The following is a 144,179-nucleotide window of genomic DNA, read 5'->3' on the forward strand; positions in this document are numbered from 1 at the left end:
GAGATAATCACAAAACACACAATACTTAAGCACAGAAATAGAAGTAAATAACACAAATGCACAGTGGGCCATGGGGGGGACCAAACCATACACTAAAATAGTGGTATAAGAACAACGACTCGAGTCAAGACAGTGTTGAGAGGTTGTAGAATCGCTGGGACCCCAAGGAACCACCGAAGGAGAATAAGTAGGGAACCCTCGGAAGACGGGTGCAGTGTGGGAACATGACCGCGTGTGGTCCGTACAATTCTATGGGAAAGTCGTGGTTGAAGTTTTAGAGATAAAGGACTCTTCCCAGTGGACTTCAAATAAACTCCATGGAAGTTAGGAGGTTGGAGAGCCACCCCACCCATGGATACCGAGGTACCTGAGTTACCTATTCCAGGGAACCCGGATGCATAGGTCTGAAGTAGCATGGGAAACCACTGTCGAACCCAATGTATGACTTCGAAGAAGAGCCACTGCTGGAAGGACGAAAAAGTGTCTGTTGGAATCCAAAGGTGGATTCTTGTCGAAGAGTACCTGAAAGCAGAGGGGACAGAGTCTGGTTCACTCAGGAGTGACCAGGGGCTCGGGAGATGAATGCCCACCGATGTCTTGTGCTTCAAGTGCGTTGATGTAGTTCTTGACTCTGCAGCTACGGGGACCAGGAGATGTCAAGGATGACCAGGAGCCATATGCGAGCTGTCCCACAAAGGATGTCAAGTACTGAGGGATCGGTGTCCGGCTGGAGCACAAACAAGCCTTGACAATGGCAACCCATGCAGAAGGTCACGGATGTGTACGGTTCGGACCAGCAAAGTCCAGGAGACTCACCACAGCGAGGAGAGTCAGGGCAGGCCTGGATCATCCAAGAGAGCCCAAGAAAAGCAAAGTTGACCCTCAAGTGGACCCACAGGCCAGAGGCACAGGAGTTGCGAGAGGACTTCATGAGATTTCACCAAATAGCAGCCCACGGAGCAGTCGGTGTGAGGAGGCCAGAGTTCTTGGTAGGAAATGGTGCCAGTAGTTGGGGCAACTCGGAGCACAATGCACTTGTTTAGAAAACACCAACAAGCATATGCAGTTGCAAATGTACACGGTACATAGGGGTTTAGGTACTGTAGCCCCCACAAGGGATTCTGACCTCAAACTTGGTGAGAGGACAACTTGGGCCTGTAGGGACCTAAAAACCTAACTCCTGTATTGCTGAATCCTTTGGGGTCTGTAGGAGCTTAGGGTCAGCAGACAAGAGAGCAGTGTTGCGGTGCCTCTGAATGCAGTGGAGTGACTCCTTCACTCCAAGGGAGATATCTTCGGTTGTCCTTGATGCTCCACAGGTCCTGCACAGATCCTATATGGTGCATGGGTACAGACAATGCTTGAGACTGAGGGGGAAACAAAGTCGGGCCCAAACGAAGTCTAGTGAAGTCCAGAGTGGCCAGACGGTCAAAGTTCAGTGGTTTCTGGTTCAGAATCTTGTCCATGTCGAATCTAGGGTCTGGACAGTGGCGAGGTTACTCCCATGTCCTTTGTCCAGTTTTGTGCCAGAGGAGGAGCCAGCGGCTCCCTGGACTGGTTTGAGCTTGACTATGTTAATATAATGATTACAAATTCTATCCTATTACGTTATAGGGAAACAAGAAAGAAATTCATAAAGCTACTATGCAGTTTAAGAATTTTTTTTTTCATCATTGGTATTGTGAAAAAAAGGTATTTTATATAAGACATTACATTCAATTTTGTTTAAAAACAGACGAATCAACAATTATAAAAGCTGATATAGCATAAAATATAAAAAGTGGCAGCTTTTGAATAATCGACGGGCGTTTCGGCGTTCACAACGCCTTCATCAGTAGTAGCCACAAAAGAATCTACAATAATAAAAAGACATATAAACAATTACAATTGACATTATAATACTTATACCTCATCAATATATTCATAAAAAAATTCTTTTCATGTATTACACACAAATCCAATTAGATTTTATTCTTAGATTCCCTATATAAGAGCAGCTTAATTCATTTTATAATACAATGACTGCAATAATTGAGTGTTTATTTAAGCTAATATATTACAAAAATATGCTGTAACATATACAATATTATTGTTCCACATATGTATTGTGGAATTAGCTGTACAAAAAATAGTTATCACCAGCTATACACATAGAGATATATATAAGCTAATAGCGTTATTTTCGTACTTACAGCAATTGTTAAAAGCAGAAAGACAAATCTGAAGTGCAGTCTACTTGCAAGTGATCAATTAACATAACGTGAAGTGAGTCAATTTGGAATACTGCTTACCTCACTCTATACGTTTTCCATTTCTATCTTTTGCCTTTTCTTCTTCTTTCTCTCCAGTTTAACCTTCAAGAGATTGGTCTCTGGTTTTGAATATATTAGCTTAAATAAACACTCAATTATTGCAGTCATTGTATTATAAAATGAATTAAGCTGCTCTTTTATAGGGAATCTAAGAATAAAATCTAATTGGATTTGTGTGTAATACATGAACATAATTTTTTTACGAATATATTGATGAGGTATAAGTATTATAATGTCAATTGTAATTGTTTATATGTCTTTTTATTATTGTAGATTCTTTTGTGGCTACTCCTGATGAAGGCGTTGTGAACGCCGAAACGCGCGTCGATTATTCAAAAGCTGCCACTTTTTATATTGTATGCTATATCAGCTCTTATAATTGTTGATTCGTCTGTTTTTAAACAAAATTGAATGTAATGTGTTATATAAAATACCTTTTTTTCACAATACAAATGATGAAAAAAATACATTCTTAAACTGCATAGTATCTTTATGAATTTCTTTCTTGTTTCCCTATAACGTAATAGGATAGAATTTGTAATCATTATATTAAGATTGCCTAGGAATTTATTTCACCATACTATTATTACCCTGTCCTAGGAATTGAACTATTTGCTGTTCAGGGGGTCCTTGTTTTTTCCGTCTGTTTGAACTTGACTATGCACAGGGACACTAAATGTGCCCCTCATGCAGACTTTTGTTCACTGGCAAGCGCACCCACCCAGCCCTAATACCCAAAATCCTGTCTGGGAGGTGGCCACACCTCCCTATGACAGGATGCCTATTGTTCTGCCCTCCCCTGCTCGAGCTTGGCTCAGCAGCAGGAGGGCAGAACTGTGTCTCTGGTCAGCAGCAACCATTTTGTGCTGCCCTGGACTACAAGGCTGGGACCGGAAACACCAGGGACCCAACAAAGCTCGCTTCTGAGGGGTGAATTCATACCTCCCACACTGGTCACTGGTGTGGGGGTATGATTCCAACATGTTTGACGCTAAACACAATAGGGTTTGTTTAAACCGTTTTCGAGTTGGTCATCACACAGTCGCATAATGTCAGTCTATATGTTGTAAATGGCTGTTTCACTGACAACCCAGGAGAATGAACTCCTGAGTTTGAACAAGACCACTGACTCATTGTCAGTGAAATTGCTTCCCCTCCCTCGCAGCTCCACCATTAAGTGAAGCCTGCCCCTGCACTTGCACTCTCGTGTGCTGATGTTCGAGGCCCTCCTCCACCCGCAGGATCACCTGCGCCTCATCCCTGGTGGTCCAGCGGACCCCTGTTCTCCTCTGCCTCTCTCCGCTATCCTCTCCGTTTTCTTTTCACTCGTTTCTTTGCTTCTCCCTCTGTCTTTTCTGGTCTGCACTTTTTCTGCCTTTTCTAATTTTTCCACTTTTTCTTATTTCCCTTAGCCTCCCTGGGGGTCCAGTGGACCTCTATTTCTCCTTTGTCTTGCTCTGCTGGCCTCCCCATTTTTCACTTGTTTTTTACCCTTTTTCAGATTGTTTCTGCACTTTCTGCGCTTTTCGAGCTTTCTGCCCTATTTCACTCTTTTTCTACTTTTCTCCCCCCTTTCCCGCCCGTCTTTCTCCACCACTGCTGCCCTTGTGGTCACTCCCCCCAAGCGTGACCAATCCAGCTCCCCTCCCTGCTCCCGCCTCCCAGCTGTCCAGCCCTCCCTGACACCTACTTAATGGTGGCCGCTGCACGGCCGCTGGCGTGCCTGAGACGTGCCAAAGGCAAGCCCGTCTGCACCTGTCCACGACCCGACAGTGACCAGCGCCAGAAACCCTGGATCTCCGCACCGCCAAAGGTATGACCCAGCGGCACTCCACACCCTCAACCCAGGCAGCAACAACAACTGCAAGCAAGCGTCACCGGCTGACACACACGGACCCTTCAGCTGTCACTGCTGCGGGCACACCTGCAGCACCGCCAAGACCACAGACCCAGCGCAACCCACCCGCAAGAACACACCCGAACCGAAGACCCTGCAATGCATCCTTCTCAATGTCCGATCACTCCACAAACAGGCTACCGAAATCTGGGACCTCCTTGACAGCACCAGCCCGACGTAGCGTTCCTCACCGAAATATGAACTAAAACCTCCTCGGGACAGGCCATCGCCATCCCCCAAGAATACAAGATCTCCAGGAAGGCCGCCCGGGAGTAGGAATCACCATCGTCCACAAATCCACCCTCTGCCTGAGCACACTCCCCGACGAGCCCACAGACTTGATGGAACACCTTCACTTCAAGATACCGGCCAGCCCCACCACCACCCTCCGAGGAACCCTCCACTACCGACCCCCTGGACCCCGCGGACCCTTTGCCGAATCCATCACAGACATCATCTCCCCGCAGGCAATCGCATCCTCCAACTGCACCCTGGAGACCTCAAATTCCACCTCGACAACCAATTGGACCCCAGCACCACATCCCTCCTGACAACATCCACGACATTGGACTCCGCCAGATCGTGACTGAAACCACACACTCAGCAGGACACACCTTCGACCCCCTCTTCACAACAGGAAACTCCATCACCTTCAGCCACACCACCGAACTCCCATGGACCGACAATCGATACGTCCACTTCACCTTCAGAACACCCACCATCCACAGACACCAGCACCTGTTCCCATGTAGAAATTGGACCAGAATCACTGACGACCAGCTAACCTCATCACTCAGCAACTCCATCCCTACCGTTGCGGAAAACGATGACCCCAACGCCGCAGCCCGAACCCTGCACAGATGGATCACCGACAACGCAAACACCTTAGCCCTCCTCAAGAAGAACAACAACATCCACGCCAAGAAAGCTAGATGGTTCACCACCGAACTTTGAGAGTTCAGGCGCACCTGCAGCCGCCTTGAAAAAGACTGGAAGAACACCAAATCCACAGAAGCCCAAAACAACTTCGGGGCTGCCACCAGAGTCCACCCTCAACTCATCAGAAAAGCCAGAAAAAAAGTGATCAAAGACAGAATCTCCACCCACGCACACACAGCAAAGAACTCTTCAACATCATCAAGGAGGTTGCCCAACCTACCAGTGAGTCTGCTGACATCCCACCCTCACAAGACCTCTGCGACAAACTCAGCCCCTTTTTCCACCACAAAATCAAGAGCATCTACGACAAATTTGACGAAGACAACCAACACACTGAACCCTCACCAACCACACCCGACACCATGAAGCCAACGATCGACAACTGGATAGTCCTCACCACCAAAGACACACTGAAGATGATGAACTCAATCCACTCTGGGGCCCCCACGGACCCCTGCCCCCACTACATTTTCAACAGAGCCACCGAGACCATTGCACCCATACTCCACCACACCATCAACCGCTCCCTGTCAACTGCATCGTTCCCCGACGACTGGATACATGCTGAGATCAACCCCCTCCTCAAGAAACCCTCAGCGGACCCCACCGACCTCAAAAGCTACAGACCCATCTCCCTACTACCCTTCCCAGCGAAAGTCATCGAGAAAGCCATCAACAGCCAACTCGCCACATTCATCAAAGTGCACAACATCCTCAACTCCTCCCAATCCGGTTTCAGAAAAAAACACAGCACGTATACCGCCCTCCTCGCCTCAACAGATGACATCCGCACCCTACTGGACAAAGGAGAAACAGCAGCCCTCATCCTCTTCGACCTCTCAGAGGCGTTCGACACAGTCTTTCACCGCACCCTAATACGCTAAATCCATGACGCAGGGATTCAAGACAAGGCCCTCGACTGGATCCGCTCCTTCCTCTCTGGCAGAACACAGTGGGACAGACTCCCCCCTTTCCTCCCCGACCCTACACAAAACACCTGCGGCGTCCCCCAGGGGTTCATCCCTCAGCCTCACGCTCTTCAACGTCTACATGGCTTCGCTCGCCCCCATCGTCAGAACCTACAGATTCAACATTGTGTCATACGCAGACGACACCCAACTCATCCTCTCCCTATCCAACGTACCCAACACCGCCAAACACAATTTCCGAGAAGGCATGGAAGCCGTCGCCAAATAGATGAAAAACAGCTGCCTTCAACTAAACACCAATTAAACGGAAGTACTCATCATGGGCCCACACCCAGACGCCTGGAACGACACCTCGTGGCCCCCTCCCCTCGGAAGTCTGCCCAACCCCACAGACCACGCACGCAACCTGGGAATCATCCTGGACCCCGAACTCAAAATGGACCGCCAGATCAATGCTGTATTGTCCTCCTGCTTCCACACTCTCTGCCTCCTACGCAAGACCTTCAAATGTATCCCCCTTGAACACAGAAAGACTGTCACTAACGCCCTACTCACCAGCAGACTCGACTACGGCAATGCACTCTACGCCGGAATAAACAAAAACCTCACACGCAAGCTACAGAACATCCAGAAAGCTGCCGCAAGACTGGTCCTCAACCTGCCAAGACACTGCCACATCTTCCAGCATCTGCGCACACTCCACTGGCTTCCCATCGAAGCTGGAGTCACCTTCAAGATGCTCACCCACACTCACAAGGCCCTCCACGACACCGGACCAGCATACATGAACAGCCGACTCGTATTCCACGCACCCCAAAGGACCCTATGATTAGGCCTGGGCGAAAATTTCGTTCCGTTCGCGGAAATTGCGATAATTTGACATTTTCGCGTTCCACGGAAAGCGCGAAAATGTCAAAATTTCCGCATTCCGCAGCTTAGCGATAATTTGGTTCTTGCTCGCGCTGTAAAATAATACATTCTCGCGCGCGCGTGATCGCCTTACCTGAATCCCTGCATTCGCCGACAAGTTTTCTTGATCCGGTCGCGTTCTCCATGAGATGTTGTATGGTTTTTAGTCATTTGCACTGTCTCGCGACAGTTCGCGCCCGCAGTGACGTCATGCGTCGCGCGATCACGTCTTTCTTCTCGCGATCATGCACCGCGAGACAACTGAAAACAAGATGGCCGCCCCCGCGAGCAACCTCATGGGTAAGTTGGCGAGCCACAACCATGCAGAAAATCTCGCGAACATGCGGGAAAAAAACATCCGCATCTTCGCGATATTTCCTCGTGTTTGCGATAATTTTTAACATTTTTGCGATAATTTGCGAAAGTGGATTTCGCAAATTCCGCCCACCCCTACCTATGATCAGCCCAGCCCTCCTACGCCGTAGACCCCCGCACCTGAAAGACCAGATCAGGTGGCCGCTCCTTTTCCTTCCTCACGGCCAGAGCCTGGAAAGCCCTCCCTCTCCATCTTCACAAGAAACCTCAAAACCTGGCTCTTCAACAGACCCCCTACTTGATGGACTGGTACCTGCGAACCGCACTTCCCCCAGCACCTTGAGACCCTCACGGGTGAGTAGTAGCGCTTAACAAACATGTGATTGATTGATTGATTGACTCCGTAGGATGCAGGGGTGTTCTGCTCATGAAGTGGCACCCTCTCACTTAGAACCAAGCATCCTGCATTCAGGATTGTTAAGGCCTGCTATAGGGGTGACTTATTAGTTTTAAGTGCCGTGACCCTTAGATATACTGAACATATATATTAAGTAAGTGGTGCATTCACCAACTTGCACAGGCTGCAATGGCAGGCCTGTAGTTCCATTTTGCATGACCTCTCATAGGTGGCATAATACATGCTTCAGCCCATGGGAGGCCTCCGAGGAACCTATGCACTAGGTACAAAGGTACCATATACAAGGTACTGACAAGGGTACCCCCGTATCCAATCTGGAGTGTACCTAAGTACATAACATAACAGTTTAGGGAGAAAGCAGATAGACTGGGGTCCTGATTAGCAGGATCCCAGTCAGAGTAGTCAAAAACAGTATCACATTTAGCAAAAAGTGGGGTAACCATAAGAAGCAGATCCTGCTTTCCTACAATGGGCATCTCTGCAAGTGTTTTTGCTGTCACCTGGGCTCAGGTTAAAGAGCTTAGCACTGACAGGGCACTGGATCCTGGATAAATGGACCACGTACCTTCGAAGAGAAGGAGCAGGAAGAGTAAGGAATTGCCCTCCTCACAAACCTTTTTTATTTTTTGCAGAGTTTTATATAGCTCGAACTTGACCCGAATCCAATCAGGTATCAGAGCGCTTTACATAGCACCAGTTAAGTTACATGAGGACACCCATTCATTTTTTTGTTAGGCACGGGGAGATTAAGTGATTTGCCCAGAATCACAGGATGTTCAGCGTCATTACGGAGACTCGAACCCAGTTCCCCAGGTCCGAGGTCGAGCGCCCTAGCCGTTAGGCCAACTCCTCTCCCTCAAACTTCTGTGAAGATCAACCTCCTGAGGGAGATGATCTCAGGCCCTGTGAAGGAACTCTCCCAGAAGAACTTGGACCTGACCATACAGAGTTCTTGGGGGCAAAGGTCACTTCCAAGGCAGATTTGAGTTTGGAGCAGCAGACCTGCCACTCTCTTGAACCCCTCAGACAGCAAGCTGCTGCTGAGGAAGCAGGGAATATCAGTGTGTCTCACAGGATCTATTGGGATGATGGGTTTCTGTACTCTGAAGATAGAGACCCCAAGCCTGGTGCCACCAGGAGGTTGCTAATACCATAGAGGTTCAGAGGTTTCATCCTCTCCCTGGCACATGATATTCCTTTGGCAGGACACTCAGGGCAAAGCGAGGCTTGGTTACAGGCTTGTCCCTCACTTTCACTGGCCCCATATGTCTGAAGACACTAAGGAGTTTTGTCGCTCCTGTGCCACTTGCCAAGCCAATGCTAAGTCAGGTGGCACCACAAAGGCCCCTTTAATTCCACTTCCAGTGGTTGGGGTCCCCTTTGAAAGGGTAGGGATTTACATTGTTATTCCCTTGAACCCTCCAACTGCATCTGGGCACAGTTATATACAAGTGGTGGTTTACCATGCCACTGGGTACCCAGAAACTATTCCCCTTAGAAGCACTACAGCTCCTGTAGTGACCAGGGAACTCCTGGGAATCTTTTCCAGACCGGGCTTCCCTAAGGAGGTTTTCACAGACAGAGGTACAAACTTCATGTCTAGTTATGTCACTGCCATGTGGAAAGAGAGTGGAGTAAACTGCAAATTACCACATTCCACCATCCACAGTGCAATGGGCTTGTTGAAAGGTTCAACAAGACCCTCAAGGGTATGATCATGGGACTTCCAGAAAAGCTTAGGCAAAAATTAGATGTCTTACTGCCCTGCCTTCTCTTTGCCTACAGGGAGGTTCCTCAGAAGGTGATTCGCTCCAGCACATTTGAACTTCTGTTGGGACATCCAGTGAGGGGTCCATTGTGTCTATTTAAGGAGGGATGGGAACAATCTCTCAAACCACCTAAACAAGACATTATGGACTATGTCCTTGGCCTGCGTTCACACATGGCTGGGTATATGAAGAAGGCAAGTAAAAACCTTGAGGCCAGCCACGAGCTTCAGAAAGCTTACCATGACCAAAAGGCTGTCCTGACTGTTCACCACCCAGACTAGAATGTGTGGGTGTTGGAGCCTGTGGCCCCAGCAGCTCTCCAAGACAAATGGAGTGGCCCCCATACCATGCTTGAAGGAAAGGTAAGGTCACCTACCTGATGGAGCTAGGCACTCCAAGAAGTCAACATAGAGTACTTAAGGTGAAAAGCCTAAAGCCTGTTGTAGACAGGGCTGACATGAGATTGCTCGTGGCCACTGATGAGGGACAGGAGGAAGAGAGTGACCCTCTCCCTGATCTCTTCTCTCAGAACCCTGTTGATGGATCAATTGATGGAGCAGCCTTGGCAGACAGCCTCACTGACCAGCAGCAAGCTGATTGCAGGAAAGTCCTCAATCAGTACAAACATATGATCTCTCTGACACCCAGTCAAACCACCTGGTGTACCCATGAAGTGGACACAGGTGACAGTTTTCCAGTAAACTACAACATTTACAGACAGTCTGACTATGTCAGAGACTGGATCAGGACAGGCGTCCAAAAGATGCTGGAATCGGGGGCGATTGAACCTTCAGATAGCCCCTGGGCTAGTCCAATAGTCCTTGTGCCAAAACATCACACCAAGGGCGGAAAAACAGAGATGAGGTTTTGTGAGGACTACGGAGGCCTCAATGCAGTCACTAGGACTGATGCCCATCCTATTCCAAGGGCAGATGAACTTCTAGATAATTTGGCCTCAGCCAAGTATCTGAGTACATTTTGACCTAACTGCTGGCTACTGGAAAATCAGACAAGCTGAGAAAGCCACGCCAAAAACAGCATTTTCAGCCACTAGTGGGCATTATCAATTTATTGTGATGCCCTTTGGTCTGAAAAATGCACCTTCCACATTTCTGAAGTTAGTGAACAAAGTCCTAACAGGGTCGGAGCTGCATATCTAGATGATATTGCTGTGTTTAGCTCCACCTGGGAGGATCATCGGGTCTCCCTCAGAAATGTTCTGGAATTCCTGCAAAAGGCAAGCCTCACTATCAAGGCCACCAAGGGCCAGATAGAGCAGAGCAAGGTTGTGTATTTGGGCCACACGATAGGTGAAGGTCAGGTTCAACCATTGGAGAGGAAAATCCAGACCATTTTGGATTGGGTTGCTCCCACTATCCAGACTCAGGTCAGAGCTTTCTTGGACCTGACTGGGTACTGCAGAAGTTTTGTCAAGAGATATGAGTCCATTGTGACTTCCCCAAATGATCTTTCATCAAAGATAATGTCAAAGAAATGTCAGTGGACAGTAAGCTGTCAGAAGGCATTTGATGACCTGAAGCAGGCCATGAGCACAGCTCCCATCCTCTAAAGTAATGAATACTCTAAAAATGTAATTGTCTAGACAGATGCATCTGAGATAGGGGTAGGGGCTGTGTTATAACAACTCAATGCAGAGGGCCAGGATCAACCAGTAGCTTTTATCAGCAGAAGGTTGACCTCTAGGGAGAAACATTGGTCATCCATTGAGAAGGAAGCCTTTGCTGTGGTTTGGGCCTTGAAGAAGCTGACGCTAAACCTGTTTGGCACTCACTTCATTGTTCAGACAGACCACAACACCCTCTTATGGCTTAAACAGACAATGGGTAAAAATTCCAAAACTTTTGAGGTGGTCCATTTCCCTACAGGGGATGGATTATACAGTGGAACATAGACCTGGGAGTAACCATGCCAATGCAGATGGACTTGCCAGAAATGTTCCCTTAAAAAATGAAGACTCATCTGGGCAAGGTTAGTCTTGTCTCCTTACGTTTGGGGGGAGGAGGTTGTGTAGGAAAGTAGGATCTGCTTTTATGGTTACCCCTACTTTTTGCCTGGTGCTAAGCTGTTTCTTACTAATCTGACTGGAATCCAGCTAATCAGGACCCCAGTCTTTGTGCTTTCTCCCCTAAATCTGTTATGGTAAGTACGTAGGTACATTCCAGATTGGATACTGGTGTACCCTTATAAGTCCCTAGAATATGGTACTGAGGTACCCAGGGCATAGGTACACCAGGGGTCCCCATGGGCTGAAGCATGTATTATACCACCCATGAGAGACCACTCATACTGTAACTACAGGCCTGCCATTGCAGCCTGTGCAAGCCGGTGTGAGCACAACTTACAAAAGATGTAGGTTTCCGGATATCTAGGGTCACTGCACTCAAAACATATGTCACCCCTAAAGCAGGCCTTTCAATCCTGAAAGCAGGATGTTCAGTTCTAAGTGTGAGGGTGCCCCTGCATGAGCAGGATACCCCTACAGCAGTACATTCTCCTGGGTTATAAGTGCATCAGACATTACGATACATAGAGTGGACATGCTTCATTACGCAATGACCATCTCTAAATTAGCTGTAACAAACCTGGTCATGTTTGGTATCAAACATGTTGGAATCATGCCTCCCACACCATAAACAGTGTGGGAGGTATGATTCCATGCACTCTAAAGCTCCTCTGGGAGGCCATCAGTGCCCCCAATACCAGTCTTTTAGACCCGGACAGCACAACATGGCTTCTGCCGACCTGAGACACGATTCTACACTCCTACTGCTGAACCAAGCTCGAGTAGGGGAAGGCACAACAATCGGTATCTTATCAGAGGGAGGTGTGACCACCTCCCAGAGAGGGTTTAGTGTATTGGAGCCGGGTGGGAGTGCTTGCCAGGGCCACTCAGCCTGCTTGAAGGGCACATTTGGTGCCCTCCTAGCATAGTCCAGTTCGAAGCAGCTCAGGGAGCCGCTGGCTCCCGCTCTGGAGCGAAACTGGACAAAGGACATGGGAGTATCCTCCCCATCTGTCTGACCCCTTGGAGGGAACCCTGAATGGTCCCAACTCTTTCCTTAGGGTGCTTATGGGTTTACCTGTGGGTGGGTCTCTAGATTCATCGTCGGAACAGATTCATTTCAAGAAACCACTTCTTCTTCAACCGTCTGCGCACTCTGAACTTTGCTCTAGGCATCAAGACTGCAACTAGGAAGACTCCTGCTGCTCCTGGTCTCGTCGCCCTGCTCGTCTGCTGCAACGTTCGTGCCTGTGCTCCATTACAGGAACCTTCCAAGGCCTGTGGACATCCAAGACACCTGAAGGAATCTCCCATGAAGTGGAGGAGTCACTTCCCTGAAGGCACCACAACAAAGCTGGCCAGTCTGCTGATGCTGAGCTCCCAGGAACTCCAAAAGGCTCACCAACACAGGTGGTGGCTCTTCACATTCCTCAAGGTCTGACCTGTCCTCTCATCAAGTTTGAGGCCAGTATCCCTCTTCAGAACCGCAGGAACCAAACCCCTCTGTGCCACGTAGATTTGCTGTTTCAAAGACATCAATTTGGCTTTCTTCCTCTAAGATCTTGGAGCTCCAAGTAGCACCAACCTCAAGCATCTCCAATGACCAAGATCTTCGTCTTCACCGCAATACTTGCATCGTGGGCCTGCATCTTTGGTGAGCTGCTCTAGGTCCTCTCGCGAATCCAGGCCTCTGGCCTGTGGGTTCTCTTGAGGGTTATATTGAATTCAACTGGCTCCGCAGATTGCACAGTGCCTCCCTGACTCTTCACTTTCCATGTTGGTTGCAGTTGCAAAGCCTTGTTGGTACTTTCAATGGACACTGACCCCTAAATTCTAGACATCCGATGTGGGACTGCTTGTGCAGGGCTCCTGGGCTTCCACAACATCACCTGCTGTGGCTCCACAGCTTCCACAGCATCACCTGCTCCACACAGCTGCAGTTTCAAGGTCACTGTCAGCTCTCCTGCAACACTCAACATCGGTGGGATTCGTCTTCTGGGCAGCTTGGTCACTCCTGAGTAGCATAGACTCTGTCCCCTCTGTTTGCAGGTTCTTCTCAACTTGAATCCACCTTTGGTTTCCACGCGACACTTTAACCATCTCCAGCAGTAGCAGCATCTTCCTGAAGTTCTCTATTCAGTTGGACAGCAGTTTTCGACGCCATTTCACACCTATGCACCCGGCTTCCCTGGAGTCGATATCTGGTTCCTAGGATATCCACGGGTGGGGTGGCTCTCCAACCTTCTGTCTTCCACAGGGTTTCTTCATAGTCCACTGAAAAGGGTCCTTCTTCTTTCAAATTCAAACCTCGACTTACCCATTGATCTGTATTGAGCCCAAAGTCGTGTTCCCACTCTGCACACGGCCTCCATGGGGGTCCTGGTTACTTACCTTGGGTAGTTCCTTGGGTCCCCGGCACTGCTACGTCTTCTGGGTATAGTCTTGTCTTGAGTCATGGTTTGCATACCACTATTTTAGTATAAGGTTTGGTCGTCCCCTGGCAACCACTGTGTATTCGTGCTACTTGTCTGTTTTCAATTGAAAAGTATTGCGTGTATTGTGTATATCACCGGGTAGGAGATATCTAAATGTGTTAATGAGTATCTTATAATAAATACATATTTTAATAAATATACTGTGTGGTTCTTTTTCACGTAATCTATATCAATAAGAATATGCTCTGGTAAAACAAGCTGCTTTACACTCCTTCTGGATTAAGCCTGAAGGCTGCTCTCCACAGCTACCAATTAAAGAGCTTTCTAAGGTTGTCTAAGACCACTAAAATCCCCATAAGGGTTGTCTGCATTGGTGCGGGGTGCCTACTAACATAGGTGTGCACCATATACCAAGCCATCTTCTCACACTTGGCTCTAAGAGTACATTCACGCACGAGCCATTAATACGTATTTAAGCCCGGGCAGGTAACTAGGCTCCGCCAGCAGAGTTTATGCAGTTTTGCCTACTCTGTGTCATGTTGCGAATGAGAAGTTCAGGCAAAACTATGACTCTATGGCAGAGCGTAGTTAGCTGGCCCTTCCACGCTCCCAAAGTATTTAAAAGTAATTAAAAAGGCACTTCCCTGCCCCGTGGCTGTCTCCTCCTTGACATGGCCGATCTCTATTCTCCTTCTCGCTGTCCTTCTTTACTGATAACTCCTACGTTGTACGTCTTGCGAGTGCGCATGCACACGTGCAAGACGTACAACTTAGGGGTTATTAGTAAAAAAGGATGGCGAGGAGGAGACAGGAGAGCGGCTATGTCGAGGAGGAGGCAGCCACGGGGCAGGTAAGTACCTTTTTAATTACTTTTAATTACTTTGTGAGGGGGGAGGGCACGGAGCGGAGCAAAGTTCCACAGAGTTGCTTTCCAACTCCGTGGAACTTCGTGTAGAGGGACTATGTCTGCTCCGCCCAGGGTTATAGGTAATTCATGCAAAACCACCATGTAAAGATATAAAAGAGTCTCTTTAAATTTTTTTAAAGTGTATTTCTTGTACATGCGGGAAGAGTTTCAACTTACTTCACCAGAAAAACATTTCTTAGAAGTGATAGTTTTTTTTAACATGCATTTAGAAACATTAATGTCTTTCCACCCCTGCCCTGGTGACAGTGCTTCTATTGAAATAAGAGGCCAGCCAGTCATCATGTACAACACATATATTTAACATTGGTTTTTATTACATATGAAGCCACATTACCGTGCATCAAATCAAACCAGAGAGATTTTGTACAGCGCACATCCTGAGCCCACAAATGTCAAGGTGCTAGCATAAGATAATGAAGAAAACGGAGGCACATTGAAATAAAATATGTGCCTAGGATCACACACTTTGTTCAAGGGGGAAACCATGATTGTTTCAAGGTATGCTGGTTTTGGATTATGCAATAGAGGTGCCAGATGGGTATCTCTTTCTACTTTTTTACATGACAGTTTATTTCTTTGTTTTTATTCTTGCCGCACAAGGTTAGCCCATAGGTGGCACACATAAGAAATGAAAGCTTGGCTCGTTTTGGGCTTGAGTGTCCAAGAGGACCTCGAGCTTAGCCAGATTTGGGCTTCTCGCTTGAGTCCTTAGTGGCTTGTCTACCACTGGTCTGTGAATATGTGATGTCAGTTCATAAGTCTGCAGCTTTCTACTTCAGTTGACAGCACTGCTGCCCTGTGCATAATGTCTTATGAGTGCACAGTGCTGCAGCTAACGTGGGCTGGCCTTCAACACAACTACTCCAGGCATAGGACCCTTAAGGTCACTATGTTGCAGCTTGCAACTCAGACTGCAGGATACTTCCCGGTTAATGCTTTATGTAAATAGGGTTGCAGTATGGCTACCCTATGCAAACAGGTTTACAACTTCACAAAGCAACAGTTTCATAGCCTGGACGGTAGCTATGTTGCCCCGTGCAGTTGAACATTTACTTCCTTGACACTATAGCTTCCCAATATCACCTACACAAGGCTTTGACATAGTTACACTATTCTGCAGCCTTAATATACATTCTATACTAGTCCATATGTCACGATATTGACTTTCAGCCAGTCCTGAATATTCTATTATGGAAGTAAGTTTATTGGAAAAGGTAAAACTTGGTGCTGTTAGTTTACAGCCGCCCTCATGACATGGCAAGTTAAGAGCCATGTTACAGCATTATTGCCCTTTGTAGAGATGCCAATTGTCTGTGATGCGAAGGACCTTCTGCGTTGTGTTGCACAACTAGATAACGCACAGTAACAGAGAGTTGAAGCCTTATATCGTGACTTCAGGAAGGTCACATTGTTCACAGAAAAGTCACACAATAAAGGAAAGAACGATAGCAAGAAATAAGTAGTGGGCAGAGCTTGTGCCTTCAAATATGGACGTCATTGGTTTGAACCTCAACGTGGATAACTCATCCTTTCAACTTTCCAAGTTGATGAAATGAGTACCACTGAGTGGGAGAACGTCACCCATTATTTTAGTACCTAGAGACAGCTCGGTTGGTGGCACATGCAATGTCATAATAATTTTTGATGTGTGATGTCCCAAACCTTAATAGAAATATGAGGGCCCTTTTTGCAGGCACGCCAAGTGTAAAACAAGTTGCCCCATTATTAAGTCTGTACTATTAATAGCCTGACAATGTTCCCATTTTAAAATATAATTTTTCCACTTAGGCCTGTTGTGCTTGTGTTTCGGATTTACAAAAAGTGCAAGTGATTTACTCACAGTACTGCACCAACATTTGATATGTGAGTGGCCCTTATGACCCCACTGCACTAGTTGGTGCCCCGTTCACCTTTAGAAATCCCAGGCCTGCTAGGGCATCTTCTTGTAGCACTCAATAAAACGTGTGCCAAGTGCTTTAGCACCACATGCCCTGTGCGCTGTCTCTTTGTGTTAGTCTGTGACATCTGAGGGTCTTCTTGAATTAGGGACACTCAAGTTGGCTTTCAAGGAAAAACTATTCTTTTAAAGACCTGTACAAATTAGACTTTCAGCAGAGTGACTTTAATTTTTAAAGCTTCAAGTGGACAAGAATCATAGATGAGGTCATCAGCCAGTCCTGGCTTTTTAGCCAACAGCCCTTGGCATTCTGGTACTTGTAGTTTTATGTTTTATGCTATAGGCGTTGACTTTGAAATCCAGGCATGCAAAGTACACTGGGCCAAAAAAACAGAACTGTCTGAATGGCCTACATTTGACATGATGTCAATTGGCAGCTAGCAGCGTAATGGTTCTAGGCATGAGTCTGGGTCCAGGATGAATGAGGGGTGATGGCTCTCAAAGAATGCAACCTGCAGAATTCACTTGTCAACAACATGTCGGGGTGCAAACTCAGCAGACAGTTGTAAGTTCTGTACACAGCACTGGTGAGGCCTCGTCTGCAGTATTGAGCCCAGTCATGCAGGTCACATCTAAAAAAAATGAAAAATGATCAATGGGCCAGTTAGGGACATATTGAGACACCTTCATTCAGGGGGGACAAAGATGTACAAGAACCAATAAAACAACAAAGAAACAGGGATCGGATTTCTAACCCACCTGGTGGAAGTATTTAGCCAATTTGCCAATAGAAATTGGTAATACACTTGGACTGCAACCCACACACCATCCACGATGAAGGAAGTGTTTCACTTTGCACACAGTCTCCTTGGGGTTCCTGGGTACTTACCTCGGGTGGTTCTTTGGGTCCCCAGCGCTTCTACTTCTTCTAGGTCCAGTCTCGACTTAGGTTCTGGTTTAAATTCCACTTTATTAGTCTATGGTTTGGTCTTCCCCTGGCGACCACTGTGTATTTGTGCTACTTACGTATTCTATTATCAAAGTATTGTGTGCATTGTGATTATAACTCAGGGTAGGAGATGTTGCAATGTGTTAGAGAGTGTTTATAATAAATACATAGTTTAATAACTATACTGTGTGGTTCCTTTTCACTTAACCTGCACTATATGATTAGTACTGGTAAAACAAGCTGTTTTACACTCCTGGACTAAGCCTGAAGGCTGATCTCCACAGCTATCACTTAGAGAGCTTTATAAGGTTGTCTAAGACCACTAAAATCCCAATTACGGTTGCCTGGGTTAGTGCAGGGGCTTCATTTACATAAGTCTCATTGCTCCCGTCTTTCTCCAAAATTTTGGAAAAACATATCAACCTCCAGCTGACGCAATTTGTTGACTCCCAAAATATCCTACACTCATCTCAATCTCGCTTTAGAGCAGGCTTCTCCACCGAATCCACGTTCCTGGGAGTCACCAAAAATATTCGCCAATGGCTTGATATGGGAGATACTGTGGCACTCATATTACTTGACTTGAGTGCTGCTTTCGACACTGTGTCCCACATGACTCTTCTTCAACTCTTACATTCGAGGGGTATTGTCAGATCAGCACTTAAATGGCTGGCGAGCTTTTTGTCTAGCCGAACCTTTCAGGTTTTTTCCCCGACGACGAGCTCTAAGTCCCATAATTCCCCTTATGGAGTACCACAGGGCTCAATACTTAGCCCTTTACTCTTCAACATATATGCCAGCCCTCTGGCGACTATAGTGGAAGAGGCTGGGCTAACTATATATTCATACACTGATGACACCCAGCTTATCTTTTCCTTATCGACCAAAGAGACTTCCTATATGTCCTCTCTCCAAACAGGTCTATAAGAGCTAGCTGGCTGGATGCACACTAACAAGTTGGAACTAAATGGAGGAAAAACTAAACTCCTAATCCTCGGTAGAAACAAAGCTCTCTGGGGACCTCAATATTGGCCTTGTCAAATGGGTGACCTCACCCAACCGTCACAATCTGTCCATAACCTCGGCATAATTATAGATGATCAACTATCTATGCGACCGCAAGAGGTCAAGGTCGCCTCAATCTGCTTTACAATTCTGAAATGGCTCAAAAGAATTCTTTGGATGCTGCCACCTTCGACACAAAAAACTGTGGTCAAGGCCTTGATTGTGTCCAGACTGGACTGCGGCAATGTCCTGTATTTAGGCGCTAATAAGGAGGTGCTTCGGAAGCTGCAAATAGTCCAAAACTCTGCGGCCAGACTTCTATGCCAGCTACCTCGATTGCCTCCATTACAGGCCCTCTCCGTGACCTCCACTGGCTCAGGATAGAAAATCGTTCCAAATTCAAAGCCCTTTGCTACATGCACAGGATTAATGCCGGTACAGTACCACTTTATCTTAGGACCCTAGTTCACCCATACCTCCCTATGCGTCTTATTCGATCATCCAATCAGTCTAAGTTTCAAGTTCCCATGATCAAACTCGCACGTATGGGCGACAGTCCTTTGCTTACTTGACCCCGTCTCTTTGGAATTCTCTCCCACTCCACCACAAACATAGTTACCACAAGTTCCGTAAAGGCCTCAAAACGTGGTTATTCAACCTCTAGAGTCTGACCTTTATTTTTTCTTCTAGCATGGGTCCATAGGCGCCGGGAAACCTCCGGGTAGCTGTTGTGCCATTTAAATTTAACAAATAAAATAAAACTATTCTAAGCCAGCCTCCTACAAGGATTCTGAATTTAGCCTCAATAAAAAGGTAATGTCCCTAGGAGTGGTCTTAGATAAGCACCTTAACATGGAAGATCAGGCAAACACTCTTAGCTGTAGTTTGTGTCAGCTACAGTTGGACTAAAAAGGAGGATGCACCCTAGAAGCACAAAAGCACGCTTGGGAAAATTCAAAATGCCACCTTGAGGGTTGTTTCTTGCATCCAACTACGGGTGCACATAACTTTAACACTTCATAAATTACACTGGCAACCGATTGTGGACAGGATGAAATATTGTGCACTAATGATACTCCAAAAAGCTGTACATCAAAGTGGCCCATATAACTGGCCTTTAGACGCCACGTTTATGTCAAATGAGGTACCTATGACCCTAAGTTTAGGTTCAGCTAGTTTCCTACACATTTAAGTAGACAGCGCTGGCTGGCAGGCAGCTATAGGGAGCACAGGTGACATGGTGGAATGGCCTAAAGTTGGAATTAAGGAATGTCTCATGCTTAAAGGGCCCCAGAAAAACTTAAAACTCTTCTGTTCTAGTGAGATTTGAGATTAGAAACTGTACCAGAGCCTGAATACTTTGGGGTTTAGGCACCTTATGAATGGACTTGTCTCAGACTAACAGCTTCTATGTAAACATTGCTTCCTCCTTTCTCTGGCAATGAAAACCAGTTGTGCTTGTCTTCATGAGGGTGTGAATGAGGTAAAAAAGGATGACCGAACAAACATGTTACTTTCCCTGCTGGAACTCTGTCGTTTTTGGTATAAAAAATGCTGGAATCACACCCCACATTGTAAAGCGGGCCAGTGAAGTAAGAGGTTGGGATATAAGTGGCTTGGAGCCTGAGGGAGGAATATACCTGAGGCTTCTAGCGTCTCATGGAGACTTCATTGCACTGAATGAGTCTCAATGCAATAAATTCACTTTTTGTTCGGCAAACATGTATGCTGTCCGGAGTGTGGTACATTTATGAGAGTGTGGAGTGGGTCAGGAGTGAGTGGGTCAGGGGAAGAAGGTCTATCAGGGCACCATCACAAGGCACCAGTCTATGTTTCATCTCTCCTATAAAGACCTGTTCCCTCTGGATTGTGACTGTCATGAATCTTTCTTAGGGAGGTTCATAAAAATAACAATATATGGACAACTGATGGCTGTAATGTCTGTGCTTAGAGAAGCTTTCAATGCACCATTTTGGCTGAGAAGGCGAGTGCTGGACTATGGGGAAGTTACAGACTCGCATTACACAGCTCGGCATCCGCTCCAGCAAAAGAGCAGACAACAGTCTTCAAACATAGACCTCTGCACCCATGGAGCCCTGCTACTCTGCAAACACAACACCAGCCAGGCATGCACTTGTTCACTCTATAGTGTAACTTCTGTCTGATAATGTGCCTTGATGCCCCTCCAAAGGTTTAAAGCACTATACAAATGTCATCACAAGTACCTCTGTTCTGAAGACAATGAAGACATTTGGACACTAACTTGCCATGGGAAGAGTGTAGGATTAACATTGTCCTGAAGTTAGACCACAAGCTCTAAACATAGCTTTTTATGGCCAGATTTAGTTTCTTTGATCAGACCCCAAAGAGACAAAGCTTCAGCAGGAGTGTCCCTCGTGAAAACATTTCTGGGCTCTTGGAGGTCCCTGTGCACATACTGAAAAGGCCCCATTTTTCAATATTGTCCCATTTCTGTACTTACTCTTGTTGGGTGCCATCTAAGCAGACTCCCCCACTCCTGCGTCCCTAAAGAAAGAGAGACGAGAGATAATCATCACTGGACACTAATGGGACAGATGGACGTCATACGAAGGGTACGCTGCAGGTGTTAGAATGTGGAGGAGAGAGGACACAGCCTTACAGAGAGCTGTGAACACTGGATCCTGGGAGGAATCTCTGGATTAAGGTTCATAGTGGGACCCAAGCAGCAAAGTAGAAGTTTAACAGCTATCGAGAAGGCCATACAGTTAAGAAAGAAAATACCATCATGGTCCAAACCAAGTTGAGTACAAAGTCAAAAATATAATAAGACAAACATCACAAAAACAAAGTAAATTCAATAAAAAGATCAAACGATATAAAGAAATCAAAAACTGTCTCATATTAGAACATTGATAAAATACATTAAATGCTCTCAGACCCACAATGCAAATGCAAATGTAGATACAGTGAATAAAATAGGAAGAGGGGTTCACAAAAACATCCCTCACTTCTAGTGACAGTACTTCTTTGAGCAAAAGTCCTGAAATGAGCAGAACTTTTTCCTCAGGCTTCAGTCAGATTATTCCAGATGAATGGAAATTCTATAACACTGAATAAGGGCTCCAAACGTTACCAGTTCAAACTGATTCACATGAATTCTACACAACATGGAAGATGCTTCTCCAGTACTCCAGATGTTCTGAAGAGATGTAAGTCCCACTGGGTGTGAGCAGGCTTCTCTGGCGGCACCTGGAGCAGAGTGGGAGGGCCCCTCCAGTGTAGCAGTAGCAGCCCTGGACATCTTTTCTGTCATTCACCTCTAGACAGATTATCTTACTGGAGGGCTAACACCGCTCATTTGATAGGATAAACAAGTGGCTAATGTCGCTGAAATTCACAGCCATTGACTTTGAGTATTTCTAGTAGCTTGTTCCTTCTCTGGTGACATTATTTAATGCAACAACTATAATCTAGACATGCATGTACCCAAAATACTATGATAGCGTACCTCTACCTCATCCGTGTGACAATGGTGTACACTTACCTCAGCCGTGTGGCAATGCTGTACCCTTACCTCAGTGATGATGGTGTACCCAAACTTCAGCTGTGCGACGATGGTGTACCCTTATCTAAGCCGTATGACAATGGTGTACCTTTGCCTCAGTGATGTGGGGATGGTTTACCTTTACCTGAGCAGTGAGACGATGGTGTACCCTTACCTCAGCTGTGTTGTGATGGTGTACCCTTACCTCATCCGTGTGACGGTGAGCAGTCTATATATCGACTTTTTAATATCGAGGGACATAAATATCGAGTCAAAAATATCGAATGTCCAAAATATCGAAATAGCTAATATCGATGTGAAAAATATCGTTATTTTTTTTTTACTTATATGTCGATGTAAGTAATATCGTTCGTAATAATATCGACATGTGAAAATATCGTTATTGTGTGTTTAGTAAATATTTTGAAGTTGTTTGTATAAATATTTAAAATGTATATAATATGAGAAATATTTATATTGTTTTAGGGGCGGGATGTTGGGTTATAGGGGATAAGGGTGGGGAGTGTTTTAAAAAAGTTAATATTTTTTTTTAATATATTGTAAAATTTAATTATTAAATTTAATTTAAAATGTGAAATGTATATTTAATTTTAGGAGCGGGATGTTGGTTTATAGGGGATAAGGGTGGGAAGTGTATTAAAAATGTTTATATATTGTTTGAATTTGTTGAAAAATTAGTTAAAAATTGTAAATTAAATTTAGAATTTTAAAAAAAATTTTAGGAGCGGGATGTTGGTTTATAGGGGATAAGGGTGGGAAGTGTATTAAAAATGTTTATATATTGTTAGAATTATTTTAAAAATTATTTACAAATTGTAAATTAAATTTAGAATTTAAAAAAAAAATTTAGGAGCGGGATGTTGGTTTATAGGGGATAAGGGTGGGAAGTGTTTTAAAATATTTTATATATTTGTAAATTTTTAAAAAAAATTCTAGAAATTCTAAATTATATTTTGAAATTTAAAAAAAAATTTAGGAGCGGGATGTTGGTTTATCGGGGATAAGGGTGGGAAGTGTATTAAAAATGTTTATATATTGTTAGAATTATTTTGAAATTTATTTAGAAATTGTAAATTAAATTTAGAATTTTAGAAATAATTTTAGGAGCGGGATGTTGGTTTATAGGGGATAAGGGTGGGAAGTGTTTTAAAAATGTTTATATATTATTTAATTAAAAAAAAAAACATTAATTTAGAAATTGTAAATTAAATTTTGAATTTTAAATAAAATTTTAGGAGCGGGATGTTGGTTTATAGGGGATAAGGGTGGGATTTTTTAATTTTTTTTTTATATATTTGTTAATTATTTTTTAAAAAAATTTATAAATATGAAATAAATTTTCGATTTTTACAAATATATTTCGCTGCGGGATGTTGGTTGATAGGGGATAAGGGTGGGAAGTGTTGTAAAAATGTTTATATATCTGTTAATTTTTAAAAAAAACTTAATTTAGAAATTGTAATTTTTTTTTAGAATGTTACAAATAATTGTAGGAGCGGAATGTTGGGTTATAGGGGATAAGGGTGGGAAGTTAATTTAACATGTTTATATATTGTTAATTTATAAAATATTAATATTTAGAAATTTTAAATTTATTTTTGAATTTAACTAATCCCATAATTAAATATAGATTTCAGTCAGAGTATTAAATTAATTAAGTTCACTGTCCAGCACTTATTTTAATTTAATATAGAATGGAGTGGGAATAGTAAATTAATTTAGTTCAGTGTCCAGCACATACTGTAATTAAATATAGGTTGGAGTGAGAATAGGAAATTCATTAAGTTAAGTGTCCAGCACTTATTTGAATTTAATATAGACTGGAGTGGGAATAGTAAATTAATTTAGTTCAGTGTCCAGCACCTACCCTAATTTAATATAGGTTGGAGTGAGAATAGTAAATTAATTAAGTTCAGTGTGCAGCACTTATCTTAATTAAATATAGATTGGAGTGGGAATAGTAAATGTATTCAGTTCATTGTCCAGCACCTACTGTAATTTAATATAGTTTTTATTGAGAATAGTAAATTAATAAGTTCAGTGTCCAGCACTTATCTTAATTAAATGTAGATTGGAGTGGGAATATTATATTAATTTAGTTCAGTATCCAGCACATACTCTAATTAAATATAGGTTGGAGTGAGAATAGTAAATTAATTAAGTTCACTTTCCAGCACTTATTTTAATTTAATATAGACTGGAGTGGGAATAGTAAATTAATTTAGTTCAGTGTCCAGCACCTACCCTAATTTAATATAGGTTGGAGTGAGAATAGTAAATTAATTTAGTTCAGTGTCCAGCACTTATCTTAATTAAATATAGAGTGGAGTGGGAATAGTAAATTAATTAAGTTCATTGTCCAGCACCTACTGTAATTTAATATAGTTGGGAGTGAGAATAGTAAATTAATTAAGTTCAGTGTCCAGCACTTATCTTACTAAAATATAGATTGGAGTGGGAATAGTAAATTAATTCAGTTCAGTGTCCAGCACATACTCTAATTAAATATAGGTTGGAGTGAGAATAGTAAATTAATTAAGTTCAGTGTCCAGCACTTATTTTAATTTAATATAGACTGGAGTGGGAATAGTAAATTAATTTAGTTCAGTGTCCAGCACCTACCCTAATTTAATATAGGTTGGAGTGAGAATAGTAAATTAATTAAGTTCACTGTCCAGCACTTATTTTAATTTAATATAGACTGGAGTGGGAATAGTAAATTAATTTAGTTCAGTGTCCAGCACCTACCCTAATTTAATATAGGTTGGAGTGAGAATAGTAAATTAATTAAGTTCAGTGTCCAGCACTTATCTTAATTAAATATAGAGTGGAGTGGGAATAGTAAATTAATTAAGTTCATTGTCCAGCACCTACTGTAATTTAATATAGTTGGGAGTGAGAATAGTAAATTAATTAAGTTCAGTGTCCAGCACTTATCTTACTAAAATATTGATTGGAGTGGGAATAGTAAATTAATTCAGTTCAGTGTCCAGCACATACTCTAATTAAATATAGGTTGGAGTGAGAATAGTAAATTAATTAAGTTCAGTGTCCAGCACTTATTTTAATTTAATATAGACTGGAGTGGGAATAGTAAATTAATTTAGTTCAGTGTCCAGCACCTACCCTAATTTAATATAGGTTGGAGTGAGAATAGTAAATTTATTAAGTTCACTGTCCAGCACTTATTTTAATTTAATATAGACTGGAGTGGGAATAGTAAATTAATTTAGTTCAGTGTCCAGCACCTATCCTAATTTAATATAGGTTGGAGTGAGAATAGTAAATTAATTAAGTTCAGTGTCCAGCACTTATCTTAATTAAATATAGAGTGGAGTGGGAATAGTAAATTAATTAAGTTCATTGTCCAGCACCTACTGTAATTTAATATAGTTGGGAGTGAGAATAGTAAATTAATTAAGTTCAGTGTCCAGCACTTATCTTACTAAAATATTGATTGGAGTGGGAATAGTAAATTAATTCAGTTCAGTGTCCAGCACATACTCTAATTAAATATAGGTTGGAGTGAGAATAGTAAATTAATTAAGTTCAGTGTCCAGCACTTATTTTAATTTAATATAGACTGGAGTGGGAATAGTAAATTAATTTAGTTCAGTGTCCAGTACCTACCCTAATTTAATATAGGTTGGAGTGAGAATAGTAAATTAATTAAGTTCAGTGTCCAGCACTTATCTTAATTAAATATAGAGTGGAGTGGGAATAGTAAATTAATTACGTTCATTGTCCAGCACCTACTGTAATTTAATATAGTTGGGAGTGAGAATAGTAAATTAATTAAGTTCAGTGTCCAGCACTTATTTTACTAAAATATAGATTGGAGTGGGAATAGTAAATTATTTCAGTTCAGTGTCCAGCACATACTCTAATTAAATATAGGTTGGAGTGAGAATAGTAAATTAATTAAGTTCAGTGTCCAGCACTTATTTTAATTTAATATAGACTGGAGTGGGAATAGTAAATTAATTTAGTTCAGTGTCCAGCACATACTGCCAACTCAGTCAATTGTGGTGTACCAGAAACTCACCTCAGAACCCAGAACCCAGTCTCTGGCTAGTATTAGTGTCCCATTCGTTATCCGAGATTAGGCTCAGAAATCACAATGAAAAGACAACACAGAACTAGCGACTCAGTATCCTCTCAGGAATGGTGGGAATCCGAAATACCTGTCCGTATATTATTCTCACATCAGTCCACAAGAAGAATCAACAGAGACACGGGGAAAATAAAAAGAGTTTATTTTTATAGACCACGTGTCCTAAAATGCAGTAGGTTGGCTAATACAAGCAGACAAATGATTAAAATCAAAACCATCAGCTTCGTTACAATACCATAGAATATAAAAGGGGTGATCATATTATAATGACAGTGGATAATATCACCTTCCCTTTACTTACAAGCTAATATTATTATTATGCTAATAGAAGGTCTCTTAGGCTTCAATAGGGGACCCCATACCTCAAAGATCAGCTTAGTGAAATCACATCACAGGAGCATCAGAAGTCTTCTCGCAGGAAGGCTCGTCTTCGGTCTGAATATTAAACATGATGTGTGCATTATTAAAAGCACCAACTTTCAGGTATTCGCAGCTGCCTGTGTGTTATGGATAAATAGTGGGTCGATCAACCTGGAGTGGAAAACATGCTTTGTCTAACGACCCAGACTGTTTTGTCACGCCATGTACAGACCAAGGTCCATGCGCAGAGCTCGGGATGGTAATAACAGATTGCTTCCGTGTGAGGCAAAGCTCGAGTCAGCAGTTTGTTTAAGCAATAACATGTAAACGCAGTGTCGTGCGCAAAAGCGGCAAGATGGATTTCTAACATCTAACGCGGTTATGCTAACTTCACAATGTATGTACGTATTAAGGGAGTCCTCACTACATGCCCCCTTGATGGAAGCACTATACAGTAGGCAAGAAAAAAGAGAATGCAAAGTTCAGTTTCGACAGAGCAGAACAAGGCGTATTCAATTAATAAACAATTTATAGTTCAGGCAAAAGTAGAAAACATGAAAATCGAAAAGGGGAGAAAAAAACCACAAACATGTGATGGGAAAAATTAAAAATTGTTTATGTGGACAGCAGTCCAAAGGCACGGGGGAAAAAACATAGAGGACCACAGTTTACTCAATCCATGAACGTATATGCAGCATACGTGGCCACTGCTTCCAACAAGAAATCGTTTGCAGAGCCATGAAAAGTTTCAGCCATCCAATTAATCAAAGAAAAGGAACATACATGTTCTTCAATGAGCGGAGCCTCTAGCACAATCAGAGGGCAACCCAATTGTTCCTCCAGATAGCTCATATTCAAGAAATTATAGGCTGCTCTTGCGATGTCCCAATTACCCAGGATACCATGCGCCGCACCACAGGCCATAATCCGAACACCAGAACAGGCAAACTCGTGAGACACTAAGGGCCTCATCAGTCGATCATAATCCGGCACCGGAGACACCATGTTGGTTAAGCACAAATCCAAAGGCCATTCAAAGGGACAATCTAGGCAGTGAAAGACTGGCTGTACGCAGGTGAAGTAGGAATACCGGAAGGATAATCCATACGCCAGGCTCAAAGTCGCCAATGGTAGCGTACCATAATATTCAAGCATCCTGTCACGGAGAAGATGCAGACGGGACACGTTGTCGTGTGGCACAGAAAGAGCAGCCATTTCGCAGTATGAAAAGTAAAAGCAGCACTCCTGCCACAAGCGCCAGAATCAGCGGGACACCTCCAAAGATGCTCGAGAAAATAGAGTGAAAAAATGCCGCAATCACACCACAAATAGTTTGGAAAGAGGTCACGAGTCCCGAGCCCACAAGCTTAAAAAAGTGAGCTAGGCCAGTCGTGGACGAGGAATTGAAAATTGTTTGGATCAAAGCACCAAAATGTAGGGGGAGGTCAGTATTCAAAAGCGCCTGTACCTCAGTACGCGTATTTGCAACGTGAAGGACAAATGTTTCACCGGAGGAAGTCAATGGCACCTCCTTTTTGGACAATAGCGCCTTTATTCTGCTCATTTTGTTGAACTCTGCTTTCAAGGTTGGAATCTAAGGCCAGATGGAAACATCCAGCAGCCCATGCGGGGGTGGAAATAGAACATTATTGCAGCACACAAGTCTCTGCGATACAGTCACTATGTAAGGGATTCCCACTAACATCCCGCAGCAAGCTTCATTGTTCAGAATTAAATAACTACCGTTTGCAAGCAGCGTGAAAGATGGCGTAATCACTGGCACTGGGATACCTTTCATGACGCAGGCCAAATTTGGAGTTTGTACATTGTATGCACTGTGTAATTGAATGTGTCTATATACTACAGAATGATCAGGTGTCGTTGTACATTCTTCACCTGTCAGAGAAACCTCAGTACCGTCCCTTGTACATCTATACATAAAAGGGAGGGACCAAACATCATGTATGAAAGCGGTGCCCAGCTGTTCATATCTACCCAGAGCATAGTTTTTTATACAGGACGTAAACTTGAAAAGCGCGAATGGGAGAGTGATCAACCAATGTAATAACCACACGCCTGTATCCAATTCCGCTACAGAGAAAGGTAAAGGTTCAAATTTTTCAATATGTAACAATGAATATGTAGCATCTTTCATGGACATTAATTGCTGTTTTTCAGTAAGGTTAAAGGGAAGCAATAAAGATGTTGTATTAAAAAAGTCCCAGGGGACCTTCCCTGCCTTTAACGTTTGTAATGTCCATGTTATTGGTTGTTTTCTGTATGTTGCCTTTCTATTGGATGGTTTGATTTTTTTGTTGTTAATTGGTTTCCTTTTATAGAAAATGCTAAGTAAGAGTATATTTAGTTTTAAAGGAGGAGAGTTTTAAATCATTATATATAAAAAGATTGTTTATAATGTGTAGTGAATGTTTTTTAAATGTGTTCGAAATGCCAATGTGATAATTATTTCAGTGTTTTTTTATTATGTTGTTAAATATTGAGATCGCTATAAATGTTATGTTTATGTTTAAGTAGAATCTAATTTGAAAAATGTATGTTTTGGGAAAATATTGTCTTTATGTTGTTTAAAATATTGGTTTTATTAGTGTTAGAATAGTCGATATTTTTTATAAAAACGATATTCTTGATGTCTATATTTTGGTTATCGATATTTGTGACATTTGTCATATTTATTTACTCATGTCGATATTTAGTATTGCGATATTAATGTGTGCGATATTTGTGTGATCGATATAATTGTATTACGATATTGTAGTGTCGATATTAGTGTAGTTTTTTAAGTAAGTATACAATGTCGATATTTTTGATGTCGATATATTTGATGCGATATTTGTGTAGTTCGATAATGTGTCTGTCGATAATATGTCAGAGATCCCCGTGTGACAATGGTGTTCCCCGACCTCAGCAGTGTGACAATGGTGTACCCTTACCTGAGACTTGCGACAATGGTGTACCCTTACTTCAGCCGTGTGACAAATAGGGCATGCTTACCTCAGCTGTGTGACCATGGTGTACCCTTACCTCAGCCGTGTAGGGATGGTTGTCAGATAGGCCTTCTGGAATCTTCAGATGCACAGGAGCAGAAAGACGATAATTCCCAATGTCCCACTATGGCCTCCTGCAGCTCGTGAAAACACTCAGCTGGCTAAGGAGTCCACAGGGGGAAAGGGGATGGGACAGAGAAGAGACTGCCACTTCAGGATTTCAGGTTCCGTTCTGGTCTTCTATCTTTTCTCTTGCCTTCTAGTTCTGAACCAGCCTGCTTCTTCTTGGAACTGAAAAGTAATCTGGTTAAGTAACTTCTATTAAGCTATTAGCACTTAATAATTATTTATACATTTTTCACCTACCCGACTCCTAGGTGACTTGTGCCTCTCTTCATTCTTCTGTAAGATGTATATGCTGTTTGTCTGCAACTACAATGACATTGGTGATTGCCGCTCTATCAGTTTATGTGCTTGATATTGGTCTCTCAATTTGTTGGGTCTTACCTACTAGTTGTACAGAAGACTCCTAGTGAAAATTCACCAAAAACTCTCTGGGGAAAATCCTTCCTCACAGGAATACTAATAGTAGACCCTACTTGGCTCTTGTCTTAGTGCACTGGATAAGAAAGGGCTAGGATGTCTACAGCGATGCTAATGTGTACTCTAAACCTAATACCTATGGAAACGACTACTCTAATTGCTAAGGGTTTTCCTCTAGTAGGAAGAAAGTGAATTGGCTACTATATTCTATACAGTTCTGGCAACTAAAAGCACTGTGTACCGAAAAAAACGTCACAACTCTCAGGATTTATGATACTGCCTTCACATAAACTTTTGTGACTAATGCCCTTTTAAGTATATCTTCAGCTCCCTCTAAATAAGGCTCAAAACGGACTCGTAATGCTTCACTAAGCTCCAAGCTCCTCACAAAGGTCGAACAATAACAAGCTTACTACTGCTCTCTCCTGCGCTACTCCGCCCTCTGAATATGCACTGCCAATATAAAGCACGACGAAGTTAGCCCGCCGCTTGTTCCCTGACTAACTTCGCGCCGCTCCAACAGTCGAACCTTCTTCCTCCTAGTCTTCTGGTGAAGTGCGCACTTCTGCAGGCGCCTCACCTGGACGTTCTGGATTGCCGTTCTGTTCCAGGAAACTAGACGCTGACCAGCGGCGGCCATCTTGGATCGTCTTTTCAATCTAAAAAATCGAGAAGGAAATATACCTTGCCTCCCATACCTTTTATTCTTCAAATTCACTGAGCAGATCAAGAGCGCTTGAACCGGGATGCTCTGAGAGGTTCTGACAGTACCCCCTCTCAAAGCAGGCTCTCCCGGTTTGGGTTTGTTTGGATGCTTCTTATGAAACTCTCTAATCAATCGAGGAGCATGAACCTCAGTACTCAACTCCCATGACCGCTCTTCAGGACCATAACCCTTCCAATCTAGCAAATAGTAGACCTGACCCTTAGTCTTTCGTGAATCTAAGATTTGCTTGACTTCAAACTCAACTCCTTCCTCTGTTTGAATGGGTCTAGGAGGTGTAACTGTTCTTAGCCCTAGTGATGTCTTTTTTAATAGTGAAACATGGAATACAGGGTGTATCTTTAGTGATTTTGGTAGTTTCAATTGGAAGGTCAAAGAGATTAATCTTTTTTCAATAGCATATGGCCCTATGTATCGGGGTTGTAGCTTCCGATTACCTTTTAGTCTTAAATTTCTAGTACTTAACTTTTCAATAGCATATGGCCCTATGTATCGGGGTTGTAGCTTCCGATTACCTTTTAGTCTTAAATTTCTAGTACTTAACCAAACCTTTTCTCCAACTTGGAAATCAGGTTCTTTCCTTCTGTTTCGGTCAGCATATTTCTTGTAACTCTCTTTAGCCTTACAGAGGTTCCTAGTGGCTAAACTATGCACTTGGGTTAAATGTTCTACCAAATCTTTGACTGCTGGAACGTCCACTTCTTGGAAATTAATTGATTGATTAGGATGTCTACCAGAGTGTAAATAAAAGGGAGAATAACCTGTGGACACATTTCTCGCATTATTATGAGCGAACTCTGCTGCCTAAAGGTACTCTGGCCAATCACCCTCTTTATCTAGTAGACATTTTCTGAGGTACTGTTCCAATTCTTAATTATCCCTTTCTGTCTGCCCATCTGTCTCTGGGTGATAGCTAGTGGTGTACCTGGATTCTATGGTTAATTTTTTGGCAAAAGCCCTCCAAAAATGAGATAAAAACTGGGAACCCCTGTCAGAAACTAACACCCTAGGTATACCATGAGCCCTCACAACTGTCTGGTTAAAGATGTGAGCTAACTTAGCAGCTGTTGGGACCCCTCTTAAGGGGACAAAATGGGCCATTTTTGTGAAAGGTTCCACACACACCAAAATGGTGTCATAACCTTGACTGGAAGGCAGCTCAACTATTAAGTCTAAGGTCACTGGATGCCAAGGGTAAGGAGGTGTGGGCATTGGTTTCAATAAACCTTTTGGGGCCTGCCTTTCTGATTTCCCTCGTGCACAGATGTCGCAAGTGGATACAGACTGATAAATGTCTCTAGTCATATTGGGCCACCAAAAGCGTCTTTTTACCAAATCTTCAGTCTTCTTGACACCTTTATGGCCAGCTAATACATGATCATGACACTCCCTTAAAGCTCTTTGTTGCAGCTCTTCAGTAGGCAAGTAGAGGGCCCCATTATGATATGGTAAACCTTTGCAAACTTCTCTTCTTGTAGCCTGATCCACCCATTTCCGGATCTCTTCTAGCCCCATGGAATATGATGTTGGTTCCCCCATGTCTCCTCTTAACACAGCACCAAGGATTCTCTCTTCAGCGATTATGGGTTGATTTTCAATTTCTTCCAGGACATTCTCTGTGCCTAATCGGGACAATGCATCTGCCTTTCCATTTTGTGAACCCGGTCGGTAAGTAATCACAAAGTCGTAGTCAGCGAAATACAATGACCACCGAAGTTGCCTAGGTGTCAACCTTCTAGCAGACTTCAAAAATTTCAGGTTTCGATGATCTGTGAAGACAGTCACCGTGTGTCGTGCACCCATCAAATAATGTCTCCACTCTTTGAACGCATCTTTAATGGCCAATAACTCCTTTTCAGTGGTTGTATAATTCACTTCTGCTGAGGTAAATTTTCGTGAGCGAAAGGCCACTGGATGCAGTTGTCCCGTACTCTTCTGTCTCTGAGACAAGACTCCTCCCAATGCTAAATTGGAGGCATCAGTTTCTACATAAAATGGTTCACTTAGATCCGGATGCAAAAGGATCGGTGCTGTTGTAAAATCTTTCTTCAATCTTGAGAAGGCCTCTTCAGATTCACTGGTCCAGTTGAATTTAACTCCTTTCTTCAATAGTTTGGTTAAGGGAATTATTTTCTTGGAAAAATCTTGGATAAATCTTCTATAGAAGTTTGCAAAGCCTATAAAGCTTTGAACTTCTTTCACAGACTTCGGAGATTCCCATTCGGTCACTGCCTTAATCTTATTTGTATCCATGGCAATTCCATTGGGCGAAAACAAAGCCTAGAAATTCTACTGTGTTCACATTAAAAGCGCATTTATCTAGTTTCACATACAAACTATTCTCTCGCAATTTCCGCAAAAGTCCCTTCACATGTTCTTGATGTTCTTCCACGGAATTTGAGTAAATCAAAATATCATCAATGTATACAATTGCATTTTGATCGATATGTTCTTTTAACACGTCATTAATAAAGTATTGAAATGCGGCAGGGGCATTACAGAGCCCATAGGGCATGCCTTGATATTCATAGAGACCATGTTTTGTTCTAAATGCGGTCTTCCACTCGTCCCCTTGCCTAATTCAAACAAGATGGTAAGCCCCTCTCAAGTCTAGTTTTGTATAAATTTGTGCATTTTTCACTTGATCCAGTAACACTGAGATTAAGGGCAGAGGGTAGCGATTTTTGACCGTTATTCAATTTATCGCCCTTTAATCTATGCAAGTCCTCAAATCTCCATCTTTTTTAGGGATGAAGAAAAGAGGCGAGGAGATAGGGTATTGTGAAGGCCCGATGAATCCATTACTGAGATATTTCTTCAGATATTCTTTCCGATGTCGATCTTCCTTTTCTGTTAGAGCATATATTCGGCTGCATGGAAGATTGGAAACAGGCTCTAGCTCTATTTTGCAATCGAAATCCCTATGCGGTGGAAGCTTCTCAGCCTCCACCTCACTGAAGACATCTCGAAACTCCTTATATACAGATGGTAATTCAGTCGTTTGAATCACACAAATTGTCGCTCTTCCTTCACACAGGTTAAATGCTGGAGTTTCCAATCTCTTCTGATCGCTAGGCTGGTAACAATGTTCCTTACAAAACCTTGAATTCAACTTGGTAGTTCGTGCGCTCCAATCTATAGTCGGATTTTGTTCCGTAAGCCACGGGAGCCCCAGGATCAGTTCGAATTGGGGAGCATCTATCAAATTGAACTGCAAAGTTTCGCAATGACCCTCCTCAGTTTGCAATTCAACCGCTTCGGTATGGCTAATTATTGGTCCAGAGGTCAGATTTGTGCCGTTCACTGCTCGCACAGCTTCACTCTTCTCTTTCCTTATAGCCTTTAATCCAATTCTTTCAGCAAATCTATGATCACAAAAATAACCCGTTGCTCCTGAATCCACCATCACTGTAATTTGTGTCAAGGTGAACTCCCGAAACTTCAAAGTCATCATCAAGATAAGGTGTGGAGAAGAGGACTGTAGCGCATTAGCCAAGGAATGGTCCTTTGGAGTTATTTCTAATTCAGCAGCCATCAGTCCAACTCCATTTACGGATGGTGCTGAGCGTTTTCCACCGGTGTTTGTCTTGGCTTCTTTGTACAATTGCGTACAAAATGACCACTACCTCCACAATACAAAAATTGCTTATTTGCACGTCTTCTGTCTTTTTCTTCTTTGGAAAGAGGGCCACGGATAGTTCCAATTTGCATTGGTTCTGAACCATGCTGTGAGTCACTTGTTCTAATGTTCACTGTTCTGGCTCGACCAAACCTCGGCGTACTTGAACGAAAATCCCTCTTCTTCTCTCCTCTCCGTTCATTTTGACGAAAGTCTATTTCCATTACTAAGTCTATAAGCGCAGAAATTTTGGTGGGTCTATTCGGCACTTGTGCCAAGGCATCTTTCGACTCATCCTTCAGCCCCCGGTAAAACACTGCTGCTCTTTTATTCTCTGGCCATTCTGTCTCCACAATTAGCTTGTCAAACTGGGCCAGATAGGCTATTAAATCTCGATTTCCCTGCTTGATTTTCAACAGTTCATTATCTGTGGCTTGTGAGGCCTTTCGCCGATCAAATATTCTGAGGAACTCCTTTTTAAATTCAGCTAGATCATACAAGATTGGGTCATTTCGGATTACAAGAGGCATTGACCAAGATGCAGCATCACCGCTAAGATAGGATATTATTAATGCCACTCGCGACTGTGCATCAGGAAATACAGCTGGGCGACACATAAAATGTAAAGTACATTGGGTCAGGAAAATTTGTGCTTTCTGAGGGTCCCCATTGAAGTGCTCTGGAGGGGCTAAGGGAATTACTGGGGACAAAGAATGGATCACTTGGGTAGTAACTTTAGTGGATGAAGCAGTTGGATCACTGGTGTAATCTTCATGTAATGAGGGATTCTTAAAACTTGTACCAGAAGCTAAACTATTCATCTTCAAGGTCAAATCTGAGGTCTCTCTTCGAGAAGCAATTAAATCCTGTTTAAGCTCTCTATTCTCTTCCCTGACTTTTATTAACTCCTTCTGGATTCCTTCTAAAACTTCCCCTAACTTCTTCAAATCTAGTCCCTCTGCCATTTCTGCTCAGGTGCAATTTCAAACGTGGGCACTTCACTCTGTCAGATAGGCCTTCTGGAACCTTCAGATGCACAGGAGCAGAAAGACGATAATTCCCAATGCCCCACTATGGCCTCCTGCAGCTAGTGAAAACACTCAGCTGGCTAAGGAGTCCACCGGGGGAAAGGGGATGGGACAGAAAAGAGACTGCCACTTCAGGATTTCAGGTTCTGTTCTGGTCTTCTATCTTTTCTCTTGCCTTCTAGTTCTGACCCAGCCTGCTTCTTCTTGGAACTGAAAAGTAATCTGGTTAAGTAACTTCTATTAAGCTATTAGCACTTAATAATTATTTATACATTTTTCACCTACCCGACTCCTAGGTGACTTGTGCCTCTCTTCATTCTTCTGTAAGATGTATATGCTGTTTGTCTGCAACTACAATGACATTGGTGATTACTGCTCTATCAGTTTATGTGCTTGATATTGGTCTCTCAATTTGTTGGGTCTTACCTACTAGTTGTACAGAAGACTCCTACTGAAAATTCACCAAAAATTCTGGGGAAAATCCTTCCTCACAGGAATACTAATAGTAGACCCTACTTGGCTCTTCTCTTAGTGCACTGGATAAGAAAGGGCTAGGATGTCTACAGCGATGCTAATGTGTACTCTAAACCTAATACCTATGGAAACGACTACTCTAATTGCGAAGGGTTTTCCTCTAGTAGGAAGAAAATGAATTGGCTACTATATTCTATACAGTTCTGGCAACTAAAAGCACTGTGTACCAAAAACACGTCACAACTCTCAGGATTTATGATACTTCCTTCACATAACCTTTTGTGACTAATGCCCTTTTAAGTATATCTTCAGCTCCCTCTAAATAAGGCTCAAAACGGACTCGTAATGCTTCACTAAGCTCCAGGCTCCTCACAAAGTTCGAACAATAACAAGCTTACTACTGCTCTCTCCTGCGCTACTCCGCCCTCTGAATATGCACTGCCAATATGAAGCGCGACGAAGTTAGCCCGCCGCTTGTTCCCTGACTAACTTCGCGCCGCTCCAACCGTCGAACCTTCTTCCTCCTAGTCTTCTGGTCAAGTGCGCACTTCTGCAGGCGCCTCACCTGGACGTTCCCGATTGCCGTTCTGCTCCTGGAAACTAGACCGCTGACCAGCGGCGGCCATCTTGGATCATCTTTTCAATCTAAAAAATCGGGAAGGAAATATACCTTGCCTCCCATACCTTTTATTCTTCAAATTCACTGAGCAGATCAAGAGCGCTTGAACCGGGGTGCTCTGAGTGGTTCTGACAATGGTGTACCATTACCTCAGACGCGTGATGAGGGTGTACCCTTACCTGAGCCATGTGACGATGATGTATCCTTACCTCAGCCGTGTGACGATGGTGTACCCTTAACACAGCTGTGTGATGATTGCATACTCGTACCTCAGCAACGTGACAATGGTGTACACTTACTTGAGCCATGTGACATTAGGGTACTTATGTCACATGTTTGATGATGGTGTACCCTTACTTTTGCCATGCGACAAAAGGGTACCCTTGCCTTATCTATGTCATGATGGTGTATCTTTACATTAGCCGTGTAACAATGGTGTACACATAAGTCAACCATGTCACAATAGTGTACCCCTACCTCAGCAGCATGACAATGGTGTACCCCAACCTCAGCAGTGAGTCAATTGTGTACCCTTACCTGAGACATGTGATGATGTTGTACACTTAACTCAGCCATGTGACCATGGTGTCTCCTTACCTAAGCCATGAGATGATGGTGTATCCTTTTGTCAGTCATCTAATGATAGTGTACCCTTACCTCAGCTATGTGAGGATAGTGTACCCTCACTTTAGCCGTGTAACAATGGTGTACCCATAGCTCAGCCCTGTGACTAAATGAGTAACCTTAGTTCAGCCATGTGAAGATGGTGTACCCTTACCTCATCTGTGTGACGATGGTGTACCATTACCTCAGCCATGTAACAATGGTGTACCCTTACCTGAGACGTGTGGTAATGGTGTACCATCACCTTAACCGTGATGTGATGGTGGACCATTACATCAGTCGTGTAACAATGGTGTACCGTTTCCTCAGTCATGTAACAATGGTATACCCTTACCTCACCCTTGTGACAATGGTGTAACGTTACCTCAGCTATGTGGCGATGGTGTACTTTAGGAAGGTAGGCTCCTTCTACATGATTACCCCACATCTTGCCTTGTGTTATGCTGTTTCTGATCAGTCTAACTGGGATCCTGCTAATCAAGACCCCAGTCTCTGTGCTTTCTCCCCTAACTTCGTTATGGTGAGTACTTAGGTACATCCCAGATTGCCTACTGGTGTACCCTTATAAGTCCCTAGTATATGGTACTGAGGTACCCAGCGCATAGATAGATACCCCAGGGGTCCCCCATGGGCTGAAGCATGTATTATGCCACCCATGGGAGACCACTCAAACTGTGACTACAGGCCTGCCATTGCAGCCTGTGTAAGCTAGTGCTAGCACCTGTTATGACAGATATAAATTGCTTGTATCTGAGGTCACTGCACTTAAAACCTATAAGTCACCCCTAAGTCAGGCCTTTCAATCCTGAAGGCAGGGTGCTCAGTTCTAAGTGTGAGGGTGCCCCTGCATGAGCACGACAACCCTACAACCTTCAGAATCCATTCTCCTGGGTTGTAAGGGCATCAGCCATTATGATACATAGGGGCATATCAACAAGGGCTTCATCTCTGCTTTTTTGGCTTTAAAAGCCAAAAAAGCAGAGATAAAACTAGCACCCTATCAACAACAGGGTGATAACATGCAAATTCGCATGTTAGCACCCTTTTACTCTACGCTTCCCCTTGCATCTCTAATGAGATGCAAAGGGGGCGTTCCAGAGTAAAATATTAGGAGAAATGTCGCTAAGCGACATTTCTCCTATTATCAAGAATATCGCTAACCCTGTTAGAGACAAAAAAAGCAGCGCTAACCGCGGTTAACGCTGCTTTTTTACGTCTGGTATTTTTCTGACTTAGCCAGGATATCCTATGGAAGGAGGATATCATGGCTAAGTTTGTCTGTCCCTATCAACAAGCTAACGTGAGATTATCGCTGGGTTTCCAGCGATAATCTCATGTTAGCCACTTAGCACCAGGATTTTTATCGCTATTGAGATAAGCGTTGCTAATAGCACGCTATCTCAGCGATAAAAATCGGCGCTAGCCGGGGATAATTATCTGAGCGCTAAGTGCGCTCAGCGATAATTATCGCCGGTTGTTGTTGATATGCCCCATAGTGTGGCCATTCGTCATTTAGTGAAGACCATCTCTAAACTGGCTGGATAGAACTCTGTCGTTTTTGGTATAAAAAATGCTGGAATCACACACCACATTGTAAACGGATGAAAGGAAATTCCACAACAATGAATAAAGGCGCCAAAAGTTACCGGTTCAAATGGATCCACGTGAATTCTACACAACATGGAAGATGCTTCTCCAGTACTCCAGATGTTCTGAAGAGACGTATGTCCCACTGGGTGTGAGCAGGCTTCTCTGGCAGCACCGGGCCTGGACTGTGAGGAGCCCCTCAGTATAGCAGCAGCATCCCTGGACATTTTTTCTGTCCTTCACCTCTAGGGAGATTATGTTACTAGAGGGCTTACACCGCTCATTTGAGAGGATAAACAAGTGGCTAATGTTGTGTAAATTCTAAGGCATTCACTTTGAGTATTTCTAGTGGCTTATTCCTTATCTGGTAACATTATTTAAGGCAACAACTATAATCCAAAGTGGCATGCACCCTAAAATACTATGAGAGTGTACCCTTATCTCAGCCGTGTGACAATGGTGTACACGTACCTCAGCCATGTGGCAATGCTGTACTCTTACCTCAGCTGTGTAAAGGTGGTGCACCCTTACCTCAGTCGTGTGATGATGGTGTATGCTTACCTCATCTGTGTGATGATGGTGCAACCTTATGTCAGCTGTGTGACTATGGTTCACCCTGACCTCAGTCTTGTGACGATAGTGTACTCTTACCTCAGACAAGGGATGATGGTGTACACTTACGTCACCCATGTGACGATGGTGTACCCTTCCCTCAGCTGTTTGACGATGGCGTACCCTTAACTGAGCCTTGTGGCAATGGTAAACACTTACCCGAGCTGTGTGATGATGGTGTACCTTTAGAGCCATGTGGCAATCATGTACACTTACCTGAGACGTGTGTTGATGGTGTACCCTTACCTGAGCAGTGTGACAATGGTGTACCCATACCTGATTTTATATATATCAACAGGAGTATAACCCATAGACCACGTTGAGATGTGGGTAGGTACGAGAGATAAAGGACAACAATTCTCAACTGGTATAATTATACAGGACAATTATAAATGCATGTACATGACATAAGCAGGGAGGAGAAAGGGAGACACAGGCAAAAAATCTTTTTGAAAAATGCACTAGGCATCAAATGTTTATAATCATAAAGATAAATTAAAGCAAAATACAGTTGTAACAACACTGTAAGCAAGAAATGCAAGTGAACACAACCCGAATTGGACTTGGTGCTGAATGTGTAAGTGACACACAAAGTGGCGACGCAAGTGACAATGTGGAATCAGCGAAAGACGGCGCAACAAAACATTAGTGACAAAATATATACAGTGAGTATATTGTGGTTCAAGTGATGAATGAACAAGTATTTACAATGAAGACAATTATTTAGGAGGAACCACAGAGAAAAAGTGCGCTATTATTTGCACTGAACGGTCAACGGCGTTTCGATCCTCTGATTCAGGATCATCTTCAGGACCGGGTTGTTGAGTTAACTGATTCACACGCTCAACGAGGAACAGTATCCCCGACGCCCTCGCTGCTACCTGGATTCAGTCCCTCCCTGCTACCAAGGATTCACATCCGGTAAGCACTCGGGACACCACAAAGGATTTTCAACCTCATATCCCGCCGATGTTCTACTCCTGACATGGCCGTTTTTCCGGATCGCACCATCATCGATGAGATCGTTCCTCCAACTTGGATCCACTGATGCTCCCTTTTCTCCTCCCAGATTTGTTCTCATGAGCCCGATCCGCCCCAACCTTTACAGCACCGCTTTTAACTCAACAGTCTCCCTTTCTCCTCCCTGATTATGTCATGTACATGCATTTATAATTTTCCTGTATAATTATACCAGTTGAGAATTGTTGTCCTTTATCTCTCGTACCCATACCTAAGCCATGTGACGATGGTCTAACCTTAGCTCAGCCGTGTGACTATGGTGTACCCTTACCTCAGCCTTGTAGATATGGGGTACCCTTACGTCAGTAGTGTGGCAATTGTATACCCTTACCTTATCTGTGCAACAATGGTGTATGGTTACCTCAGTTGTGTGACGATGGTGTGCCCTTACCTCACCGGTTTGACAATAGTGTTCCCTTCCCTCATCCGTGTGATTATGTTGTACCCTTGCCTCAGCCATTTGATGATGGTGTTCCCTTACCTCACACCCATGTGACAATGGTGTACCCTTATCTCAGCCATATCACAATGATGAGCCCTTACCTCAGCCGTGTGACGATGGTGTACCCTTACTTCAGCGATGTGGCAATAGGGTACCCTAACCCCATCCATGTGATTATGGTGTAACATTACCTCAGCCGTCTAACAATGGTGTACCCTTATGTCAGCCACGTGACAATAGTTTACCCTTATTTCAGATGTGTGACGATGGTGTACACTTATCTCAGCAGTGTGAAGATTGTGTACCGTTACCTCATCTGTGTGATGATGATGTTCCCTGATGTCAGCAGTCTGACAATAGTAAAGCATTACCTTAGCCGTGTGAGGATGATGTACCTTTACCTCAGCCATGTAACCATGGTGTACCTGAGCCATGTGACGATGGTGTGCCCTTACCTAAGACGTGTGCTGACATTGTACCCTTACGTCAGCCATGTGACAATAGTGTACCCTTACCTCAGCCATGTGATGATGGTGCACCAAAACCTCAGCCATGTGAAGATGTACTCTATATCAGTGGTCTGACAATAGTGTACCTTTACCTCAGCTGTGTAATGATGGTATACCCTTAACTCAGTCATGTGATGATGCTGTATCCTCACTTCTGTTGTGTGATGATGGTGTACCCTTATGTCAGCCGTGTGACAATAGTGTACACTTACCTCAGATATGTGAAGATGGTGTACCCTTATGTCAGCTGTATGATGATGGTTCACCCTTATTTTAGCTGTGTGAAGATGTTGTACCCTTACCTCAGCCGTATGATGATGGTGCACCTTTACCTCAGCTGCGTGATGATGGTTTACTCTTACCTCAGCCGTGTTACAATTGTGTACCTTTACCTCAGCCATGTGACAATGGTGTACCCTTATGTCAGCCGTGTGACAACAGTTTACCCTTATGACAGCCGTGTGACAAGGGTGTACCCTTACCTTAGCCATGTGACGATGGTGTACCATTAAATCAGACGTGGGACAATGGTGTACTCTTACCTCATTCGTGTGACGGTGGCGTACCATTACCTCATCCATGTGAATATGGAGTACCCTTACCTCAGAATAAATGTGGTTGTGCACACCTCTCTGCGAACCTTTATTCCAATAAATAAAACAAACTAAACTAGTATGCGTGCACACCAGAGAGAGGTAGCCGGCCCTTTGAATTACACAATATATGCTTGTGACTCTTCACTTGATATCTGGTTGCACCGCGTAAATATGACTATTCACATTATCAAGGTCATACAAAAACATACACAATGGGTCACAATTTCGATACAATTGTTGAGTTGCTCATCTTTGCATGTCCTTAAAAATTTATTTAACCAATCAATCAAAAATTGAAATTAAACAGTCACAGAATCTTTTAGCAATCAATTACCCTTACCTCAGCCATGCGACTATGGTGTACCCTTACCTCAGCTGTGTGGCAATGGTGTACCCTTATGTCAGCCGTGTGACAATGGTGTACCCTTCCCTCAGCTGTGTGATGATGGTGTACCCTTACCTCAGCTGTGCATCGCTCACTTCTGTCTCCCTGTATATTTTCTTCCCTGCCTCGTTCAGCCCACTTAGCATGCAAAGAATTAGGGGGTCAGAGGAGAGTGGCAGAGATAGATATTAAAGGGAAAGGAAGACAGGGATGATTTATGAGGTAGATCATGGAGGAAGAGTTAGAGATGAACCCTGAAGAGGAAGGGAGGTAGGTATTAATCCCTTGAAGTAAACACTAATGAAGGACTAGAGGCAGACCTTGAGTGTGAGAAGTTGGCCTGGTATATGCTGTCCACTAGTTCTAGTGGGCACCTTGTATCAGTCCAAACAACCCCCTATGGTGATAGTTTAAATACAACCTTTATTGAAAGCTATCCTAGTGGTAGTAGCTATGGAGAGCAGCCTTCAGGCTAAGTCTTGAAGGAATGTAAAGCAGCTTGTTTTACCAGTCTATAATCTCTTGAATGACCAAATGAAAGGACAACCACACCAGGTATATATTTAAAATATATGTATTTAAGATAAAACACACCCCTCTAGTCTCTTTATGAGACTGGAGTTTGAAGTACTTAAGTTACAAGTTAGCAATCAACAGTAATTGCAAAAAAAATACACATTTGGGCCCTAGGGGCATACCAAACCATACAACAAAAAAGTGGTTTAAGAACCACAACTGAACTAGACACAAGGCCTAGGGCCTGTAGAATCGCTGGGAACCCAAGGAACCACCCAAGGTAGTGACACAGGGGACCCACGGCGGCCGTGTGCAGTGTGTGAACACAGCCGCGGGTTCCCGTTAGCTTCTATGGGCAATGTCGCAGTTGGAAATTTAAAGATTAGGGACACTTAGAAACGAGTCAGGACCAAACCCTTTTGGTCTTAAGAAGTTCTAGGGCTAGCACCCACGGGAGCACCAGAGTACTCGTGTTACCTCACCCAGGGAAGCCGGGTGCATAGGTGTCTTTTGGTGTCGGGTTGCGTCGTCGATTTCAATGGAAGCTGGCGAAGAAGTGCTGCTGCCGTGAAGAGGAGAAGTGTCTAAAGCGATCCAAGCCTGAATCTAGGATGGAAGGAACCTGAAAGCAGAGGGGACAGAGTCTGGGTCACTTACCAGTGACCAAGGGCACGATTGACCAATGCCCACAGATGTCGGGTGCTTCAAGTGAGTTGACGGGTGTCTTGACTCTTCAGCCAAAAGGTCTAGAAGGTGCCGATGACAACCAGGAGCTGGATTCTAGCTGTCCCACAAAGTCTGTCGAGTGCTGCGGTGTCGGCGACCAGATTGGATCCAACAAGCCTTGGCAACGGCAAGTCACTTGAAATCAGAGAAAGGACGACGGTGCAAACCAGCAAGGTCTGGGGGACTCACCCAGCCCAAGAAGAAGAGGAGTTGTCTTCGTGGGGACCTACTAGCCAATGGGCTAGCGATCACGAACAAGCCTCAAGCGGTCGCACTGGAAACTGGCCCACGGGTCACTCGTGGAGTGGAGGCCAGAAATCTTCGGTGCAGGAAATGCTCAAGGAAGTGGCTACTAGGAGCCCAAAGCAGAACTTCGAGGAAGACCAGGAAGATGATGGAGCTGCAAAAGATTACGGTGTCCAGGGTTCATGTTTCCACATCACCCACGATAGCCACAGGCCTCAGCTTTGCTGTGGACTCAGGGTATCCTCAGGGAAGTCTGGAAATCCACCTCTGGTGATTCAAAGACTTCGGCGTCCGGCGGGAGCTTCAGCGATGCAGACTGGTCAGTTGCTTCTTTGGTGCCTGCCAAGCAGGGGAGTCACTCCTTGTCCCCAAGGAATATTTCTTCAGTCTTCTAAGCAAAGTAGAACATCGAAGGTCCAGGATATATGTTGCAGAGTTTCGTCCAGGGTAATCTAAAGTCGCAAGGACTGGGTTTCCATACTTATACTAAGCTTGGGGGTTGGACATACTCTAGGGAGCCACCTATGGGAGGGTTTGGAAAGAGGGGTGGTTACACCCATTTCCTTTGTCCAGTTTCACGCTAGAGTAGGGGCAGGTAGCCCCTGCAACCGGTTTGAACTGGACTATGCACAGGGACACCAAGTGTGCCCCCAGTGCAGGACTTCAAAGCACCAGAGAGGGCTCCCGCCCAGCCCCAACACACATCTGCCTGTCTGGGGAGGTGGTTACACCTCCCTGGGACAGGAAACCTATTGTCCAGGCCTCCCCTGCCAGAGTTTCGGTCAGCAACAGGAGGCCAGACCCGTGTCTCTGGCAGAGGCATCCATTTTGTGATGCCAGGGCTGTAGAAAGTCCTACTGGGTTAGACCAATGTGAACATGTCTCTCCCTCTAGAAGGGTGGAATGCTACCCCCCGCCGCCAGAACTGGTGGGGGGGGGGTAGCATTCCAAAGCGTTTTACACCAAACACGACATGTTTTCGTGCAGCCATCCCCAAGTTAGCATTTACCGCGAGGTTATAATGCACTTAAGAGTATATGGTCAGGCTGCACCACAAACAGCATCAGAGGAGGTACTCCGAACGCTGCAGAGGGGCTCTGCTCATGCAGGGGCACCCTCTCACATAAAAACCAAGCACTCTGCCTTCAAGATTGTTAAGGCCTGCCATAGGAGTGACTTATAGGTTTTATATATGTGTGCAATGGTAGCGATATAGGTAGCCTATACCACTGTAAGGGGTGCAAGCACCACCTTACCCAGGCTGCAGTAGCAGACCTGTGGTGTCATTTTGGAGTGCTTCCCAGGGGTGGCATAATACATGCTTCAGCCCCTGGTAGGCCTCTGAAGTACCTATGCCCTAGGTACATAGTATACCATATACTAGGGGCTTATAAGGCACTCCAGAATCCAATTAGAAATGTACCTAATGTACATGGAAACCATTTTAGAGAGGAAGCAGCTAGGCTGGGGTCCTGATTAGCAGGGCCACAGCCAGACTAAGGTCGAAAAACAGTGAAACAGTGGGGGTACCCATGTGAAGCATATCCTACTCTCCTACATTGAGGACAAAGGGAGAGGGGGTTAATCCAAGGAAGGAAACACTGAGAAAGAGCTAGATACAGAGCCAGAAGATGAAGGGAGAGAAGGGGTATCCCAGAAAGGAAACACTAAGGAAGGACTAGAGGCAGGCCTTTAAAATCTAGGGAGAGGGGGTTAATCCCAGAAAGGAAACACCGAGGAAGAGCTAGAAACAGAGCTTGAAGATGAAACGAGAAGGGGTTAATCCCAGAAAGTAAACACTGAGGAAGAGCTAGATACAGAGCCAGAAGATGAAGTGAGAGAGGGATTAATCCCAGAAAGGAAACACTAAGGAAGGACTAGAGGCAGACCCTGAAGACAAAGGAAGAGGGCGTTAATCCCAGAAAGGAAACACTGAGGAAGAGCTGGAAACAGACCCTGAAGATGAAGGGAGAGGGAGGTTCATCCCAGAAAGGAAAAACTGAGGAAAAGCTAGAAACAGAGCTTGAAGATGAACGGAGAAGGGGTTTAATCCCAGAAAGGAAAAACTGAGGCAGGACTAGAGGCAGACGCTGAAGATGAAGGGAGAGGGGGTTAACCCCAGGAAGGAAACACTGAGGAACAGCTGGGAACCATTAGTGGACTGAAGCCACATATGGAGATATCTTGGCACGAGTCTCTATGCACACTTACACAATGATGACCACCGCTAGCACGCCAATCACAATGCCAACGACATATCCAACTGAGCGACCTGGACTGCTATTATGTGGAGAACGGGATTTTTCTGAAAAACAAAGAGAGAGGGAAGGGTCAGAAAGTCATTTATTGCTATATATTTAACATATGCTTGTGTCAGGGAGTCTCTGTACACACCATCCTTCAGTGTACGGGGGCTTCATGACTCTCATGTGCAACCGCTACTCTGTAATTTAGGCCCTCTTTATCAACACCTACTGTCACATAACCATTAACGTGATGCACTGAGAGTATAGGGGATGTAACTGTGGCGTTCTTTATGAGTGGAGAACAAAGACTGCGTGCTCTCCCTTGTATACTGGTGCTAGTGTATGCTCTCAGCCCTGTGGTGCTCCACATGGGTGGAAGTACAAAGACTGCATGCTCTCTCTTGTATACTGGTGAGAGTGTATGACTCAAGCCCTGTGGTGCATCACATGGGTGGGAGTATAAAGACTAGGCCTGGGCAGGAAACTATGCTACAATCGCGTAGTTTGCGCAACTACACGCTACGCAAATTGCACGTAGCACAGTGCAAAAACACGTAGCGTAGTTGGCATTTTTTGCTCACTCGTGGTCCTCAACATCAAGATTGCAACTGCGAGCGAGCAAAATGACATCCTGGCGAGACGTTTTCCTCGTTCGCGATCAGTAACATCAAGTTGCTGATCGCGAGTATGGAAAATAAACCTCCCGGCGAGATTCTTAACGCGGGGAGGTCAGGTTTCTCATTGCGAGTGGTCGCGTATGCTCGCGACCGCTCGCGATGAGAAACATCCAGTCCGCGTTGAGAAAGCTGCCGCTCGAGTAAAAATCTTCTCGAGCGGCAGAAAACTACTGCTTGCACTGTGCAAGATGCCGTTTGCAATGATTGCACAGTGCTGACAAGCTTCCGGCACTGTGCAATAATTGCGAACAGCATTTCCCTACCGCACTACGCAGTTTGCATAGTGCTACGCGTAGCTCACGTAGTGCGAAGTGCACTACGCACAGCGCTACTACGCAAACTATGCCCAGGGTTAATAAAGACTGCATACTCTCCCTTGTATACCGGTGAGAGTGTATGCGCTGAGCCCTGTTGCACTCCACATGTGTGGGGGTACAAAGACTGCCTACTCTCCCTTGTATACTGGTGAGAGTGTATGCGCTGAACCCTGTGGCGCTCCACATGGGTAGGAGTACAAAGACTTCATTTCTCCCTTGTATATTGGTGAGAGCGGATGCGATGATCGCTGTGGTACTCCACATGGGTGAGAGTACAGACCGCATACTCTCCCTTTTATACTGGTGAGAGTGTATGCGCTGAGCACTGTGGTGCTCAAAATGCGTGGGAGTACAAAGACTGTATACTCTGTCCTTGTATACTTGTGAGAGTGTATGCCTTGAGGCCTGTGTTGCTCCACATGAGTGGGAGTACATAGACTGCATAATCTGTCCTTGTATACTGGTGAGAGTGTATGCGCTGAGCCCTGTGGTGCTCCATACGGGTGGGATTACAAAGACTGTATACCACCCCTTGTATACTTGTGAGAGTGTATGCACTGAGCCTTGTGGTGTTCCACATGGGTTGGAGTATAAAGACTGCATACTCTGACTTGTAAACAGGTGAGAGTGTATGCGATGCGCCCTGTGGCGCTCCATGTGGGTGGAAGTAAAAAGACTGCATACTCTCCCTTGTATACTGGTGAGTGTGTATGCACTGAGCCCTGTTGTGCTCCATATGGGTGGGAGTACAAAGACTCTATACTTTCCCTTGTATCCAGATGAGAGTGTATTCTCCGAGCCCTGTTGCGCTCCACATGGGTGTGAGCACAAAGACTGCATACTCTCTGTTGGCAACTGAGATTGTATGCACTGAGCCCTGTGACACCCCACATGGGTGGGAGTACAAAGATTGCATACTCTCCCTTGTGTATTGGTGAGAGTATATGCAGTGAGCCTTGTGGCGCTCCACAGGGGTGGGGGTACACAGACTGCATACTCTGCCTTGTATACAGGTGAGAGTGTATGCGGTAATACCTGTAGAGCTACACATGGGTGGGAGTACAAAGACTTCATACTCTCCCTTGTATCAGGTGAGAGTGTATTTGTTGAGCTCTGTGGTGCTCCGCATGGGTGGGACTACAAAGACTACCTACTCTCCCTTGTATACTGGTATGAGTGTAAGTACTGAGCCCTGTGGCACTCCACCTAGGTGGGAGTACAAAGACTGCATACTCTGCCTTGTAAACATGTGTGTCTGTTAGGCCGCACACTGTGACACTCTACAAAAGTGGAACTTTAACACTCTATACGCTGACATTATAAATATGTGTGTGTGTTTGTGTACACACTGCTTTGTATGGCCTGCCAAATGAGTGATGGTACAAAGACTATGTTCTTTGATCCTCCACCCTCTCTTCTTAAAGTTAAAGTTTTAAAAACCGGGAGCTCGCAGTTAAAATGAAAAATGTAGAGCCCTTCATGTAAGTGAAAGCACAAAGACTTTACTTCTACTAATATGGAAATGACCACAGTATTTCATTCCGTATTTTATGCGTGGGAGTCTATCCCAGTGATGGTGATGTTTTGAGTACAGCGTATGTGTAAGACAAAGAAGACCCCGTCCCATGCGAAAAAGCTGCAGCAGCCTCCTTGCTGAGGCAAACTTGCAGACATGAAGCAGAACAGAAGTAGATAATGTTTTAATACCACACCCTGCGGCAAAGGACCAATATCCAGTGCAAGTCAAGCAAGGGAGCCATGGGTCCTGGAGGAAACAAGAAGCATGGGAACTCCTAACCTCTTGGTGATTAGTAAAATATATGCAAAATTCAGGGGTGTAATGCAGTCCCTTGCAGTGCAAGGTGGGGCCCCTAATTTTCAAGGCCCCCAACTCTTCAGCAGCCTCTATTCAGACTAAGACCAATTAATATCTTTGACATATGGGAAACTCAGGGCCCCTCACCACACTATGCAGAGGGGCCCATCACTCCTGTTACGCCACTGGCACAACTAGGGAACAGTTGCTGCTCATTCCCCTGGGCGTTGATGTCACTGGATTCAAGCTAGCTTGGCTGATGAGGGGTGTTACCCTGACACCGGTCCCAGGATGCTTGTTTCCGGTCCAGGGAAGACCTAGCTTGGCAGTTCGGGCTGGACTGTACCCTTGAGGCACAGGGTCAAGACTGATTTGCATAAAACTCGGTCTGAAATTTGGTGGCAAAGTTAGCTAAAGAACGATGATGGATTTAACCCAGAACTGTGACTAGGTGTGAGTTTCTGAAAAGTTTCAGTGCTCCAGTCCATTATCTCCTTGTGCTTGCTTTGTTTGCCCTAAGTTGGCATGGTATGCTCAGACGTGGGCCCCTTGCTCACTGGATTCATTCCCCTGGGCGTTGATGTCACTGGATTCAAGCTAGCTTGACTGATGAGAGGTGTTACTCCGAAACCGGTCCCAGGATGCTTGTTTCCGGTCCAGGGAAGACCTGTTTTGGCAGTTTGGGCTGGACTGTTTCCATGAGGCACAGGGTCAAGACTGATTTGCACATAGCTGGGTCTGAACTGGGATGGCAAAGTGAGCTAAAGAACGATGATGGATTCAACCCAAATCTGTGACTGGGGTTGAGTGTCTGAAAAGTTTCAGTGATCTGTCCATCATTTCCTTGTATTTGCTACTACACCTGCTGGTCTAATAATAGCTACAATACTGATATCACCCACTTTCTTTTTCAGAGAGCCCATTCTCTCCACAGTAAGACCCTGAGGTCGTTGGAGGGAAAGACAGGTAGATTCTGGGCTCCTTAAGACACCATTCTGTTTCCCTCTCCTACCACACAGCGCAAGCGCTTCAGTACAACTAGCAACCTGGAGAAGCAATCAACAGGTCTAATACTCAATTAAGATAATCAATGTTAGCGAGTACATTTATCTTCAACACTCCCATAACGTGATGGATGTCAAGACACAGAAAACTGTACCGCATCCCTGTAACACCAGGTTCAACAGAGGTCTCATTTGTACAAAGTGTATTGATTTATGAGAGGTTCTAATCCTAGGTACCTAACAGACCACTAAACCTCTAGTCGAATCGTTTTAATGGTGGGATTTCTCATTGTATGCTTCTTTTACTTTAAAGGCACTCAAGAGAGGCTAGCACAAAATATTTACCTGCAAACCAGAAACCACCAAAGGTAATAAATGAAAAAAGACTTTTTTCAAAGCATGAGGTATAGTCTATAAAATGTATAACTCTCAATTCAACATGTACAGAATCGTGAAGACCTTCAAGAGATCCACAGTGTGTATAAATTAAGGCGCCTCCAAGAATGTCATTATATTATTTAATAATTCTCAAACTTACTCAAAATTTATTTCAGGAGGAAGGTATATCCTTTCATTTTGAAATCTCACCAAGTGATACGGACACATCACTGGTACCAAGGATAAGTAAATCCCTCTTTCTTAGGAAGATTTGTCCAAGATCATTGTAGAAGAGATGCGTTGCAATCAAGTCCACCTCCCACCCTGCTTTGCCTCTTTTGGTAAACCTCATAAATCTCTGACATGCCCTGGATTCTCAGATAACATTGATGCCTTGATTCCACCTACATTGAAACCGTCAACTCCCTGGAAGTGCTGCAATCCCACCAAATTTACAGCACGCTCTTCCTACTGATGATTAGTGATTGAGCCACGACACATATGGTGCAAAGCTGTTTTTTGTATTTCGACACCAGCGTACAGTGACGCATGTGATCCAGATCCAACAGGAACCTGTTATTAACTTTGACAGGTTTGATCACGCAGCCTCAACATCAGTTTTTCATACAGTTCTCCAATCCCTCTTGGTGAGCTGTCAATTTTGGAAAATAGCTGTTTCAGACAAATTTTGAATGAATGATATTATTTATGCAGGAGGTGATGGTGCACATCAAATAGTTAATGCTAAAAACATGACAACAAGTGGTTAACACAAATATCTCTGGATCTGCCCCTCCTCTTTCAGATGATATAAAACCCTGGGGTAAAATTATACAGAAAAACATAATTAAAGGCTATTGAACAAGCACACCTGCACAAGTCGCTTAGCTTATGATAGAGCATGAAACAAACATACACAGTATTATTTAATTACTGTTGACTAAATGACAAAAACATGAATCCTTATAATACTTTCAGCCATAAAGAACAGACAGCAGCTGGTGTGAAAAAAAAATCTTGTAAGATATCTACTGGTACACAATCCCATTATGAAAAATTAAAATTATAAATAAGTGCCAGATTTAGAGCTTAATATGAATTCTAAATCCTCACCGACATCGCCTGAGTACATACTCAATCGAGACATGCAGCTGAGAAGGGTAGGCTGGGTCCGCATTGTAATAACATAGGGAGAGTCTCATATGAAGGTGAGCCTGGTAATAAAGGGTTGTGCACCCAGCTGGTGCTGCACCGCATATACCCACCAACCCTATTAAGGGCCCAGATAACCCCGAAAGCACTTCCCCTCTTGCTAATATCATCCTTGAAGATGATCTCGTAGCTGCAGGGTCCGGACCATTAGCCTACGTCACTGCGCCCACTCCTAGTAGTATATTTGAGGGTCCAGTAAATCTGGGACATACTACCTTCCTTTTGAAATTATTTCCTGGAACATTGCAGGAATTTGCTCCAAACTCCCGAACGAGGAATGGCTAGAGTATATCAGAGGCTTTGACATCATCTGCCTTCAAGAAACCTGGTCCAGGGATGACACTGTGTTGGATGGTTATCGTTCTTTTACTGTCCCAGCAATACCGTCCCCAGCAGGAAGGGCTAAAGGAGGGATTGTGCTGCTACTTTTGGTAAAATATGGATCCATAAAAGCTCTCTGTGTAAGTTCAGCACCCTGGTATCAATTAATTATGATTTCTAATTTGATACAGGCTAAAATATTAGTGGTGAACTGGTATTACAACATCTAGCCGACACGGTATTGAATCCCTACAGGTGGAAATCACCCAAATCACTGGGAAGTGGCAGCCATTATATATTCTCTGGGTGGGACTCTAACTGCACAACTTGCAAGTACAGCTCCCAAAGTGTCTGTGGGCTATCGGATACCATGGGCCAGCCCCAGCCACACTTTATTCATTCACCCCAAGGCGAAGCTTTAAATACTATTGTCGTTGAGAATTATTTAGGTTTCATTAATAACTTGGTCTGTGGTCCCTTACCTCAGTGTCCTACTTATGTTGGTGGTGGCAAAGGGAACATTTTCTTGACTATATGTTAATATCTAGGAAATGTATTTCGTTTCTCAGAGATTTTATGATGGAACCTAATTTTGCCAGCGACCACAATCCCGTCAAAGTTACTCTCGGTAAAACGATCCAGGCAGGGGAAGGCGATGGTCGCCCTATTCACTATAACCCAAACAAAGGGATAACGCTAAATTGGGGCAAGATAAAACTTCCTCAATTTGAGGAAGATACCATTATAGCAAATCTTCACTTAATGATGAGGTGTTTACAGCAAGATTCCTTCCCAGATGAGGTTGTCCAGGAGTTTGAGCTGCTCTGCTTGGATGTAGCTAAAAAGCTGATCAGACCCGCCCATCAAAGGGAACCCCAGAGGTGTGGTGGTTTGACACTGAATGCACAAAGGTCCAAAAGAACCTTAAAAGGGCCCTTCCTGCTACCTCTTGTGACAGAAACCTAATAAAAAGGACAAGGCAAACTTATCAGATCATTATTGGGAAAAGAAAAGAAGAACTGAGGAGACTGGCAGGGCAAGATCTGGTGAAAGCAAGCTCCTTCAAAGATACCAAAAGCTTTTGGGACATCATTAGCCACCCTCTATTCACAGAAGAAGTGGGAAAGATGGAATCACTGATCTTGGGGGATGCCTGGGAGTCCCACTTTACTGCTATATTCAACCTGCAAATTATCAGTTACAGGAGAATATTGTGGATCTGCCTGTAGAGCTTAGTGGAGCTTCCCAACTAAGCTCATCCATCTCAGTATCCGAGGTTGAGGAGGCTTCAGCGAAGGGGATTTGTTTGAAAGCCCCAGGCCCTGAGGGGGTCCCACTTGATTTATTTAAAAGGAATCTGACCTGTGGGCACCTCTATTGAAAAATGTCTTCAAAGCAGTAGTCATCGGCCCGGTGCCAGTAACCTGGAAAGAGGCCAATGTGGTCCCCGTTTTTAAAAAGGGCAATAGGAGTGACCTGGCATGTTATAGGCCAATTTCCCTCATTGATGCCACAGTAAAGGTATTGGGGAGTGTCATTCTTGCCCGACTAGAGGCCTGGGCTTCCACCACAGAGGTCATATCAAAAGCACAATATGGCTTTAGGAGGGGGTTGGGTACCACTGAACATTATCTCAATTTGTCCCTGATCATTGGCAAGTACATGAAGGCCAGGAAGGGCTCTATCCACCTGGCTTCACGGACTTGTCCAGTGCCTTTGGCACCATTAATCGGGGCAAATTTTAGGCCCTGATGGGAAGAATGGGCGTAGAAGAGGTTCTCATTTCCCTCCTATGCAGGTTCCACGCTAACACCACAGTTTTTATAAGATACAGCAGCAAAGGGGAAAAGACCAAGTCGATTGTCTCCACAGAAGGTGTTCGACAAGGGTGCATTTTAGCCCCTTTCTCTTTCTAATCTACACAAATGGCCCAGAGCCTTTTCTATTAGACAAGGAGATTGATTTTCCTCAAATTGGTGGTATCTCTGTCCCACCACCATCATATGCAGATGACACAGTGTTAATGGTAGTGACAGCAAACAGTCCCCAAAAATTACTTAATGCTTTTACTGATTTTATGTCGTCTCGTGACTTAAAGTAAATTTTTATTAAATCTTACACCATAGTTTGTGGCCCCAAATTGACAAAAACTAGAAATGTTGCTGTAAGGGGCAAATAATCGATAAGCAGAAAAACTTCACTTACTTTGGTAACCTATTCAATAACCAGATGAATTGGGAACCACTTATAAAAGCAAGGGTGCAACACACAAGTAGGGCCGTGGAGGGGCTGTTTTGCTTCGCACGCAAACTAGGACACAAGCCTGTGAGAGAGCTAGTTACCCTTTACAAACCTAAATGGTTGTCTGTGGCAACCTATGGTGCAAGGGTGTGGGGTCACTACAAAAGCCGCCAACTACAGGTTTTGGAGAAATACATTTATACAAAGGCTATTGATGACCCCGAATGGCACCCCAACACCCTTTTGTCATCAAGAACTGGGGATAAAGTTCATAGAGAACCGTATAGGTAGCGCCCCTCTGCTCTTATGGGCATACATTTGGCTGGTGATGAATTATTGTTCTCAAGGGAAGTAATTCAAGATTGTATTAATCTGGACGAAGCCTTAACGATCCAATGGCTCCGATTTGTAAGAGACAAATTCCAGGAGATAGGACTGGGGCACTTTTATGACAACCCTGAAAGTATCCCCACAAATGCGAAAGCTATTATCAAAAAGGCACATAACTCTACGGCCAATATGCGCTACTCACAACATGAGGAGATGGACCGCTCACATTTGCCTCTTGGCCAAAGCATTTTTATCTAATCTTTACTGCCAATGTACAGATCAGGTTTCTTTTAACCCGATTTCGTTCATGTACTTTGCACTTTCTACTGGCATTCCCACGTCAAATAGGGTGGGCCGATAAGCTCATGCCTTGCCCTTGCGATAATTCGGCAAACCAGAGCACTATGCACGTTATCTTATTCTGCCCTCTACACGAAGAGGCGAGGAAAAATATTTTAGCACCACTTTTAACGGAAAACCTTAAAAGTAAATAAACACAAAGTTGGTACCATAATGTGCCACTTTAGCCAGGCTTACTTTTCGAGCAACAATAGCAAGCGTCTGTCAGAATTAGAAAATAAAAACAAGCATTTGCAATGCATCAGTCTCCCCTTTGGGATCTTATATGTATTTAGCTATGCAGCACATTAGCTTGGGTGCTGAAACATTTACTGTTATTAATATGAAGGAAAAGTAAGCACCAAATTGCATGACAAACCAGGTATGGGAACACATGGAGAGAAGTATTGCCTTTCAGCGGGAAATGGTATAGTCCAAAGCTATGTTTTTAATAAAAAATTAGGGCCTTTGGTGGTTATTTGATTGAAAATACAAGATTTGACAAAAAAAATTATTTTGATAATACCATAAATAGATTAAGTACATCAGAGCAGGAAGAGGTGTGGCGCCGCGGCCAGGGCGACTGACTCCAGAATCTGGGGATCACGGTTCGATCCCTGGCACCGGTGGCAGATTAGCCCAGCACCATGTGACTCTGGACAATAGCTTGCTTAATCTTCCCGATGGCCCCCAGCGACTAGAGACCCTTACAGGTGATTGTTTGCGCTTTATAAACGTGGATTATTATTATTATTACCATATGAAACCATGATAATCTAATACCAAAAACCAGTCTAGTGAAGAAGGCCTAGCTTTGTGACTTTCTCGGAAGAACATAACATCACTCATAAGCCAGTCCAGGCACTTCAGAGTGTTTTTCAATATCCCGTACTTCACTTAGTTTTTAAAACCTGTCACAAACCACAAGAAGTGTAGCTCAGAATTGTGTCAGCCGAAACCCAACATATCAAACAGGGACACCTGCCAAAAACAGTTGTATGTTTGATTAAAATTGGCAATAGGGCTGATTGAAAAATAAATAGGTTTCAACTTCTTCCAAAACAAAAGTAGATCACTGAAAAGAAAGTAAGGTACTTATAAACTATAACAGAGCTTGAAAGATCTTGTTGCAAAAATATGTTTTTTATGCTAAAAAATGTACCTGCTTACATTAAATCTGACCACAAAGGAAAATGCAACTAAAAGTTTTACTTTTGGTGCACACATGGTCATTAACAAATTCTCTTCACCCAGTATGCAGTTTATGATTCTGCGCATAAGAATCTATTTCCGGTTAACACGTATTCATCCTAAATTATAAGCAACTAAGCGCTTTAGGAGCGTTCCTGGTAGGGCAGTGCAGGCGCCGCAGCGTCTCCGCCCCCCAGCGTCTCCTGGGGAGCTGCGCCTCCCTGACTACTAACTGCCAGCCGGGATCGAGCATCGGAAGCCCCAGCTCCCGCATCGGCCCCTCGCTCTAGGCGGTGGTCACACATCTCCTGCGCTCTGCAGCTCGCCTGCCGGACCCTCAGCTACCAGTGGGGCTCTATGAAGTGGCCCGTTGCCGGGCTCCAAAATCACCGATCCTGGCTGTGCTTCCCCTGGGTGTTTTGTCCACACTCTTGTTTAATTTCACTTCTGCTGAACGGGGCTGACCTGGAACACTGCCCCCTCCCATCTCCCTGATTCCTGGCTGAAGTCACGGCTCATGGAGCACGGCTCTGGTATCTGACCCCCAAGCAGAGGAGGCAGCGGAGAAGAAAAACATCCTGGGTTGCCTGGCGAGGGTGAAATCCGCCATCTGTCCACTCCTGCAGCCTCGGTGATATACCGGCGCACATGCACACACACACACGGATCCACTCGTCAAACGCTTGCCTCAAAATAAATAAAAGAGATCCATGAATGCACTAACACCAGTAAAGGGGCCAATAGCCATTGGTGTGCTCAACAGGGAAAAAGGAGGGACATAAAACACGCTTACCCAATAGCAAGTAGTAGCAAGTAGGACATTTTGAAAGACACACTCAAAAACAAATAGGAAAACGGAGGCAGAGACACCCTCACTAAAGCATACTGCATGTCTCAACGAGACATCGCATGCGCTGCCTAGGCGAGACCTAAAGAGCATGAGGATATTTAAGTCCAATTTAAAGTCAGTTGACTCTTTTTTGCCAGCAGTCTCCATCTAAGTGACACCACAAAACACATCCTTCAGCAGATAACTAAACCTAAGAGGCACAACCTATGGCTCGGTCACTTACAGAAAGCTTGCAGATTTGTACTTTTTTTACTGTAAAGCAAAATCATGACATTTTCTTTTAATTCTTTTCTTTGAAAATTTCAGAAGATTGGGTAGGCAGAGATGGGGACAGTTAGACTAAGACGTTGTTGTTGATGCATGAAAGTAAATTCTCAGAGAAAATGACAGGAATGATCCTGCATCCACGGAGGATATTGGCTTTCACTCCTTACCGAGCTCCATCAAGGTCAGCTCTTAGGATATTAGAGTAAAGGTACCAAGATGCAGCACCACCTTCCAGACTCATTAGGTTTAATGGATTTGATTGAGTCACACTCAATACCTTTCAGATGGATACTGCTTTCTCACTGTGCTATTTAAATACAGGGCAGAGGGGAAAAAGAGGGGAAAGAGGTGGAACAGGTTTTCATGTCATAATTTAAGTAGAAAACAAGGGACTGTACCAGTGACACCTAGCCACATATGTGCAGCTAACATATATTTTGTCTGCTCTTCTATGTCGTGTTTGTGGAGCGCATAAATCAATTCTAGGCTGGTGTACAGGCTTTGAAGTTAGGTGCAAGCCTGGTGATTGTGATTACGGGCTTTGAAGTTAGGTGCAGGCCTGGTGATTGTGATTACGGGCTTTGAAGTTAGGTGCAGGCCTGGTGATTGTGATTACAGGCTTTGAAGTTAGGTGCAAGCCTGGTGATTGTGATTACGGGCTTTGAAGTTAGGTGCAGGCCTGGTGATTGTGATTACGGGCTTTGAAGTTAGGTGCAGGCCTGGTGATTGTGATTACGGGCTTTGAAGTTAGGTGCAGGCCTGGTGATTGTGATTACGGGCTTTGAAGTTAGGTGCAAGCCTGGTGATTGTGATTACGGGCTTTGAAGTTAGGTGCAAGCCTGGTGATTGTGATTATGGGCTTTGAAGTTAGGTGCAAGCCTGGTGATTGTGCCAATGGGCTTTGAAGTTAGGTGCAGGCCTGGTGATTGTGATTATGGGCTTTGAAGTTAGGTGCAAGCCTGGTGATTGTGCCAATGGGCTTTGAAGTTAGGTGCAGGCCTGGTGATTGTGATTATGGGCTTTGAAGTTAGGTGCAGGCCTGGTGATTGTGATAACGGGTTTTGAAGTTAGGTGCAGGCCTGGTGATTGTGATAACGGGTTTTGAAGTTAGGTGCAGGCCTGGTGATTGTGATAACGGGTTTTGAAGTTAGGTGCAGGCCTGGTGATTGTGATAACGGGTTTTGAAGTTAGGTGCAAGCCTGGTGATTGTGATAACGGGTTTTGAAGTTAGGTGCAGGCCTGGTGATTGTGATTACGGGCTTTGAAGTTAGGTGCAGGCCTCGTGATTGTGGTAATGGGCTTTGAAGTTAGGTGAAAGCCTGGTGATTGTGATTACGGGCTTTGAAGTTAGGTGCAGGCCTGGTGATTGTGATTATGGGCTTTGAAGTTAGGTGCAGGCCTGGTGATTGTGATTACGGGCTTTGAAGTTAGGTGCAAGCCTGGAGATTGTGGTAATGGGCTTTGAAGTTAGGTGCAGGCCTGGAGATTGTGGTAATGGGCTTTGAAGTTAGGTGCAGGCCTGGTGATTGTGGTAATGGGCTTTGAAGTTAGGTGCAGGCCTGGTGATTTTGGTTATGTTATGTTATCAGATTTTTATAGCGCATGGCTGCCCCAGTGATGGGGCATCCGAGCGCTAGAGCCACAGATTAACAGACCAAGAGGGAAGCAAAACAGAGGATTAATCAGGGAAGAGCCAGGTCTTGACTGCCCTCTTGAAAACCCCATGATCCTGTATGTTCCTGATAGTGCATGGGAGAGCATTCCGAAGCGAAGAAGCTAACGCCCGGAACTACCGGCCTCCCGCCCTTGCTCTTTTAACAGGGGGAACACGTAACAGATGTTGATTAGGGGAGCGGAGGGTGCGTTTAGGTACATAGGGGAGAAGATTGGCTAGAGCGGGAGGTGCTTGGGCAGGAAAAAGTGTGTGAGAGATACACAAGGACTTGAAGTGAATTCTGCTTTCCATGATGAGCCAGTGCAGTTTACGTATAAATTTGGAGGTAGGGCAGGATTTCAGGAGTGGAAAAAGGGTCCGTGCTGAGGCATTCTGCACCCTCTGAAGCAGATTGATACCTGTTTTATTAGCTCCTAGGTAGAGGGAGTTGCAATAATCCAGTCCAGAGAGGATAGCAGACTGGATGATGGTCTGGTGTATTTGAGCATTGAAAAACCCTAACAGTGGCATCAGTCCACGTAGGAGTCCGAAGCAACTGCCAGCCACTGATTTAGTCTGTGCCTGAAAAGTAAGTGCGCAGTCGAACCAGACACCCATGTTTTTTAACCGTTTCCTTGTGGGTAGGGGGAGCTCCCAAAGCGGCCACCATTGATCACTCCAGAGATGCGTGCCCCTTCCTAGAAGGAGGATCTCAGATTTGCTTGCATTCAGCTGGCTGCCATCCATTCCACAATGGCCATCATGTCATTTCAAAACTTGGCGATGCCTTGGTCAGAGGTGTTAGAGAGATCACCAGCTGGGTATCATCAGTTTATGAGACCATAGAGAGGCCCCTGCTTTTTGCAACTCCCGCCGAAGATTGAACGTAGATATTAAATAATGTTGGGCTCAAAACCGAGCCCTGTGGAACCCCGTAACGTGCAAACTGCACCTGGGAGCCGTAAAGAGGTAAGATCAATTGGATATCATTTTTTAAGTTAGGTGCAGGCCTGGTGATTGGGGAATGGGTTTTTAAGATATGTGCAGGCCTTGTGATTGTGGGTATGGGTTTTGAAGTTAGTTGTAGGCCTGGTGATTGTGGTTATGGGTTTTGAAAATAGGTGCAGGTCTAGTGCTTGTGGTACCTGATTGAATTGAAAGGTCAGATTAAGAACACATGAAACTAGTTCTTGTGGGTGTGAGAGGCAAACCGTTTCTGATACGAACAGCAAAGGATCTATTCATGAGCTGTAAAGACTCTGAGTTGTCACCTGACAGACAGGGTTTCTGGAGTGGTTCAGAGCAAGCAACACAATGGAAAGTCTTATCCTCATATACTCGATGATGTCACCTAAATTCCAACACCAAGCAGAGCTCTGTTGGAACTAAAAGTGAGTTATCTGCAGAGCACTGAGGTGTCTCTACAATGTTCATATGATGAGTCCCTGAGGATCCAAAATCAGGAATCAACTCTGCTGCGTCCCCCACTCGATAAATAGTGGCCGGAAGGAGTCATGCAGTTAGATTCCTTTGATTAAACCTAATGCTGAACACTCAGGTACAATCTTCTATACACCAAAGGGACGCCATTTTACAAAAAATAACTAGCTTGCAGTTATGTGACAAATTCTGTCTTCTATCTCCCAGAAATGGCTATTTTCAAAGTGGATAGCAGATAACAGTTTGGAATTTGACAAATATTGAGCCGTTAACCATAATACTTTAAACAAGATAAAACATAGCATATGTAGGGCAGTTACTGATGGAACATCCCTCCTTGTGATTTTATTTAAGATCAGTAACCTATTGAAGTGACATGCACATGCATAGGGATGATGAATAAAGGTTTAGGGCGGGCTCATACTTCATGCCATGAATTGAATACCCGATGACAGTCCTTACCATCCATGTGCATTTTGTAAAGAATCTCGAAAATAGGCAGTCCAATTAGCAGAGCAGACACTTCACTTGGATACTGTAGTATGTTGTTGAACTTGGAGGGTGGTTGGTGTGCGTGTGTCTGTGTGCGCATGTCTGTGTCTGTGTCCCTGTGTGTTTGTGTCCATACATGTCCAGAACCAACATGGAGTTTGAACATTTTACTTAACAATAATTGTCAAAACAAGGCCTGAATCCCAGCATCTGCTCTCTTCTCTGATACCTGTAGAACAACTCAAAAAAAATGTTTTCCAATCTCTCTTTCACTTCCTTCATCCTCATATCTGGTGTGAGGGCAATATGTTAAAATGTGCTCAACAGTAGAAGAAAGTGTGCCTCACAAATCACAAGTTAAAAACTATTTTCAACATATGACATTTTCCAGTAAAAATCTGTTAGATTCCAAAATATAAATGAACAACATGACAATGTGATTTGTACTGTTTTCAAAGAATAAAAATATGCTGTTTGACTAATTTATGTATCAATGTGTTGTTTTATTTATTAATCACTGAATATAAATTTGTAATGGCAACCTATTTTCCATAAATTACTTTATGTCTAGACAAGGTGACATCATCTCTACAAAACAGATCTTCTTACAGACCAACAAGACACTGAACACTTTTATGTGCTCTCAGCAACCAGATGTTCTAATGTTCTAAGGAGTGGGAAGAAGAAAAAGGCTGTTGACAACCATCAAGACCAGACATGAGAACAGAAACTGGTTTTGATTTCAAATACTTAAAATAGAAAATCACATTGACAATAAATCCGTAAATTAGATTCAATACACCTGGCTGGTTAGATGGGTGCAAATCCTGCCCGAGTTACCTGGCGGCACAGTTCTGATGTATGTTACAAAGTGCCAAAGATTTTGAGACATCAGAAAGACGCAACCACCAGAAGCGCCCTTTGTACGCCTTTACAATTATTTTAAATATTTGTAATACTAGCTCTCCAAACAGAAGTGGACATTTTGTGAATCTCAGTAATATCTAGCTTGGTCCAGGGCAAGCTGTTATCTATCACTTTCTCAAAAACAGATTTAGAGGCTACAAAACATTTGTAATGAAGCTTTTGGTGAAATGTTCAAGCTTGAAAACAGTAAACAACCCCAATGACTCTTTCATTCAATCCTCATGAGTAAAAGAATGTATAGGATTCATGACCATCCTCCTTGCTCCCAAGACCATCACTCTCTGAGACACTTGATCCAACATCATTGACAATAACTTCCACCAAACATTACACTTCATTTAATACTCAAACAGCACATTTTCAACAGCACTGGTTATGGAACTCTCCCACCTGAAGACATTCACAGCCAGATCGAGCTATGGGGGTGGGACGGTCACGCCCCACGTGCTCTGTAAATTATTTTAGGAAAAGGTGTTGGACTTTTCAATGTGTTGCCAGTCTATAAGAATACTGTCATCCAAGAGATTTAACAACTCTGTCTTGAGTGCTGTGAAGAAGGCATTCAAGGGCACTCTGTGCTATACAAGTTTTAAATCACAAAGCATACAGTGAGCACACCCAAGGAACAAAGTACCAAATATTCAGTTAAATAACAAAAAAGGATAGATGTAAGAAGTTTAATGCAGTTGTGGAAACATTCTCCTGATTAACTGCAAAAATGACAATTAACATATGTCATAAGCATCAAATTACGAGATGTTAACCTCATAATATTATTATAAATAAAGTAAGAAAATGAGTATATTAGGAGCTATAAAAGCTCTTTTGAGAAACATTTACATTTAGTCTCTGGTTTGCTTCAGATTGTATCTTCTGCAACTCTTCTGTTTCTTATGGTTAAGATAACATTTTCCTCTCAAACACAAAATAGAGCAGTCTCTCCAACACACCTTGCGAGGCTCCTATATTTAGACGTAGCAGAAATAAGAATTACAAAAATAATCTTTCTACTTGTTTTCAGATAATTTACCTTGCCATTGAATTCCACCCTAAAGGTATTCAACGTAATATTTGACATAGGAAACAAACAGTTCACTGCATTCACTAATGCTTAAATAAGGCATTTTATTGTGCAGTGGTCTTGGCCGAGGACATTAATAAATGCATCAGTGAGAATGAGGAGACAGAGCATTGCAACAAAGAATGAGAGAATGTCATAGGAGAGAAGAAGGGCAGGAATTGCTTGTTCCGCCGTTCGCAATGCTTTTTTCCTGTTCGCGAACGCTATTTGCGTGCTCGGGGGGAAATATCTTGCGAACATGCATTTTGAAAGCGCGAACAAGCAAAAAATTCTGCGAAGCGTGGAATTTTTGGCAATTCCGCGTTCACCGCGGAATGCGAAATTACCCAAATTCCACAATTTCCGCGAGCGGAATGGAATTTACCACCCAGGCCTAGTATGAAGGCTCATGGTGAGATGTTAAATTGGCGCCTATACTTTCAGAAATTATTTCAACTTAGAAGAAGCAGGGTAGAGTTTATTTATTCCTGTTCCAATTTTCACGAGAGGTTACCTTCTCAATGTTGTATGTGTTACCAGGTCTCTTCAGATCAGTACCATTGAGAAGCCATGGGTACCGCTGTGCTGGGACAGAACCCGGGGTACAGGATAAAGAGAGTTTATCCCCCCTTGTAACCACTCAGAGCCAGGTAGATCAATCTTCACATCCTCCGGCCCATCTGTAATAGAACAGAGAGAGGTGGTAGAGAGGGAACTCTGTGGTTACTTACAGGCAACAACCAGAGTATGGGGGTCACTTGCACTGTTGCTGACGGGGTTCATGGCCATGCACTGGTAGGTCCATGAATCCCCCAGACCACATTAGTGATGGTCAGGGTTCTATTATCTGGAGACTGAATGATAGATCCAGGTAAAGCCGAAGTGCTGTTAAAGTATCAGAGGATTGTGACAGCCACACTCAAGGTGTCAAGGGTCACCTCTGCCTGACCCCGGTTCTCCACCAGTGGCGAGCTCACATATTTCACTGCAGGTTTAGTCATCAGCTCTGCAACCAGAATAAAGACTCAAGATTATATTGTGAGCAGTGGTCTTGTATCTCTTTAAGAATAAATCAGATAAAGGAATGGTAAAGGGCGAGAAAAGTACAACTCTACCAAGGGATTCTCCCCACTCTCAAGTGGGTTCGGCGCTTTAATTACATGGATTCAGTTATATATTAAGGGTGCCATAAACCCAAGAGGCACCTTCTATCCTTGTTGGAAACAGACAAGAGAACTGAGCCTTAAATGAGTGACAATAGAGCCTCATCAGAGCCTTGCACTTTCACACCTCTTGCTACCTGCCCCAAACTAATGCATATATTGAGAGCTGGAGGGACCCCAGATCTCAAACTCCACTTCCAAGAGTGAACCCACCATTCACTGATGACAGCCCATGTAAAGATGCTTTGCTACTTACTTTAACAGGATGTCCTTGTAGAGTGACATAGGGACAGCAGTCCATTCACAGCACAATAACACCTTCAAGCTGCACATTGGTGTTTGTAACCAAGCATTGTCCGGGAGCATTCTGTGCTGCCTTTGACGACAACTCTCCACTCAAGGACATAAATACCTATACAGGGTGAGGCAGAGACTTAACTGAGTGTGGTAATCATAGAATTTAGAGGTAATCATGAAAGAGTCTCTCTTGAATGATGAAAAAAGTTTAATCCATACAAAATAGAGTCCACTCTGCCATCAGGAGGGCTGGAAGCAACAGAACAGCGGTGCCTTCAGACCTCTGGATGATGGCATACAATGGAACAGAGGATTCACAGTCATAAGACACCACTGGCAACTTGCTTGGAGGGGACAGGTTGGGAAAATATAAGAAAGCAAGATTAACAGTTTTTTCAACTGCAATTGTTGTTCCATATGTATATATTTATGTACATATACCATGAAGATCCTGAAAAATGATAGGTTGTTAAGTCAACCAGCTTTTAGAAAACTGTGATGTACAATGCATGGTTTTGCTATTCTTCCTTCACGTTTTCTGGGGGTGAAGGAGGTGACACAGTTCTGTGCTGTGATTGCCCGCTGCCCACCTCAGTGCAGCATAAGCTGCATTTAGAATCAGGACATGATCTATATAAAATACACATTTTGATGACATTTTTGGAGCTCGGGTAAATGTTTTCCAAGCTCAGTGGTATAAGGAGTGTCACTATGAGAGCTACTGACAAAGAAGTTACTAAATCACAAACGTGGAGTTTCAGTATGGTGAGTTTGAGGACAGAGAATAAGTTACAGGGCTCTGGTTCAATCCTGATGTGAAAGCATGCACGTAGAGTTCAGAGGAGTGTCATAATAAGTCTTTATTGTCCAATAATTAAAAATCATTACAATCATGAAGAATAAAAATAACACATTTCCTAAACAGGGTCATCAAAAAGAATTTATGAACAGATGCACTACAAATATTAAGATGATTTAGTGATGACATCCCATAATGGACCATTGAAACCACATAAAACATCATCAAAGTAATATTTCAATTCATATGTAACAACTCTTTATCATAATATTAATAATAAAACATTACATATGTTCAATCTTAGCCATCTTGCCCAACCAATTAATTAACTTTATGCGATCCCTTCGGACAAGCTATATTTGATACCAACACATATCATGTATAATAATATATATATTTATTCAATCGATCAAAAATATGATCATTCACATTTCAAATACAGTACATTATCATTAAGAACAATAATAAAATGTGCATCAATATAAAAACCATAACATTTTTTACAATACAGTAAAACAGGCTACTAGATTTTTTTTTTTTTTTTTTTTAAATCAAATAATAATATTAATGATAACTTAATCTATATAATGCCTCCATGACTCCACTCAGAGCATAACAGCAATTTATTAGGATCATATGCGAGGCAACCTCTATTGCAAAACACATTTCTGAAACTATCCATTGGGGGACAAGTGGATAAATTCAAATAAATATCATTAAAAGTTTAAAATGTCTACATGTCTTAGTTCCTACAAATTTCTTTTTTTTTTTAGAAGAGTGAGTTAAGATTAGAATTATTTGCCTCACTTTGGGCTGATTGGCCAATCTTAATATCTAGGACCCGACGCCATTGCGGTTCGGAAATCATTCCAACCAAATTGATTTGGGAATGGTTTCTGACCAACTCGGATTGGGAGAGTCAGACCGACCGATTATGATGCATCCGGATGCTTCCAGATACAATTCGGTTGGACCCCCATTGAATTCAATGGGACCTTATGTGCCGACAGAATACATAGGCTCCCATTGAAGAAAGGGGTGGCTGAGGAAAATCGGGCAGCCTGTGGCAAACACCCCATGGACCTTGCCACACTGTGCATGGCAGGTAAGGGGGAACCCATGGCTTCCCCCACGGGTCCGATTGTGAATTGTGCATGGGGGGCTCACTATGGGCTGCCAAAGTCTGATTCTGACTGCCGATTCGAGGCGGACGGCACGATTCGGAAAGGCTGTCCAAATCCAGCATCGTAATCGGTTGTTCAGAAACTCGGCCCGTAGAGACGAACGAGTCTGCTCCGTACAGCTTGGTCATTCTAAATGCCATCTGGTTCGGATTAGGATATGCCTTACAACTAACTCGTATCGTAATTGGTCAGTCGGGATCCTTTCCGATTCAGTCGGAAAGACACGTTCCTGATCCGATAAGGACGGAGCAAATGCCGTAAGGAGGCCTTCCAAATCGCAGCGGAATTGGCCCCCTAGTCGTAACAAGCTTTACTTATTACAAACAGTTAGATTTTACCTTCACTTTAACTGAAGCCCATCTTACACCGATATAATAGGAATACTAATACAACAACAAGGTTAATATAACCATGTATTATTCCTGTATCATGGGTAGAACATCGGCCTAGGTCAGTTTGTTCTCAGCTATAAGGATGAACTTAACAATATGATTTGTTAACGAAGTGGTTTGTCCCAAGATGCATGATATAATTGCTTGGAGGCACGTTCTTCCTCATATTTCCTTAAAAATGGGTTTTAACATCATTTGCCTCTCTTGTCGCAATGTGGGGCAAATGCATCCAATATCCAATAGCATTTCATTGACACAACCACATAATCTAAAAATTTTTCCCATCCTTTGTTGGATAGGAACCAAATCTTAACATAAGATATATGATTGGTGCATTTAATTTACGTAGAAGTCCTTAGTAAAGTGACACTACATGTACCCAGGGCCTGGAAACTAAATGCTACCAGTAGGCCAGCGGTGTTCATTCTGCCATCCACTAAAGAAGCTTTAAAACATGTTGAAACATGTCTCAGGCCTGCCATTGCATTCTGTAGTGCAGTTGTAAACTGCCAAATCGACCTGGCAAATAAAGCTTTTTTCATGCATAAACCTTGCATTTTAATACATACAAGTCACCCTCAAGGTAGGCCCTCAACAGACCATAGGGCCGGGTGCATTGTATTTAAATAGGTGGATATGTGCTTTTAAGTGTTACATGTCCTGGTAGTAAAAAACGTCTAAATTGGATTTTCTCAACTGTAGGACTATCTCTCCCATTGGCTAACAATGGGTTAACTTTTTCCATTTAATATGTGCTAACTTTTGATTGGGAAAAATAGAGTTTGGGCTCAAATGAATTGTAATTTAAAATACACTTTAATGGTAAAATTTGATTTTTACTCACTATTCGGAATATGCCACCTTTTTAAAGTTTGCATTTTCTAGTCCAATCCTTTTGGTTCCTGCTGCTAGTGCCCTCGGTCACATGAACCTGCTGTTAGATGTTGTGTATTGCTCCCATATAGTGAGACAGTAGGGCATAGGTGTGGGCAGGATGGGCCACCCAGACAGAATTATTGGAGGGGCTGCTTTTCCCTGTCCCACTTGCACTTCAATAGGAGCTGCCTCAAGTACACACAAACAAACCTAACACTAGTCTTTTGTGAATCTAGATTTCTTGGACCTTTTGGAAGGAAGGAACCTTTCAGAACCAGATGTAGGGTTAGGCTCGAAAATGTCCTTACTACAATAGCTGGGTCCATGTATAAGTATTGGGACCTCAGTACATCTCTTCAGTTCAGTCCTGGACCTGCAGAGGTCACAAGAAGGCCTGTCTTGTACCCCAGAGGACTGCTCTGCTGTTTGAAGTCGCCTTTCTCTCCAGAGAACCACCATGTTGCTTGAGGCCTACCTTGCTGCCTTAACCCAGGACTACAAGAGTGACTCCAAGGGATAGTTGTCTGACCTCTTATGGGGCTCCAGAGACCTTGGACCCTGTAGCTGGCCTCTGCTAGACTCCTGACCTATGAAATGGTGCCCCTCCAGTCCTGGACCCTTTGTGATGTGCTCAATTTGCTACAGCTGACCGACCCTAAAGGTTGGGACATTCCACCAAAAGTGGCCTGAGGCCCGACAGAAGAGCAGGACATGTCTGCCAATCTGCCCAAAGTTCATCACCAGTTGGCCTGACTCCTCCACAGCTCCCGCTAGGTTCTTCCCCACAGCAGTATCCTGGTCAGCGTGACCTCTTAGCAAAGATATCAGGCCTTCTGGAGACTTTATTGGCTACAGCTAGAAACTTTGTCCCACTGGAGTTCTTCAACTTCCAAACAAAAAGTGACAAAGTGCGGAAGTAGAAATCTTCAACACAGCTCCATCCAGCGTCTCCCCAATGGGTGTTCAGACAAAATATTGAGTCAATGATAATGACGGACACAAATATCGTGTTGGAAATATCGTGATACAGATATATCATGAGCAAGAATGTCATGAACAATTATAACGATTTTAAGGTAAGTAATATTGATGTTAAAAATATTGTTGTGTGGTGTGGTTACAGCGCCAACCAAGATGGCGGCGTTATGTTGAGCTCTGTGACCGCGGGAGCCTTTCTTTCATTGTGGGATTGCTCCATCGCTCACTCAGCTTGTGAGACTGATTTGTGTCTCCGCCCAATGGTCTGGTGAGTCATTAGAGCCTTTCATTGTGCTTTCCTTCTGATGAGTGGCAGGCCCCAGAGGATTTTGCTACTTAAGGAGAGGTCGCGCTTGCCATCTTGGAATGTGGTGGGCGCGTATCCTCACAGCACATTTTATTATCAGAGAATAACCCATTTTCCATGTCTTGCCTCAAATAGCTGCTCTATTTTATATGAGTGGGTATTTTTGTTCTCCTCACTTGGTATGTGCTCTAGATTTATTTTTTCTGGGTACTGTTTCATTCAGCTTTTCTGGCCCTTGCATACATTTTTTGTGGTATAATCTCCTTTTTCACTAACTGTGTCTCAATTTAATATAATTTTTTCTCCCAGATAGAGAGTGACAATACAGAACTTTAAGCTTTCTAGTGCCTCCCACAACATTTAATTTCAGACTCAGATTCTAATCATAACGGCAAGGATGACATTGCCTCTCAGTAATCTGAATCTCATTCTGGTACCATTCCTAAATCCTCCTCATATACCAAACTGCAGGTGGGAACAAATAAACGACCTAAAAAAGACCATCCTTCACCAGTAAAGCCTGCATCTGCATCTATGGAGGTTATACTTGATGAAATGTGTGCGTTGAGGACTTTTATGGAAGAGATTGCTAAAACGTTACAACAATTGGATGATAAACGGTCTTCTCTTGAGTCACATGTTTTACTGGTAGACCAAAGAACTGAGAGGCATATTTACAAGACCCTATTTCCACCACAAAGTCACTTTCAGTGATGTTGTGGTGGTGATAGGGGCTTCGCCATATTTACAAGGCAGCATTAAACCACTTAATATAGCTTAACACTGCTTTGCAAATAAGGCACCCTTTTATGCTATACTTAGCGTGAAAGGGGAGGGCAATGGGTGAAGTGGTGGGTGTTCCATTGCAACACCCATTTATTTTGATGCTGCCCCCTATTTACAAGGGTGGCATAAATAGGAGGCAGCGCCAAAATTAAGACCAGGGAAAACCTGGTCTTAAACCGGTGAAAATAGTAGAAATGCTTTATTTCTCCTAATTTTTGCAGTTTTCACATGTGCTGCATTGTGCAGCACACACAGAAACAGCAAATTGCCATTGATTGTTTATGTGGAGGAAGGTGACCCTTTATGCACATAAACAATAAAGAAAATTGACGTTTTGTAACTTCTATGTGTACTGCATTAAGCAGCACACACAGAAGTTACAAACCATTACAGATTGTTTATGTGCAGGATGGGACACATTCCTGCACATAAACAAACTTCCCCTCAAAGTAGACACCCTTGCACTATGGTGCAAGGGTGTCTGTGTTGGCGCACGGCTGCTAAGTTTAGCACCAGTATAGGGGGAAACATAGGGCGGCACCATATTGTTGTAAATATGGTGCATCCCTGCGTTTCTGAACTGGCTGAGTGCGACTATAACCCAGGAAGGCTAGCGCCTCACTCTGTCACTTCATTGTAAATATGCCCCTGAGAGTCTGCAGCAATTATCTCTACTCATTTCACAACCAGAATCGGAAATTTCTACACTTTAAAAGCACACCGAGGACCTTGAAAATCGAAATCAGAGATATAATGTATGTATTTATGGGCTTCCAGAAAACATGGAGAGATCCAATCCGACCAATTCTTTTCAAACTTTTTTACCAAAGCCCCTTTGCATCCCTACATCTGTTCCTTTTAATATACACAAAGCATGTAGACTAGGTCCTAGAGTTTCTTCGAAGCCGGGAGGAGTCATTCTGTTTGTATTGCAATACACTGACTTCCTACAAGTTTTGTCTGCTGTCAAATCTAAAAAACTAATTATTTGTGCCAGTCATAGATTGTTTTTCTCTCAGGATGTAGCTAAAGTCAGTGCTGATCGCCGGAAACAATTTTTGGATATGTGACCTCAGTTAAAAGCCATGAATGCCTGCTTTGGTCTAATTCATTATTGCATGTTTACGGTGACATATAAAGATAAAACAACACATTATGAGGAGCCTGCTGCACTTAAGACAGTTCTTCAACTGCACAGAGGAGAAGATATGGACACATCCAAAATTACTTGATATCTCTTGGTTTTTCTCGTTCTTTTATTCTGAATAATGCTTATATATAGTTCTTCTTCTCTTTTGATATTGTTATTTCTTTTCTTGTTAGCATTGTCTAATTTAGTATTGTTTTCTCCTTTAATACCGTTTTTTTTGTCTCTGCATTTTGTCCCCATAAAATTTCTACTTTGTTTGGTGTATTCACATTTGTCAAGGCTGCCGTGCTGTCCTGTGGAGTTCAGATGTTGTCGCCGCTGTCCCCTTGATGTCGCCACCCTCCCTTTTGTTTCTGTGTTTTGTAGGTATGTTTTTCAGTTGTAAATTGTATGACTTGTACTGTCTTTTTGTTTTATTGTTTCACTTTTTTCTTACCGGTGATTCTTCTTTTTTCTACTCACTATTCCTCTTAATTCTTTCTTTTCTATTTTATTGTCCTCTTTCGTATACTGCCTTATCACCCTTACTTTCCTTTCTTCTTTCATTATGCAAACATTTGATTATTTCCCCTATTATGATCTTTTTATTCTTAAATTGGTTACTGAAGACGTTATAAATGCACACACTCTTATTATATCTCATTCCGGGTCACCTCGTGGAAATTTAAAGGGTTAGGTAACCCTATTAAACTTCAGAGGGTATTATCCCATATAGACAAACTAAAATCTAATGTTGCCTTACTACAAGAAACTCATCTTTTAGACATAGAAGCTGCCAAATTAAAACAATGATGGGTTGGTAGCCTACTTGCTTCTCCTGCTAAGGGGGAAAAGAACAGTGAAGTCATTCTTTGTCTTAAGAATCCAAGTTACCTTAGTCTCCCAGAAGTCTGATTCTGATGGTCATTGGCTTGTTGTTAAACTGTTAGTTGACAATGTGCCTTTGTGATAATTTTTAATGTTTATGGTCCAGTTTTGGTTGATAATACTTTATGGGCAAAAATATCTGGTAAGTTAACAATATGTGATGATGATTATATTATATTTGGTGGTAATTGCAATAAAATGTATGATTCTGTAATGGATGGAAATTCAAAAGTTACATTTGTTCATACTAGAATGTACTCACAGTTAAGATCCACCATTCGGCATAAATCACTAGTTGATAGTTGGATATTATGCCAACCTGATCTCTGGAAATACAACCTTTTGTTCAAACTCACAAAATTCACAATCTCGCATAGATCATCTCTTCCTTAGTAAATCATTGGCCCAACATGTTCATCATTCTGACATAGGTTCTATACTCTTATTCAGCCTTTTAATAACACACTTCTTTTGGATGCTAATTCCACCTCCCAATTTGAATATTTTGTTTCAGATTTTTTTTAGCTATTAACAACACTCCAGAATCTTCTTTTGCATTGGTTTAGGATTCCTTCAAGTCAGCAGCCAAAGGATTTATAATAAATTTAATCTCACAAAGGAAGAAATATATGCAATCCCAATCATACCAATTACTTCTTACTATTTAGAAATTAGAGCATGCCTATTATCAGTCTGGTGATAAGACTTCTTTGCAACAATTGATTGATGCCAAAATTAATTTTAATAGATTAACTACGAATGCTGCCTCTAATTTTTCTTGTTAAAAAGTAGTGCTTGTTATTATCGTGGTCAAAATAAAATGGGGAAAGTACCCGCAAACTATGTAAAAATGAGGAAAGCTAGAACCAAAATTGAATCTTTACGAAGTACTACAGGGACCACTCTTTTTAAAGATAAGGATATTTTACAAGAATTTGTTACTTTTTTTCCCACTTTATATTTTACAGAAACGCAACCTTTAGAACCGGATCTGACTAAGTATTTTCAATCTATTGCCTCTCCGTCTTCCCGTCACATTGATTTTGATCCCTTAGGGCCTGATATTTCACTCTCAGAGATATCCCATGCAGTTTCTGTCCTACGTAGATGGAAAGCTCCTGGCCTTTATAGCTTCACTATTTCATTTTATAGCCATTTTGCAAAACTTCTTCTCCCCAACCTATGACTTTAATTTAACTTTTTTGCCACTGAAGGGGTTTCTCTTGGCTCCTTTCAAGAAGCTATGATTTGTTTAATTCCCAAAGATAATAAAGATCCCACACAATGCAAGAATTATCGCCCCATCACATTAGTCAATACTGATTACAATTTGTTTTTCAGAGATTTTGGCTTTACTTATTGACCCTATCCTACCTGATCTCATCGGTCCTGTCAGTCTGGTTTCATTAAGGGTTGTCTGGGTTCAGATAATGCTCAAGTTCTTTTCAACATCTTAAGCAAAGCCTCCTGTGCTGGATCATCCTTTTGCTGTGATTGCTTTGGATGTGAAATTGCTTTCGTTCGTCTCTGTGGGGACTTTATGTTCCAGACTTTGAAGTGGATGGGTTTTCCACCCAAGCTGGTTGCTGTCACATCCTTGCTTTAACAGCTCCTAGAGCTGCCCTTTTTGTTAATGGTATTGCTTCAGATTACTTTCCTTTGTTTAGAGGGGTTTGTCAGGGTTGTCCTCTGTAACCTCTTGTGTTTATTATAGCACTTGAACCCTTCTTAACAGAAATTAGACAGGATAAACGTTTTTCATGCATTTCAACGAGGTCGCACCAAATTAACATGATATTCTTTCTTATTGCTCTGACCATGCAACATCCCTTCCTCCTTTTCTTCAGCAAGTGGCTATTTTTTTTTTAACTGCCGGGGTATCGGCTCAATACTGATAAGTGTGTGATACTTCCATTGAATGTCTTGTGTTATAAACAACTTTGTGCACACACAAGGTTTGCCTGGCAACCCACCAAGATAAAATACTTAGGTTTATGGCTTTCACAGACCATTAAAGAAACTTTAAAACTGAATTTCCATTTCATTATCAAGTCTATAAGTGATACTATTGCCAAATGGCATCCATTCTTTTTTTATCTTGGTGGGGTAGGATTGACTCAATTAAAATTATGCCCACTTCCCTTATATTATATGTTATTGCTATGATTCCTGTTTCTATTCCTAGTCATTATTTCAAGAAGATAGACTCTCTTTTATTAAAATTTCTTTAGAAAGGTAAACCTCCTTATTTAGGTATATCCTCGTTAAGAAAAGCTAAATCCAATGGGGGTCTTGAATTTATAGATTTAAAAAAAATATCACTATGCTTTCTCTTTGAAACAGGCAACTTGATTGGTTTCTTCGAATCTTCGTTTACATCCTCCCCAGTGCTTACAATTAGAGAAATTCCTCTTTGCACCGTTCGTCTTTAAAGAGATTCTTGCTTTTCACTCACCTATAGCTCAGTCATGATCTCCTGCTTTTCTCATTCTTACAAAATTGAAACCTCTCTTACCTATCACATATCTCTCACTCACTACTTTCCAACAGCAATCCATTTGGCATAATAAAGCACTATGAATTACGAATTGTCCCTTCCACTGGAAAGTTTGACATACCAGGGGCTTACATTGGGTATCCCAACTTTTTTCAGGCTATCAACTTCTGTACTTTACTGATCTTCAAACACAATTTTCTTTGCCATCTTTCTCTGAACCACAATATACTCTTTTATGCAACTCCCTTAACCAATACATTTCCATATTATCATCTACTGTCCTTCCTCCACCTACTTCTAGCATTCATTTTCCTTTGTTCAGTAATAACCCATCAGCATCTGTTATTTATAAATCACTAAAATATAACCCCTGCTAGAGCCATGTCAAAACCAGAACTAGCTTGGGAAAAGGATGTGGCAGAATGTTGGCCTACTTTTTTTTGGGGGGTAAGATTTGGCTTAAAAGCCACTAAACTGCAAGTACTGTGAACACTGCTCAAACCCTTTATTTTGTTTAATGTGTTTATTACTTACTCCCTCTACTTTGAAATCCTTTTCCCCTGAGGCCACCACATCATGTTGGTCCTGGTCATGTCCCTCTGCAGGTCTTAAATATATCTTATTTTAGTGCCCTACTATTTATTATTTTCGGAAACTGGTCTGGTCCCAGCTTAATAAGATTTCTTAATGTCGCCATCCCTTTCTCCCTCACTGATATTTTCTTAGGTAGTTTGGCACCTCAACGGCCTTGTTCAATTCCAGGTTTTAGATTATTAGATTTACTATTGGCTGTTGCTTTTCGTTTAATTACTTCAAATTGGAAACATACCCAAACTGTTACCTTCAGATCTTGGTGAAACGCCATTTGTTTTCATCACAGATTGGTCAGCAACTACATCACTCCTATCTTTCTTGCAATTAAAAGAGATCTTTTAGGACTTCCACTACCCATATGTTTATCGCTTTGTCCCTCTTCCACTAATAACACTGTCTCTGTAACAGATGAAGTATGGAAACCACCTTGAATTTCCTGTGGAAATAGTAACATTCCCGAGGCAATATGGCGTCTGAGTAAAGTCCACTGACATTCACCTCCGCGTCTCTCCCAGTTCCGAAGAGGTTTTCTACCGAGCAGAGCTGGTTATGCGAAGGGAAGGCAACCATTGGCACTTGTGGACCGGATGGTGCAGGGGTTGTCGGAGATCGTGTGTTTGGCGGTCCGAGGAGAGGAAGGAACGAGGCAAGGGCCGTTGTGCACGGTGGGAGTCTCACGCCCGGCTCCTGCTGATTGCGGCATCCGGCTGGGGAACTATCAACGGATGCAGATTGGAGTCTCCTAGCAACGTGGACGCTGGAGAATTCAGGGTGCAGACCGGAGAGATCATGGAGGCTCGAGGAGCTCGTAACAAGATGCGCTTGACTGTGCAGGCGACGCCGTTGTCAACGCGCCGTGAAATTGACATCAAGGTAGACACGGACCCGAAGAAATGCGAGTCACGTACCGGTAAGGGGGCTAAATCAGAACTTAATAAAAACTCTATTCAGAGAAGTACAATAACTGGCGAAGAAGGTAAAAAGCAGGTAGCCATAACGAGTTTGTTTCCAGTTAAGAGCTCAAATGATAATGAAAAGGAGAAAGAACAGATGACTGACACAACCAATACCCTTACTAAAACCCATACTGGCGCAGAAATGCTCGAAGTAGACCCACAGACTGTTACTATTACCCCAGACATGATGTTAGAAGCAGACACGGGGCAACTGTCATGGGGGTCAAATTGTGAAAAAACGTGATGGGAACGCCAGGGATATGCTCCAGCGCCCACCAGGAAAAAAGTAATAAAGTCAAAGACAATATTCCGAATCTGGGTAGCCCCACCATGGAACATGTATCCGAATCAGCAATAATGGTGAAAGAGACAAAAAAGACTGAGGTGACTAACAGAAATAGCCAACCACCTCCTTTTGAAAAGGATACACAAGAAAAAAGTCATGAGATGGGATATCTATCTCCGGACCCCATGGAGAACATTTACTCTTTGAAGGAGGAATCTGGGGAAACGTGTACTGAGATCGCAGAAAGGTTAAGCATGGTGGAAAATCGGACAGAAGCTCTAGAAACCACGGTGGATAGCTTGAAAAAACAATCAACTTCTCAAGAAAGCACTTTGGAGGACGTGATGCAGAAACTAGTAGAGGAAGAAAATAGACAACGCCGCAATAATTTAAGATTCCTCGGAATAACGGAGAACAGCGAAGGCAGCGATATCAGGAAATTCACGATAAATTTGCTGCCTGAACTTGCACAATGGGATTGGGACAAAGAAATCAAACGTGTACATAGATTTCCCTTAACAATATCTAGACATAATCCAAATAATCGGCCATATCCAAGAGTAAGCTTAATCTTTTTCAGGAATTTTCTGCTTCGACAAGCTGTGTTTGACTTGGCGAGACCCAATAAGAAACTGGGAGAATTTTTCATATTTCGTTAAACCAGACTTCGCACATGCCACATTGGAGAGAAGAGGTAGGCTCAGGCAACTGATTGCATCATTTTTTTTAAAACAGGAGCAACAGTCTTTTTTACAAAATCCTGCTAAGCTAAAAGTCATCTCGCAAGGCCGGAACTATTATTTTACTTCTGAAATACAAGCGCAGAAAGTATTGGAGGAATTTGTAGCAGGGAAACCTGGGACTGTTGAGAATAATCATTAGGTGTTAATATTCCTGAACTGGGGTGATGATCTGATGGGTATTTTTATCCTCACACATGAACTGATGTGGTATATTCCCCGCTTCTGGATATATTATGTGGCTATGTTTTGCTTTGGTTGATAATGTTCTCTGATTTTTCTTATCTAGTGGCAGGATAGGAAAACACCCGAGATGAAATATGATTATAAAGGTTAGCAATATGCTTAAACACAAGAGTAGGGAGGGAGGCGGAGTGTGGGTGAGGATGGGACAGGCGTTATCACACAGGCTCAGGACTGAGCCTGACTGCCTATATAATGGTAGGGGGAGGGGATCAGAAGGGTGGGGTGGGGAGGAAGGGGAGAATCTCAGACTTGGGCTAAGGGTGGTGCAAAGAAGAATTAATTTTGATATAGAAATGAGAAATAATGGTAAAAACTGTATAACTGGAATCAGGTCGGAGAGGGTAGAAAAATCTAAAGTTAGGGGTGGAAAAGTACCAGTAAGGCTAGTTTGATCATTTTGACCGTTAATATCTGTGGCCTCAATGACTTTTAAAAAAGACAAAGAGTGTCTATTGGATTACAACTGACAGGGGCCAATATTATCTGTATACAAGAGACACATATCGAGGGGTCACGCATTTATTTGCTTATACACTGGGGTACAGGGTGGTTACCGCCTCAACACAAGGAGTAAGGTCTAGGGGTGTAGCAATATTGGCAAAAGGGGGTGGGACACAATTTACCCATTCGTCAACTGATAAATATGGCCGGTGGTCAATTACAGAATGCCAGCATAGCAATGGTAGGAAAATGACTTTATGCACGATCTACGGTAATATTAGTGATGACCCGGAAGTACTGGATTATATCCCTAATGAGCTGGTTCACTGGCCGCTTCCATTGATAGTATGTTATTACCTTAATTTAAATCTTCCATGTGACTGGTCAGCAGATTCAGGTTTTCAATATGAGGGCAGGAAGCCAAGAGTGTTTCAAGCTTTTAAAAATGTATGTCAAGCTCATGGTCTGATAGACTGCTGGCAAGCAGAAAATGCGAAGGATCCTGGCTTTACCCACTATTCACATCCACATGCTAGGCATGCAAGACTGGATTATATTCTGGTCTTTAATACGTTAATATCTAGCTGCATAACAGAAAAGTTACCAAGAGTGCTATCCGACCATAATCCTCTTGTTTTAATCATGGAATCCAGAGTAATGAAATCTATTCTGAAAACATGGACATTCGAAAGGGCATTATTGGTAAATGAGGAATATTGTCACCATATGAGGCATTGGAGACCTGGGTTTTTGGAGGATAACACTAATAAATGCTAATAAAAAGGTGAAACAAAAGATGATGGTACTTCAGAACAATGTGGCTACAGCCGAAGAAGGACTAATAAAAGCTGTCCAGGAGGAAAGGGAAGTTGAAAATGAACTAAGACAGGTTGCGACAGCTAAAAATTGTATTATCGATATTCTAATAACAAAAACCATAGATAAAGTAACAATGCATAACAAAACTTTTTACGAACTAAGTGAACAGGTGGGACATCAGTTAGCAGTACGTACCCGAGAACAAAGTACAGCCAATTTTATAACGGCAATCAGGGATCCAGAACTTGGACAAAGGACAGATCCCGACGCAATAAGAGCTGCGTTTCAAAGATTTTATCTAAAACTATATGGGGATACAGATTTACCACAGGATATAATTGAAGAATATATGGACCAACATTCATCTTTAAGATTAGAGACAGAGGATCAAGAAAGTTTGGATGGTATTTCACAGTGGGAGGAAATCCTTCTCTCAATAAATAGTTCAGCTAGAGGTAAAGCGTCGGGTATGGATGGGATTCCTACTGGTTTTTACGTAAAATTTTCTTCACAGTTAAAAAAATAGTGTCTGATTTGGTCGCACATATTTTTCGGGGGGGGGGGCGACCTCCAGGATCATGGTCTTTGGCCAAAATTGTGGTTTTCCTAAAAAAACATAAAGACCCTACAGAACTTGAGTCTTATCGCCCTATTATATTGATAAATGGGGACTGCAAAATTTATTCTTAGCTTCTAGCTGCCCGCCTGGCTCCGGTTATACATAAAATTGTATCCGAACGTCAGCATAGGTTTATCCCAGGGAGATCTACAGCTGATCACATACAAAGGGTGACCTCATTGTTTGACTGGACGGATGTTACAGGGGACCCTATGGCAATTATATTATTAGACACCGAAAAGGCCTTCGATAGGGTCTCCTGGAAATATCTTTGGACGGTGATGTCAAGAAGTGGCATTAGGGAACCATTCATTAAAGCAGTACAAATGCTGTATATTGATCCATCTGCTGTCGTAATGGTTAATGGGTCAGTATCCGAACAGTTAGCCATTATTAGAGCGACAAGACAGGGGTGTCCGTGTTCTCCTCTTCTATTTGCAATGTATATTGACTCTTTTATCCGCAGACTTGATAATACTATACTAATTCCACCTATATGGGCAAGAAACCAGCCTACGAAAACGCTGGCATATGCGGATGACATTGCCCTAGTTACGAGTGACCCTATCAACGCAATCGGCATAATATAAGAGGAGGCTTAGATCGTTGGAGGGGTGTCTGGATATAAATTGAACCAAGACAAAACACAGATTACCCTCAATAGTAAAATCAAGACGGGTAATGGAGAAAGCTACCTATATGGGTGTTAGCATAACACATGTTTTTAATGCTGCATGTGCTTATGGCTTCCCCTTGTCATGGGCAAAGGCAGTCATTGTCCCCATTTTTAAAAAGGGTCCCTGGGATGACCCGGCATGTTATAGACCAATTTCGCTCTTAGATTCTGAGACTAAAATTATGGGGAATGTAGTTCCGGATCGCTTCACTACCTGGCTTGATCATGCCAATATAATTTCCGATCTCCGATATGGATTCATGCAGGGGAAAGGGACACTAGATCAATGCCTGAACCTCCATTTGGTGATCGGGAAGTATACCGTTGCCAAGGGAGGAGTCCTGCATCTGGCCTTCATGGATCTAACCTCAGCTTTTGACCTTGTTAATACGTCTAAGCTGTGGTTGATCCTTCGTGATATAGGGCTAGATGCCGAACAATCAATCAATCAATCAATCAGATGTTTGTTAAGCGCGACTACTCCCCCGTGAGGGTCTCAAGGTGCTGGGGGAGGGGGTTTCGCAGGTTCTAGTCCATCAAGGAATGGGTCTGTCGAAGAGCCAGGTTTTGAGGTTTCTTGTGAAGATGGGGAGAGATGTTGTCTGTCTGAGGTGGAGCGGGAGGGCGTTCTAGGCTCTAGCCGCGAGGAAGGAGAAGGAGCGGCTGCCTGATCTGGTCTTTCTGTTGCGGGGGACCACAGCGTAGGAGAGCTGAGCTTATCGTAGGGTCCTTTGGGGTGCGTGGAATTTGAGTCGGCTGTTCAGGTATGCTGGTCCGGTGTTGTGGAGGGCCTTGTGAGTGTAGGTGAGCATCTTGAAGGTGACTCTAGCTTGGATGGGGAGCCAGTGGAGTGTGCGCAGATGCTGGTAGCTGTGGCAGTGTCTTGGCAGGTTGAGGACCAGTCTTGCAGCGGCGTTTTGGATGCTCTGTAGCTTGGGGGTGAGGTTTTTGTTTATTCCAGCATAGAGTGCATTGCCGTAGTCGACCCTGCTGGTGACCAGGGCGTGAGTGACGGTCTTTCTGTGTTTGAGGGGGATCCATTTGAAGGTCTTACGTAGGAGGCGGAGGGTGAGGAAGCAGGAGGATGAGACGGAGTTGATCTGTTGGTCCATTTTGAGCTCTGAGTCCAGGATGATTCCCAGGTTGCGTGCATAGTCCATGGGGGTGGGCAGGCTTCCGAGGGCGGGTGGCCACCAAGTGTCGTTCCAGGCATCAGAGTTTGGGCCCATGATGAGTATTTCCTTTTTGTTGGTGTTTAGTTGTAGGCGACTGTTTTTCATCCATTTGGCGACGGCTTCCATGCCTACTCGAAAGTTGTGTCTGGCGGTGTTGGGTTCGTTGGATAGGGAGAGGATGAGTTGGGTGTCGTCTGCGTATGACACAATGTTGAATTCGTAGGTTCTGACGATGGGGGCGAGTGGAGCCATGTAGACTTTGAAGAGCATAGGGCTGAGGGAGGACCCCTGGGACAAAGGTATGACATGTGCAGAAAGAGGAAGAAAGGTGTAGAAAGAAGCAAGAGAAGTGAAGAAAGAGGCAAGTAAGGTGCATATATAAGCAAGAGAAGTTCAGAAAGAACCAACAGAGGTGCAGAAAGAGGGAAGAGGGGTGGAGAGAGAGGAAAGGGGGGATACAGAAACAGGTAGAATAGGTGCACAAAGAGGCAATAGAGGTACCGAAAAAGGCAGGAGGGGTGCAGAAAGAAGGAAGAGAAGTGCAGAAAAAGCCAGAAAAAGTGCAGAAAGAGGCAAAAGAGGTAAATAAAGAGACAACAGGGGTGCAGAAAGAAGCAAGACAGGTACAGAAAGGAGCATGGAAAGGGCAGAATGAAGCAACAGGGTACAGAAAGAAGCACGAGAACTACAGAAACAGGCAAGGGAAGTGCACAAAGAGGCAAGAGAAGTGCTGAAAGAAGCAACAGCAGGTGTAGAAAGAAGCAAGAAAATGCAGAAAGAGACACGTGAGATGCAAAAACATGCAGCAAAGGTACAGAAAGAGGGAAGACAAGTGCTGGAAGAGACACCAGGGGTGCACAAAGAAGCACATGAGGTTCAGAAAAAGGCAACAGACGAGCAGAAAGAGATAGGAGAGGTGCAGAACAAGGCAGGAAAAGTGCAGAAAGAGGTAAAAGAGGTACATAAAGAGACAACAGGGGTGCAGAAAGAAGCAAAACAGGTACAGAAAAAAGCATGGAAATTGCAGAATGAGGCAAACGGGGTATAGAAAGAGGCAAGATAAGTGTACAAAGGAGCAAGTGAGGTGCAGAAAGAGCCAACAGAGGTGCAAAAGAGGCAAAAGAGGTGCAGAAAAAGGCAAGAGAAGGGCACAAAGGGGCAAGAGAATTGCTGAAAGAAGCAACAGGGTTGTAGAAAGAGCAAGAAAAGAGCAGAAAGAGGGAAGTGAGATGCAAAAACAGGCAGCAAAGGTACAGAAAGAGGAAAGAGGAGTGCTGAAAGAGACGACAGGGTTGCACAAAGAAGCAAATGAGGTGCGGAAAGAGGCAACAGACATGCAGAAAGAGGAAAGAGAGGTGCAGAAAAAGGCAAGAAATGTACAGAAAGAGGCAAAAGAGGTACAGAAATAGACAATAGAGGTGCAGAAAGGAGCAAGACAGGTGCAGAAAGAATAGAATGAAGCAACATGGGTGCAGAAAGAGGTAAGAGAAGTGTAGGAAGGAGCAAGTGAGGTACACAAAGAGCCAACAGAGGTGAAAAAGAGGCAAGAGAGGTTCAGAAACTGGCAAGAGAAGTGCATAAAGAGGCAAGAGAATCGCTTAAATAAGCAACAAGTGTGTAGAAAGAAGCAAGAAAAGTGCAGAAAGAGGCAAGTGAGATGCAAAAATAGGCAGCAAAGGTACAGAAAGAGAGAAGACGAGTGCTGAAAGAGACAACAGTGGTGCAGAAAGAAGCAAATGAGGTGCAGAAAGAGGCAACAGACGTGCAGAAAGAGGGAAGAGAGGTGCAGAAAAAGGCAAGAAAAGTGCAGAAAGAGGCAACAGGAGTACATAAAGAGACAACAGGGGTGCAGAAAGAAGCAAGCCAGGTGCAGAATGGAAAGTGCAGAATGAAGCAACAGGGGTGCAGAAAGATGCACGTGAGGTGAGGGAAGAGCCAACAGAGGTGCAAAAAGAGGCAAGACAGGTACAGAAACGGGCAAGAGAAGTGCACAAAGAGGCAAGAGAATTGCTGAAAGAAGCAACAGAGGTGTAGAAAGAAGCAAGAAAAGTGCAGAAAGAGGCTAGTGAGATGCAAAAACAGGCAGGGAAGGTACAGAAAGAGGGAAGACAAGTGCAGAAAGAGACAAAAGGGGTGCAGAAAGAACCCAATGAGGTGCAGAAAGAGGGAACAGATGTACAGAAAGCAGGAAGAGAGGTGCAGAAAAAGGCAAGAAATGTGCAGAAAGAGTCAAAAGAGTTACATAAAGAGACAACTGGGGTGGAGAAAGAAGCAAGACAGGTGCAGAAAGAAGCATGGAAAGTGTAGAATGAAGCAGAAGGGTCCAGAAAGAGGCAAGAGAAGTGTAGAAAGGAGCAAATGAGGTGCAGAAAGAGCCAACAGAGGTGCAAAAAGAGGCAAGAGAGGTGCAGAAACAGGCAAGAGAAGTGCACACAGAGGCAAAAGAATTGCTGAAAGTCGCAACAGAGGTGCAGAAAGAAGCAAGAAAAGTGCAGAAAGAGACAATGGAGATGCAAAAACAGGCAGGAAAGGTACAGAAAGAGGGAAGACGAGTGCAGAAAGAGACAACAGGGGTGCACAAAGAAGCAAGAGAGGTGCAGAAACTGGCAACAGAAGTGAACATAGAGGCAAGAGAATTGTTGAAAGAAGCAACAGGGGTGTAGAAAGAAGAAAGAAAAAGTGCAGAAAGAGGCAAATGAGATGCAAAAAAAGGCAGGAAAGGTACAGAAAGGGACAACAGGGGTGCAGAAAGAGGGAAGATAGGTACAGAAAAAGGCAAGAAACTTGCAGAAAGAGGCAAAAGAGGTACATAAAGAGACAACAGGGGTGCAGAAAGAAGCAAGACAAGTACAGAAAGGAGCATGGAAAGCACAGAATGAAGCAACAGGGATGCAAAAAGATTCAAGAGAAGTGCAGAAACAGGCAAGAGTAGTGCACAAAGAGGCAAGAGAATTGCTGAAAGTCGCAACAGAGGTGCAGAAAGAAGCAAGAAAAGTGCAGAAAGAGACAAGGGAGATGCAAAAACAGGCAGGAAAGGTACAGAAAGAGGGAAGATGAGTGCATCTTGGGTCTCTTTGACCCCACCTTGCTATTTTGGAAGTAGGCATCCATTTTCAGCACTTAATTTTCATTCGTAAGTCATGAATACCTAATGCCAAGTGAACCATGCAGTGTCCACAAGTATATCAATAAAGCCTATGGGTGGCAGCTTGTGAGTGGCACAGCAGGTGGGTTCCCATTCATCTTCCAAAAAAACGTATTTCCTCCATGAAAATGTCTTCTTCTCTCACTGTGTTTTTTAAATGTCTCCATGACCAGTTATCGGCATCTTAGTCCAATAAGCCTGGATTATCTTCGATGTTTCAAGGTTTTTGGTTTGAACAAAGAGCACAGGATGCTCAGCATTCAAAATGAATGTTTGGCAGCAGTTCAAATAAAATTTAACAAGTTACTACTCTGGTGCCCTAAATTGTATCAGGAAAGCCTGGACAGGCAGTGGGGGAGAGGCAGAGCTGATGGGTTTCACATCTTGTTACTGGGTGGACGGGTGTAATGATTTATAAGAAGATCAGGGAAGGGTCCAATAAACTTTGTAACACAACAACTTGCACATGCAGAAAGGCATTAAAGCCATAGTCAAAGAAACAGTAGAAGTGTCGTCAGAACCAGACAGCCAATCATGCTGCATGCCAAGTACTTTAAGCAGCCAGGTATAACCGCTCGATTGTATGGTTCTTGCATGTTCAGTGCATTCACTAAAATTACCTTTGTTTCTTTCTTCCTTTCCCTCATATTTCCCATCACTGTGCCTTTGTATTTCTTCAAACATAAGCTTACATTTGGATTTACAGCCTCATATTGCTATTCAACACCTCTCAGATTCTCCTATGCTCCTGAGGGATGGGGTGGGGACTTGTAGATCACACCTGCTCCTATTGCTTAATGTTCTACTTTTGTTGTTATAGTCAGACTAGTTGTACCAGTGGTGATTGGGGTCTGAGTAAAGACACCTTTGGGAGTGAACACGGGCTCAAGATGTAAAGGTATATGCCCCGGTAACTTACTGGTAATCGTAATTTCTCAGAGTATTGTATTCCTCGCCACATGCTAAATGAAGTGAGCTTCAGCTCCACCCCAGAACCCTCCAAAGCAAAATTTAGCCTCCCATCCCTTCTTAACATGGCCGACCCCTATCACCCCTGACCTCTATAAGAGGAGGGTCGGCCCAAACCCCAGCCTGAAGAACTATCAAGCCCCAAAAATGAAATATCTTCCGTAGAAACCCCCTTAAACTAGTCCCAAGATACAGAGAGGCCCCGGGTGGAGCGACCTTGAACCCCGGCCAGGAGGTCAGACCCCTGAGACCCATAAGCCAGCATAATAGCCTGCTTAATCCACCGAATCAACGTGGAGACGGAAGGCTTGTGACCAGACCGGGCCGAATGTCACAAATAAATTGTCACAACAACAGAAGGCGGCAGTGAGGTCCAGATACACCATGACTGCCTTCCGAACATCCAGCAGGGACAGAGAAGCATCAGAACCCAAGACATAACCTGGAGGATACAAGGGCAAAACTACCTCGCGGGAGAAGTTAACCACCAAAGGAACCATGGGAAGAAACTGAGGGTCAGGGCGTAGCACCAGACGATCGGGAGAACCCGCAAGAAAGGAGGAGACCGAAGAAAGGAACCCAGTTCGTCCATCCTACCAGCTGAAACAATCTCCACCAAGAACACCACCTTGAAGGTGAGAAATTTCAAATCCACCTTGCCCAGAGGTTCAAAGGGGACCCCCTGGAGGGCCCGCAAAACCAAGGGGTAATACCAGGGCGAAGCCTGGGAAATAGCCAGAGGCCGCTGCAAAAAACAACTCCGCAGCAAGCGAGGCACCAAAGGATCGAGGCCATCCAGCCCTGGACTGCGGAAAGGCTGCAAGGCAGCCCATACATCCCACAGAGTGGAAGGAGCCAGACCCAGGGAAAAGCCCTCAGCCAGGAAATCAAGGATCTGCAAGGGATCCACCAAAACCAGGTCAACCCCGTTCAGCCCACACCAACGAGAGAAGAAAGACCAATGGCGGGAATAAGACAGCAGAGTAGAAGACCTGTGGGAACCCTGCAGTAAGTCCACCACCCCCACAAAACAACCCTGAGCCAGCAAGGTCACCCTCTCAAGATCCAAGACTGCAGATGGAGCTGGCGCAACAACCCCATAGGGAGCGTGGGTCCCTGCATAGGGTAAGGCAGATCCGGAACAGCCCAGCACTCCCGAACAGCCAGCTCGCTCAGGAGAGGAAACCAAGGACGGCGAACCCAAACGGGAACAACCAACAGGACAAAAGCCTTCTCCAGGCGGATCTTGCACAGGACTCGAAGGGTCAAAGGAACAGGGGAAAGGCATACAGGAGGCCAGTCGGCCAAGGGAACGACAACGCATCCACCCGCCAAGCCACTGGGCACCGATGGAGAGTGCAGAAACAGGGTAGGCATTGAACTCGTCCATGAACAAGTCGATCCTCGGACAGCAAAACCATGCCACCAGAAGACGGAACACTGAGAACCTCAGGGAGAGGGCAGACAGAGGTGGAAACACCTGGCTCAGGCGATCCGCCACAACATACTCCTTCCACAGGAAATACACCGCCCTGAGGGACAGGACTGAAGACTCCGCCTAGGACATCAGCTCCTGAGTCAGCAGCCAAAGGGAGTGAACCTGGCACCCCCCTGATGATTTATGTACCCACGTACCACCTGATTGTCCGTCCGGACCAACACATGCTGAGCCTGGAGAGAAGAGGCAATCTCCAGACACGCCACGAGAACTGCCTTCAGCTCCCGAAAGTTGGGGAGCACCTCGCCTGAAGCTGATCCCACTGACCCTATACAGTCCAGGAACCCAGGGTCGCCCCCCGGCCCAGGCAACTGGCGTCGGTGTGACCATCCGAGACGGGGAGACTAGGAAGGGGAGACCCCTGGAGAGGTGGGCCTCCATTAACCATGATTAAGGCAAAAACAACAGTTGATAGACTGCCAAGCCAGGTACTCCCTGGACTGGAAACAAGCATCCTAGGACCGGTTTCGGGGTTTCACCCCTCTTCAGCAAGGATAGCTTGATTCCAGTGGCATGGAGAGCACGGGAGCCACGTCTGGGCATACCCGTCCCACTCAGGGTGACAAATGCAAAAACAGCAGTTGATGGACAGAATGCAGAACAATGTCATACCTTCATCCCAGTACAGAGATCTGGGCCTAAATCCATTGTTTTTTTGCTCACCAAGCCATTCCAGTTTGAAACCAGCCATATGCAAATCAGTCTTGACCCTGTGCCTCATGGGAACAGTCCAGCCCGAACTGCCAAGCCAGGTCCTCCCTGGACTGGAAACAAGCATCCTAGGACCAGTTTCGGGGTTTCACCCCTCTTCAGCCAGGATAGCTTGATTCCAGTGGCATGGAGAGCACGGAACCCACGTCTGGACATACACGTCCCACTCAGGGTGACAAATGCAAAAACATTTCGGCACGGAGCTGGGGAGACACCACTACTGGAAAGTCGTAATCCCCAGAACAGGGATCCCAATGGGCCAGGAGATGATTCACCAAAGGGTACAAGTGGAGGCGAGCCCAAGGCAGCACATTGATGGTAGCAGACATCAACCCCTGAACCCTCAACCATAGATGGACAGGGGCGGAATCCAGACCCAGAAGAGAACCCAGATCCCACCACAAGGTGTCCCGCCGTTCCAGAGGCAAGAATACCATCCCCTGGATCATGTCTAGACAAACCCCAATGAACACCAAGTCCTGGGTCGGCAACAGGTGAGACTTCTTGAGGTTGATCAGGAAACCATGGGGTAACAGAACCTTGCAGTCACTCTTGATGTGAAGCCTCCCCATGGAAAAAGAAGAGGCAGAAATCAGCCAGATAAGGGAAAAACCTTGATCCCCTCCCTGTGGAGGATAACCACCAAAGGGGCCAGCATCTAAGTGAAAACCCTCAGGCAGAGGGAAAACGAAAGGGAAGGACCTGGAACTGGTAGTGGAGGCCCCCCACGCAGAACTGAAGGAAACGCTGAGAGCATGGGTGGACGGGCACATGGAGGTAGGTGTCTAGAAATTCCAGGGATGCAATCACCTCCCCATGAACCAGCAGCTGTAGAATCTCCTGCAGAGAGAGCATTTTGAATTTAACATGGGGAATGAAAGAATTAACCCACTTCAAGTCCAGAACAGGACGAAAGTCCCCAGACACCTTCCTCACCAAGAACAGGATGGAACAGATGCCTCTTCCCCTCTGAGACGCCGGAACAGGGCTAATTGTCCCCTCGCTGAGAAGATCCTAAATGGAAAGCGTCCAGAGGAGCAGAGCTGAACACAATGGAAAAACCATGCTGGACAATTTGGAGAGCCCACAAATCCGTGACGGATCTCTCCCAAGTTGAAATTAAAAGGTGCAGGCGTCCACCCACCGAAAACCCACCGGGGGGACCAGAAGATTGTCAGGACTTAGGGGTGGAGTAAGAGGCGGCAGGCTGAGACTGGGATTTGCAGATAAATGGGGTGCCCCGGCTGTGACCCCTTCCTCGAAAGGGCACGCTGCCCCTAGTAGCAGAAGTGGAAGAGAATGCCCTCTTAGGACCAAAAATAACAGCCCCTAGAGGAACGGATGGGCGCAACAGCTTCCTGTCCTCCGCTGACCTGTTCACCATGTCCTCCAAGGAAGCGCTGAACAGCTTCGAAACTGAAAAAGGGATCATCATTAGGATTGCCTTCTGGGAAGCATCAACCTTCCAGTGGTGAAGCCAGACTTGGTGCCGGGTCTGAATAGCAGCGCCACCAGCCCAAGGTATCGAAACAGAAATCTGAAAGAAGATGAGTCTGTTGTTCCATCAGCGCCAAGGTAGGCACAACATCAGCCTCTTGGTCTAGCAACTCCACCAAAGACTGGAAGACCTTCAATAAAGACTGGACCGTGCATGACACGTATGCTGAAGCACGGATGGAAAAGTTGGCCGCCGCATTGGCCCACTTGGCCGCGGCCTCCACCCGTTTGTCAACCAGGTCCAAAGGATAAGCATCCTCGGAGATGATGGCAAGACCAGCCATGAGAGAGTCCACCTTCACGGAGGGAGGAAACTCTTACCAAAGTCCTAGATGGTGTAGCGCCTGGCCAGATGCAGAGGAAAAGCCTGCTTATCGATGTCCTGCCACTCATTGTCAATAACCTTCTTAATGGAAGAATGCAGAGGTAGATTACTGAAACAATTAGGGAAAGCGTGGACAGAGGCGAGGTAGCCATGTTGGTACTCCTCGATCTGTCCGCAGCTTTCGACACCGTCTCGCACTCCATACTGTTGGACAGACTCTATAATATAGGGATACGAGACACGCCTTTGGCCTGGATTAAACACTTTTTAACGGATAGAATGCAACAGGTGTGGTGTCAGCCCTATATGTCCAAAGACAAAAAAATCGTCAGCTGCGGAGTCCCTCAGGGGTCGACTCTCAGCCCCCTTTTTTTCAATGTTTACCTGTCACCATTGGCAAAGGTGGTGGAGGCCTCTGGAGTCAGAGTGGTCTCTTATGCTGATGATACATAGCTTATTTTTTCTTTCAGAGACCACTCTGACACCGGACTCTCTAATTTTAAAAACTGTCTCTCTAACATTGTATCATGGTGACCTCCAATACCCTGAAGCTAAACACCGACAAAACCGAGGTGCTTTTAACCAAAAATCACCTTTACTTCCATCCTTATGGTGGCCGTCAGATTTAAACCCTCCCCCATCACCTGTTAAAACCCCCCGTAATTTGGGCTTTCAAATTGATAACGAGTTGTTGGGTAAGACCCAAATTCATAAGGTCACTTCTGCCTGCTTTGGCAAATTGCGCATTGTTGGACCCGGCCTCGTGGCGTGGTCTTAACCCTCTTGGATTGTGCTCGTCCCCCGCACCGGCCTACACGGGCCGCCCTCTCAGGCCGCCAGGGACCCCTCCTCCCTTCGAGGCCCCCTTTGGATTGTACCCGTTTTCCTACACCCGCCTCAGCGACCCCCTTTTCCAGGCCGCACAGGGACCCCTCATCCCTTCGGGGTCCCCCCCATGCTTGCTCCACGCACCAGCCCACGCAGCCCGGCTCCCTCCGGCCTCGGCCCCAGCGAAGCCCCGACATCGAGGCACCAAGATCTGGCCAGGGGGCATCGCATGGCCACTTCACCCCTCCGGAGGAGGAGAGTTTCAATGGGACCCCCACTGTCCCTCAACACCTAGGTGCGATCGTCCTCCGGCCTCCCCGGGCCTGGCGCCTCTCCTGCTGGGCGTCTGGCCTCTCCCAGCCCGGCCTCTCCGCCCCCCCAGGCGCAAGGGTCCGGACATCAAAGGGCTCCAGACCTATATCTGGGGCAACCCCGCAATGGGACAGTAGTTGTATCCCGGAGTCAAGAGCCCTGCTGATGGAATCGCGGCTGACCCTACGGAGAAGAACTCTTGCTGACACTACCACGAGCCCTGCTGACTGCGTCGCGGCTCCACCTTATTGAGACAAGGAACCTCACGGAACATCGGAGCCCTGCTGACGCTGTCGCGGCCCAACCTCGCTGAAACTTCCACCAGAGCCCTGCTGACGTCGTCGCGGCTCGAGCTGAACTGAACCACCTTAAGAGCCCTGCTGACCTAGTCGCGGCTCAAGCTCCACGAACTGATCGCCAGAGCCCTGCTGACGCCGTCGCGGCTCGACCACTCCGAGACCCGGAGTCCCTCCAGCTTGAGGATCAAGAACTGGGCCTAAGGTACTCTCGTAACCAGCTGCTACTAAAGACTGTCCCGCTACCCCGTCCCGACCAAAGACTTTGAGACTCTTGCGGATCCTTCGATCTCCCCTTGTATATATCGATATCTGTAACTTCCTAAATGCTGATAAAAAATTGCTCGTCTTGATAAACATCCTCGAGTCCTGTGTGGTGGTGTTACTGTGCTAGTACGGTATAGGAGAAGGACCTCTCCTAGGAGGCTTCTCAGCAGCGCTCGGCTACTTCGTACAGTGTGGGGGGCCCCCTGGGTGGTCTCTCCGACCCCCCCGAGGTCCGCCTTCCAACACGCATGATAAAAAAGATATCCCCTTATTTGCCCACGGATTCTTTGAAGACTGTCGTGCATGCTCTCATTGCTTCCCACCTGGACTATTGTAATAGCCTATACGTGGGTGCACCAGCATATCTCCTTCAACGACTTCAGATGGTTCAAAACGCGGCGGCCAGGTTGATCTGTAATATCCCTTACCGCCATTCGATCTCCCCTCATCTGAAGAACCTTCACTGGCTTCCGATTTCCTCCCGCACTCAGTTTAAAGCCCTGGTCCTGACGTTCAGGGCCTCGAATGGTAAGGGGCCAGTATATCTCCGACCTTTGTTGAAGCGAGTTCATTCCTCTAAAGTGCTTATATCCAATCATCTCCGTCTCCAGCTTCCCCCCAGGTTCTACAGATCTAGGAAAGGTGGCAGAGTTTTTGCAGTGATTACTTCAAAGCTAAGGTATGCCCTCCCACTTTACATCCGTATGATCGACTCAGAATCTCAGTTCAGATGTAAACTGAAGACATGGCTGTTTGCCAGCTATTAGCTTTTATGTTCTCTGCTGCTGCCGTCCTCAGCACCGGGACACCCCCGTTGTGGGTAGCCGTGCGCTTAAAACATTTCATAATAATAATAAGTGGAAGCCACACTGCAGTGAGGTTATTGGTCTGGATCGAGAAAGTGCTGAAAGTTACGCAGGACTGGAAGCACTAAGCTAGGGAAAATTTCTTATATGTTAGTGAGAATAATTGGCAGCGAGGAGTTTGCTGGTGAAAGTTTGGTATTATATCACCTAGAAAGGGTAATGCTGAAGGAGTAGCAGGTTCTCTGATGCTTGTGTAAAGAGTAAGCGGCAAGGTTTTACTCGTAGTGTGTGAAGAATAAGCGGAAGGGTTTTACTCGCAGTGAAAGAAATTCTACTATTCTTTAAATTAGTGGGTCAGACACAATAGCGAATGTTTATATGCTGTTAATTAATGAAATTGTGTGAAAAGTTTGTGAGAAAATAAGATTTCGCATTACCTGGTAAAGGAGGGGTCAGTTGCGGGTGCTGCACTGACGTCACTGAGAGCCGCGCTGGGATTGGTTCAAACAGTGGGCGCGTAGTTGATGCGACATTGTAAAGGAGGGGTCAGTAGTAAGGAGTGATACTGATGTCACAGAAAAGCCGCGCAAGCATTGGCTGAGCGAGCGAACAGAGTAGAAGTTGATTGGTCTTCAGAATAGAAAACGCCCCGGTATTGGAGAAATATTAGTATTAAAGAAAGCGTTTGATTGGTCATTAAAATAGAGATCCCAAGAATAATAATAGACAGTGGAGTTTGCATGTACGATGCAACATTAACAGGGATTCGTCCAGACAGAAGATTTATAGGGTTTCCTTACGAACAATACCTTAACAAGCACAAGCACGCAATGTACGGGGAAAAAAGGAAAATGTAATTTATGCAAAAGGTTAAGAATTATTTTAAAAATGACAAACCCATTAAGAGTAAAGAAGGAATTCTCATTCCTCCTCCAAATACGCCTGCATCATACATGATGGTGGAGAGAGGCTATCATACTTGTGTATGGTTAGAAAATTGGGTAGAATACACAAAAGATGATGGAATATTAGCATTTCCTGAATACGGAAGCTTTAATGGAAGAATATTGTACAATTTAAGAACACAAATTAATGAATTAGAACCCAGACCTAGATTGACTCAATATGAGGCTTTAGAAGAATGGGCAATGGAAGCCTTTGAACGTGATAGACCCCGAAGTAACAGGACCTTAAGCAAATATTACCCGAAATGTCCCCGATAGACTAGAGATAGTCAAATGAAACAATGGAGACAGGCCATGGTGGCAGAAGGATTATATCCTGTGTTAACATTAGAAGAACAGACGGGAGGTAAATGTACAGAGAAAACCAAGCATTTAACCATGATGGATAGCGGAGAAGCAGAAGAAGGGTATTTGGAAGATGTATTGATGAAAAGTCCTCCAACTTGTAATGAAGGATTTGATAGAATGACCCCTAGTGCCCCAATGGTAAGAACACCTTTGGTTCCACAAATAGTACATGACACAGCCAACAGGATACTTCAAGAAAATGAAAGGGAAGCAATAACTAAGAATAAAGATTAACTGATCTTGAAAATAACTCAGATGAATATAAATACTGATGCATTGACCATACCAGTAACCATAGGTCCAGTAGTCCCATTGTATGGTGAAAAGTCAAACCGTTCTAAAGTTCCTGTAATGCCTACCCCAAGCATAGAACCTAGAAGAGAAAAGATGATAGTAGATGACCAAGCAAGTGAATGTGAATCAGTAATATCATTAATGGATTTGCCCATAAGAGAGCCAATATTGGAAACCCCGAAAAGAGATTTGCCCAGTTGTTCGAAGGGAGTTAGACTAGAAACATCATCAGGAACTAGAAGTGCCACAATAGTAACCCCAGAAGATATAGAGAGATGGTCTCAAGAAAATAGAGAAGCCAAAGTCACAGCCAAAAATATTAGACATTTTCAAATTGAAAGTAGAATTTGAAGAAATGGTTGCTGGAAATGTAGGTCTAGACAGATTAAACACATATAGTGAAGAAGAGTTACTGTTTATTTGTAGAAGCATTACACGGAATACAAAGACATTCCATGAAAAATTGACAAATCTGGCATCGGAAATGGGAATTAACATAGGGAAATCAAAGGAGTTGCAGAAACCATATAGAGCAGAATTTTCTAATAAGGATTTGGAAAACATGAATGTGTCTGGAAGAAAGTTGCAGATCAGAGAGTTGTTATTTCTGTTACAAAAGTGGGGAGATCTTGAAAGATGGAAAGTTAGATGGTCAAAGAAAAAGGAAGAAGCAGAGGTAAATCGAACGACATCCGAGAATGCCCCCGGAGGGGGGTACGTACATGCACCATGGACTAGACAGGATATTTTGTCATTTACAAATGATTTCCCAAAATTGAGAGAGAAACCAGCGGAATGGTACAGACAAGTTGAGAGGTTTGTGAAAGTTTCAAAGGTTTTATTGAAAGATCTGGATGGTCTGTTTGACATAGTAGTACCTGCAGATTTGTGGACAGAATGTAAGATTACTGTGGATTGGCCTAGTGAGGAATATCCAAGAGACTTAAAAACAGGAGCCCCGTCAGAGGATGTAAAGAAACAATATCATCAAGTAATCACCTTTCTAAAGAGTAAAATTCCCTCAAAGAAACTGGTTGGGTAAAAATAGATAGAACAACCCAAGAAAAGAATGAGTCTGTGCATGCCTACTACGAATGTCTTTTACAGGTGTTCAAACAGTATAGTGGGTTTAAAAGTTCAGAAAACAAGGACATGCCTCATTTTATGTATCAATTTGTGACCGGGCTCAGATTGGATCTATCTCCAATGATTAAACAGCACATGCTGTGTTGGCAATCAAAGCCCATTGATGAAATTTTAAAATATGCTAAATATTGTGGGTATGAAATTGATAACAAACGAAAAGTTTTAGAAGAAAAAGTAATAGTAATATAGGCTCAAGTAAAATTAGCTGAACAGCAAGAGCTCCAATTAAATAAACAGTCTGAAAATCAAGGAAGAGCACAAGGTCAAGGTGATAATAATGGGGGAAAACCTCGGGGAAGGCTGAATCAGGAAGAGGCAAAGAAAAAATGTCCCTATCATTGATGCGGGAAGTTGGGGCATTGGAGGAATGAGTGTAAAGCTATACAAGTTAATAATGGCCCGAATCAAAATTTGAAACCAAAGATGCAGAATGAGGTGTTAATGAGTCATCGGCAATAGGGTATAGATCTACAGAGTCAATTGCCGCCTGCCCCAAATCAAATTTTGTGAGTCAAGCCAAGTACAGTGTGGACGCCGGATTTCCAGAAAGAAGTGGTAAGAAAATATTTGTAACATCGCAGTTTCTTTTGCAGGACCCACTAATTGATTATGATCAGGAATGACGGTGCCTGAGGAGGGAGGAAGGGGAGTGCGTACTTGGTGCATCCCTATTGGTAGAGCAGTCAGGTCAGTACGTAGAAGGTAAAGTAGAAGGAAATGATATCACTTTCTTGTAGGATACTGGTGCTACCAGGTCTACTGTGTGAACAGCAGACATTCTTAACCTGCCCCTCTCGGGTGAAGACATCCAAGTTGTAGGTGTTTCAAACAAACGGATTAGAAACCCGATCATAGAACCAATGGAGGTGCGAATTGGAAATTTTAAAGAAATGCATAAATTTGTGGTGTGTGATTCAAGCCCTGTAAATTTGCTTGGAAGGGACTTAGTGTGCAAAATGAATTGCACCATATTTTGCACGCCGGATGGTGTTGCAATACAAACTCCAGATGAAGATGGAGTTAACAAGTTCATGTTAGCTAAACAGGGAACAGAAGTAAATTAATTATATTCGATGATGACACAAAATGAATTACCTGCCGAAGTCAAACTGACTGTAAATGCAGAGATATAGGATTTTACTGGAAAAGAAATAGGATTAATGGCAAATGTAGATCCCGTAAAAGTAACAGTGAAAGAAGGTGCTGTTTGTCCGAATACCCGACAATATAAAATGAGTCCAGAAGTAAAAGCAGGTGTTGCAGCAGAGATTGAGCGATTGGTCGAACAAGGTATCCTGAAAGAAATAATGAGTAGCCCTTGTAACTCACCTATAATTGGCATTAAGAAACCTAACGGAAAGTATAGGGTGGTTCAAGATCTTAGGAAAATTAATAAGATTGTTGTACCATGCTGCCCAGTAGTGCCTGTGATTCTTTATCAGATACCATGGAAAGCAGGATGGTTCACAGTAATCGATTTATGTCATGAATTCTTTTCTATTCCATTGCATCCAGATAGCAAGTTTTTATTTTCGTTCAAATTTGAAGAACATGTTTATGTGTGGAATCGTGTGCCTCAAGGGGAAACAGAAAGCCCTTCAATTTTTATTCAGATTCTCAAAAGAAGCCTTGAATCTCTTATGTTTCCCAGAGAGAGAGTCTTGGTGCAATATATTGACGACCTATTGGTGGCGTCAAATACACAAGATGACTGTGTTACTGATTCAATTGCACTGCTAAATCATTTAGCAAACGGTGGACATAAACTGTCCCCTGAGAAACTTCAGTTTTGTAAAAATACAGTTAAATACTTGAGACATCAAATAAAAAGAGGGGTTAGAAGAGTGACTTCTGAAAGAATCAGAATAATAAGACAAATGTAGTTGCCACAAACCCAAAAACAAATAAGAATGTTCCTTGAAGTTGTAGGGTATTGTAGGCAGTGGATTGAAGGGTTTGCTTTACTAGCTAAACCCCTGATACAGATGACCAGAAAGAGAGCGAAGATCCTATAGAATGGGATGATGAAAGTATGGGATCTTTTAGAAAGTTGCGGGAGTGTTTGTGTAAAGCACCTGCTTTAGGAATGTCAGACTATTCCAAAGAATTTGCATTATTCTGCTATGAGCGGGGTAATTGTGCACTTTCAGTTCCGACACAGAGACATGGATTGATGAGAATCCAGTGGCATATTTTTCTGCTACCTTGGATCCTTTAGCCTTTGCATTACCAGGTTGCCTGAAAGCTGTAGCCGCAACTTGTCTAAGTATAGAACAGAATGAGTCAATTGTGATGGGACACCCTATCAAGGTGTATGTTCCTCATGCAGTGGTGATTCTGCTAACCAGACCCCGAACGCAGTACCTTACTCCCAGTAGGCTGACAAAATATGAAAGAATAATACTGGGGGCTGAAACGTGACTATAGTGAGGGGTACTGTTCTTAATCCGGCCACCTTACTACCTAATCCTTGGAAGAAGAAGTGAAAGATGAGGTTGAACATGAATGTCTTGACGTGACTGAACTTAGCATCAAACCACGTCCTGACATACAAGAGTTACCCTTGAAAAACACTGAGCATGAGCTATTTGTAGATGGCTCATGCATGCGACACGAGGAGGGAGGAAAAAGTGCTGCTTATGCTGTATGTACATTAACTGGAATAGTTGAATCATCCTATTTACCAGAAGTCAGATCTGTACAAGTAGCTGAATTGATTGCTTTACTTAAAGCATGCAAAATTAGGAAAAATTGGAGAGTAACCATATTCACTGACAGTCAATATGGTTATGGGGTTGTGCATGATTTTGGCCAAGTGTGGATGCAGAGAGATTTCCTGACTTACTCACGAACCCCTATCAAAAATTGAAGATTTGTGAGAGAATTACTTGAGGCAGTTCAATTACCAAAAGAGGTGGCCGTGGTTAAGTGTGCTGCTCACCAATCAGGAGATGACTATGTGACAGCCGGTAACAGATATGCTGACCAGGTTGCCCAACACTGTGCGAGGCATAAAATTGCCCTAAATAAGCAAATTGAAACTTGTGGAATCAGCTGCCAACTTATGCTACTTGCAGGAGTGGAAACCTGAGAGGAGGTGAAAGATCTGCAGGATGCAGTAGACATGAGAGAAAAGGAAGAGTGGGTGAAAATAGGATGTCAAAAAAGGGCAGAAAATGGTGTGTGGGTTTATTATGATGGCAGACCAGTGATGACAGACAGTATGTTTGCACCAAGGGCTAGAATGTACCATGGAGACACACATGTGGGCAGAGATGCAATGATTCGACTTTTCAGACAAGATTGGTTTAACGCGAAGTTCAGGAATGTAGCAGAGAGCCTTTGCCAAAGATGTTTAATATGTCAGCAAATGAACCCTGGCAAGAAAACTGTGGTCTGTATGGGAAAGATTGGAAAGGCGGAGGGTCCTTTTGTACGACTTCAATTAGATTTCATTCAACTGCCTGCTTGTCCAGAGCTGAAATATGTACTTGTCATACACATGAGAAATGGTGCTGTGGGGCATATTAAACCAATTCACCCTCTTACCTGTGGCAGGAACTCCAAACTAGAGAGGGGATTTACAGGAAGTTTATGCTTCTGAAGAAGCTAGTGCCACACTGTGTGTCCCTTTCTAGAAGAGCAGAACCAAATACAAATGCAGAAAGCAGAATGGCCTTGGTAAGCTGCACATTACAGAAATAAACGTGCTCCCACATGAAAAATTAATCCTGAGCATCCACAGGAGAAAATAAACTGCCCCATTAACTCCACAGTTAACCAGAAAACTGTAAACAAGCCAGCCTGGGACCTGCCTTTGGAGAGAAAATAAAAGAATGTCAGCCACATGGCAGGAACTCGGAGGGATGAATGCTGCAATAAAATATAAACAGCTAAAGGTCTGAACACCTACAGTGTAACACGAGGTTGAAAACATAATAAAATAGTCCCCCTCACAAGCAGATCAACAGAATGAAGCGTAATGATATTGTACCAAGTCCCTGCTCCTTGGAGGAAAAAGGAGGGATAAAGAGCCAGGACTGGCCACTAGCAAGCAAAGATTTTTGAAGGATACTGAAACCAACAAATGAGAATCCTGGGAATGACTTTGGGCCCACAGAGATGTATACTAAAGTATACAAGAGGTCCTATGCGTACACTCAACCTAAAAAAGAGTGCACAAAAAACCTCATAAATAAACAAAAAAGAGTAGAGGGACACGCAACTGGGGCAGGGTCCATAGGAGGAATCAACACTCAAAAGGGGGGACAAGTAGCAACGTTTCACCACTGAAAAGCAAGGAATTTAGAAAGACACACGAAGGAACAAATGAGAAATGATGGGCGTGATGAATGCACACAAAGTAGATACAGCATGTCCCGAAAAAGAGCACATGCACTTCCTAGGCAAGACCCAAAAACATTGCCCTTAGTGAAGCCTAGACCTGCCAAGCATAGAAAGTTTTCAGTGTAATCTAGAGATGGAAGTAGGACTTGTTTAGGGAAGTTAAGACAGCAAATAATGATTGAAAAAATGTAAAACAGGATTTGCCAACAATTAACTGTTATGCAAGAGCACCAACCACTGCCAGTACTGCACTAAAAACACATAAACCGTTACCAATATCATTGAACACCCTTGCCATTATGACAGCTACAATAATTACACAAAACTAAAGCACGACAGCTATGCCTAAATCTCTCTTCACCTACATAGTATGTGGGCATACAGCAAAACACATGCCACGCAGCAAATGCAGTTACTGCACTGGAATTAGGTTACAGTAGTGTGGTGAGCAAACACAAGGAGTTCAGACCCAGGATTTGCAAATCAGTCTTGACCCTATACCTCATGGGAATAGCACAGCCCGAACTGCCAAGCCAGGTCTTCCCTGGACCGTAAACAAGCATCCTGGGACTGGTTTGGGGGTAACACCCCTCATCACCCAGGCTAGCTTGTATCCAGTGGCAAAGTGAGTTAGAGACCTAGATCTGGGCATACTCTGCCACCTGAGGGTAAACAAAGCAAGCACAAGGAGATGATGGATGGAGCACTGAAACATTTCAGACACTCACATTCAGTCACAGATCTGGGTTGAATCCATCATCGTTCTTTAGCTCACTTCGCCACCCCAGTTCAGACTCAGCTATATGCAAATATAGGGCCCCCTTAATAGCCTCACGGCCACCCTTTTCATGGTGGGCCACCGAAATGGGCGGTGGATGGACAACTTTTAATATGATCAGCGGTGCTGCAGCTGCATCAGCATATTATTGCTCCTGACCGTTGCGGGATGCTGGATCCCAGCGGATGCAGTGGTCCTATGGCAGTCCAACAGCCACACTCCTAATGCGGTGGAGGGTGCCGCAGTGGTGGGAGTGGATCCCCTACTTGTAATGAGGCCCTCAGTCCATTAGCTGCTCTCAAAGCTGAATTGGCACTTGATCAGCTAAAAATAATCCTCTTTAATTTCAGCTGCTTTGTCTTCTGATATTATTTCTAAATACATCCACTCCGAAGAGGCATATTTTCTATTTGGAAATCTCCTTATAATTGATTTTTTACAACTGGTGATTCAGTACCACTAGCTTCTGAGGTCAAGTGTCTCTCAAAATCTCTTTCTGGCACACAATGTTTTTGTTTTCCAAGTTTTCTTCCTTGGAGATTGTTCACAACAGTTTTTTGTCTTCTTCAAAACTTTGAATTGAGCCCAATCCTGAACTTTGACTTGAACTCAAACTTTCATTTTGATCCCTTTGCCCCTAATTCATTGAGGTCATGAGCAAATCCGAGGACCCCGCTGACTCGTCCCTTTGACAGCAGTTAGCATACACCTTCTTATGAAGTTCACGGGGATCCGCAAGGCGCCGGTCAAGCTGTCACTGGAGAGAGTGATGAGGGGGCTGTAACCGGCGAATTCTTGGAGTACCTATTCGCCTCGCAGCGAGAAGATATCCTGGCCATAAAAACTGACCTACAAGTAGACCTGTGAGAGGTGCAGAGAAATATTGATGCAGTAGACGAGAGAGTGGCGGCACTTGAGGAATCCACGATGTCTAGAAACGAAGAAATTGCCGCTCTCCCCGCTCTCCAGCAAGAGGTCATCCGGCTGCAAGATCAACAGCTTGACCTTCAAGCACAGTCAGAGGACTTGGAGAATAGGACAAGATGGAACAATGTCCGTATCTGCTCAGTCCCCACTGGTGCAGAAGGCGATGAGCTGGAGGGGTACACCCAGGCTTTGTTCCAAGCGGTTCTGGGCACTCCTGTAGAGAACACTGTCAAAATAGACCGCTGCCATCGGGTGGGGACCCCCCGACAGCCTAATCGTCCTCCGGCAGATATTTTGGCCTGTGAAAATTACTTTAGAGTGAAAGAAGCAATTCTTAAGGCGGCTCGCTCCAACCAGGCGTTGCAATTCAGAGACCACTCTCCGCAGCTTTTCCAGGACCTGGCTGCTAATGCTCTACAGAAGCTGAAAGACTTTCGGCCTGTGACCAGTCATCTGCGCTTTGCTGGAACTACCTATCCCTGGGGCCATCCGTTCCACATCATATTCTGGTATGAAGGCAAGCTCTAACAGTTTCGCTCCTTAGGGGAGACCAGCAAGCTTTTGAATCTGGACACTGACAGCCCGGCCTCCCAGTCCTCTTCAATAGGGGACGGGCCCCATCTGCCCATCACAGGGGCCCATCATCTGGGTCGCGACTAGACCGCTTGTGCCCTGATCCCGCAACAATAGTTAGAGAGCAATCTGCAGTGCTTCGATCTCTCTCCGCCACAGAAGGAGACTCCTTGGACTCTAACGGTTGAGGCACCAATGGATAGTTGAGATGCATTGCATGATTGGGCCTGATGGGGAGGGGGCGGTTACCACAACATTGAGAATTGTCTCTTGCTCTCTTGGGTGCCCCCAAATTTCCTGGCCCCCCTATGGGATGGAAATTTACAGTAATTTACCCCTTTTCTTTTGTATTTGGGTTGTAGTTTTGTTTGAGTTGTTCATAGGTGCGTAGTGATCCCTCTCCGATGATCCTCTTAGAACATTCCTTCCAGGTATTGTCTCTTATAGTCACTGTGGCTAGACACCACACTCCCTTGTTTGTCGAGACTCAGCAGTGCAATAGCCAAACCTACATAGACCTGCTAACCCTACCATGTATATGGAGACTAAAATAATCAGCCTCAATGTTCATGGTCTTAATAACCCTGTTAAGAGGAAAGTGATACTTTCCCTACTTGAGCATTCTGGGGGAAATATATGTCTTGTGCAGGAGACTCACCTACTTTCAAAAGACACACACAGAATGCAGTCCAGAGGGTTCCCATGTCAGTACTGGTCCTCCGGGAAGGGCAAGAAGGGTGGAGTGGCTATCTTGTTTTCCAAGCGTTTTAGGGGCACGGTGTTGGGCTCTGTGGCCGAGATTAAGGGCCATCTGCTAGCTTTGCGGGTACAGATGGGTGCATTTCATTACACAGTGACTTCAATCTACTCTCCTAATGAACATCAAGAAGATTTCTTGATGGAGGCTATTGCCAAGGTGCTTCACACACCTGACCCAGCAGTTGTGTTGGTTGAAGATTTAAATTTGGTGATGGACTCGGTGATACATCGCTCCGGTCTGAGGATGGGAGGGGCGGGAGCCCTGTCATTAGCGGAGTGGGAATGGCTTGAGGAATGTGGTTTGAGAGATGCATGGCGTGGCTTGCACCCTGAAGCCCGTGATTATGCCTATTACTCTGCGGCACACAAATCTTATGCTCGTCTGTACCATTTTCTGGTGACCCCTGCTGCCTGGGAACTCACCCAGGCCTCTACTATCGAAGCCTGTTCGCTCTTTGATAACGTGCATATCACCCTGACCATGCGTACTTCTCCCACTTCATCTTCGAGACCACAGTGGCGTCTGAGAGATTCGATGCTGTTGACCCCGATATCTGTTAATGCACTACGATCCACATTGAAGGATTATTTATCACTTAACGGTGACGACTCCACTGCCCTGTCATCGGTGTGGGAGGCACTGAAATTGGTCACTTGGGGGGCTCTGTTTACTAAAGCCAGACATGAGAATAAGATAAGAAGGGATAAGAGGGAGAAGCTTGAAACGAGAGTGAAGGAACTCGAGGCAATTCACAAGAGCTCCGGTGCACCGCGGATGTGGAGGCAACTTGAAAAGGAACGGCTCCACCTTTGGCGCCTTGATTTGGATAGAGCTGAACAAGCTGTAACGCGCTTGAAGTACAAATATTTTGTAGGGACAAATAAGGGAGGACGCATGCTAGCACATTGTCTGCACAGCACGCAACATGCACAAGCTGTTAAAAGGGTGCAAGGGACTCAGGGGGTGGAGGTTACTGAGGACCTTGGAATCGCGGATGCCTTCGGGGCCTATTACTCAGAATTATATTCTGTAGATCCCTCAATCTCCTCAGATCCACATGCCTACGTAAACGCTGCAGCTGTCTCCACCTCCCCGCTAGTGAGGCTGAAGATCTTGATGCGCCTATAAGTATCGAGGAGGTGATCTCTGCGATTGCCCGACTGAAGCCGCTGAAGTCGCCAGGACCTGACAGGTTTAGCGCATTATTTTATATGACTGTCTGCACTGAGCTAGCTCCCTTACTCACTCGCTTGTTTAATTCCTTTGCTAATACAGGTATGCTCACTGAAACGATGCTCCAAGCCTCGATCACCATGATACCCAAGCCCGGGAAGGACCCCTCACTCTGCAGCTTGTATAGTCTGATTTCGCTGCTAAATATAGATGCAAAGTTATTCGCTAGCATCTTAACTCAGCGTTTGAACCCTCTGATGCCCGGGCTAGTGGAGCCGGACCAGGCTCCATTTATCCCAGGTCGGCAATGCAGGGCCAACACTAAACATATCTGTCACCTGATTGATAAGGTCCAGCGGTCCAGCGACGAAGCCTTCTTGTTAGTGGTAGATGCCAAGAAGGCCTTTGATCATGTGCACTGGCCTTATTTGTTCGTTACCTTACAGCACGTCTGCTTGGGCACACGTTTTCATAACTGGATTGCAAGCATATACAGTTTTCGTAGCGCTTCATTTAGGGTGAATAGAGTACGATCTTGCGGTTTCACAATCAGCAGAGGTACAAGACAGGGTTGACCCTTATCACCGTTGCTCTTTGCCCTTTACATGGAACCCTTCTCACAAAGACTTCGGGACAACCCTAACACTAGGGGCATTCCGCTTGGCGCTGACCATCACCTGATCAGTCTTTATGCCAATGACAATATTTTTTCCATCGCCCATCCTTTGACCTCTCTTCCAGTCATTGTGGCAGAATGCGCACCTTTGGCCAGGCATTTGGTTTTAAGATCAACTTGCAAACGTCACAAATATTGAACTTGACTTCTACCCGCATACTGTGGTAGTTCAACGCGCTCAGTTTGACTTTGACTGGGTGACAGAGGTTACAGCTGGTGCTGGTCCTCAATAAGAGCCTAGTGAAAACCGCTGTAGCAAACAATTCAAATTACTTGCACGTATACGCAAGGATCTACATAATGCCAGTGGCTCCCGTAGTTGTGGCTAGGCAAGCTCGCTGCTGTGAAGATGAACGTCTTACTAAGGGCACAATATATTATTCAAACTCTTTCGCTTCTGCCGACCCCGGGTGTACTTCCTAAAACTCATAGGGAGATTGAGCATTTCATTTGGTTGCAGAAACATCTGTTGCAACGACCAAAGCAGGATGGCAGCCTCGCTTTGCCAAACGTGTCTCGCTACTATCAGGCGTCGCTTTTACGATACTTGGTGGAATGGAGAAACATTGCATATTTATGGACCAGACGGTTGCTGGTCGACATATTTGGAGGGAGGTGTGGATACCTATGTCTTCCCCAGCTTGCGGGCTCTATTCTTCTCCTGTAACACGACTGACCTTCCAGGTCTTGGATAGGGTGGCCTCATCCGTGAACCTCACAACGTTCCCATCCCCTATGTTCCCCATATTCTTGGATCTGGACTTTCCTCCTGGTATAGCCAAGGGGGTGGATGCTCGCTTGGTAACGAGAGGGTGTAAACGATTGGGCTGCCTTTTTTAACATAATGACCCTATCCCATTGACACAACTTGTGGCTGATTATGACTTATCTACCTCAGATCATTTTCTCTACTCACAAATGCTGCGTTGGGTGTTGGGTACGTGCCCACATCCCCTTGTAAGCAGGTCAAAGTTTCCCTTCGAAAAGTGGTTATTTCTTAAGAATGACGATAAAAAACTCATCTCTGTAATGTACTTGTTTTTTCCCAGAACATGCGCTAGTTTAGACCTGCGGGTCAAAAGTGGTGGGAGGTGGAAATTGGCCACATGCTTTCGGACAAAGAGTGGGAGGACATTTTTTATAGGACTCACCATACTGCACACACCATGGGACATACCGAAACATCGTACAAAATTATTTCATAATGGTATTAGACTCCCCCCTGAATAATGAAGTGGAATCCTCAATGTGACGAGCTATGTTGGGGGGGTTATGGTAGCCCTGGCACTCTACTCCATCTTCTATGGAATTGCCCAAAACTCACTATATATTGGGATAAAATATTAGATGAAATATACAAGGCCTTTGACACTACCATCCCTAGGTTCCCTGCTTATACAATTCTGGGTTTGCCTTATACACTAGCCTTTCCTCTTCGCTCAATAAAAGGCAGACAGATGGCCCTGGCACTTAATGTTGTCCATCGTGTGCTCTCATCTTGTTGGAAGTCTGATAGAATCCCAGAGCACACACAGTGGCTCCACCAGCTGTGGTCCCTTCTGGGCATGGAAAGACTGTCAATGGCCATCCTGGGGGATAAATACGACTATATGAAGTTTTGGGCCCCCTTTATATCAATACTCTCCTGTGAATTCCGAGAGCTGTCCTGTCTACCTGTGCATTTTGAAACTGATACCAGACCCACAGGGGGAGCTTGAGGCCTCTGCTTCTCAGTGAGGATCTTGGGGTGGTGTTGCCTAGATGTTTCCCTGCGAGGTTCCCCCGTGGTTTTCCTGGATTTTCGGTTCATTCAGAGGAAGATAGGGTGGGATGGAAGGGGGGCTTGTTGTTCTTTTTGAGTTGGTTTAAGGGTTTTTTGTTGTTGTTTATCTGTTTGGAAATGGCAGATCTACTGGCCTAGTATCAGCTTCTTTCGCCTGAGGTTTGCACTCCAAGGGCACCACTCATATTTGACTGATTTTCTCCTCAATTACCGATTAAAGGATGTAGCTAGCCTCCCCCAGCTTTTCTGTTGAGGCAGCCAGCCCAGGTTGGGTTGTAGGCGGCTTGCTGTGTATTTTATTTTCTCAAGCAAATACTATAGTTACTTGATTTGTTTCTTTGGTGACCCTTAACACAGCCGACCCATTGAGTTGTAGGCAATATGCGGTGTATTGTTTTCATTATATGATGCTCTGCTAATAAAAACTGATTTTATTCTAAAATTGATCAGCAAACTGTGGGTATATTTATCAAAGTTTTGCATCTTCCTTGTGACATGCAAGGTAACGCAAGGGTGATGCAAAACCTAGACGACATTTACAGAGTCATACAAGGCCACCTTGTGTTGACTTGCGATACTTGGTAAGTCTGGAGGAATGCAAAGCAGCACAAGTGACTGCCTTGCCCCAGTAAGGCATTCCATGGGTGGTGTGTGGGTGTTAACACGTATTAACCCATAGATGTTGGCTCATTCCAAGATTTACCATGAGTGGAAGACCTGGGAATGCGTGAAAATGCTATGAATGCCTAAGGGAGGCATAACGATGAGAAATATCTTTATTTCTCTTGGTTTTTTCCTCTTTCTATATGTGGTAAATTCTGCAGCACACATAGAAAGAGGGCAAAATCTCAAAGAAGTCCCTTCCTGCACAAGCAATTCCCACCTGCAATGTATGCACCCTTGTACCATGGTGCAACTGTGCCTGCATTGGCACTAGGAAGCCAAAAGTGCGCCAGAGCAAGGAGAGAGTATGAATGCCCTTTATCTTGATACAAATAGAACATTCCTGCCCTCTCATGTTCAAGCACAGCAGTGCAGTAAAGTGTGTTACTGAGTTGTGTTGTGTGAAAAAATCATACATTAGCCTTGTGTACTTTGATCATTTACCTCATAAACTGCTTCAGCTACTCTCACTCTCTTCGTGTGAGCAGCGTAGATGCACTGAGGCCCACCTGTACACTTGTCAGCGCTATTTGTTGTCAAGATCACCTAGTAGGGCCTCTCCACTTTTCAACAAGACAGCCTCTACAAACTTGCTTGCATATTACCACCCAATCTTCAGCATTCAGCCCACGGCAGGGTGCATCTTTGTAGTCCTTGACTGCCACATTGACCTGATGAGAAACAGATTTCACTATACCAGTCAGACCTTTGCAATAATGCGGAACAATGTCTTCAGTTATTGCAACTAGTGTAGCCAAAGGTAGATGTGCAAGTCTCATTGCCTTTCCCATCAATATGCTGTGAAGGGATAAACCAGTTTTTCAGTCAGGAGCACGTCTCAAGTTCATCAGTGCAAGAGGAAGAATATTAGGGCACTTGAGACTAGTTGAAGCACAAGTTTTCACCAGTTTATTCTGGAAATTGTCATTTGTTTGTTCCACAAAACATGAGGATTATGCTCGATAACTACAATGAAATCATTGCTTGATCTCAGTAGCTGTGCAAATTAGCTGCAACGCTTCATTCTTGAAATGTCTCAATAGACTTTAGGAGGACAAATCGAGGAACCAACTCCTTTAACAACAATTTTGCATCTGAAGTCTATCTGCTCTCCTTGTGGGAAATGCATCAAGCCATTTGGAGAACAGGCAGACAATTACTGGGACAAATTTCAAGCCATTGCAATGTGGCACCTCAATGAAATCTGCCTTTAATTTCAAAATAGGGCCTTCCGATCGCCCATTGTTCGTAACCTGGTTATTTAAAATGACAAATCAAACGACTACACACAATGTCATCAACATGTCACAATCCTGTGTTCTCCCAATATTTAAAAAATATCCTAACCAAACTATCTCTGCTTTCAAGAGTATGAATGTGCAAATATTTGCACATGGACTGCAACACTGAATCTGGTATGATATATTTCCGCTCTGAACTTATGCACAAATCCTGATCATTATTTTTGTAGCCCAATCTGTTCTAGTTTCTCTTCTCATTCCCAGGAGCACTCTCCTGGTGATCCAATGCACTCAAAGATGTTTACTTCAAAACCATTAAGAAAAAATTCACATTATTTGAACCCTACATAGTATTGAATGTAAACAAATCATTTTCATCTATTTGAACATTTGACTCTTCTTGCAAAGTACGGTATCTTGCTCTCTGATTTGCATATCTGTTGCCTAAGGTAAACATGTCCTTGCCAGCCTTATGGGCTGTGCACTTAACAACAGCTACTTCCTTTGGTTTCTGAATTGCTCCAAATAAATCCATTATATAAATACTGTTTTGTATCAGATCTGCTGCCAGTGTCATGAATCGTCTTTGAGACCATTGCTGACCATAGACATGACCAACTGTAAAAGCATATGGCTATCTGTATAGATTGTCACATTCAAATGTTAAGATAAGCAGCCAGCTATTGTTAAGGCAATCGGTTCTGCCATTTGCGCTGATGTTACATTTGGTAAGCAGGACGCTTCAAGTGTTTCTGAGACAGAGCATAATGCATATGCAGCTCTCAGTTCTCCACACTGGTCTCCCAGACAAGAGCAATTAACAAATAATGTCAGATCAGCCATTTCTAATGGAACATCTTTTATATCTGGCCTTGATTCTGTGCAGGATTCAACCTCTTTTATCCAATCATGTTCCAATTCATTATTATATCCATCCTCCCTGTCCTCAAAATTCCCATCTGAAATTTGAAGCAGTGTTGCTGGGTTTAGCACATTACATCTTCAAATGGAAATATCCTTTGCTGGAATTTATTGTAAACTCATAACGAATTAGCCGACTGTTGGTTATATACTTAGCCCTCGTCCTTGTTAAAAGAAACTCAACTGAATGAGGGACATAAACAATGAAAGTTTGGCCCATCACAATTCCTTCACTTTGTTCAAATGCCAAACAAACAGCTGCAACCGATTTCAGACAACCTGGAATACTTACATGTACTAGATCAAATACACCTGAAAGATACGCCACTTAACGCATTAGATCTCCATCTTTATGTGAGAAAATTGAAAGTGCAAATCTATCTTCTTCATGAAAAAATAGGAAAAACATCATATTGTATTCAGGCATCCTCAGTGTGGGTGCAAGATACAAACTCTTTTTCAATTTTCTTTAAATGCATCAAGACACTCTTCATCTAGAGGTACCGGGTCCTGTACATCATTACACGTTGACCTTATTAAAGGTTTAGCAATCAAGGAACGTGTGGAATCCACTGATCACAGTACCCAACAGTTCCAAGATACATTGAAACGCCTGTCTGAATGATTGGTGGACTCAATTTCAGAATTGTAGTAATTCAATCTTTGGAGACTTTCCTTACACACTTTTCAATATGGTGTCCGAGATAAATGATTACTATTTTGCAACACTGCATTTTAGTTCAGGAGACTTTAATGCCCATGTTCAGCTAAATTGTTCATCAAGGCAATCGGATCAAGTTAACAGTCCTCTTTCGTCTTGGAAGAAATTTGTAAATCATCAATATATTGGACTAGGACTGAATTGCATGGCAATTTTAAACTCTCTAAATCTTTCTATAGTATTTGCAAGGAATTTAAGAGTTTGCAGTATACTCTACACCACACAAGAAATTAATTTAAAAACTCAAATACAAAGATGAACTGTGAGTCCTTATGCAGTGAAACTTAGAAGAGTGCTTGGCAAAAGTCAATGACTGTATACCATTCTGCATATCATTGAATTTAAAACATTACTGCTGGATCTGGTACCACTTTAAAACAAGAAAAACCTATTTGTTTATCTTTTGGAGATCTTGTACGATTCTTCATTTGCCATTCAGCCTTTTAATTTCCATCACTGGAGCATTGCAAGGACTACCGAGCACTTCTCGGAGAACTTCCTTCTCAATAATTTTCTCAATCACTGGTTTCATTCCTTTTAGTGCCTCAATTGTAAGCCTGTATAGTCTTGTTCTAGGGAATATTTGGTCTGGTTTAATCATTATTTCCACTGGTTCTGCTCTTTTAAGCAATCCAATCTCTTTACCAGTAGAATCCCATACCTCTTCCTTTATAGTATGTCTCAAATCCACAGGTAGATCTTATTTTGTCAAGACTGGGTACAACTCGACTCTTAAATCTTCTGAAATAAGCTTAAAATCTGAATTCTCATCTTTTGTTTCAATTGCAACACCATCCGGTGTGCAATTAATTATGAAATTGATTCGGTGGAAGAGATCCTCTCTTTCTAGTAAATACACAAGTCTCGAATCACATAATATAAACTAATGATTATTCTCCATCGGCCCAGTTTTAACTGGAACACCTGCTGTACCTGATTTGTTGCTGACCCCGACTTCTCTTCCCGACAGGAGTAGGTTTGGACTTTCACAGAACGAGCTGTAGAATGAGCTGCTGTCAGATCAATCAGGAAAGAAACGTGGTGGCCATTGAGTTCTCTGTCAATAACATAACACGTGTATTTGTAAAGCGCACGTTCACCACTACGGGTATCTTGGCGCTGAATAACAGATGTTTATTGTTACCCAACTCAATGGTACTCATTTTATCGACCTCAGATGGATGAAAGGCTGAGTGGACCCGCCGGGATTTGAACCTGTGACCATGAGGTCGAACACAGGCCCCTGCAGCAGACGCATTAGTCCACTGAGCCACCAGACCCGGCGTCTGTACATGGCCATTGTGGTGTAAATCTAGGACTGCTCCATGCAGGCAATCCTCCCCAGCTTCCCCTCTGGCACCGTCATTGTGAACTACTCCCTGACGTCATAGTATTCTGTTAGTACCCTTTGTTATATGGCATTTTATTTCTCATGTTTTGCTGCATTGCTGGGAATACTAGCATGGGCATTCACAACGATTTCTGTATTCTGCAAATTCTGTTCTGAATTCTGAGTATTCAGCCACTCTGTGTCTGTTGACTTTGATCTGGATTTACTTGAATCCTATTAGGATTTTTTCTAAACTCCTTTGCCAATGTCCGATCCTCCCTCATCAATGACAAGCTGTATTCTTTTTCAAAATGTACATTCATCCCACACATCTCATCGCCTTTATGTTCTTGTATTCCCTGATTCGTTCCATATCTCAAACATGCCTTCTGTTACAATGTCATATAATAGTCCCGTTAGAGACCATGTGTAAACGGTGGCTCAGTCGCAGGTGCCTGACTGGCGGCATCAGAATGAGGCATCGATTTGCTGATCCTGGAACAACAGGATAATCTGAATGCGAGGGTGAAAAAGTGAATCTTTGGGGATTGTAAAATGTGAAGCTGTACTTCTCAAGTCTCAGGTTGATGGGCGGCTGGTCCAGAATGAGGGTGCCTCGTGAGGAGGGAGTGACCACCATATCATTTAATCTGAAATGTAGGGTTGACAGCAGGCCTTTGTTAATTGGCCCAAGCTTCCGCAGACGCTAGCAATTTAGTTCATAAGCCAGTTATTTAGTGCTTTCTAAACAAGACTGTTTTAAATGACACCCTCTCTCTTCTTGGGAGCTAGTGAAGAGATCTAAGTGCAGGGGTATTATAGTGGAGTTTTAGTTTGAACATCATAGCATTGTATTTATTGGAGCACGGCAAGGGATTTTATGGGAAGGCCTGTGTGGACGCCATTGCAGTTTTCCAGGCATTATATGATCACAGTAATGATTAAGGAGAGGTGTTTTCCTGAAGCTTGCATACAGGGAGCCGTCCTGCCCTCTCTTCCCCCACATTTGTTAAGCACATGAATGCTCACTCTCTCTTACCCAGATCCTTCCCTATGCTTCTGGGACAGGCTATTCTTGTCGTACACCTTTTACCAGCCAACCCTGTCTCAAGCATCAGGCAAACTATCCTAAACTTAACTGGGATGTTTCCTCGAAAAACCTGCCTTCAATGCCCTCCTTGACAGCATCACAGGAAGGTGCTAATGTTAAGTCATTTCAAGTCAAGTCAAATATACTTGATTCGATTAATGCAAATTAATCATAAAAGTTCCAAAATACACTCATTATGAAATCAAAATGTAATTTCTTTATCCACCTCTGCTGACATCACTGCCTCCATTGGTAAATGTGGTGTAAGTCTACAAGCTCAATGTTAGTAGACTGGTTCCACAAATCAAGTTTCTGGTGTCAGGTAATTGATCCAACTGTGTCAACTGTCTATTTAAATGCTCTTGCACCCCACCCCATACAGCGGCACCTATAGGAAAGTGATCCAGGTAGAGGTAAAACCAGCATGCTGCTGAATGAACCTGAACATGTCTCATCATCATACGTGTCTGTGCAGGCATTAGGGGGCCTTAATGAACTAACAAGTCCCTTCCAGCCTGTGACAGCTCCTAAGAACAAGGTTGGCAAAATTCCCAGTTTTCACATGGTGCAAAATTCGTCAAATTTCACATTACACATTGTTGGGTCGTTTTTGGTTACAGGAGGCTCATTCACAAGCAAATATCTTGCTGAGAATATTTTACCATTTTATCAACCTCTATCAGTATTGCACAATTTTTTTATGCAAATCACATTTCTCTCCAAAAATATTTTTATTAATGGAATTTCACCCAATTTCCAGGAATTGTTTTTTTATTTTGCGCTCCTCTGTTCAGAACTACCTGCTTTTCCATATCTATAATCAGGTCTCTCTCTCTCTTATGAACACCTCCAGTCAAACTTGTGTAAGATGTGGGCAAAGTTACAACAGAAGCTTTGCAAGTGGGATTCGACTCTGGAGTAGGTACTGTTTGACATATACAATATCTGACAAAATCAGGTTATGGGAAAGCTTCGAAAACCACATCTCAAAATGGTGGCATGCATATATATATATAATAAGGCATAGTAGGATGTTTTAACTAGAGTGTTAGTGACACAAATTTCACTTTTTAAAAATACTCGTATACTTAAATAGTCGCTATACCTTTGATGATTAACTTATTTTTCCTTTCCAAGCAGGATATGGCTACCCTTGAACAGCAGAGTCCTATTTGTACAGAGAGTTTGAATGGTGGACAGGAGATTGGAATGTTGAGTTAAAAAGGAGCTGAGGGCATCAGAGGTGCCAGTCGAAACCATGAGAGTGATGTTGTCATAACTTCTGGAACCAGAGTTCATGTTTCATGTCGGAAGAGGTTTATTGATAAGTAAGATGTTGAAGTTAAGAATCGAGAGGCAAGTACAGCATCTATTGCAAAGAGACGTGCTCGCATAGCTGCTGGGGCATTCTGCAGTACGACTGACTGTTTGTTTTGCGGAACTCATGTGAACTTTTTGTGCAAGCACAAGCTGAGAAAATGTGTATATATGGACATTAGAATTCACTGAAACTATAAAAGGTTCTCTGGAAGTCAGGGTGATGAATGGCTTTTTGTAGTAAGAGGTCTTATTGAATATTTTCTTCCAGATCTTCATGCCGTAGACTGCGTTTTCCACCAATCTTGAGGTGCAAATTTTAAAAGCGGAATAAACATCCTCAAAGAATGTACAACTGTTGAACAGCAATGAAAGCAGGGAAAAGTAAGGTGCACAAGTAATGAAGAACAACAGGAAGCTTTTCTGAAGGCGTGCAGTCACCTAGACTCGAGTGATGATGAACAAATGTGCATTGATGACCTAATATCCAAAATGGAAGAATATCTCCAAGGAAGTGACGTCCAAGCATACGATTGTAGGCATATTGAAACGGTCTAAAATAAACATTTATGATGATGCTGATGAAGAGTATGTTTCTCTTCACAGAGGGAGTTTGTATTTCAGGTTCCAGTGAGGGCTTAACGAAGGCCCCTGCAGTGCCTGAGCAAGAAGGGGGCCCCAACCCAACTGGCCCCAGCCCTCCAAGGAGGCCCCATTCAGGTCAAGGCCAAAGCATATCTGTGAGAAATGGGAGCCTCCATGGGCTCTCATAATAGTTTGCAGAGGGGCCCCATAATTTGGGTTACACCACTGTTTCTAAATAAGTTAGCAATCTTTATTACTTAATTATTAAAACAATTGCAATACACTACACAGTAAATAAATAAACATATATTCAAAAAATTACATTGACTTTTTTTTATAAAACAGACATATATAGTCCCATTGCAGTTGGCTTTTAAAAGACATAACCCCAGAAAGAGACTCACTTCCTACTCTGTGTATTAAGGTGAAACCACGCCAAGCCTGTTGATGCCGGTGGTCTCACCCAGGGAGGGGGGTTATATGCAAAAATTAAGACAAGCCAATACTAGGTGGTCAGAATTCTTGATGAACTCCTCCCGCCCCAAAGTATTGCTGGTTCACATAAGCAAATCATTGGTAAACGGTGAACCTGAAAAATTTCGATTGCAGCAAATAGAACAAGACAGGCTGTTGTTGTTATAAGGTGCGTAGACAGAGGGTCCAGATGTCTGTTCCAGTGTTGAAAACCACTTAAAGCACTTCTCTTGCAATTTTTCCCAGGTTTGATGGTTATTTTCGTAGTTTGACTAACTAGTTTGTACCATATATTCATTTAGCCACACCTACTTTTTCATCACTCACGATGTCAGAAACCCTTGTGGGACCCATCTGAAGTTCAGCAGACCTAAATCCATTCTGGTCCATTGACTCTCCTGCAGAAGCAAGTGTATCCTGCGATGTCCCTTAATGCCCTCAGAACTGCCCTTCTCTTGACTGGCACATTAAGCTAACGATGTGTGTTTACTCATGATTAAAATCTGGGTGTCCAGTTATCTACGACCAGTCCACAAAACCTCCTCATTGAGTGCCAATCCATGACCCGTGGCAACATTACGGTGTGTACCAGCTTAACACAATCTCTCTTCTGGCATTGTGACCTCCCCAACTTGCCCTCCATCAACAAAACTGTTCCTCATGCAGCCGGGCGCCCCTGCAGCCTTCTCCAACTGTCTCCATCCAAAGCTGCACCGACCATGATCTATGGACCAAGCTCTGGACACTTATCTCAACTCCTCCTCCCTTCCTGGTCAGGTGGCACCAGTGATAAGCATGTCTGTAGCCACTTCACCAGTAGCTCAGACATACACATTATCTAAAACTATCACCCTCAATCTCGCCAGTGTTACAAAATTGTGGCGATAAGAAATCAATTTAAAGGGAGAAAGCAGAAAGGTAACCTATGACCTTTTTCGGAAATATTTAACTGACTATTTCTGCAAGTAAATACTTGAAAAAATTGAATGCAGCCCTCCGAATCTTGAGGTGGAGCCAGTTTCTGACTCTGGGTAATTTCAGAAAAGTAAACATCCGGTAGAAAGGGCGATTCTCTGCAGCAGGTTCAGCGTTGTGAAATGTGCACTGTTAACATTCAAACTATGTAACAAACAACTGCATTTCAGAAAAGGGTTAAACACACGCTCACGCCACATACCGTTAGCGATGGACATTTGATTTATTCAAACTTGTAGCGTAAAATGTCTAGTTAGTTTTTTTAAAGATCAAGGCACGCTTTCCTTTGCAATGTTATACCACAGGAAACACAAAACCATATACGAAAATAATGGGGGGGGGATGCCCCTTGCCCAGTGTGACGCACTCACCGTAGACTCTCAACTTCCTGTAGGTTGTTGCTGTTGTTCCAGTAGTTAGTGTCGTATACACCGTGTAGTTCCCGGCGTCGCTCGGCCGCAGGTCTCGGATGCTCAGGGTCCCGTCGGGGCTCACGCTCTCCCGGCCCGTGTGCTGGAGGCCATGGGTCCGCTGGGAGCCGGGCATATCGAGCGCGAGGATCAGCTGCGCCTGAGCGGTCGTTGCCCCTTTGTACCAGGCAAAGGACAGTAAAGGTGGAGAGGCCGGGGCTCTGAGGGTGGCCGTCTGTCCCACCGTGGCATTGACCACATCTGCCCAGAGCCCCTGCCCCGCCGTCCGCTGGGCCCAGACACTCAGCCAGGCTGCAAGGGAGGAGAGAAGAGAGAGTTAATACTACTGGAGCGTAAGAAGTAGTTTGAAACATAAATGTAGTTAAACCCTAATTTGTGACACGTAATTAGAAAGGTGGCGCTGAAACAAGCACTGGCAAAACCAATATGGCTGGTTCTTTAACAAGAAGGTTTTGCAGCAGTGCTGAGAAGTACTGGTACTCTACCTTTCAAATGTATGAAGTGAAGGTACTTGGAAACAAACACTGTCAGAGGTGCCAGAAAAGGCCCGTACTATTCAAGAGAGAACGGAGGCCCTTTACTCAAGAGGATTGATGTAAGCTTCAAATCTTGCAAGTAAATCAATCTCACAAATGCAAAATATCTCCAGAAACATGTGACCCCGGAATCATCTATGATCTCGACTGTCTTCACAGAAAAAGAAGTATTAAGAAGCACTAATGAGACAGCGCCTTGGGTTCTGCCCAGAAGTTGTTTACCTTGAGTACGGATTTTGATTGGGCAGAGGTTGTGCTCTTCCACTCAATGACTGCTGGTTTTGATTGGACAGAAGTTGTGCTCTTCCACTCAATGACTGCTGGTTTTGATTGGACAGAAGTTGTGCTCTTCCACTCAATGACTGCAGGTTTTGATTGGGCAGAGGTTGTGCTCTTCCACTCAATGACTGCTGGTTTTGATTGGGCAGAGGTTGTGCTCTTCCACTCAATGACTGCTGGTTTTGATTGGACAGAAGTTGTGCTCTTCCACTCAATGACTGCTGGTTTTGATTGGACAGAAGTTGTGCTCTTCCACTCAATGACTGCAGGTTTTGATTGGGCAGAAGCTGTGCTCTTCCACTCAATGACTGCTGGTTTTGATTGGGCAGAAGCTGTGCTCTTCCACTCAATGACTGCTGGTTTTGATTGGGCAGAGGTTGTGCTCTTCCACTCAATGACTGCTGGTTTTGATTGGATAGAAGTTGTGCTCTTCCACTCAATGACTGCTGGTTTTGATTGGACAGATGCTGTGCTCTTCCACTCAATGACTGCTGGTTTTGATTGGACAGAAGTTGTGCTCTTCCACTCAATGACTTCAGGTTTTGATTGGACAGAAGTTGTGCTCTTCCACTCAATGACTGCTGGTTTTGATTGGACAGAAGTTGTGCTCTTCCACTCAATGACTGCAGGTTTTGATTGGGCAGAAGCTGTGCTCTTCCACTCAATGACTGCTGGTTTTGATTGGGTAGAAGCTGTGCTCTTCCACTCAATGACTGCTGGTTTTGATTGGGCAGAGGTTGTGCTCTTCCACTCAATGACTGCTGGTTTTGATTGGATAGAAGTTGTGCTCTTCCACTCAATGACTGCTGGTTTTGATTGGGCAGAGGTTGTGCTCTTCCACTCAATGACTGCAGGTTTTGATTGGACAGAAGTTGTGCTCTTCCACTCAATGACTGCTGGTTTTGATTGGGCAGAGGTTGTGCTCTTCCACTCAATGACTGCAGGTTTTGATTGGACAGAAGCTGTGCTCTTCCACTCAATGACTGCTGGTTTTGATTGGACAGAAGCTGTGCTCTTCCACTCAATGACTGCAGGTTTTGGAGTTCTTGCCGTGATGGACACCTCTTACTCATTACGGCTGAACTGAGGGGCCTATCAGCAAGAAGTTGCGATATTTATCGCAAAACACGCTTAGCGCGTTCCATTTGTTATCGCTGCCTATCGCTGGATATTTTAGCGGCGAAAACCTGCTATTAGCAACGTTTTTCTCCATTGTGCTAAAATATCCAGCGATAGCGGCGAAATGCCTGAATATCGCTGGAAATCCAGCGATATTCACGCATTAACGCCAATGGAGACTTAACCTGAAGATCCGCCTCCCATTGGATAAACAGGTAAGTCGTGTTTTTAGCAGGCGTCAGATTATAGCGATAATCGCGCCTAGCGCAATTTTTTTTATCACTTCGCCTGCCTAGCTAATAGGCGATAGCTGTGTTAGCGACTGCATTCAGTCGCTAACAGTTTGGGTACGCCCACTTTGCATGTCATTAGCGATAAATATCGCTGACATGCAAAGCGGGCCCCAAACCGGTCGCTATCGCCTAAAAGCTGTCACTTACAGCTGTTAGCGACAGGTTGCTAATAGGGCGGTGAAATATCGCCGCTTTAGCAGCAAAAAGTGCTGCTAAAGCGGCGATATTGCCCTTGCTAATATCCCCCTGAATAGGTTATGGCACCCAACAATAATCAAGGGCATGGCCTGATCTGCGTATTAAAAAAAGGCAATTGGCCTTACAAATGTATTGTGAAAGCCATCTGTTTTCCATTGTGATTTTAGCATTTTATAACATTTGCCCCATATCAGCACTAAGCCGTGGCAGGTGTAGAGGAAGCTCCCAAAACGGCCTGCTTTCTACCCCTGCCCCGACCCTCTCAGAAAAGATCTAAGCCGCCACAGGGCACGCTGCCAGCCGATGGGGCTGCTCCCGGACGCTAATGCGCCCTGTGTCACGGGCCAGGCATTTGGTTTAGCAGAACTGTGTCGGACCCTCACAGCTTCATCATTTACCATCACAGCCTGGACGCTTCTGACCGCAGCCTTTCTAGGCCGAGGCTGACCAGGAAGGACTGTCTGTTTACCTAGCAGGGAAGGATTGAGACAGATAAAAGGGGGAGTTTGGAGCAGAGCGTTTGACTCACGCGTACGCCATCTTCCCTCAGTAGGCCACACCCCTCAAGAGTTCAGATGCTTTTGAAACTGCTACACATTGAATAGCTTCACATTTCTGAATGATTTCAACGAGTTGGGGTGTAAGTATCAACAGGACAGACTGGTGCATGTGTATGACTGGAGCATGAGTATGTGAAATGGATTTTTGTTTATGTGAGTTGTTTGGTTATGCGATGATTGTGGGTTAAATTGGTGGACTGATTGCTGTTCTGTTGATGAATTATTTATATTGGTTGGTGTTATTGTTGGATTTGTCAAAATCTAAGATATACTGGTTTTACTTATCTGTATGAGTAGCGTTTAGAGAGAGGTTCCACATACATATTGATAGGGACTCTGAATTATTGAATCTCTCTTTCCAGGTTGTGTGTGTTGAATTTGGGTTGGTGAATCTTTCCCTCAAACTCCCCTGATGACTATGGGCTACCATTGGACAGGAGTCAGCTTAGTGCGTCCTATGGTTAAGTGGCTTTTTGTTTCCAAGTTGAATGAATGTTTTTCTTGTTTCTCTTGCTTTTAGGGTTTATGGATGAATTCCTTTGCTTGCTTTCCTTTCTAGGGTAAACAGACAAGGGTTTATCAATTTATAATGCGGGTTTCCTGTTCACAAATAAATCACACACCGATTGGTTGCGTAGCCAGCGTGCTGCACTTGGACTGGTGGGAGCCACCAGAAAGCTGTGCTCTGATTGATTAGTTGCTGACAAACCTGCGCTGTGATAGGTTGACTTTTGACAGAGCTGTGCTATGATTAGCTGTTGTTTGGATTTCAGGTTATCATAAATACACTGCACATGATGAAACTTAACAAGTTCCATTAGAAGGCTCTTCAATCATACATGATCCCTCTAGCCAGCATCATCCTCTCTCACAACATCAACGATACACAATTCATTCTCTCCCCCATGGACAAGACACAAAGGGCTAGATGTGAGACAGGATTTTGCATGCGCAAATGGGTTTGCAACCCGTGTGCGCTTGCAAAATCCCTGTGGGCCATGTACTAACACTTTTTTGTGAGTCGCAAATAAATTGCAACTCGCAAAATAGTGTTTTGCGACTCGCTATTAGGAAGGGGCGTTCCCTTCCTAATAGCGACCCCACAAGCCATGTATGAATATTTTGCGACTCACAATTTACCGCTCGCAAACGCAAAAGGCAGGGGAAAATATTTTTTAGAGGCAGGCAGTGAAAGAAACAAAAACGTTTCATTTTCCTTTTTTTAAATGCATCCAGTTTTCCTTTGAGGAAAACGAGCTGCATTTAAAAAAAAAAAAGCTTTATTTAAAAGCAGTCCCAGAGATGGAGGTCTGCTGAGCCTAGCAGGCCACCATACCTAGGAGGTCCAGCCATTCCCAATGGGGTCGCAAAATGCGCGTATCTCATGAGTATTGAGGAGGCATGGAATTTGCAATCTCATTGGGAATAGCATACAGTGTCTCTGACACTGTTGTACATTGGCATTAGTGACTCGCAAATCTAATGCCAATGGTCATACATCTGGCCCCAAATGTCCAGATAAGTTTAATGCCTGCATTACTGAAATAGCCCATTGATGAAGACCACCTGTCTAAAGCTGACCACTGACAAGACCGAAATTGTTTTCTTTGTGAAGAGCACGTCAGCATGGGACAATGGACCTAGGACTGACACCCACCCCTGCCAACCACGTCAAGAACCTCCGAATCACCATTGACAGCAAACTCGACATAACTGGCACAGTCAATGGCATTACTAGCTTCTGCTTCAATACCCTGAGGGTGCTGAGGAAGATTTTCAAATGGCCCCCAGTCAGCACCTCAAAAACTGTCATGCACGCCCTGCTCATGAGCAAGCTGGACTACAGGAACACCCTCTATGTTGGGATCAACAAAAAACTCACCAGAAAGCTGCAGACTCTTCAGAACTTGGCTGCAGAATTCATTCTCCACCTCCCACACCGCACCCACATCACACCACACCTGAAGGAGATCCATTAGCTCTCCATTCACAAACTCCTCACCCACACTTTCAAGGTACCACATAACACTGGCCCAGCATACCTCAACAGTCGCATCTGCTTCCACAAACATTCTAGACACCTTCGTTCATCCAGACTCCGACCTGCTCAAATCCCATGTAGGAAAGAGACCTTTTTGACATGGTCAACCCACTTTTTGCCTGGTATTTGATGTGATTTTGACTGGAAGTGTTCTGGGTTCTTGCCAACCAGGTCTCCAGTGCCAGATCTCTTACTCAAAAACTGTACAATTGTTCCCCAATTGGCAATACCTTTAGTACCCCCTGTAAGTGCCTAATAAATGGTATCCCTTGGTACCCAGGGCCTAAGGTACTAAAGAAGGTCCTTGGGGGCAGCAGCATGAATTGTGCCACCCTCCGAGGGCCCGCACCAAGCTCCGGCAAACTGCCACTGCAGAATGTGTGTCTTGGTGCAGCCAAAAGTGAAAACACGACATGACACACCGCCTGTGTGCCATGCATGAAGACACGCATGCAGTATAGTTAAGTCACCCCTACAGCAGGCCTTACAGCACTAAGGCAGGGTGCACTATACTACATGTGAGGGAACAACTGCATGTGCAAGTATGCCCCTGTACTGTGCAGTTCGTTTACTGCCAGTGCAAGTGAACAGGGAAGACATTTTAACACATGTGTTGGACACTGGTGAAAACGAGTTCCCCAGCTCCATGAAGGATCTGATCTAATCCCTGCAAAGTTGTCTCATCCTGCATCTGTTCTCCAAGAACCCAGGAGGTCTGCCTTTTGTTGACAAAGAACAAAGAACTACTTTAGATTGGTAGAACTAATGCCCTGCAAACCCCAGGTCAAAACAACATCTGAAGCACTACCAAAGTGCTTGGGGCTTGGGCCGCCGAGCTAGTGGGCCCCCAGTGAAGTGGCTAGAGCCCCCAAGAGTGACAGCTGTCTCTCATCGAAGCACGACCGCCGCTCTGCTGATGGATCAACTGAGGTGAACCTTGGCACCCCGAATGATGGATATTTCCATATGTCCCCGCATACAGCATCCCTACTCAAGGTAATCGAGAACTGCCTCTTTCACTTGGGTTCTTGACCCCAAAGACCTCCGCTCTGGGAGAGTAGAGACCAAAACTAACTCCAAGGGTCCGTTGGCACAAGTGTTGCAAAATCCCATGACCTTTAACCGAGATGGTCTTTGATTAACGGTCCTACCAGTCCCCGTCTCCCATTTGTCTGCAATATTAAAACTATTCGAGGTGATGAAGGTTCCCGCCGTACATTCTAATACTAATACTTGACAGTGTTTAAAGTACTTTCTTCTGCACCTGTTTACAACTGTACATTGAAAGTTTGCCTGCTCTTACAGATGTTGGTGTCTAAACTCTATATAAATATACTTCCTATTTTTTATATCTTGGTGAGGATCTCCTTCTTGAGTCATGTTATCTTTAATGACCATCGAGTGTATTTTGTGAATGTCTTGCACGCCTCCGTATTAAGCCTAAGGCTGCTTGACCACACTACCCCTGATAGACTGCTTTGGGATTGTAAGCTTTGCCACCTCTGAGGGAAACCCTGGACTCTTTGCACGGTATATCGAGTTTTCATTACACCACATAAAGAGTCAGCTTCCTACATTGGTGGGGCAGCGGTGGGATAAAAGACTCGACATTTGCTGTGCCATTTGGTTGATAAGTGATTTCACAGAGGAATTTAAAACTGTCTTTAGTTTACAAAAAATTGTGATTTTTGATCTTACTGAATTGGTTTAAAATAGCTGTTAGGGCCTGGGTTAAGTCCCTTTGCAAAACTGTTTAGGATTTAAAAAGATGTAACCTAAGTTAGGCCTTTAGAAAAAGTATGTTGCATTTTTTAAGTACTCTAAAAAGCTCCCGACTACAAAACCATGACTGAAGAAGGGATCTCCCAGGAACTCAACCTGGCTCCCTATGAGCACCTTCAAGTACCCCAACTCTAGGAGCTCTGTAAGGCATGGACGCTTGCCATGGGACCTAAACCCACAAAACCTCATCTGCAGCAGTTGGCAGAATACAACAATGCCTTGGCAAGTAAGGGTTCCCCAAATGGGGAAGGAGATGAGAATCCAGAGGTTGAGGAGGGTAACACTGTTCCACCCCGGACCTTTAGGAAGTAATACCACTGGGAGCACTCATAGTGGTGTCTCAAGAGAAATAGACCCTGAAGATGCAGATCTTCAGAAAACAGCCAAGAGGAAAACATCAGAGGCTAAACTCCTGGCTATAGATTAAGAAAGAGCTGAGATGGCCTAGGACTCATCGCTGGTCGCAGCAACTTTATGAATAGGGAAAGGGAGGAAATCTTTGACCCTAAAATCCCCAAAGGGATTGTCTCCAATATACAGGGATTCACTGGACGCTTTGGACGGTATATCGAGTTTCCATTGTACCACATAAAGAGCCAGCTTTACACCATGCTTACAGAACACTATATCCGTCTTCTCCTACATCGCTCCTAAAGCATGGCATGGCATCCCACTACACAAAAGAGCCTCCTCCTCACTTCTTGAATTCAGCAACAAGCTGAAGACCTGGCTTTGCAAGTAGTCCCACGGGGCCCTAAGTGTGGCTAGACTCGCACCTGCTCAGCGCCAGGATACCCTTCTGGGTGATACTGATAGTGCGCTCTACAATTCTGCATAATATAACATAACAGAGCATAGCATAACATAACATAGCATAGCATAGCATAACAAAACAGAACTAATAAATTAGATTTCTTGAAACAAACTATATACAATATGAAACTGATGTCCAGACCTACACAGTTCAAGACAATTAATACATGGAATAGCAAGGCTACAGAAGAAGAGAGAAAGAAGATGTCCAAGCAGGTGTAGAAAGGTAGGATCCTTCTGCATGGTTACCCCCACTTTTTGCCTGGTACTAAGCTGTTTTTGGAATAGTCTGACTGGGATCCTGCTAATCAGGGCCACCGACTCTATGCTTTCCCCCATAAATTGTTGTGACAAGTACTTAAGTACATCCCAGGTTGGATACTGTGGTGCCCTTATAAGTTCCAAGTACTTGGTACTAAGGTATCCAGGGCATAGGTACCCCAGAGGTCCCCCATGGGCTGAAGCATGCATTATGCCACCCATGGGTGACCATTCAAAATGGAACTACAGGCCTGCCTTTGCAGCCTGTGTAAGCTGGTGCTAGCACCACTTACTAAAGATATAGGTTTCCTATATGTAGGGTCACTGCACTTAAAACCTATAAGTCAACCCTATAGCAGGCCTTTGCAATCCTGAAGGAAGGGTGCTTAGTTCTAAGTAAGAGGGTGCCCCTGCATGAGCAGGACACCCCTGCGGTCTACGGAGTCCATTCTCCTGGGTTTTCAGTGAAGCAGCGAAATACCATATAGGGGGGGGCAACGCGTATTTCCGAAATGACCATCTTGAAACTGGCTGCAACAAGTCCTATCATGTTTGGAATCAAACATGTTGGAATTGTACCCCAAACACCGTAAACGGTGTGGGAGGTATGATTCCAAGCACTAGAAGAGCCCTTATTTCGGCTCTTCGTGTCCCCGGAACCAGTCTTCCAGACCAGGACAACACAAAATGTTGGCTGCCGACCAGAGACACGATTCTGCCATTCTGCTTCTGAACCAAGCTTGAGCAGGGTAAGGCAGATCAATAGGTATCCTGTCACAGGGAGGTGTGGCCACCACCCAGACAGGATTTAGTGCATTGGGGCAGGGTGGGTGCACGTTCCAGCAGCACTCAGTCTGTATGAGGGCCACATTTGGTGTCCCCATGCATAGTCCATTTAAAACCAGTCCCGGGAACCGTTGGCTCCTGCTCTGGCACGACACTGGACAAAGGACATGGGAGGAACCTCCCCTCTGTCCAGACACTCCCCTGGGAGGGTCCTCTAAATCAGCCCAATCCTTTCCCTAGGGTCCTTAAGGGCGTATCTGGGTGTAGGTGACTAGATTCATCTTGGGATAAGATTCAGAACAGACACCACTTCTTCTTCTATCTTCTGGGCACTCTGGACTTCTTTTGGGCTCGACTTAGTCTCCCTTCCAGTCTGCTGCATCATCTGTACAGGTGCACCATACAGGATCCTTCCAAGGCCTGTGGGCATCAAAGACACATGAAGGAATCTCCCTTGGAGTGAAGGAGTCACTCCTCTGCATTTGTAGGCACCACAACTAAGTTGAACGGTCTTCTGATCCTGCGCTACTCTGGACTCCGAAAGGTTCTGCAACACAGATGGTGGTTTTCCATAGCTCACAAGGTCTGCCCTGCCCTCTCACCAAGTTTGAGGGTAGTATCCCTCATGGGGATTACAATAACTGAACCCCTGTGCACTGCGTCAAATTGCAGTTGCAAAGGTTTGTTGGCTTCCTTCCAAGAAGATCTTTGGGCTCCAAGTATCCCAAACCTTGAGCATCTCCTGTGACCAGATTTTTCAGCCACACCATATTGTGTGCATTGTGGCCTGCATTTTTTGTTGAGCTGCTTGAGTTCCTCTTGCAACTACAGTGCCTCCGGCCGGTGGGTTCATTTGAGGGTCACCTTTGCTTCTTTTAGGCGCCTCTGATTGCTCGGGCCTGCCCTGACTCCCATGCTTGTGGTGAGTCCCCTGGACTCTTCTGGTCTCGAAGTTGCTCCTTCTTCAGCTCCTGTGTTGGTTGCATTTGCCGAAGCTTGTTGGTGCTCCCGCTGGACACCGACCGCTCAGCACTTGACATACTTCATGGGACAGCTCGTGCATGGCTCCTGGCCTCAGCATTGACTGGCCCTCACAGATGCAGAGTCAATGTCCTCATCAACTCTCCTGCAACTCCTGACATCGGTGGGAATTTGTCTTCCAGATCTCCTGGCCACTCCTGAGTGACATAGACTCTGTCCACTCTGCTTGCAGGTACCTCTCAACTAGAATCCACCTTCGGATTCCACCGGACACTTTCACCTCCTTCAGCAGCGGCACTTTCCTGAAGTCCTCAATTGGGTTCGACGGCGGTTTCCGACACCACTTCACACGTATGCACCCGGCTTCCCTGGTGTTGGTAACGTGAGTACTAGGGTATGCACGGGGTGGCTCTCCAATCTTCTGTCTTCAATGGTTTCTTCAGGGTCCACTGGGAAGGGTCCTTGATCTTTAAAAATCCAACCGCAACTTACACGTACAGTTGTATGGAGCATGTGGTTGTGTTTCCACACTGCACACGCTCTCCGTGGGGTCCCTATCTACTCACCTTGGGTGGTTCCTTGGGTGCCCAGGACGCCTACGTCCTTTCAATACTGTCTTGATCCGAGTCCCGGTTCTTATACCACTTTCTTCGTATATGGTTTGTTCCCCCCCTGGATCCACTGTGTATTACATGTTATTTACTGTGCTTCTTTGCAAAGTATTGTGTGCATTGTGCATATCTCGGGTAGTCGATATTTATATGTGTTAGAGAGTATTACATAATAAATACATATTTTTATAAATACCTTGTGTGGTTATTTTTTCACTTAATCTCTTTTTTAAGATTGCATTCTGGTAAAACAAGCTGCTTTACACTCCCTCTAGACTAAGCCTGAAGGTTGCTCTTCACAGCTATCACTTAGAGAGCTTTCTATAGTTGTCTAAGACCTCTTAAATCACCATAGGGGTTGTCTGGACTGGTGCAAGGTGTCCACTTACATAAGTGTACATCATATACCAGACCAGCTTCTCACAGCAAGTGACAAGTTCTTTTAGAAATTGGTTAGAGAGTAAAATGGATCAGTGGGATAAGAGTTGGAGGGTGGATACGATCATGTGTGTTAAAACCTTTACTGGTATAGTTAATGAAACTAATGACAACAAATAAAAAAGAGAAGCAGACAGATGATTCTGAGGAGGAGTATCATACTATAAATGAACTTTTACATTCCAGACCTCCTCCGTATCCAGCCACGACAATGGGACCTTGTGATCCTAGCCAGATGGAACATATATGTGCCAGGGGTGATAGCAAAATTGTGCAAGCTCATGCGAAATTTGTGCCGAATGCACCTACAGAGGCAACAATGACACCAGTTCCAGTTCCAGTTCCAGTGTGTAAGCTGGTGCTAGCACCACTTACTAAAGATATAGGTTTCCTATATGTAGGGTCACTGCACTTAAAACCTATAAGTCAACCCTATAGCAGGCCTTTGCAATCCTGAAGGAAGGGTGCTTAGTTCTAAGTAAGAGGGTGCCCCTGCATGAGCAGGACAGCCCTGCGGTCTACGGAGTCCATTCTCCTGGGTTTTCAGTGAAGCAGCGAAATACCATATAGGGGGGGGCAACGCGTATTTCCGAAATGACCATCTTGAAACTGGCTGCAACAAGTCCTATCATGTTTGGAATCAAACATGTTGGAATTGTACCCCAAGCACCGTAAACGGTGTGGGAGGTATGATTCCAAGCACTAGAAGAGCCCTTATTTCGGCTCTTCGTGTCCCCGGAACCAGTCTTCCAGACCAGGACAACACAAAATGTTGGCTGCCGACCAGAGACACGATTCTGCCATTCTGCTTCTGAACCAAGCTTGAGCAGGGTAAGGCAGATCAATAGGTATCCTGTCACAGGGAGGTGTGGCCACCACCCAGACAGGATTTAGTGCATTGGGGCAGGGTGGGTGCACGTTCCAGCAGCACTCAGTCTGTATGAGGGCCACATTTGGTGTCCCCATGCATAGTCCATTTAAAACCAGTCCCGGGAGCCGTTGGCTCCTGCTCTGGCACGACACTGGACAAAGGACATGGGAGGAACCTCCCCTCTGTCCAGACACTCCCCTGGGAGGGTCCTCTAAATCAGCCCAATCCTTTCCCTAGGGTCCTTAAGGGCGTATCTGGGTGTAGGTGACTAGATTCATCTTGGGATAAGATTCAGAACAGATACCACTTCTTCTTCTATCTTCTGGGCACTCTGGACTTCTTTTGGGCTCGACTTCGTCTCCCTTCCAGTCTGCTGCATCATCTGTACAGGTGCACCATACAGGATCCTTCCAAGGCCTGTGGGCATCAAAGACACATGAAGGAATCTCCCTTGGAGTGAAGGAGTCACTCCTCTGCATTTGTAGGCACCACAACTAAGTTGAACGGTCTTCTGATCCTGCGCTACTCTGGACTCCGAAAGGTTCTGCAACACAGATGGTGGTTTTCCATAGCTCACAACGTCTGCCCTGCCCTCTCACCAAGTTTGAGGGTAGTATCCCTCATGGGGATTACAATAACTGAACCCCTGTGCACTGCGTCAAATTGCAGTTGCAAAGGTTTGTTGGCTTCCTTCCAAGAAGATCTTTGGGCTCCAAGTATCCCAAACCTTGAGCATCTCCTGTGACCAGATTTTTCAGCCACACCATATTGTGTGCATTGTGGCCTGCATTTTTTGTTGAGCTGCTTGAGTTCCTCTTGCAACTACAGTGCCTCCGGCCGGTGGGTTCATTTGAGGGTCACCTTTGCTTCTTTTAGGCACCTCTGATTGCTCGGGCCTGCCCTGACTCCCATGCTTGTGGTGAGTCCCCTGGACTCTTCTGGTCTCGAAGTTGCTCCTTCTTCAGCTCCTGTGTTGGTTGAATTTGCCGAAGCTTGTTGGTGCTCCCGCTGGACACCGACCGCTCAGCACTTGACATACTTCATGGGACAGCTCGTGCATGGCTCCTGGCCTCAGCATTGACTGGCCCTCACAGATGCAGAGTCAATGTCCTCATCAACTCTCCTGCAACTCCTGACATCGGTGGGAATTTGTCTTCCAGATCTCCTGGCCACTCCTGAGTGACATAGACTCTGTCCACTCTGCTTGCAGGTACCTCTCAACTAGAATCCACCTTCGGATTCCACCGGACACTTTCACCTCCTTCAGCAGCCGCACTTTCCTGAAGTCCTCAATTGGGTTCGACGGCGGTTTCCGACACCACTTCACACGTATGCACCCGGCTTCCCTGGTGTTGGTAACGTGAGTACTAGGGTATGCACGGGGTGGCTCTCCAATCTTCTGTCTTCAATGGTTTCTTCAGGGTCCACTGGGAAGGGTCCTTGATCTTTAAAAATCCAACTGCAACTTACACGTACAGTTGTATGGAGCATGTGGTTGTGTTTCCACACTGCACACGCTCTCCGTGGGGTCCCTATCTACTCACCTTGGGTGGTTCCTTGGGTGCCCAGGACGCCTACGTCCTTTCAATACTGTCTTGATCCGAGTCCCGGTTCTTATACCACTTTCTTCGTATATGGTTTGTTCCCCCCCTGGATCCACTGTGTATTACATGTTATTTACTGTGCTTCTTTGCAAAGTATTGTGTGCATTGTGCATATCTCGGGTAGTCGATATTTATATGTGTTAGAGAGTATTACATAATAAATACATATTTTTATAAATACCTTGTGTGGTTATTTTTTCACTTAATCTCTTTTTTAAGATTGCATTCTGGTAAAACAAGCTGCTTTACACTCCCTCTAGACTAAGCCTGAAGGTTGCTCTTCACAGCTATCACTTAGAGAGCTTTCTATAGTTGTCTAAGACCTCTTAAATCACCATAGGGGTTGTCTGGACTGGTGCAAGGTGTCCACTTACATAAGTGTACATCATATACCAGGCCAGCTTCTCACAGCGAGTGACAAGTTCTTTTAGAAATTCGTTAGAGAGTAAAATGGATCAGTGGGATAAGAGTTGGAGGGTGGATACGATCATGTGTGTTAAAACCTTTACTGGTATAGTTAATGAAACTAATGACAACAAATAAAAAAGAGAAGCAGACAGATGATTCTGAGGAGGAGTATCATACTATAAATGAACTTTTACATTCCAGACCTCCTCCGTATCCAGCCACGACAATGGGACCTTGTGATCCTAGCCAGATGGAACATATATGTGCCAGGGGTGATAGCACAATTGTGCAAGCTCATGCGAAATTTGTGCCGAATGCACCTACAGAGGCAACAATGACACCAGTTCCAAGTAGTGGTAGTTGAGGAGGTTCCTAGAGAAATTTATATTGGCATTTTAAAAAATGAGTTTGGTGAAATATTACAGGGTAACACGGATTGAAACAGATTGTTTTATAATTCTGATGATATTAGATTTTTGATTAAAGAAGCAGCCGTATGTGCAAATGAAGCATGCAATACATTAGAACTAGCTGATGAATTAGATGCTAACACATCAGAATGGAAAATGAAAGCTAAAATTACAAAATGGATTTCACAGACAATGAAATCAGAGAAATGGGACTGATACATTTAAGAGTGATTTAAAGACATATTGAGGAAGATGGAAAAAGAGACTGTAAGTAGAAAGAAATCAAAAGAAGCAGAAAGTAAATCGGGAAACGGAATGAGTGATTCATAAGCAGGAACAGGGGTGGTTTTGGAGTTTCCTTTGAAAGAAGTTTTTGGAGGTAATCTAGTAAATGTGCCAAGGTTGAAAGCTGATTTGTATACTTTTACTACTAATTTCTAAATTAGCCTGAAGAACAAGGAAAGAGGTATACCGAAGTACAAACATTTCTCAGGAGTGGTTGACAGATTTAAATTCACGTTTTGAAATCGTGATTTCTGGTGATTTATTGGCAGGATGTAAAGCGGTTTTTAGACGGCTGACACAAGAATCAGCTTGAGTTGGTCCACTAATGATCCAGCGGAGGAGGAGGCTAAGAAAAATAAGGTGTGATTGAACATTTGAAGAAACGGGTTCCAGAAAAAGATAAGATATGAATTGGTTAAAGATTTTGAGAGCTTCACAGGAGCCAAAAGAGTTGAGCGCATTCCTTTTATGAAAAGCTTATGCAGATTTCAAAAAATGATAGCCAAGTCAAAAACCCTGAGAGAGATGTTGTGAGCGAATTTGTGCCTGCTGTTGTGTCAGGATTAAGACCAGATATTATCAATCATATCCAAAAGAGTGAATTGCATTTGTAGACAATAAACACAGATGAGATTTTGAAATTGGCAAAATACCGACGACACCCAGCTCATCTTGTTAATCACAAAGAACCCTAAAGACACCAGACTCAACTTCCAGGAAGGAATGAAGAACGTGGCAGACTGGATGACTGCCAGCTGCCGGAAGCTCAACTCAGAGAAGACTGAGATCCTCATCCTCGGCCCTTGCATCGCTGCATGGGACAACACCAGGTGGCCCACCACCCTTGGAAGCCTTCCCACCCCTACAGACCATGCTCAAAACCTCAGCATCATCCTCGTCTCCCCCCTCTCCATGAAGTGCCAGATAAACGCCGTCGCCTCCACCAGTTTCATCTGCCTGCGCATCCTTCGTAAGACCTTCAAATGGATCCCCCCCGACTGCAGGAACACCATCACCCACGCACTCATAACCAGCAGACTCGACTACGGCAACGCCCTATATGCCGGCATCAACAGACCGCTTCCACACAGACTCTAAACCAGAGGTCTTCAAACTTTTTGATGTCAAGACCCCCTTGTCAAACTTTTTTAGGCATAAGGACCCCCTTCTGATAAAAAATTTTAGAACCTTGTACTCTTCATCATCGACAACTATAAACGCCCTCAATTCCTACAGCAAATCATTTTTATTGTGGGAAAATAATGTTAAACAGTGTTTAGCAAAGCAAAGATCAGTGAGCATGGGGGTGTAGTCAAAGGTGTAGCTATAAACAACGGGCCTAATTTTTGAGGAATTGACGTATTTATGAAATATGGTGCATTCCTGTCCTTTTCCCTTGTGTTGGCGCACAAATTGCTGCCTAGCACCAACACAGGCAGGATTGTTTTTGTACAGGAAGGTGCACCTTCCTTCACAAAAACAAACTAGAGAGGCGTTTTTCTCTTTCTAAGTGAGCTGCAGAATGCGGCACACATGGAAAGAGGAAAGAACTATGAGAAATTAAAACATCTCTCCACATTACACCTCCACTGGGGAGGCATCTGTTTTTAAGCTCCCCAGGTTTACATGATTTTGTAAATATTGGGCAGCATCAAAATCTATGAGTGTTGCATGGGAACCCCACACAAGGCTCATGGAACACCTCCTTGATGCAGAGTATTTCAAAGCAGTGACTTGTGCTGCTATGTCTTACTCCATATCTAAGAGGCCATGCAAAGCCATGCAGGTTCACCGTACACTAAATGCTGCACATCCATTGTCACAAGGAGGGCGCAGTGAAAACTTTTGCATCGCTGTTTTGTCGCAGCGACGCAGCAATTTTCATAAATGAGGTCCTCTGCACGTTTTTGAGGTCTTATACCATCAGGTATCTACATAAAAAATAATGGGCAGCGTAAATGAAAAATAAATTAAATTAAAAGGTTGTTACTCAGTGGGAAATGCACTGTGGTACTTTATGAAACCTCTATTAGTGAATGCACTGCAGAGGACTGCGTGTAACCAGAGAGCCACAGAATTACATCTTGGTTGGTTCAGTGGTGACTGGTGATGTGTATTATTAGTGCCTGTGACAGAAAGCACCTTGAATATGTAAGTCATTATTTCATTACAGTGTAAGACAGAATGCTGCAAAAGGTGGAAAAAGTTTTACGATAAAATGGTGCTTTTAAAACCTAGATTTTAGTAATATCAGAGTGTGTAATGCAATTTTCTTTCCATAGCTATCCCTTCAACACCTCTTTAGGGGTACTAAGGGCTGTCTAAATGCAGTTAAAATTAAAAGCAAGCACTTCTCAGCCCAGTTGTTAACGCTTTGTACTTCCACTCAAAAAACCAAATCTTTGTTATCACAAAGCTTGGAGTGATTTGATTAATTAAAGCCAGAACTTACTGAATTAATTCTTGCGGCAACTAATTTTATATACTCCTTACCATCTAGTGTGGCTCACCGTCTGTCCTTGTGCCCAGCAAGGCTTCCTCTTTTAGCCGGGGGGGAAGAGTCTCAGCATGCTCCTGTACCGCGTTAGTTGGAAGGCACATGCGGTAGTGGGGCATTCAATCTTCCTGTTAGTTACTGGAAGTCAGGCTCCTGGTAAGCTTCTTTATCGCCTTTCAGAAGATTCAACCTGCCTTTTTAGTCCTGGAGTACGGACTCCCAATGCACTCTCCTCTACCGTTGCCCAGTAGCGTTATTCAGCTGGGCTGGAAGGCAGTCTCTTTTGGACATTTCATGACTCTCCATTATTCTGCGTCTTGTGCCAGACAAAATGTTACACATTTCAGACATCTCATTCAGGCCTATTGGCCTGTTTCCCTGTGTCTTTCACCATGGTGTCCATAGTAATTTTAAAGTATTTGTGTAGTGGTCTCACACATCCTGGTGCTGGCCCTGGAGAGGACCTTGATGGAAGAGAGCCCTTTTTGGGAGATCAAGGCGCGTCGGTGTGGATGGGTGAGTTGGGGTGGCTGGTCCCGCACTGACTGTGGGCTGCTGTACACGGGTGGCGTTTTTGAGGACCTTTAGGAAGTGGGGGGAGGAGGGCTGCAGATGAATTCCCCAGCCCATATGAACTGCTTATTTCTTCGTCTTGGAGGAGGGAGGTCTTCGGTTTGTTGAGGGGCATAGTATGTGTTGGACACTTTTGTATGTTGCTTTTTCCATGTGAGTGGTTTTCATTTCATGGGGCACCAAAAAGACACTTTTCTATGTTAATGTCTCTGTAATATTGTGATGAGCAATTTGGTTCATGATTGATGTTTATAATTTATGTAATCGTTCTTTTCGATTTAAAGTAATTGTACTTTTTATCCTGTAAGTGTTGTCAATTTATGTATACTGTTCATGTTTCGCTTGGTGCATTGATATGTGAGCTTATCAATGAAAATAGATTTAAATAAAGTAACAGATTAAAAAAAGGAATTAAGCCAGAACTACTCCCAAGCATCCTTAACACTTTTACATTTGCCTTTCATTCAGAGAGCAGCTGATAACGATCTAAATAACCGTCCGAGAAGGGCTGTCTTTTTTTCTAAAGGAAAGCTCACGTTTTGAATTGCAGGGCCAAGTGAAGCTGGGGAATGCGCGACCCCCTTGCCAGGACTCCAGGGCCCCCCTGGGGGTCGCGCCCCACAGATTGAAGACCTCTGCTCTAAACCATCCAGAACGCCATGACGAGACTCGTCGTTGGAACTCCGCGCCACGAGCACATGACCTGACTAAGCCTGGGCAAAGCACTACGCTACGCTCGCGTAGTTTACGAAGTTTGCGCTACTTCGCACTATGCAAACTGCACATAGCACAGTGCAAACACGCGTAGCGTAGCGTAGCGTAGTGCAGCGGTAATTTTTTGCTTGCTCACGGTCCTCAACATCAAGTTGGCGACCGCGAGCAAGCAAAATGACATCCCGGCGAGACTTTTTTCTCATTCGAGATCAGCAACATCAAGTTGGCGATCGCGAGCGTGGAAAATAAACCTCCTGGCGAGTGGCAGAAAACTACAGCTCGCACTGTGCAAGATGCCGTTTTCAATGATTGTATAGTGCTGGATGCTTGTCGGCACTGTGCAATCCTTGAAAACGGCATCTTGCACAGTGCGAACAGGGTACTACACAGTTCGCGAAGTGCTATGCGTAGCTCGCGTAGTGCGAATTGCACTTTGCGTAGCTACGCATAGCGCTACTTCGCGAACTATACCCAGGGTTAGACCCGACACCTACGAGACCTCCACTGGCTCCCTGTTGAGAAGAGGGTCACCTTCAAACTCCTCATGCACGCACACCTACAAATTCTTCCACAACATCGGACCCAAATACCTCAACTTGAGAGTCGCCTTCCATGTACCCAAGAGAAACCACCAATCGGCAGAAAAGGCGGGAGAGCTTTCTCCTACATCGTGGCCAAGACCTGGAACGAGCTCCCGCCGAACATCAGACGCTCTCCGATCCTGCACACGTTCAGGAAGGACCTCAAGACCTGTCTTTTCGACTGACCCCGACTGCGCACCCTCCCCCTCCCAGCACCTTGAGACCCTCGCGGGTGAGTAGCATGCTTTAAAAACCACTGATTGATTGATTGAGTAGAGACTATTTTGATAAAAAACAAGAGATATGATTTTTCAAAACTTTTTAATAAAAAGAGACCAAAAAAGCATTAAGCACCAACCACAGTTATCCGGTTGTGCTTTTTTGGAACCTAGGTGCGATTTAAGGATTTAATGTAATGGAGAGCGGGTCAGTTACAGCAACCAAGTTCAACCCTGCCTGCAGTTTTACCTTCTGACTTAGTCCTTGAAATAGAAATCACAATTCCTCAATAGGGAAAGGCAGAAGGCTATGGCTGACAAGGTCTTGGTGAAACTGTTGACGTTTGGTAGGAAAGCATCGAGCAGAAGAAATTTGAATTTGCACCACAGGAAGGTACATCAATAGCTGGATACTGTTGTTACCTTCAATTTCTATGTTCAGTCTACTTGCTTTTTTGAAGCTCAGAGTGCTTCTGCAGAGCAAGGCTGTAGCTATAGCTAAACATGGACCTACAAGGCTAGATACGCTCTCCTCCATGTTTATTTTATTTATTTAGACGGTTTTGTATAGCGCGAACAAGACCCTTGCGGGTATCAGAGCGCTTCACATATCAGACATAGGAAAAAATTTGTACATATAAATACAGTGTTATGTGTATACAAGGTACATAATACAGAGAAATGCAAATAGCTATAGTTCAAGTGAATTTGGACATGAGAATCGATTTCACTTCTTTTTTTTAAAAAGCCGTAGATGGATTGAGTCTCGTTTCTGGGGGTAGGGCATTCCATATCCTGGGGGCCATTACTGAAAGGAATTTGCTGCTGCAGAGAATCTCAGAGCGGAACCAACCTGAATCTTGGGTCCAGCAGCAACGCACCTTTGTCTGATTAACTTGACTGTCCCGGTCCTCCGGAGGTCTTTGTATCCAAAAAGGCCAAGACTCATTATAGCAGGAGCCACCAGCAGAGTACAGGGTGGATCCAGTTGCAACTGGTCCGCTGGGTTCTTCAGGAAAAGGGCTTCTAGCAGCCTGTTGTGTCCATGTATCATTAACACATAATAAAGGAGGTCAGCAAGCTTATGCTTGGAGTCTACCTGTTTGTCATGGGTGCAAGTGTGAGGAAATGATAGGTTTTCAGGTTTCCTCACTGGTCTCAACAGCAGGTACAGTCCTGCTTGTGTCTTCTGAAGAGGGTTTATCCCTGGCATGAGCAAGTGGGAGGAGTGACTCCTGCTCCCTTTATACCAATAGGAAAATAGTTCACAGGAGTAACCATACCCACCTTTGCAGCAGTTACTATTTGCTCTACTGCAAACAATCCCACTGGGACATTTACCTAAATTAAAATGGCATAACCTTTCTTCCCCTGTGCAGATCACCGGTGCCCGCCCATGGATGTGGCCAGGAAAATGAACAGCCCCTCATCTGAAGTAACTTCAAACTAGTTCTGGGGCAACGTCTCTCATAGGGGGATGGGCTAGGTGGAAAAAATGAGGAACCTGCTCAGGATTCAGCTAGCATTTGCCTTCCACAGGGTAGGCCTCTTTGAAGTGAATCAAGCTCCAGGGCGCAGCCCATATGATCCGCCTGCTCAAGGAACAAAACACCTCACCACCTCCAAGGCCTTTGTTTCAGCTCTGGGAAGAAGTTGACACCTTACGAAGGTGCTATTCTACGCCTGGATGACAGCTGGAAGTACAAGCATATGCACTTCTAGCGGCTTTCAGCTGGACAAAGGTGGATTTCCAAAATCCATTTGGAAAAATGTTGATTACAATTCTGACTGTTATGACCTTGTTCCGGTGCCGTCCGATTCCCCGCTATGTCCCAAAACACATAGTAAAAGGGCACAGTACAAACACCCCAACACACAAAAGGACACTCACAAGGAAATAGAGCCGGGTGATCGCACTGTTTGTGTGCTGATGGCTGGTGTGAGTGTGCCCTGAACACTCTTGTCTACACTCCAGGACTTGGACTCAGTTTACCATGAGTCTCTGTCCTGGCGTGGTGATGTTCACGGAAGAGCCGACGTCCCGACGGCCGTGATTGGTCACAGGGCATAAAGGACACACCCCTTGTCAGCCTAAGCGTTTGTCAATTTGCACGCTTAGTGAAGATGGTCCTGCTCTAAGTGCAGCATGCATTTCTTGGCTGAAGAGTCCTACTGGATTTAATTTTCTATTTGTGGGAATGGGCTGCTGTGATTCTAACAGCATATACACAATAATAGGGGTGCGTTTTGCCACCAATGGGCGTCTACCACCCGTCGGTGAGGTTGTGGTGCAGCCACTCACCTTCGGCGGGAGCGATGATGAGCCCCCAGTCCTCCTGGAACACCTCTCAACCTCACCAAGTAACACACTATGCACATTGGCAGGTGTCCCAAAAGGGAAGGGGAAGTGGATTGAGAGAAACAGAGACAACACTGCAAATCCGCAATGTTCTTTTCTGTCCAAAAGTAGAAATACATGACAAGAATTCTAGCAGAAAGTTCTGAAATGTTGCCCCAGAGAAAACTAAAGAGTTGTAACTAGTACATGAAAGCATTTTAACAAAGTACATGAAGAATCACAACAATCGGCTTCAAATGTCAAGAGCAAACACGCCAGAATAAAAGTCAGAAATGCTCCGCACTTAGTTTGATTCTTGCAGAAGGAGCAGCAGCTGAGAGTGGCATCTCAGCAGCAAGGCGGCCCGGCAGACAGAAAACCTCCAGCTGGAACCAGGTCCTCCACGAGCAGCATTGCCGGTGAGATGAGATTTGGAAATAAGTTAAGCACCGGAGCATGCAAGGCTTTCACAATTTATAGGCTTGATAGCACAAGGCCTAACACGCCCCTCAAACCTGACAGCTGCCTGGAAACTTGGCAACAAACTGCAGTTGACATATAAGCACATGTACAAGACACAAGCATAGGAAACAAACCTTGGCAAAAGCAAGACATTCATACTATGCATGCAAATAGGCTGTGGCAAAACCAAAGGTACAAAGGGCAAATTGAAGTAGTGAAATAATAGCAATATGAATATTCTTTGGGGCAGGAAAGAATAGGAAGGCGGACATGTTTCAGAACAATCCCCCGGGGATGTTGGCAGATGAAACAAGAAGCAGACCAGGGTCAGCTTTCCCTGACAGTTTCCCCCAACAAAGACCCCCTTAGAGGACGTGGTTTAGAGGGATAACAAAGATGCAACTGATGGACAAGGTGAGGGGCATGAACTGCAGAAGCGGGTTCCCAAGAATTGTCCTCTGGACGATACCCCTGCCAGGCCAATAGGTAATGTAACGCTCCCTATATTCGTTTGGAATCTAGAATCTTGGCCACTTCAAAGTCCCAATGAGCATTCACCTGAATGGGAGGTAGTGGAAGAGCAGGCCTAGTGTCTGGGGAGTAAGGCTGGAGAAGGGACATGTGAAAAACGTGGGGTACCTTATATTCCATGGGTAAAGCAATTTCCATTGCTGTGCGATTTATGATTCATGTAATGCAAAATTGGCAATTGAAGCGTGGAGTCTGTTTTTTGGACCCTGCCAGTTTTAGGTTTTAGTGGATAACTACACCTGGTCCCCTATCTGATAATCAGGGGCTAGTTTCCTGTGTTTATCTGCTCAGGGTTTAACTTGTTGCTGGTAATGTGTTATGTGTTGTTGTGCTTGTTGTTGGATTTGTCACAAGTGAGAATTGTGTTTTTCTACCGAAGGGAGTTTGCTTGTGACATTTGGTTTCAGAACTGGCAGCATTCTCTGATGTAACCAAACAAACAATAAATAAGAGAGATTGCTGTAGCTGAGTGTATACTGTTGTTATATACAAATTCAACCAAAGGCAAAGTTTAAATCCAAGTCGATGTACATGCAGACATTGGACAGCGCAGGCTCTGTTCCACAAACTAATTGGCGTTTTCGGCTTGACCAGCAGTCTGGGGATGATATGCCAAGGACAAACAAATGTTTACTCCTAAGGAGGAGCATAGCACCTGCCAAAAATATGATACAAATTGAGGCCCATGGTCAGAAACAGTGGTGGAAGGAAATCTGTAGGACTGAATGATGTATTGTATGAATAAATTCATAAGTGCACTGGGTTTAGGAATTCTTCTTAATGGAATAAAATGTGCCATTTTAGTCAAGCAATTGAGGATGACCCGAATTACGGTGTATCCGTGTGAATCAGGGAGGTCAGTGATAAAATGTATTCTTATATTACTCAATAGCGCGTTTGGGACAGGTAGCGGCTGTAAGAGCCAGGATGGTGGAGTGTGTGTGGTCTTTGCTTGTGTGCACACAGAACAATTCTGGACATATGTTTTTACATCATGAGATAAAGTAGACCACCAGAACCACCGCTGACACAACTCTAGGGTTTTCTTTTCCCCCAGGTGACCTGAAAGAACAGAATCATGGCTCCAATGCAGCACAGTGCTTTGTAATTCCTGGGTGGGTATGTACATCTGTTCACCATGGTATAAAAGAATATGTTGTTCCGTAACTCCCGAAGGTCACTCTTTTGTGTTGTTTAGTCATGACAGTTTGTCATAAAACTCCTGTCCAGAACTGAGAGCTATTATTCTTTCTGCCAGTATGATTGGTTGAAGCAGTTGAGGATCCCCCTCAGAGGCAGTGCACCCTCACCGCAAGAGTGTATCTGCTCTCTGTTGAGTTGTGCTAGGTCTATAAGTGATGCCAAAGTCATTAAAAACGAACAATCATTGCGGTTGGTGTAGTGTTAGGGCGTTCTCAGTCTGAAAAATGTAGAGGTTTCTGTGATCGGTATGAATGGTCACTGTATGTTTTGCACTCAACAGGTAGTGACGCCATTTTTGAAAAGCGAGTTTTATTGCAAGTAACTCCCTCTCTACCACCGTGTAGCTCTGTTCTGCTGGTAGGAACTTCCTGTAGAAGTAATCAATTAGATGAAAGCATCCTGTATCTGGGTCCCACTGTGACAGTACACCTCCTACTGCTATTTGTGAGGCATCAGCTTCAACAAAAAACAGTTCAGATGGATCTGGGTGGCAGAGGAGTGGGGCATTGGTAAAACTCATGTTTAAGGCGGCGTCTACCCGCGCATCCCATTTAAAAGGGACTCCCTATTTTATGAGATGGGTATTACAATGGTAGAGAACTGTGGAATGAATCACCAATAAAAATTGGCGAAGCGTAGAAATTGCTGTGTCTCCTTGACAGATTGTGGGGGTTTCCAAACAGGATGGCCTGCACCTTGAAGTTATCCATTGATGTGCCGTCAGGTAAAATTACATACCCTAGAAAATCAATGGTCTGTGCATGGAAGATGCATTTTTCTGCTTTAGCAAAGAGTTGGTTCTCACATAATTTCTGCAACACTGCTCGAACGTGGTCTACGTGTTCTGCAACCGAGGACAAATGGATTAAAATATTGGCAATGTATACTATCACGCAGACACCGAGGAACTCCTGCAGCACGTCATTAATAAAAATTGGCAGTCAGTAGGGGCATTACACAGACCAAAAGGCATCTCTTTGTATTCAAAGTGCCCAAATTTTATCCAAAATGCTGTATTTCACTTGTTCCCTTCCATGACACGGATGAGATGGCACACACCCCGCAGGTCGAGTTTCGTAAAAATGGTGGGATTATGCACTTAATCCAGGAGTACTTAAATCAATGAAGAGGATACCTTTTTTTTATAGTTACAATGCTGACTGCACGATAGTCAATGCACGGGCCCAGTTCACCATTCTTTTTTGGGACAAATAGTAGTGGCGGTGATACGGGAGAGGTAGAATGTCTAATAAACCCCTTAGCCAGTAAATCATCATTAGTGGCTACACAATGTATGGGGAAAAGGTATATGAGTGTTTTCCTGATAACAGGCTTGCCAGCAGTACTTGGAGTTTAAGGTCACTATTTGTGTGACCCAATCAATAGTTGGGTTGTGCAGTTGTAGCCATGAAATGCCCAAAATGGCTCCAAAAACTGAGGTGTCAATTAGATCGTAATGGATTTCCTCAGTATGGAAATTGGCACAAATCATAGTAAAGGGACCTGTCTGGGGAACTATCAACCCTGACGATAGTTCAAAGCCATCCATGGCTCGCACTGGTTCTGGAGTTGTTTTTCGAACCATGTGGATTTCTAGGGTCCTGGCTAAACTAAGATGCAGGAAATGTCCTGTGTCTCCAGAATCCAGTAATATTGGGAGAACCTTGCATGCTTGGAGTGAGATAACTAGAGTCACAATGAGAGTAAGATGACGGGGTGCGGGTGTCATAGTGTAAGCCAATAGATGAGTGACCATACTAGTAGCAAAGCTCAATAAAGTGATCTCAATCGTCATCAAGCTCTTCAGTTTTCCGACGATTCCGCTGCACTGGTATCCACAACAACCTCTATGCTCTTCTTAGGAAGAGTAGGTTTAATAGTACATTTTCTGGCAAAGGGTCCAGCTTTGCCGCAGTACAAACAAAGACACAAACATTGTCTACGCTCCTTTTTGTCTTTTAATGAGGGCCCACGCACACCACCAATTTGTATTGGTTCTGCAGTGTCATGAACAGGAGTGGCATTTTCCTTCTATTCTGGTTTTAGCATCAGCAGCCATGGCTCACCTCTCGAAGTTTCTCCTTTGCGCTCCCCCAGACGATTGTCTATTCAGACCACTAGATCAATGAATTCCGAGCACACTCGCTCGGAGGATCCACTCTCTGAGCCAATGCATCCTTGAGATCATCTCGGAGAGTGCGATAGAAAAGAGACTTCCTCTTTTCATATGACCATGCAGTTTTGTCAACGAGCCGACTAAAGGTGGTAATATATGTTAGTAGGTCTTTATTGCCCTGTCGCAGGCTCAGCAATTGGTTGTTGCTGGCCTAGACAAACAGGTGTTTAGCAAATAACTTCTGCATTGCTTCCTTAAACCCGTCAAAATCATTGAGACAGGGGTCATTCCTTTCACTAAAAGTATGGACCAATCCACAGCATTTCCACCCAGTTAAGAGATAATGAAGGCTACCTTGGCCGCATCACTGGGAAACGCAGTGGGACGACATAAAAACTGTAGGGTAGATTGTGTCATAAATGCTTTGAACTTGGTGCTGTCGTCAAAAAAAACGTTCCAGGGGGGCTAAAGGGATAGGTGTTGGAATAGTAACATGGATCTGCATGGGTTGGGAAAATGTGTGTGTGGTGGAAAACTCAAATCCACTGGGTTGCATGAGAGGCACCTTCTGTTTTGGCTTCGCACCCTACCATGGATTTTTTCTGGGCTTATACTGTTGCAACTCCAAGCGCAATTCTTGATTCTCTGCTCGAAGTGAGGACACCTCCTGCTCTAAACCAGCCAAGCACCCAGTTAACTCGGACAGGGAAAGAGTGTTGGTATTTCTCTGTGCGGACCGTGTAAAGGCACCCTAGGACCCCCCATGTGGCTCCATTGCCCAGGCTGCCCTAATTGTTGTGGCTTGGCTTAATGTGAAGTTGTGGCGCAGCCACTCATCTGAAATCCAGGCATCTGCAGGAGCGATGATGAGCCCCAAGTCCTCCTGGAACACCACTCAACCTCACCAAGTAACACACGATGCGCGTTGTCGGGTGTCCGCAAAGGGAAAGGGAAGTGGATTGAGAGAAAAAGAGAAAACACTGCAAATCCACCCAGCCTGGTCCCGACGGGTGCCCAGCGTTGGGTCTCTGAGGGAGCGACAGCATTGCTGTTTAGCATTTGTATCTCTAGGGAGGATAAGAAGGGGATATGAGCACAGGGTACACCTCTGAACCATTCCCACGTGACTCTATCCAAACACTAACTATATACATATGTGCAGGAATTTATATAGCGCAAATCACCAAGCAGTCTCTAAGCGCTTGCTTAGGGAACCCGTCCTGGTATTCCCCTCTGAGATAACCCAGCAGTGCATCCGCAAGGTGAAAGCCAGGCATCCCGCCGCGAGGGGCCCATGTGGAGATTAAGCAAGCTATTGCCCAGAGTCGCAGAGTGTGAACCCATGAGTCAAGTATGCACTGGAGCGAGATTTATCGAGTCTATTGAGTCCATGAACATTTATGGACTCAAGACCCAGCCGAGCCGGGAATTGAACCCTGGTCCCGGGCTGACCTCTGCTCCCAGGTCTGCCTCCTCTAACCAGTGAGCCACACTTCTCCACAATATATATATATCTATATATATCTGGAATATATAACCCTGAATAACTCTCTTCTCTCCGACTTGTGCGCATAGTGACCACACCGTCATCCGCTTCAGTCAACACGCATACACAGACATCACCCAAAGATTACACTGACACTTTATTTGTGGGTGAAGAACTGCTGCAGGTTTATTTCATACAACACAGTATGATAATAAAATTGGGTTATCTTACGGGCGATCCAGGGCAGGCAGCCCCTTGCTGCCCGCCCGCCTGGTGAGCCAGCACACACGGTGGGTCGATGCCCGGCAGTGTGGCACATAAATATTTGCAGATCATCCACTGGGTCACGTGATCTGCCTCCTACTCCCGCCCCTTCCGACAGGGGCGGAGCGTGTTGTGGCCACCCCCGGTTGGTCAGGCCCCCCAACCGCCCGAAGGACTAACGGGGCGCCGTCGCGGTCTTCCCAGAACCCCCTTCGGCTCCTGGACCTTGGCTCGGGCACCCTTACTGTGCCGGACAGGGGTACCCTTACTGTACCGCCTGTCGCAGAGGTACCCTTACTGTACCAGTCTGCATCCAGATCGCCCTGTAACTCCGCCTGCAACGCAAAAGAAAAAATTAAACATTCCAATGACGCGCTGTGCCTGACACGTGGGGTAAGTGGAAAGGGTGGGAGAACGCGTGTCCAGGCTGGTGCGGCGCGCAGGAGACAGAGGAGGAACTGGGCGAGAGAGCCAACTAAGTAGGGGGGTAAGCCGCGCCCCCCGCCCCCCCTGGCCCGCCTCCAGCTCCACACGATAGGGGGTCCTACCCAAGTGGGCGTAGGCCTCGCGCGCGAGGCAGCAAAGAGAGGAAGGCTCCGACGGGCGGCCACTAGAATGCTGCCCTGCTGATGTCCCACTGCTTGGGACGCGGGCAGCGGCATAGTGACCACACCGTCATCCGCTTCAGTCAACACGCATACACAGACATCACCCAAAGATTACACTGACACTTTATTTGTGGGTGAAGAACTGCTGCAGGTTTATTTCATACAACACAGTATGATAATAAAATTGGGTTATCTTACGGGCGATCCAGGGCAGGCAGCCCCTTGCTGCCCGCCCGCCTGGTGAGCCAGCACACACGGTGGGTCGATGCCCGGCAGTGTGGCACATAAATATTTGCAGATCATCCACTGGGTCACGTGATCTGCCTCCTACTCCCGCCCCTTCCGACAGGGGCGGAGCGTGTTGTGGCCACCCCCGGTTGGTCAGGCCCCCCAACCGCCCGAAGGACTAACGGGGCGCCGTCGCGGTCTTCCCAGAACCCCCTTCGGCTCCTGGACCTTGGCTCGGGCACCCTTACTGTGCCGGACAGGGGTACCCTTACTGTACCGCCTGTCGCAGAGGTACCCTTACTGTACCAGTCTGCATCCAGATCGCCCTGTAACTCCGCCACAGCTCTGTGGAGGCTACCGTCGCTGCCAGAGCCCCCCTCTCCTAACAAGTGCTACTGATGTCCCTTGCTAGCCAATGCCTCTTGTACATCAAGCAGGAACATGTCCATACCTACCCTGGACAGGTGCACCCCGTCAGCCTCATAATACCCTTCAACCTTCTCTTGGATCAAAGCATGTCTGATGAAGCCCATGCCCCTGCGCTCCATGAATTTATGCATGGACCTATTAAGCCTCCTACGGGACCGCTCTACCGCCGCCGGGGACCTAGCCCCTCTCCAAACCCTGCGGGGGACGATTTCGGACCACCAAACCTCGAATGACCCCACGGCTTGGCTTATGGCCTGTAAGTCAGATTGCATTGACAGAAGCAGAGCCCTCCTCCCCCTGGCAACCAGGTCATTACCCCCCAAGTGCAAGATGATAACAGTGGGCTGGACCCCTGCAACCGCCAGGCGCTGCTCAATCATGCCGCGAGCTTCACTCCATTTCATGCCCGGGGAACCCAACCACACAAGCTGTGTATTAACAAAGTTCTGCGACCAGTTCCTGTGGGCTGCCCAGCGTTCCATCCTCGCGATGTAGGAATGGCCTACCAACCATACCCGGGGACCTGTCAATAAAGCGATGAAACGGCTTTTAGGCAAGCGTATCTTTATTGCACACACAAAACGATGCGTTCATGACAATGGGCCAAAACAAAAACTTGGAGCGGGAACAAAGCTCCGGGTTGCACCACAGCATTACGGACGGACGTACTTCTTGAAACAGTCCGATTCCCAGCGGCCTACCCCTTTTACTCCCTCTGGGCCCAGGCCGGCCTTGGCCGCAGAAGTAGCAGCACCAATCCTAAAGGAGTGCGAGGAAAACCTGCGCCCGCACCCCGCTAGACCGGCTCTTGCCAGTGAAGCTCCTAGTAGACGCTCAAACTGAAATTTAGTG

General features: G+C 44.5%; 1 protein-coding gene across 1 annotated transcript; it reads right to left on the reverse strand.

The window, feature by feature from the left end:
• Positions 1 to 15,159: 15,159 nt before the first annotated feature.
• On the reverse strand, positions 15,160 to 115,090 carry LOC146808702 (cell adhesion molecule CEACAM16-like). The gene is made up of 4 exons (XM_085614216.1): positions 114,744 to 115,090; positions 46,233 to 46,326; positions 21,208 to 21,251; positions 15,160 to 17,403 (listed from the first exon to the last, which is right to left on the reverse strand). The coding sequence occupies exons 1-3, from the start codon at positions 114,916 to 114,918 to the stop codon at positions 21,224 to 21,226; spliced, it is 297 nt and encodes a 98-aa protein (XP_085470342.1). The 5' UTR covers positions 114,919 to 115,090; the 3' UTR covers positions 15,160 to 17,403; positions 21,208 to 21,223.
• Positions 115,091 to 144,179: the final 29,089 nt, after the last annotated feature.

Source organism: Triturus cristatus, chromosome 7, assembly GCF_964204655.1.
Source record: "Triturus cristatus chromosome 7, aTriCri1.1, whole genome shotgun sequence".
NCBI classification, from domain to species: domain Eukaryota; kingdom Metazoa; phylum Chordata; class Amphibia; order Caudata; family Salamandridae; genus Triturus; species Triturus cristatus.

Coding starts and splice junctions, on each gene's coding strand:
- LOC146808702 (XM_085614216.1), bottom strand. CDS start 114,918: ATGCCCGGCTCCCAGCGGACCCATGGCCTCCAGCACACGGGCCGGGAG. Junction 46,327..114,743: donor CAGGAAGTTGAGAGTCTACG/GTGAGTGCGTCA, acceptor TTTGTTTTTCAG/AAAAATCCCGTTCTCCACAT. Junction 21,252..46,232: donor CTAGCGGTGGTCATCATTGT/GTAAGTGTGCAT, acceptor CTCTTTCTTTAG/GGACGCAGGAGTGGGGGAGT.